This window comes from Callospermophilus lateralis, unplaced genomic scaffold, assembly GCF_048772815.1.
Source record: "Callospermophilus lateralis isolate mCalLat2 unplaced genomic scaffold, mCalLat2.hap1 Scaffold_121, whole genome shotgun sequence".
Classification (NCBI taxonomy): domain Eukaryota; kingdom Metazoa; phylum Chordata; class Mammalia; order Rodentia; family Sciuridae; genus Callospermophilus; species Callospermophilus lateralis.
The window spans coordinates 3558529-3702707 of record NW_027512399.1 but is presented as its reverse complement, the minus strand read 5'-3'; positions in this window follow the sequence as shown (position 1 = coordinate 3702707).

Below are 144179 nucleotides of genomic sequence, written 5' to 3'. Positions count from 1 at the left end.
TACAGAAGGAGAGTGATAGTGAAGATTTTAACCTCTATCTTGCAGAACTGATAAGTCATGGAAAGAAATCATTTCAGAATCTTGAAGTTAAAAAAAAAACAAAGTTAATGAACTAGATTTTTTTTTGTACTGGGATTTAAATCCATGAGTGCTCTACCACTGAATTTTTAAAATATTTTTTTGAGACAGGATCTTACTAAGTTGCTAAGGCTAACCTTGAAAAAGAGTACACTTGAAAATTTATAAACATAATTGTAGTAATTAATGGGACAATTAATCATTAAAATTCACAGTGCTTGTAACTTAATGATAATTAAAACCTATGAGACATTAATAGATGTTTACACATAAGAGATATAAATATAATGAAACTTATTAAAAATGAAGGGGTAATTTGAGAGAAAAAAAAATCTTTCACAGTTTTATTTGGAAAAAAGAAAGGGTAAATATTAATGAGCTGTACATTCAAGATATATAGATTGGAAAACAGTAATAGAATAAATCCCTCACATGTAAATAAAGGTAAGAAAAGAATGTAATGAATTAGAAAGCTCACCTACAATTAAGATGGTAAAAAATACAAGGGTAAATTCTTGGAGATATAACTAATACAACTGAGAAATCTCTTATAGAGACACTAAACAGATTTGGTAAATAGTGGAAATATGATAATCAAGAAATAAATTATAAAAATCACCCCAGTACTTATAACTTTAAGAAGTATATACAAAAACATACTCAAGATTGTAATCATTGATTGTTTTAATAGCCATTAAATGGGTTTCAAGCTTAAAAAATAATTTTTCCTTCTTCATTTTTTTTTTTTTTTTTTTTTTTTTTTTTTTGCGGGTGGGAGGTACTGGGGATTGAACCCAGGGCCTTGTGCATGCAAGGCAAGCACTCTACCAACTAATCTATATCCTTATCCCTAAAATATTTTTTATATGGACTGATGTATCATTGATGAGGAAACCAGAAATATGCAGGAAAAGAATGCAATATACCTGTCAGTTTATGAATTTAAATCTAAATCTTCATCACCTGCACGAAAAACCAAAATGTAAGTATTACAATATAACTGGTAGAAAAATATAAAAGATGAATATTGTTCTTTAATCAACATTTCAATTTGGAGTGATGGTTAGAGGGGATTGAACTCAGGGCACTTTACCACTAACTCACATCCTCAGCATTTTTTATTTTGAGATAGGCTCTCTCTCTTGCTGCTGCTAGCCTAAAACTTGCAATTCTCCTGACTCAGTTTCTCAAGTTTCTGCGATTATAGATGTGTGCCACCATGCCCAGCCAACCTCTCATTTTTTTATACTTTTCAAATTTAGATAATTTCAGGAGAGTATCTTGGGTTTTATTTTATTTTTGAGCAAAAATAAAATTTGTACTCATCATTAACAAATAGTTATACACCTTTAAATTATGTTTGGGTCAACAACAAACCACACATAAAAATGTTTCCATAAATTTGTAATAAAGCCAAGAATTTCTGTTTCCTACTAATACCATAGCACTTAATATCATTAAACAATACATTACCCACATGTTTGTGGTGATACTGATTTAAATAAAACCTATTGCACAGTCATATGAAAATATAGTACATACAATTATGAATAGTACATAATGATTTATAATGATAACAACATGATTTATAATCATCATAATAATGCTACTTGTTTATGTATTTACTATATCTTTGCTGTTTTTAGTGTACTTCTGCTAATAAAGAAAAATTTTACTGTAAAACAGTTTGATGTGTTAAACTGACAACAGAATCTTATGTTTATTATATCTCACATTCACTAAATTAGTTTACTTTTCTTAAAAAAAGATTGCTTGATTTTGATAAAATGACCTTTAAATAGTAAAAAAATTTAATTTTCAAAAAGAAAAAAAAAGACACCACATCTGGTGATTGATCTATACTCCTAGATTTGTATAAATGCATAAATACATACTGTGATGTTCACACAAGAAAATCACTTAACACATGTCTGAATATATATCCTTGTCATTAAGCAATGCATGTCTATAGTTAATGTTATTTGTGTTCAAAACTGTAGGATAATTTTTTAAAATTATTCCCATTGTATATAAAAATAGAAGAGAAGCATACTTTCTTTACCAACAAAATTTCATTTGGGCTGGGGTGTTCTCTCAGTGGCAGAGTGCTTGCATTGCCCATGTGAGACCATGGGTTCTACCCTCAGCACCACATAAAAATAAATAAACAAAATAAAGGTATGGTGTCCATGTGTAACAAAAAAATATATTTTTTAAAAATTTCATTTATGTTCTTTGAGATAGAAAGTGGTATATACTAATGTTTTTAATTAAATAAAATTAATACTTCACTTCTCAATATATAAATTGAATTTGTCTCAGACATGTCTGGAGAAATCAATGACAGTGATAAGTACTCTGTATTTCTTTTGCACAGAAGAGTTCATAAAACATTTTACAAGCTTTGTATCATAAAACTCATGCATTTCAATTTATGTAGACTCCCAAAAAATATTGATTAAAGGGAAAGAAGTTAGGAATTCTCTATTAAAATCTTCCTGGGTCACAACATAGCCTGTCCTAATGACAGAAAAAGTACACCCTAACAAGTGTGTCAAATCCCTACCCCCACACTCCCTTCATATCCAGACTTTCCCTTGTTTTATTCACCTTTGCTTAATGTCCTTTAATTGTAGATTCTAATCATCAACCTAACCACCCCATCTTCTTTCCCTCTCATTGGTACATTGCTCTCAGGAGTTGGAGGCATTCCAGACACAATGAAATCACGAAGAGATCATCCCAACCCATCCCAATTTAACACTCTTATTCACCACCATGCCTGGCACCTCCCGCTTTCCCTCCCTCACTTCTCCTCACTATTCAAATCTAATTCTAAGACAAAATAAACTTTGCCATTGGTCATCAGCAACCTTTCTTTTTCTCATCCCTCCCCTCTTCATTTTACCACTGCTCCTCCTCCAAGACAACCGCTCCCAGTGCTTAGAGGCTTATGAGAGGAGATTAAACTAATCTCACCCACCGACAAGCTCACTAAGCAGTTCCTGAATAAATTCCAAAATTTCTGCCAAGCAATAGAGCTGGGGAGGATGGGGGAAGAATTAATGTAACAATCAGCACATTATAGTAATAACTTCTCCATGAACATTCTTTCCCTTTTACTAATCCCATACAAAGTTGGGAGAAAGTAGAAAGCATGGAGGGTGTGGGGAATGTGGGGGGAAGGAGGAATAACAATTATTTTCTTATTTCTTTTTAAATATAAATTAATGAACTAAGTATGTTGGCACCACCACCTCTCTTCTTTTTAAAGTAATTTAATCAACCTCTTTTTTTCAAAAATGAGAATGAGTGTGTAAATAGCCAACCTTTAAGTGGTTTTGGATTGGTTCATTTGCTAATTAATACTGAAGAAAGTAGACTAGAAAGACTGGGCAGGGGGCTGGGGATGTGGCTCAAGCGGTAGTGTGCTCGCCTGACATGCGTGAGGCCCGGGTTCAATCCTCAGCACCACATACAAACAAAGATGTTGTGTCCGCCAAATACTAAAAATAAATAAATAAATAAATATTAAAATTCCTCTCTCTCTCTCTCTCTCTCTCTCTCTCTCTCTCTCTGTCTCTCTCTCTCTTAAAAAAAAAAGACTGGGCAGGAAGAAATAAGGCAATTTTGGAGTGTTTTGTCCACATCATATTGATGCCTCTTTCTGTAACTCCCGTTCTGAGAATCAAGGCATCTGAGAGCCATCAGTTCATCTTTGGGAGAGGGTAACTACTTTCTCTCACTCACCAGTGTGTATAAATTCTCTGTATCAGAGGTCCTGAAAAATAATAACAGGCAACATTTGAATTGGTATCTTGAATCCCTCCAGCATTCCCAGCATTAGGACTCCCATTATTATTTTTTGAAGGAATGAATGTGAGTCTCAAAAGCTGAGGTAGGCAGAGGCAGTCACTGCCAGTGGCTGTGTAGGGGGTAAGAAATTTCTTTTCAAATAAAGGTGAATGCAACTGGTGATGTTTAGAAAAAAAGTGGGAGAGGTTCTGGGGAAAGTTTAGCCTTGAAGGTAAATCCATGTTTTTCTTCTTCTTGCCATTCATTATATCTAAGTATTCCATGGTAAAACAAAATGGAAAAAAAGTTCTAAATAAACAAACAAAAAGAGCTCCAAAGACACACTTGAAGGGCTGGAGCCACATTGAGGGTAAGACCAATAAAACTAATAGGTGGTGCCTTGTACAATAACTCAGAGAAAGACTTCATCAATTCTGCTAGCATTTAAGAAAAAGGGCTTCTAACTATGCCCCCACCTCAAAAAAAAAAAAGTGCATTGAATTTAGAATTGTATTTAAACTGTAGTTATGCAATGTCAGACTTTCCAAAGTTGGCAACAGATCTTTCCAAATACTCTTACGGTTTCTCAAGAAACTTCATAAAGACAACATGCAAACACTTAATTTGGATTTCACTTTATTTTGTATATATGTTTTTTTCAGGCGATTTGGAATGAAGACACCATCGTGAATCCTTGCTGTCCCTTAGTTATTAATAGGAAACAAAAAGTAAAATCATTCTATATTCAACAAATATTTAATGGACACTTATTCTTGGGAAATTACTGTCTTTAAGAAATACTTTTGTGCTATAATTGCTTTTACAGTTACATTTCTTAAGTTCAAATATGTAAAGATTACTCTTGTATTTGGAATTGAGCTAGTATGGGGTTGCTGGGAGCCATCAGCCAAGTAGGTATGACAATTTCCTTGCCGCGTACCCCCATGTTTCTTTAGTGGAAGGACTCATGAAAATAGGACATTTTTCAGCTACATTGCATGTAAGGTGACCTTGCTCAAGGACCAGGGCGGATCCGTGTTTAGGGTGTTCCCGGTTTAGCATAATACAAGATTAGGATGTTCCCCGTTTAGAATAGGGCGTATCCTGCTGCCTGAGTTCCTCTTGAGTTCTTGGGGTCAGACAGTATATTTGGGAGACAGAAGCCCAGTGGAGTGTGCATTTGGGCAGAGAGCGTGGATTCCCCTAGAACGTGTTTGTAGACAGCCGGTGTGAGTTCGGGAATAAAGAATTGCTGTTTGAATCTACAAGCTGTGTGGTGGCTCGTGATTTGTGCCCAGCCAGAGACTTCGGCATGGGGTTAAGTGGTATCATATGGATTATTTTAGGCATATTTCAGGCATAAACAAAGAGGAGGAACAATTTGTTTTGTATTTCTTGTGCAATAGTTTTATCACTACTACAGTTGTGAAATTTGAATTATCATCAAATACATGTAAATTCATGAGAAGCAATACAATTTATAAAGTACTTTCACAGTGTCTTCACTGTGAGACCCTGTCTCTAAATAAGATACAAAATAGGGTTGGGGATATGACTTAGTGGTTGAGTGCCCCAATATAAAAAAAAAGTGGTGAGGTCTTAGAATGGGATTAAGCCTTTACAATATCCTCATAAGTGATATTAATTACCTTATAAAAGGACTAGAAGGAAGTAGCTATGCCCTCTTGTCCTTCTGGCATGTGATGACTTGGTGGTCATCTCTCCTGCCCAGCAAAGAGGCAGGAAGAAGATGCACACCAGACAGTGAATCTCTTGGTGACTTGACCTTAGACTTTCAGCCTCCAGAACTGTGAGAAACAAATTTCTGTTCTTTAAGCATTTCCCAGTTTCAGGTAGTTTGATGTAGCAATGGGAATAGACTTGTGCAAATTCTGAGAATGATGTCTGGCATGTAAGTGCTATATAATTATTTACATAATTGTATTATTTCCATTTTCTCTAGCTTCCAACATACAGGCAAGTTTGTGTTGGGTAATTTAAGGCTAATGCTATGTTAAAATGAAAACTTATAAGTCACCTCATCTTTAATCATAACCTATTAATATTTTCTCAGGAGACAAATCACCATTCTCAATCTCCGTAGTTCTTACAATAAAAGACACAATAGCAATATAATGGTTTTCTTTTAAGCTTAGGAAGCTTTGAGTTTCTGAATGTTTCTCTGTCTTTATAATTATTTTTCAGTAAAGCTAGGAGGAACTCTCATGAGACACAAGATTCCAATTTAAGCTGGAAATTTATTTTCCATTCTGAAGATCAAGAAATTAACATTTACTCAGCTTTTACTGTGTATGAAAACTGTAGTTAATAGGTATTTTTAAGAAATATCAGTCCCATTACAGTATGGTGGCATTGAGAAAGAACTTAGAATCAAGTAAAATATATCTGAATTCTGATTTCTTTACTTACTGTTTGCTATGGAGAAAGATAATTTAATATGCCTGTGCCTTGGATTCCTCAACTTTAAAATATTAATAATGGTGCCTAGTGATGTTTTATTCATGACACAATTGTTATATTATGCTAAATAATGTATGCATAACTCTTTCTATAGTGGCTATAACATTTACAATTCTTCATAAAGTTTGCCTTTAATTGGTCAGACTAGAAGGCAGAAGTAAAGCAAATACCTCTAAACAACCTATAATAAGTCTGATCATTAATGAAAAAATATGTACTACAGAAATATAAAAGTGGAAAAATATTTTCTTCAGGTATTTCAATGAGAAGTTGAACTCCATTATAGCAAACAAAGGTGTATTTATTTTAATTAATTAACTTTTTTGTTTGTATTTATTTATTTATTTATTGAGAAATGATATAACCCTGAGGTAGGACAGTATGTTAGTCATTTTTTCCATTACCTCAACAAATACTTTAGGAAGAAGAGGCTATAAAGACAAAGGTTTATTTTGCTTCACAGTTTGGGAATTTTCAGTTAATGATCAGTTGACCCCATTATTTTGGACCTCTGGTGGCACAGTACATTTTGGTGGAACCATGGGGTAGAGAAGGCCATTTTCCTCAGAGTGAGGAAGCAAGAAAGAAAAAGAAGAAAGGGCTGGGGTCCCAACCTCCAAGTGCACACCCTTAATGACCTAACTTCCTCCCATTAGGCCCTACATCTTAAAGCTTTCATATCCTCCATACACCATTTAGGGTCTGGTGACTAAGCCTATAACATATGGACCTTTGGGTGTATATATTTTTAAGCTCTAAAATATAGGACCTTTGGGTGTACATTTTTAAGCTCTAAATTGTAGATGAAAGTGAACATGTGTTGGTGATCTTGCCAATGGAATTCAAAATATTTCTGGTAATTTCCATTTGCAGGTATGGGTACAAAAGTATTTGCCTTATTAATGGCTGCATGGCAGACATCAGAAGATGTATTAGTTTGTTCAAGCAATGCATCTGGTACAACTGATTAAATTGGAAATAACACTTATTTTTGATTATGAAAAACTACTGCTGTTCTCCAAGATTCATCTGCTTTCTGCAAAATTCAAAGAGCTAAATTGAATGGAAATATAGTAAGACTTACCACCTCTATATATCCTACAAATTCTTCATAGTGGTACTAATTTCTGAAATCTTTCCAGAAAGGTAATATTGCTTTTGGTTTATGATTTCCTAGGTAGAAGCAGTTCAAGTTGCTTCCACTGAGTTTTTCCAACATAATGGCTAGCTCTGCATTGGTCAGGAAACAAATATGATATTTCTGCCAGTTTCTAAGTAATTCTATTTCATTTATACATTTAATATTTGAGGAAATGACCATAGAATCAATTCAGAAAACTACTGGACCTATTTTGAGATGACACTTAGCAAAAACTTTATGAATAATCTGATTTCTATAAGCCAAAACTCTGGAAGAGCACAGTGACATTTTAAATTTTCTTGATTTAATCTCAGTTATGAACCATTTTCTACTAATCCTAGAAAAAATATTATTTCCTTCCCCTATATGAGCATTTACCCTTGAAAAGGCTGTATGTCTCTTCAGGGAATTCTGGGAGAAAGATTAAGAGTACACATTTTTGACAGGGAATCATAGACCTTCCTCAAAGAATCCAGACTCCCCTTTATTCAAGAGGCTCAGGGTTTGCAAATTTATTAACAATAACTTTACATTTTTTATTAAATTGGACATCAGTTCAGCTGACCTAGAATTCTTCCACTATATAGAGAAAGTACCAATTAGAAGAAGTAGACATCCTGTCTGTCTATTTTAATTCTAGGAACATAATGATTCACTAACCAATGATACAGGTTGTGGGGACAAGTGCATGGAGTACTGAATACATGGCATATGTTAAGGGCATCTGAGTGGCCTACCACTCCCCTGTGCTAGGCCTATGAAAGGCAAACTGCTTACCCCATAGGCACAGCCCTTAGCTGAGACTGCGTATTGCAATCCCTGCACTTGTCCCACAGCCTGCTTCTTTACTGGTCTTTGCAAGGCCAGTTGGCCAGAAATTGTGTTGGTGGCTGCCTGTATTCTGCTTAGCTACTGCCTGAGTATATATACATGGTAACTGTACATTAAAATCACACCTGCTTCCTGCTTGGTCTCCAGAGGTCTTGATTAGCAACTCCACAGCCACACTCTCCTCTTCCCTGTTTTGTGGACCTCCTTGCTGGACGATAGAGAGCCCATGGAGCTGGCACTTGAACAGAGACCTGAGGTAATCCAATAAGGCAGGGTGGACTCCTCACAGAGCAGTGAGGTAGGGGAAAGGGAGAACCACTAAAGTCTCACAGCTGCAAGTGCTACCCACTCTCTTAGATACCAGAGTTTCTACCCTGAATAAGAGTTGTGATTGATACCAGTCCATGGATAAGTGCTACTAATGTTTTTTATCCTAGGATATGGGACAAGATAATGGCAAATATGTGGCAAGCTGAAGTAAGACAGGGGTATAATTTACCACCACATTTTTTTCCTACTGTGACAGCCATTCAGCAAAGTTAAGGGGGCCCTGAAACAGACCCTTGCCATATAATAATGGCCCTGAGGGAAGATGAGGCTGTGAAAGACAGGCAAGGGGAAAAAAAAGCAGAGGCGATAATCTACCACTAAGCAAGCAAACACAGCAGGCAAAGGAAAGTGGGGATGAGAATCTATTTCAAAGAAAGGAATCACAACTGGTGCAAAAGGGAGAGAGGCAGGAAACAGTACTGCTAGCATTCATGGCACAGGAAGAGGTGACCACAAATGATGTAAGTGCACTTTCTACTGACAGGCAAAGATTGTATCCTTTCCTGAGTCAATGGCACCTGCCTCCTTATGAGGCAATGTCACAGCCAGCAAAGGAGTATGACAGCTTAGAGATGACCAGCCCGCCAGACAGGCCCAAGCCATGATCTCCCAGAAACCCATTCCAGGAGGCCAGAGATCCTTTTGAAGATTTATGTAAGATAAGAGATGAGAAGTGGGGTAAGGGAGTACAAGCCTTCCCCATCAATATGGCATCCTGCCACTTGGTAACCACATGCATTGGTTACCCTGAAGTAGTTCAAGGAGGCAGTAAAAGAGGATGGGCCCCATGGGCCATTTAGAACAAATGTTGGAATCACTCAGTCTTGGACTTAATTGCCCTCAAGTTTGGAAAGACATAGCCAGAGCAGCTCTTGAGCCTGCAACAATTTTTAAGTGGAAGACACTCTTCTATGATGAATGTGAACAGCAGGGGAATCATAACCACATCACAAATGTTAACCTCCCAGCTGAATGCTTGCAGGAAGAGGGAATCTACAGTTCCCCTGTGGTACAGGCTACAGGCCCACAAAATTATTTTGATCAGGTGCAGCTCTGTGTTCTGAGAGCCCGGAGGAAGTTACAAGCCGGGGGAGGCACAGTTTCGATACAGGGCTTAAGGCATAAAGCCACTGAGGACTTGCCACAGTTTACTGACAGAGAAAACAAGGCGGTAGAAGGGAAGGTGTCTCATGAAGGAGCTAGGGAAGCCCTAGCCAAGGAATTGTTCTGGGATGGACTCAATAAATAACATAAAGCAGCAGGAGTGCCAGTTCAAAATGGCACACTTTATGACTGGATTTTGGGCACCCAGGTCATAGGGACACAAGCAGCTCTGGCCTCTTGCTGGCCTTGGCCATGGCAGTTGCATAAAAGCAGGTTTACCAACAGCTTGTCAGAGACTGCAAAAATGTACACCTTTTCTCCCCATTGGTCTTTTACAATCTGCTAGAGTGAATACCTGAGGATTAACATCTAATGGTTTATGGCAAATGGATGTTACTCATTATGCAACTTTTGAAAATTTAACATATATTCATGTAATTATTGATATCTATTCAGGCTGTATAATGGCTACAGCCTTCACAGGAGAAACCACAAAAAAGGGTCATCTCCCATCCAATTAAATATTTTGGAGTTATGGAGGTTCCCATGTCTATAAAAACTGAAAATGGGCCAGCCTATACTAGCAAGACATTTCAAATTGTTTGTAATGATTGGCATATACAGCACTTAACTGGGATACCCTATAACCCTCAGGCTCAAGGCATCATAGAAAGAACACACAAGGAATTAAAGATCATGCTACAAAACAGAGGGGGGGAAAGTATAACATGTCCCCTCACAATGCCTTGAACAAAACCTTATTTGCTTTAAATTTTCTCTCAATGTCAAAATTTTCTGTATAAACAGCAGTCCATAAAGATAGGCCTCCCCTCAGGGGGCCCTCCCATCTACCTATGGTCTCATGGAAGGATCCCATAACAAATGCATGGGATGGTCTGGGGCACCTCCTAACCATTGGTCGAAGGTTTGCATATATTAAGAGAAGCCTCACCCCATCTGGGTGTCTGCCAGAAAGTCAAGCCCTGAAACCCCAGAACCACCATCAAAAAAGATGAAGGACCTAACTCTGGAGGAGAAAACCCACAAGCAAGACTCAACAAGGCAAACGGACCTCACGTAAAGTAACTTGGGCTCATCTTAAAGGTCTTGTTGACCAAGACATCAGATTGGCACCTTTGCCTGGTGGCAACCTCATCCCCAGGCCTATGATGATGGTCTTAATGTGTTCAGTACTTACTGCTTACAGTGAAGGCTTCTGTCAGGTAAATTGGGCTTTGGTCACTAGATCACCACTTTTAGTAATGGCCAATTGGGAAGGATCCATACCTAAGCTTCTCTAATAATTCCAACCTTATTGATCCCCCCATGACAAATGCAAGAAACCCTTGCTGCCAACATGCCCAATGATGCTTTTCGGAAAGCCCCCTCAGATAATGATAGAATCCCATGTAATCAATATGTCACTGCATACCTTATCTCCTTGATAAGAGGAATTCCTCTGGGGAAGAGCAACATCTATGCACCTTTGTGGGCACAGCTCCCTATATGAAATGCCCCAAAATTAAATGAGCTACTTCAGTACCTGCTAAACGGGACAAACAGTTACCAACTATTATGCAGGAAATCAGTATGGCATGATGGATATTACGCCAATATTGCTGGCTGCTGAGCCCATCAAAGGGGCAGCAACTGACTGGATTAATGGATCTATATTAAGTCGAGACCCTCATCATGGATTTGTCTTTGTGACAAACTATACCCACATCCACTATGCACAATCTTGTGTTATGCCACCCTTTGCCATGCTAAGAATCAATGATACTGATGCATAAATACCTCTCATACAGAGATCCGTTGTGCTGTCATTCCATGGTTAGGGCACAGTTAGGACCAAATGGCTCATCAGGTCATCTGTTCAGAGTGAGGTTTTTAGAGGCAAGACCTGCCTGGTGTCACTTGGAGCAGGACATAAAAACTCTGGGCCTCTCTTTTCTCACATACTGGATGAGGGATTAAAAAAATACCGATGCCCAACCAGCCGTCTGCACTTGTGAACCTGAGCAGGGTGGGCGCATCAGACAAACACACTCAGTCGCCCTTAATGTATGCCATGTATGCAGTACTCCATGCACTTGTCCCCACATCTCCACCCTTTGACTGTTCCACAAGGAATTCAGCCAGCATTGCTCTTTTTTGTTTGGTGGACTTTACATGATACATAAACACCTCAAAACACAAGAAAAATGTATAACTATTATAAATAGTAGGACCAGGGTAATTCCATTATGAGCCTTTGCAACATAAACAGTCACTGCCTTTCCTCCCCCTGATTCCATCAGGCTCAGCACAGAGGGAACTGGCCTATACAAACAAAATTTGAATGTGTGATTTCACTTAAAATGTTTGTCCTATCATAGAGGGGATGCTCTTTGCATGTCAGCATCTGTGCAAGAAAGGCCAGCTCCCCTGAACAGGTGCAGAACTGGAGGCAACAACAGATGTAAGTGACCAAGAGTGGCTAGGAGCCACTTTTAGGAGACTGGGAAGATGGTCTCATACCCACCTGTGGCCCACTTATGCTGCCCTGTCCTGGGATCATTGCATGTCTTGGTCTGGGTGTCCCAAGTGTAGGGAAAAAAAAGAAAATGTATAGAGTGAACTGCCAAGAAAAGAAGAAAGTGAAGGCAGAAGTTAGTGAGGGTTGTCGGAAAGAAAAAAGAGAGAAGAGAGGAAGAAATACATGGACTAATGTAAAAATTCCCCTGGAATTTAAGGTAGGTTAAAGATCACTTTCCTGAGTGAGCCACTCTTCTCTTAATCATGTGGTTTAATTCTTTCATAAATAACTGTGGTTATCCTCTTTGGCCTCCATTTATATATCCCACACCTCATTCTCTCAAGTAAGACTTGAATTTTATGTGGATCTATCTTCAATGGTGCATGGAATGACATATCTTATCCTAGAGCTGGAAACAGAGTTATATACTTAGTGGAAATTCTATCTTGTCCAAGGGCATATGGTGTAAAAAATTTGAATGTCTTTTAAACAGGACTCATATTTATGTATGGTTAAAACATTCATTTTTTTCTTATTTATTATAAGTAGTTATACAGGACAGTTGGATGCATTTTTACACAGTGTAAAAAAATTTCTTCTGTCTGTCAATAGTGTAGGGTCACACAAGTAGTGTAATCATTCATATGTATAGAATAATAATGCCAGTCTCATTCCACCATCTTTTCCAATTCCATATCCAACTTTCTTCCCCTTATTTCCCTCTGCAAAACTCAAAGTTAACATTTAAGTTTTGATTGCAGTGTGATGTGACTTCAATAAACTTTTTAACAATTATATATATATATAGTGCTGAGAATTGAACACAGTGCTTCACACATGCAAGGAAAGTGCACTACCACTAAGCCACATTCACAGCCCTCCAACAACATTTTCATTTCGCATCTGTATATCCATTTGTCTAAGCGCCATCAGTGATATGACTGTCCTCTAAACATTGTGTATTCTTATAAAATATTCATAGACAACAGACACATCGGTTTAATTCTTGATTATCTACTTTTTCCTTTCATCAATGTATGTTTTTATGCCAGTACCACATTTTTGTAATTTCTATAAATTTCTATAGTAAGTTTTAAAATTATGAAGTCTGAGTTATATTTCTTTTAAAAATATTTTATTTTTGCTATTTGTGTCCCTTTTCTGTTTAGTTTGAATTTGATGACCAGCTTTCCTATTTCTGCGAAATAAAAAAATGTAGTTGGGATTTTGACAAAGATTATTTTAGAGCTGTAGATTATTTTGTTCACCATTTTCCTTTTGTCAAACTAACTGCATCATCTGTGAACATGGAATATCTTCTTATATATTTTGCATGATTTTATTTGAGGAAAGTTTTATTCTTTTATGTACAAGGTTTTTTTTCGATTTTGGTTATTTTTTCTATGAATTTATTTTTATGCAAATATAAATAATTTCCTTAAATTTTTACATTAAATTGTTCATTACTGTTATATAAATGAGATGATCTTTTCAGTATTTATCTTGTAACCAGTAATTTTGCTGAATTTATTATATTGTCTGTGGCAGTGATATTTTTAACCTACATTATTTGGCATCTTTTATAAATGGGATCGTATTATCTGTAAACAGAGATAGTTTATTTCTCCCTATCTAATTTTGTTGCTTTTTCCCCAACTAAATATTTAAATATTTATTGTCACCTTAGACAAAAATATTTATTGTTCTTTTACTGATCTGCTATAAAAAATTGAATGATTTTACCACACCTTTCTCACCACTGAAGAGATCTTCCAAAAAAGTAGAATTAAAAAACTATAGAACTCAAAATAATAATATCAATAACATGGACTTTACTAACATATAAAGAATATTTCAACCTGCTTCCAGGGAATATGCTTTTTTCTCAGCAGCACATGGATCCTTCTCTAAATAAACCGTATAGTATGCCACAAAGCAACTCTTACCAAATTAAAAAAAAGTAGAGATACTACCATGCACTTTATCAGATCATAATGGAATAAAATTGGTAATCAATGACTAAATAAAAAATGAAAATTAATCCCAAACCTGGAGACTAAATAATATGCTACTTAATGAACAATTGGTTGCAGAAGACATCAAGAGGAGATTAAAAAACTTCTTAGAGGTAAATGAGAAAATAGACACAACATATCAAAATATCTGGAACACTGTGAAAGCAGTAATAAGAAGAAAGTTCATTGCATGGAGTTCATTTTTTAAAAGAACAAAAAGTCATCAAATAAATTTCCCCATTTTTTATCTCAAAGCTCTAGAAAAAGAACAAATCCAGAACAAAAGCAATAGAAGGCAAGAAATAATTAAAATTAGAGCTGAAATCAGTGAAATAAAAAAATTAAAAATTTACAAAACAAAAAGTTGGTACTTTGAAAAAAATAAATAAAGTTGACAGATGCTTAGCTATACTGAAGAAGAGGAGAGAAAAAAACCCAAATTACCAACATATTTCATAAAAGATAATGTCAAAATAGACATTACAGAAGTATATTAAATAATTAAAATTTATTTTGAAGACTTATAATTCAATAAAATAGAAGATATTGAAGGCATTGACAAAATTCTTAACTCATACAGCTTACCCAGATTGAATCAGGAAGATACACACAATGAAATAGAAGATGCTATCAGAAGCCTACCAACCAAGAAAAGCACAGAACCAGAGAAATACACAGCCAAGTTTACCAAGACCTGAAAAGGAGAACTACTATCAATACTATTCAATTTATTCCAGGAAATAAAAAAAAGGAAGCACTTCCAAACTCATTCTATGAGGCAAATATTACCTTTATTCCAAAACCAGGCAAAGACACACCAAAAAGAAAAAAGAAAACTTTACACTAATATTTCTAATAAACATAGATGCGAAAATTCTCAATTAAATTCTAGCAAATCAAATACAAACATACCAAAGAGATTGTGCACCATGATCAAGTAGGATGCAAGGTTGGTTCAACATATGGAAATCAATGAATGTAATTCATCACATCGATAGACATAAAGATAAAAATCCATATGATTATCTCAATAGATGCAAAAAAGCATTTGACAAAATAGAGCATCCCTTTATGTTTCAGACACTAGAAAAACTAAGAAAAACAGGAACATATTTAAACATCATAAATGCTATCTATGCTAATCCCTAGGTCAACATCATTCTAAATGGAGAAAAATTGAAGGCATTCCCTCTAAAAAATGGGAGAAGACAGGGATGCCCTCTTTCACCACTTCTATTTAACATAGTTCTTGAAACACTGGACAGAGCAATTAGACAGACTAAAGAAATTAAAGAGATACATATGTGAAAAGAAGAACATAAATTAGCACTATTTGCTGATGATATAATTCTATACATAAAATAACCATGAAGCTCCACCAGAACAAATTCTAGAACTAGAAAATGCATTTAGCAAAGTATCAGGATATAAAATCAACACCCATAAGTCAAACGCATTTCTGTAAATCAGTGACAAATCTTCTGAGAGGAAAATAAGGAAAACTACTCTATTCACAGTAGCCTCAAAAAATAAAATAAAATACATGGAATCAACATAATGAAAGAGATAAAAGAGCTATACAATGAAAACTACATACCCTAAAGAAGAAAAAATTAAAGAAGACCTTAGAAGATGGAAAGATCTGCACTGCTCTTGGATAGGCAGAATTAATATTATCAAAATGACCGCACTACAAAAAGCACCATACAAATTTAATGTAATTCCAATCAAAATCCCAATGGCATTCCTCAAAGAAATAGAAAAAGCAATTATAAAACTTATCTGGAAAAATAGAGACCCGGAATTGCTAAATCGATATTTAGTAGGAAGAGTGAAGCAGGTGGCATCACTATATCAGACCTTAAACTGTACAACAGAGCAATAATAACAAAAACACCCTGGTATTTACACCAAAACAGACTAGTAGACCAATGGTACTGAATAGAGGGAGGACACAGAGACAAACCCACAAAACTACAATGATATTATATTATACAAAGATGACAAAAAACGTACACTGGAGAAGAGATAGCCTCTTCATCAAATGGTGCTGGGAAAACTGGAAATCTATATGTGACAAAATAAAATTAAACCCCTATCTCTGACCACGCACAAATCTCAACTCAATATATATCAAGGACATAGAAATTAAACCAAGACTCTGCATCTAGTAGGAAAAAAGTACACCCTAATCTTCATCATGTGGGATTAGGCTCCAAATTCCTTAATAAGACTCCTGTGGCACAAGAATTAAAATCAAGAATCAACAAATGGAAAAAATCAAACTAAAATGTCTCTTTGTAGCAAAATAAACAATCTGTGAGGTATATAAAGAGCCTATATCTTGGAAGCAAATTTTTACCTCTCATGCATCAGATAAAGCATTAGTCTCTCAGGTATATAAAGAACTTAAAAAGCTAAGCACCAAAAACAAAACCAAATAACCAAATCAATGAATGGACCAAGCAATATTACCAAAAGTTCTTTATAGGTTTTATGTGATGCTAATCAAAATCCCAAAGGCATTTCATGTAGAAATAGATAAAGCAATCATGAAATTCATATAGAAAAATAAAAGACCCAGAATAGCAAAAACAATTCTAAGCAGGAAGTGTGAATCAGGCGGTATAGGGATACCAGACTTCAAAATATACTACAGAGCAATAGTAACAAAAACAGCATGGTACTGGTACCAAAACAGGCGGGTGGACCAATGGTACAAAATAGAGGACACAGAGACTAATTCACAAAATTACAACTATCTTATATTTGATAAAGGTGCTAAAAGCATGCAATGGAGGAAGGATAGCATCTTCAACAAATGGTTCTGGGAAAACTGGAAATCCATATGCAACAAAATGAAACTGGATAATATTCTCTCACCATGCACAAAAGTTAACTCAAAATGGATCAAAGAGCTTGATATCAAATCAGAGACTCTACATCTGATAGAAGAAAAAGTTGGCTCCAATCTACATATTGCGGGGCCGGGCTCCAAATTCCTTAATAGGACACCCTCAGAACAAGAGTTAATAACAAGAATCAACAAATGGGACTTACTCAAACTAAAAAGTTTTTTCTCAGCAAGAGAAACAATAAAAGAGGTAAATAGGGAGCCTACATCCTGGGAACAAATTTTTACTCTTCACACTTCAGAGAGAGCCCAAATATCCAGAGTATGAACTCAAAAAATTAAACAATAAGAAAACAAATAAACCAATCAACAAATGGGCCAGAGACCTGAACAGACACATCTCAAAGAAGGACATACAATCAATCAACAAGTACATGAAAAAATGCTCACCATTTCTAGCAGTCAGAGAAATGCAAATCAAAAACACCCTAAGATACCATCTCAATTCAGTAAGATTGGCAGCCATTATGAAGTCAAACAACAACAAGTGCTGGTGAGGATGTGGGGAAAAGTGTACATTTGTACATTTCTAGTGGGACTGCAAATTAGTTTGGCCAATTTGAAAAGCAGTATGGAGATTCCTTGGAAAGCTTGGAATAGAACCACCATTTGACCCAACTATTCCCCTTCTTGGACTATTCCCTAAAGACCTTAAAAGACCATACCATAGGGATACTGCTACATTGATGATCATAGCAGCACAATTCACAATAGCTGGATTGTGGATCCAACCTAGATTCTCTCAATAGATGAATGCATAAAAAAATGTGGCATTTATACACAACGGAGTACTACTCAGCACTAAAAAATGACAAAATCATGGAATTTGCAGGGAAATGGATGGCATTAGAGAAGATTATGCTTAGTGAAGGTAGCCAATCCCTAAAAAACAAATGCCAAATGTCTTCTTTGATATAAGGAGAACAACTAAGCACAGAGCAGGGAGGAAGAGCATGTGAAGAAGATTAACATTAAACAGGGATGAGAGATGGGAGGGAAAGGAAGAGAGAAGGGAAATTGCATGGAAATGGAAGGAGACTCTCATTGTTATACAAAATTACATATAAGGGGAAGTGAGGGTAAAGGGGAAAAAGAGTGGGAGAAATGAATTATAGTAGATGGGGTAGAGAGAGAAGATGGAAGGGGAGAAGAGGGGAGGGGGGACAATACAGGATAGGAAAGGCAACAGAATACAACAGACATTAGTATGGCAATATGTAAAGTGGATGTGTAACCTATGTGATTCTGCAATCTGTATACGAGGTAAAAATGGGAGTTCATAACTCACTTGAATCAAATATATGAAATATGATATGTCAAGAACTATGTAATGTTTTGAACAACCAATAATAAAAATTAATAAAAAATTAAAAAATGGGCCAAGGACCTGAACAGAAAGTTCTCAGAAGAGGATATGAAATCAATCCACAAATATATGAAAAAATGTTCATTATCTCTAACAATTAGAGAATTGCAAACCAAAACTACTCAAAGATATCATCTCACTGTATCCAGAATGGTAGCTATTATGAAGACAAACAACAATAATTTTGGTGAGGATGTAGGGAAAAAGTTACACTCATACATTGATGGCAGGACTGCAAGTTGGTGCAGATTCCTTTGAAAATTGAGAATGGAACCACCACTTGACCCGGCTCTCCTTTTTTTTGTTTATAACCAAAGAACTTGAAAAACAGCATATTATAGGGACACAGCCACATCAATATTTATATCAGCACAGTTCACAATAGCTAAACTGTGGGACCAAGCTAGATGACCTTCAGTAGAGAAATGGATTAAAAAATGTGATATATATATATATATATATATATATATATATATATATATATATATATACCCATTTAATTTTTATTCTATGTAGCACATATTATTATCATCCCCACTCTACAAACCAGAAAACTGAGGCACAAATAAGTCATGTGATTTGTTCAAGAGCACAATGCTCTTAAATGGAAGGAGTAGAAATTCACAGCTATATTTGTCTGTCTGTAGAGCCCAAACCACCAACCACAGGGCATACATAGGGTTCTTCCTAATTAACTTTCTATTCACCCATGTCTTACCACATTTCTATACTACTGACATCTCCTTTTGATTTTGGCACTCACCTCTCAGATCAGCTCTTCTTTCACTGATTCCTTTAAGTGTTATGGTGAGATCAGGAATCACTGATTCGTTCTTTCCTTATATCCTCTAAAATATATATTTATATTTATATTTCCTTTTAGTTTTCTAATATTATTTTCTACATTTATGTGTTTGGACCATTTTGAGTTTCTGTAGATGGGATAAATGGATTTCCAAATTAATTATTTGTATTTATATATCTATCATTTTAGCAACACCTGTTTCAAAGCTGTTCATTTAAAATAATTTGTGAATAGGCAAATTTGTAGACTCTCAGATATATTCCTTAATTCCACATATATATTTTTCTGTCGATACCATACTATATTGATTACTGATGATTTTTAGCAAGTTTCAAATAGAGAAAAAGCATGGTCCTCCTAGATTTTTTCCCATTCAAAATTGTTTTGGTTATTTGAAAGCCTCTGTGATTTTATGTATGAATTTTAGAATCAGACTGTCAATTTTCATAAAGAAAGAATCTGAGATGCTGAAAGTGAGAGCAGTGGCATTTTAGGCCAATATCACCATGTTTTGCATGTTAAGAATATTTGACTTCCCAATCCATGAACATAAGATTTTTTTTCACATTTGTTCAGATCTTTAACTTAAAAATATATAAAAAAGTCATAATTTTCATCTTGTAACTTTTTCACTTTTTTTCATGAAATTTACATTTACTGTTTAACATTTTTATTATTTTTTAGATTGACCTCTTTCTGTGTTGCACAGAGTGATCTTGAACTCAGGGTCTCACGAGGTCCTCCCTAATTAACCACCCAACTATCTGGGACTATGATTTCCTACAATAGGCAGGTAATCTTTTATTATTTTGATGTTATTGTAAATAATTTTATTTCATGAAACACTTGGACACTCTTGCTAAAAATATAAACTAATACTGACAACATGAATAATAATGTGGGAGTTTCAAACAATTAAAACTAGAAAAACCATATGACTCAGATATTTTTCTACCATATACTGTATTATCCAGGTCCTCAAAAGATCAGAATTAATAGAACACATATATGTATATGTTCATGGACAAGGAGACTTAATAGATCAACTAACATGATAATGAGATGAGTAGTCCTCAAAGCTGCTGACTATAAGATGGGAAAAAAAGGAAAACTTATAAGATCACAGGCCAAGAAATTGGAAACTTCTTAAATCAAATTCAGTGAAGCAGCTATTGTCCAAGACAGAAGAATTAAAAGGCTCATGTAGAGGCAATGGTGCAAGTTCACATTCAAAGACTGAAAAATCTGATGTCAGATTTCCAGAGGTCACACAACAAGAGGGAGAAAACCAAACCAAAACAAAACAAAAACTAATCTATAAAGATAGAAGCACAAGCCAGTGACAGTCTTCCTTCTCTATTTATTCAAATACAATGGACTGGTTGGTTTTATGTACATTCATGACACCTCTTCCCCACTGGGTTCTGACCAATTTTTGAAACACACTCAGGAACACCCAGAGGTATTTTATATCAATTTTCTAGGAATACCTAAATCTGCTCAGGTTGACCACTCAAAGTAACCATTACAAAAACCAAAAAAATAAAAATAAAATCCAACTTTGAGAATATCTGCACTCCCAATAAACTGAAACACTACCCATGAAAGCCATTTCATATAAAAACTTAAATGTCTATAAAATAAAATAAAATAAAAAGTACCTGGGGTTGAGGCTGTATCTCAGTGGTAGAATGCTAACCTGCACATGTGAGACACTGTATTTTATCTTCAATACCACATAAAAAATCAATGAATAAATAAAAATAAAAAGATATTCTTTCCTTGTAGAATTAAAAAAATAAAACCCTAAATATAAAATATGTGTATATATGATATACATATAATATATAAATAATTTATACCAAATACATTTACACATGCATATTTATCTATGTTCATATGTTCATATATCCATACTATATATATGTGTGTGTGTGTATGTATATACATACACACACACACACACACACACAGATAGAAACAGACAGGTATAACTTTTTGCTTTTAAAAATTTTCTTGAGTCAGAATCATTTATGCTGCTGAGAATGTCACTAAGATACTGAGGCTGGCCACTAAACCTTGATTTTCAAAGAAGGATGCTGTAGGTGGTTGTAATGTAATAAGAGGCTGTCTTAAAAATAAATAGTAAAAATTACTGAGGATATATCTCAATAAAAATGCAACCCTGAATTCAAACTCCCTATTTTTTCACCATTTAAATTAAAATGGATGAAGCTGGAGAATTTCATGCAAAGTGAAATTATCAAGACACAGAAAGAAATAAGAAATGCATTGCATACTCTGTGTTTAGAACCCTGTCCCAACCAAAAAAAAAAAAAATGAGTGCACACAAATAAAATGTTGTGTATTTCAGGATGATAGTTAACAGTAATGCATTACATTCTGAAAATCTCAATGACAGTAGAATTTTAGGTATTCCTAATACAGAATAAAGTAATTTTTTGAGATGATGGATTTTTTAACATAAAAACATACATATTAATGTGATTAAATGTAATGTTTTCATGCATAGATTCAAAGATATTAATAATATCAATATATACTTATTCCATCTTTGTTACCTTTCTACACACCCTAGATATAGTAATCAATATTCTATTTTAACAAAAGTTTATTTTAGTTATCTTGAATAAGAGATGTAATAGATTTCTGTCTCCTTATTCACTTAAAACACATCATCCAATTTTTTATATTTATGTCTGAGTAATACTGCATTTTGAACATATAATATACTTTCTGATAGATATATTAAGTTGTTCAGGTAAAACTGATTTTTCTTTTTATATGTATCACTAAGCACAGTTATAAAACTTAAACTTATATCACAAAAGAAGGAAACAACAGAAACCCCCCCAAAAATACAGGGAACTGCTTTTTGGCCTATTTTTATTAAACTAAAAAGAAGCAATCCAAAACATATAAATAAATAAATAAATAAATAAATAATATTTCCTTTACTTTAAATTTATCTGTAAACAAGATTTCAATATGTTAATTCTCTTTGTAACTGTCACACACAAAACTAACTTTATAGTGTTCAGTAGATTATATTACATTACACAGAAAACCTGCTCTAGGGCAACCAATGAAATAAAACATCAGTGTGATAGACAATGTATGATTCATACTCTTTCTGCACTTGTATACTTTTGGTGTTACAATTATTTTGCTCAATACTCCCAAGTTTATGTCATCCATCAATATATCTATAATTGAAATCTTCAGTTATTACAAAGATAGAAAGGAGAGAGAGAGAGAGAGAAAGAGAGAGAGAGAGAGAGAGAGAGAGAGAGAGAGAGAGAGAGAGAGAAATGGTTTTAAACTTTGTCATTCTACCTGATTACTACCACAGTCTAGGCAAGGAGTTCTGCCCATGGTGATTCATGAGAAGTATTGCCAAGCACACTTCTCTTCAAGCAAGGTTTATCTTGAGCAAAATTTTTTGTGGGCTTGAATGCTAGAATGCAGGTGAGGTGGAAGTAGCATGGTGGGTATGCAGATGGTGTGTGAGAGTTAGGAAATTTGACCAAGTCCTATAAATAATCATTTTTAAATATCTATATTTATTTTTATGTCGTGCTGAGGATCAAACCCAGTGCCTCACCGATGCAAGGCAAGTGCTGTACCACTGAGCTACAGCCCCATCCCCAAATAATCTTTTTTTTAAATGCATCAACTGCATTTTTTACATTATATGTATCTTCTATGATTCTACAATTAAACCTCAGAGACTCTGTTCTTTATACGCTGTTAGCTCAACTCAAATTTTCTTAGAGTCCTATTCCTTACACTTTGAAATAATTATTTGCTCTTCCTCACAGCACTTGTACACATATCTCTCTCAAACAATTATTTTTATATCTGGGGAACTTTTAAATGCTGAATAATTGCCAGGTGAATTAATAGTTGGTGTTCCACTTCCTAAGATGTGAAGAGCCATATCCTATCTCTGTGGTCTCCGTCTTCTCACATAAAAATGGCAAAATTACTACATATTTGCAACCCTAAATTTCATCCTGATCCAACTCTAATTATTTGAAAGTAAAGGATGCAATCGTTGCCATGGTTTGTGGAACACAAGTCTAATTTCAGTTACATGGGAGGCTGAGTCTAGAGGATCACAGCTTTTAGTTGAGTCTCAATAACTTAGAAAGACCTTGTTTAAAAATAAAATTAAAAAGCCTGGTAATATAGCTCACTGGTATAACATACTTAGGCCCAATCTGCAGTACCACAGTGATAAAACATAATTTCTGCCCTCTTTCTTTAAAGATAAAGCCCTTAGGAAAAAAAGAGGACTTAGGGATGTGACTAGATCTGGTAAAAGAAAGCCATGTGTTCTATTTTTTCATTTTTACCTTTTAAGAACTTTCTAAAAATTATCCTAAGTATTTTGTTTTTGATATGATTATTATGAAAATGGTTTTTAATTTAAAATATAAATATTCATATTTTTATATACATTAGCAACTGATTGATCTTTAATCTTGTTACTTTTCTGAGCTCACTTATAGATACTAAAAGTTCGTGATAAAATTTTACTTTTAAAATATCCACTTGAAAACACTTCTATCTAATACCTCATTTGGAAAAAAATAAACAATTGAGGCAGTAAGAGACAGAAGCAAGTTACAATGCCTCTTATTTTTACAAAGGCAAAAATATTGCTGAAATCTTCAGCCAACTGTAATCACTATGAGTCAGAAAGCAAGACAACAAATTTCCACAAACACACATTCAAGACAGAGTAGATGATAGACAGTAGCCAGCAAATCTTTCTTATCTCAATCTAGAAGGAGATAGAATGAAGAAAGTAACCAATAAATTTTAAAAACTTAAAAATAATAATTGCAAAGACATTAATTTAAGCATCATACCTCCCCTTTTATAGAAAAGGGTTGTTCAATGCAAATAAAAAAAACATGTCATATTTTGCTTGAAAATATTTCTTCAGGAACAAATCATGAGAGGTAGTCTAAAGCAAAGTTGGAAATGTTCTTACTAGCATAATACATAGTTTCCATTCCTTAGAAGCTTAGTACTTTAGATTAAAGAAGTTTTATGACCAAACCATTGAAGTTTCTGACAAAAAATAGTAATCTTCAATTATATTTTGCAAAAGATTTGCACAGCTTTGACAACTACTATTTAGTTTTAACATCTATTTTTTATATTAGCATTTAGTCACATAGTTAATTTAAATTTCAGGAAAAAAATCTTACTTTGCCACTTGAAACATAAACATAAATGTCAATGCTTAAAATAATAGGAGTTTATTCTTTGAAAGTGAAGAATGTTTAAGTATCTTGACAACAGAATACTCTCACTTTGTCTGCAGAGCCATACTCCTTCAAAACTATGTAGGAAAAAAAAACTACTCTAGATTCCAGTGATTGTGGGCATTGCTCTGCTTATGGTCATAAGTTATTTTCTTGTTTTTGTTCTGATGTAACCCTAAAAAATAACACAGTCTATGTCCCTAGCACAGAAGATGGCAGATACCTGTGAGCTTGTCTTTGCTTACAGTAATTGCCAGAATTTAAGAAAATGAAGCTATAAGGACAATATAAGGAAGAAAGGTATGGCACCATGGACCTTCAAACTGAAGCAGTTCAGGAAACAGATTCACAAAAATATGGAATGAAGAGAGAGCTGCTTAGAACACTACCTGTGAAATATTAAAAAATTCAGAAATCATCAAACCTAAATATGCTCATTGGACATAGTCAAACTCAAAAGCACAGCAGAAGATACAGCCCTGTTAAGATAGCAGGTATTGGCTATGTATTTAACTTGACTTTGAGAAACTTTCCTAGGTGAATATTGACTAGATCACCCCAACTAAGATCATTTTCAACCTGTGTGGATGTCCCTGCTAATCCCAATATGATGTGTCTTTTCATAACATCTCTGGGGCTTCTTATATACTTCAGGTATTTCATTTAGTTATTTCATTCTTCCTAAATTCAACCTGGTAAATTTTTAGGAGATTGCCTCCATGAATCCTAATTTGGTGCCAGTGATGGTAGCACATGTCTGTAATCACAGAAATTTGAGAGGCTGAGACATGAGGATGATGAGTTCAAGATGAGCCTCAACAATGGTGAGGGACTAAGCAACTCAATGAGAGCCTGCCTCTAAATAAAATACAAAATAAGGCTGAAGATGTGGCTTGGTAGTTGAGTGCCTCTGATTTCAATCCCCAGTCAAAAAAAAATCTACTTTTGTTTTTATAAGTCAGTGTGTCTCCAAAGTCCAATGGTAAGATCTAGAGTGGGAGATATACTTAGTTAACTCTTCTAATAAAGTGCGTATAGTTGATAATATATGAAGTACTATTCATTTCTTTGGGGGAAAAAGACATCACAACAGAGTACAACACAGAAGAGAAGTTTCAAAAAATATTCCAAAGAAGAGAAAATATTAAAATGAAAAATAAATACATAAATGAATAAATATGTGAGTATAAAGCTATACTATTTAAAGAAATTAAAATTCAAGCCAAGAGAATATTGTATATTTACCAAACTGTAAAAAAATAAACATACACAAAAAGAGACTAATGGTCACAGAGATGTTAAGTGATAAAAATTGTCAAATTTGCTGTGCTAAGGTAAAAGGTAGAGCAACGTTGCAACATTGTGTGATGCTATCTATTCAGGCTTACGCAATGAACACTTAATTCTACCTGTAGACAGAAGAGAAGAGAAAATATATATATATATTCTATGAGAATGTTCTAACTTGCCCCTAAAACTGCCACATTTACCAACTAAAAAATTTTCTCCATCTACCACCACACCCTACAGTGTAAGAGGTTTGATCAGTACACTGAGGCTCAGTTTTAACACCAGTCCAAATGGCCCAAACACCACATATAGGAGTCCAGATGGCAATGGTTTATTTAGTAAAAATGATCTGAAGAATAGAAAGAAAATTGAAAGAAAGTCAAGCTAAAGAGAGAAAAATATAGAAGTGGAAGAGGAGAATTATAAGGGGCGGCTTTCCTATTAATGAGTAAAGAGGGAGTCAATTTCTTTAAAATGTTTTAATAGTATTAGATGAAAACATATAGTAGTCATTACAGTTGGGAATTACGAAGGGTAGTAAGAGGAATAGGACATAAAGAGGTTGTCAGGGCATAATTAGTGTTCTATTTCTTGATGTAGGCAATAGTACATAGTATTCTTTATTTGTGGTAATTCAAGAATCTATATAATTTCAATGTCCTTTTCTGAATGAGCTCAATAAAATCAAATTTCTTTTGTAAATGATTGTAGAGAATGTCAAAAGGGATTAAAATTGTTCTAGAAAACACTATGTAGTAATAAACATGATATATTTTTATTGTGGTGCTGGTTTCTTGGGTATACCCAAGAAAGTATATTCCTAAGAAGTGTAAAGGTTAATATGTGCTAATTAAACCTCCACAATGCTGTAAAAGAGTGGTTTGCATCCAAAACTGCATCCAAAGATGTAGTAGTACTACAACAAAAAGTAAAATATAAAGTATTTAAAAAAGTAGTTCTAAGCTGTCCTCAAAAAAAATGAAGCCCTAGGTTATTCAGTGAGACCCTCTCTATAAAAAAAATACAAAAAATAAAAAGAAAGCTGGTAATGTGGCTTAGTGGCTAAGGACTAAGGACACATGAATTTAACTTCTGCCCTCTCCCAAATTAGTAAGACTTAAATTAGTAAGCAATAAAATGAGTAAGAATTTATTAGCAAATAATTTATCTTAATAGTTTGGAATAAGAGTGTATTTATGAAAATAAGAGTAGAGAAAATTCTAAGCAAAGGAGCAAATTTAGCAAATATTAAAAAATACTACGTAAAAAATTACAAATGTCAATGTTGGTGTTTTTAAAAAGCAAATGAAATTAAAAGAGCACTGAAAATTTTTATTATTAAAAATCATGTCAATTATACACTATATAATGGCAAATATAAGTATATATACACTGATGTTTCACTTGTTGAGATTATATTCTGGAAAGTTTATACAAAGATGTTTCTGACATTTTACAAACAACTGAATTTAATGACAAGAATCTAGATGGCACAGACTACTACATGCCCAGGCTATTTGCTACATGCATTGTTGTACATGAATACTACAACTGATCAAAACATCACGATGACATCAACAACTGATTCTGTAATTTGTGACAATTAGTGTAACCCTCAAAATAAATTCATAGACTATAAAACTCATAGATTGCAATGGAGGGAGAAAATGGCATTATTTCAAAAAAAAATATGTTAGAATAGAGGAACATCGGTGTTGAAATAAAAATGCAATTCTACCCTTCACTCAAAACATAGCACCTCATTTTCATATAATGCTCTATATAAAAATTTTAAGTAAATATTACTACAACATAAAATAAAATATAATGCATTAAAAAATAGTTCTAAGCCATCCTCATAAACGATGAGGCCCTAGGTTATTCAGTGAGACCCTCTCTCAAAATAAAATACAAAAAATAAAAAAGAAAGCTGGTAATGTGGCTTAGTGGCTAAGGACCTCTGAATTTAACTTCTGCCCTCTCCCAAAAATGCTATTGTACCCTTCATTTACACAATATAAGAATCCATTTTTATGTAGTAAATATTGAGCATATAAATTATGAATAAATAATACTAAAATATGAAAGAAAACATAAAGAATTCAAAAGTTATTGTAAGAAAGAGAGATAAGGTTCATGTGGTGGGACAAACCTGAATATCCAGTATTCTGGAGCCAAAGACAGAAGGATCATAATTACAAGGATAATCACAGCAACTGAACAAAATATTTTCACAAAATAAAATTTATAAAAGGTTAAAAAAGCTTGAGGATATAGCTCAGAAATAGGACACCCTGGTTTCAATATTCATATCACAAAGAGGAAAAAAACAACAACAACACAAATTAGACAGTTATTTCTTTGCAAAATTACATAAAATATTTTTAAATTTATAGTTTTATAATGATAAAATAAAATTCTCCTCATCAAATACCATTAAGGAGTGCAAGGTGAAATGACAGAGTGAAAGAAACTAATTTCCTCACATATAATTAAACAACCTATGTGTTGAGGAAAAAAGATTGCAAAGAAAAAGCATGCAAGAAACTTGAACATATAATTTATATGAGATATCTAAGTGTTCAATAATTCTAAAAAAACTCAAAATTAGATAATGTAAAATAACATCACAATATACACCACATTTAAAACTATTGACAAGATATGGAATGAATTAATTATCATGTAGGAAAGATGGTGTTTTAGTTTTTGCTATCCACATGTGCAAACTGTTTTTCTACTGAAGATACCTGATACACTTCCACAAGCAACAGACTAAAATTATAGCACATTTATAGATATGTATACAGCAGTATTTTTCCAAAAAGTTTAAAGATAACATCTTGATTAAAGAGGAAGTACATTTAGAAAGAGATAAATAATAAACTGTGGAAAATAATGGTTTCTAGAAGAAGAAACAAATTTTTGTCACATTAAATCCAGAAGGGGGGGACTATAAAACACCAAGTAAGGCTTGAGTTGTGGCTCAGAGGCAGAGTGCTTGCCTTGTACATGTGTGGTACTGGATTTGATCCTCAGAAATACATCAAAATAAATAAATAAAATAAAGATATTGTGTTTCAAAAAATAACACTATATAAGTTTTTTTAATGTCATATGAATGTTATAGTTCATAGGAAACATATTTAAATAGAAAATATGTAAAATTTGAAAATATAAAAAATGCATAGAATCACATAAAACTCTCATTTAAACACCATGTGTCTAGATGACAAAACTCATCATTATAAAGATGACTATTACCCCCAAATTAATTTATAATAATACTAATAACACCCTACCAAAATTTCAAAATGGTTTACTTCTAATTAAAGAAGAGACAAAAAAGATTTCTAAATTTTTTCAGAACTCTGCTCATAAAAGAAAAAAGCAGCAGCTCTCATGTGCAAATCTTTCAAGATCACAAATAAGTGGCTTCACATTAATGTTTGAGTATTTCCTTAGTCTAAAATCCACAACAGGAGTGAAGAAAAACGGGTAAAAATCAAAGGTTCATGATTATTTCTAGAATAGATTCTTAAAAACTTGAATCAGAAATTTAGTTCACCAGCAAAATTTAAGGCCTTCTGAAGATGTGTGCAGCTCTTAGAATGGCTACTCTCAGGGCTTAGGGTTATGACTCACAGTTCTAGTCCTTTTCTAGAAGGCATGAGGCACTGGTTTAAATGCTCAGCATCACAAAAAAATAAAATAAAATCAAGGTATTGTGTACAATTGCAACTAAAAAATAAATATCAAAGAAAACCAAGAGTGGTTACTATCAAAAAGTTGAATGATAACTAATATTCCAATTATATGGTTATGGAAGAAAAAATAAACATTTTCACACTGAACTAGAATATAAATTTAATAACTCACATTTTTAAAAAATCATGAGAGCTCTTTAAAAGCTAACACAGTAAAAATAATTCTGGTTGTATTTTCTGGAAAATACAACTGGAACTGGAATCAACATGTCAAATAATGGCTGCATTGAAATCTTCATTGTAGCAGCATTCACAGAAGCCAAAACACGGGGTTGGGAGAAACTTAAGTGCATTTTTAGATTAAGGATACACCAGGAGATTCAAAAGATTCTTTCTAGCCACAATGCACTCAGACTGTTTTGAAACTTACACCTCTCTCTAACAGAATAGGACCCAAGTACTGAGTCTTGAACTTGTGCCTTAGAGATCTTACATGTGTCAGGTGTGAGATACTAATATCTAGCTGTTTTGAAACACAGGACCAGAAAAAAAAAATCAGAGAGGGCATGATATCTCCATGACATAAACTCCACAAGAAGGATTCTCAGCCCAAAGACATTCTGACAAGGTGTCTGTCCTGGAAAAGACAAAGAAAGAACACACATATACAAATTTTTATGAAAATCTAGTGATTCTTCTCTACTCATGTGAAATGCTCAAAAACAAACAAACAAAAAAAACAAATGTTTTGCTTTTTATTTTTCTGTGGTTCTGAAGATTTAACAAAGGGGCATGTTAAATCTGAGCTATATCCCCAGCCCTTGTTTTAAAATTGTGAGATGTCTACCTAACTTGCCCGCAGTCTACCTAAATTCTTGAAGTTGACTGTAAAATTGCAATCTTCCTGCCTTTTCCACCTGAGTCTCTGGGAGTACAGTTATGTGGCACTGAACCCAGACAGAAAACAAATCCTATAAACAGGTCCATCCAATTTCTTCATAAAAATTCAAAAATACTGTGCCCATTAGAACTGTAGTATGAGAAAAAAAAGTGAGTACTGTTGGGCGGAGATATTGTCATTAGGAATCTGGACAGGAAGATGGAATTTATGAATTTACTGACAGATTTAGAATATTCAGGGTTAACCATGCAGAATGACACACACCTTTAATCACAGCAACTCTGGAGACTAAGTCACAAGATCAATGCCAGTCTCAGCATCTGTCTAAAAATAAAATTAAAAGTACCAGGGATGTAGCTAAGTGATATAGGATCTCTGGATTTAATCTACAGTACCACTATACTCACAAAAAAGAAAGACTAGCAAGATTGAGAGGAAGGAATAACTGAGAACTGAGACTCCTACAGATCACTACCACACTCATGCAAGGAGAGAACACATGGAGTTTTGATTCTAGTGACTCTGCTCACTTCAGGACACAATCTTGAAAGGGGCTAAAGTGCTGCACTTTCAGAAAGAAGTTCAGGTAAGGATGGAAGATACTCTGCAGAAATAGGACAGGACTCCCAAAGTCCCCACAACTGACACATGCCCAAAATTACTGGCCACTAAAGACTCAGAGATAACCTAACCTAGATGAAGACCATGGCCTGCAGATTCTAGAGACTACCCCAGGGTTACCAGTCCACAGTTGCCAGTTCCTACGAGAGTACAGCCAATTTCATGAAGCCTCGCCCACCAGTGTCAGGGTACCAGAGCACACCACCACTTACTAGTTTTTGAGGGGCCCAATGTTCTGTCAGTAAATATTCCAGCACATGAACAAGGGAAAAAATTAGATCCACTAAACATAAAGAGGAATCTTAGAAAGGTAAAAAAATGCTGGCAATCTCTAGAGGAAAAAAAAGCCACACCAGATGTCCAAAGCCTGCCTCTCATCATTGGCCATGTGCTATATTTGATATAGCACACCTAAGAGGACAACACTTATATTTTCACTCTCTCAGGCTAATCCTACTGAGTTTTCTGTTTTAGTGACATGTCATCAAATGCTGAAAAAAATGAGTTAGAAAGACAGATTCTTGGTTGCAGTTTTTTTTTTTCAGTTGCTGGGAACTGAAATACAGATCCTCAGGCTGCAACTGGCTTAAGTTAAGGTTTCCTGGTAGTAGTGAGACCCAACCTACCCAAAAGAACATTTGCATTTAACCTCTCACATAAGGTCTTTTTAATCTGTGATTTTATAAATCTGTATATTATTTTGGATGGAAATAATAAAATAACAATAATGAAAAATTTTATTTAACTTTCTTGCTTTCTCCTGAAGAAACATTGAAAATTTAACTGGGATGCAATTCTTTAAGGCAGTAAGCACAATGATAAGAATACATCAGACACAAATGTAGTCATTTTTTTTTTACTATTCACAAAATAAATAAATAGTAAAAACTTGATTTTAATGGCATAAATATTTTAATATGGGAATATTACAATTATGTGACGAATAAAATATTATTTTAAAAGTATATGCATTGTTGAAACTGTGCCCTCAAAACCACTATGTCAAGCCTCCAGAATATCACAGCTCATAAAATCACATTCCGGACTTCAGAACTATAATTTTTCTGACCTCAAAAAAATAAAGGTCCTGACTGATTCTCTTTTATTCTAGGTGGGGGACGTAATTTTTTTTCCCAATACTTCTTCTCAAGTCCAAAAAATATGAGAGATAATGCCATGGATAAGAGCAGGAAGGTCTAACTGGAGAGTTTTCAAAAGTAGACTATTTCCCACCAAATGCTGGCAATTGACCCTTTCATTTAAGATATCAGACAGAAGCAAAAGAAGATATTCCAGAAAGTGGTGTCCATGTCTTCACATATAACCACAACTTTGAGTCTATTATTTAAAAGCATTAAAGGAAAACTCCTTATTTCATAATTGACTTTAGACCTAATGACTACTACTCTATGACATTTGTTTTTCCTCCATGATTAAAGACACTTTAATTATTAAGCAGGTATTACCACATATGGTGTCACATGTGTAAAACCTCAGTGGCTCCAGAGGCTGTGCAAAGAGAAACACAACTTCAAAATGACTCTCAGAAACATAATGAGGCCCTAAACAACTTTGTTGAGACCTTGTCTCTAAATATTAAAAAATGCTGGGAATGTAACTGAGTAGTAAAGCACCCCTAGGTTTATTCCCTTGTACCAAAAAATAAATAAATAATAAATTTAAAAAATTGTATCTAATTTGAAAGCCCAAATACCTTTACCACACATACAAATTTTCCTATTATTTTAGGCCTTGATTAATGATAAATATTCAAAACAGTGATATATATATATATATATATATATATATATATATATATATATTATATATATACTGTATGTATATGTATTATATATGTATATTATATAATATAAATATATTTTGTTTATATAATAGCATGTGTATACTATAGTATATAGAAAACATATATTAAACATAGTATATATATATATATATATATATATATATATATATATATATATACATATACTATCCATAGTTTATATTTACTATGCATGTAAACACACACAGCATATATGTATAAATATATATTATATATTATAGATATCTCTTTATGCCTCTAAGTAGAGAACTCTAATTGGGAACATAGAGTAAAAAGAAGGCAAAAAGAAACATGAAATTAGTTGTATCATTTTGAATCACCACAGGGAAAAAAATGGAATTTAGACATGGAGGACTCAACATTTTATATTTGTTCATGTGTATGACACAGGGGCCTACATTAAAAAGGTTATTACAATTTTTTGAAAGAAAGTATATGTGATATATGTGAATGGCAGATAATGTTTAAAAAATTGGAATCTTCATGGTGTCTTACAGGTGCTTTGTTAGGTCTGAATCACAGCCCAGTCATGTATTAGTAGGCTGCATGAGGAACATTGCTTATCTTTGTCCTCGAAAATTATTCCCATTGTAGAGATGAGAAAACACAGGTTTCTGGACATCAAAAGGCAACTCAGCAACACACACAGAACTACCTGAATACAGAACAGTATGAAATTTCTTCAAAGCTTAACAAAGTTTGGTTTGCTCCTTATATAAAGAATGTCAGTCTGGAGAAATATTTTCTTCCTCATTTTGAAGACAGTACCTCAAAAATACTTCCTAGGAGAAACACAACTGATTTAGCATCTTACATGTTAAAGGAACTTTTCTGAAGCAAGATCTATTAAACCGGATTTTTATAGAGGGCAAATGCTTGGAGATTACAGGGTTTAAAAAGCATATCACAGGCCCAGATACTGAGCATGACTCAAAAAAGAAAATGATCTAAAACACTTATAAGATGTTAAGAAAATATTATGTAACTATTTCTAAAAGTAAATTCTTTTGGGTTGCTATTTCGACAAATATCACATCTCTGGTAATAGGATAGGCTGAGATTGATAAAGATGACAATATTTGAAATAAAGGCTTCTGCTTCATTTTCTCCTAATATATATATACTATTAATATGGTATATGAAAAAATGATCAACATACTATATTTTTTTTGTATAAGAAACATTTTCCTCTGAAGTTCGTCTTGAGATCTCAGCTAACACCATAATTTTCTTCTGCAATTTCACATTCCTTTTCTCACACAAGATCTAACCCTAGAACTTTACCATTGGTTTCTTGGCCCTAATATATCTAGGGATTCTGAAAATTATGGGGTTTATAGTTACAGATATTTTTGTCTCAGTATTTTGGAGATTACATCAAATATAAATTAATAATCTACTTTCACAGGTTTGGGGGAACTTCTCCATTTTTACCATCTGCCTGCTGTGTGTTCTCTATGACATCACCCTCAGCCCCAAAAGCTTCTGCTTGACAAAGTTAAACCATAAATTCTCACATCAGAGCCTGTGGTTCCTTGTTCCTTGTGGGAATTCTGCATGTTCTTGAATGCTTGCTTCTCATTTTCTTCTACTGCCATCGTCAATGTGACCTAATGTGATCTTATATTTATTACTGTATGCTGAATAATTATACCAATGTATTACTTTCTAAGGCATTTATTTAAAATATTTGAGGTGTTTCAGGAATTCTCTTTTATAGGGCTCATATCCTCAGTTCTTTCTAAAATTCAATAAATAAACTTCTAACTAAAAAATAAATAATGTTATCACTGTTAATACCTGAACATTAAAATAAATAAACAATATTTAAAACTCTCAGCCCATAGGTATAAGGACTTATATTACATAGATCAATTTGTTGGAAGACACAAACAACCAAAATGCATTGTGTCCTTGGTGATAATTGTACTGGGAAAAAATTATTGGTTTTAGCATTGGACTCTCACCAAGCCATGGATTTATTAAGGGTAGGGCACTGGTATTTTCTTCTGTAACCATGACATGGTATCAATCATATGTATAAAGGAAAAAAATAACAGAAATAAGAAATGGTTCCCTCAGAAAAAGAAGACATTACCAGCACACTGTAATCATGCACAGAATATCCAAAATGTGCCCTCTGTCTACTGGGGCATCTAAAGAAAGCATGAACATGTATACCTGATGGGAGAAAGAAAAAATGTTAACATCTTCCAGCAAATTGGGCTTTATTATTTGAAATTATAAAAAGTAGCCTTTGACAAAGCAATATTTCTTGCAGGACTGAACATTGAATGTACATTTGCAAGAATATAAAATAGATTCCCAGAGCTTTTCAATACAGAAATATTGATAATAAATAAAGTTCAGAAATAGCCCGAATGTCCATCATTTGTTTAGTTCCAACTTTGGTCAACATACACCATGGGAATTTAAGATGTTTGCATAAGTGGAGTGTTTTCCAGGTTGTTTCATTGAGTAAAAAATAAGGGGCAGACAGGATATACAGGAGCACTCCCTTTGGGATAAGAAAGAAATTTACATAATAACTTATTATTGTTATTGCCTCTTACCAGAACAAGAAACAGTAAGAATATATACTAGAAACAATTAAAACATATGTTTATGAAGGGCAATGGGAAAAGATTAGTGGAGATGAAATATAGGTGTGTCATCAATGTATTTTAACTGGGTTTATATTTGAGCCACATAAACAACAACCATGTTCAAAACATAGAATGAAATCAAAGGATAAAAATTAAGGGCCAAAAGACAGGTAAGAGTCTGACAACTGAAACATGAACCATACTATTCTGTGACTAATTAATTTCTTAAGCTTGCATGATTTACAGGATCTTTTTCTCCAGTGTGATCAAAATTTTTACCTAAAGTAGCAATGCTTGTTGTGCTGTAACATTTACTGATGAGTAATTGGCATTAAAGAATTCCAGGATTCATACGCAATGTTTAGTGTCTGCACAACAAGGGACAACATGGGTTTTATACTTTCTCCATTAGACTGGAGTCTCCAAGTGCAGGAGCCACTTCTTATCTAGAGCAGTCTGGTGAATATACAGATACAATTATTAACATACACTGAAGAATTCTTTGAATGTTTAATGCCAAGAACACAGAGAGGACTTGACAATTATTTCCAGGTCCAGAATTCAGAAGCTTGGCTATACACATTTGGGGGAAAATGGCCAGTCCTAGACCTTGTGTGAGTGTGTATTTGAATGTTGTGGTAGTTCATCATGAGCCTAGGCAGACAAAGGTGTGGTCTTGCAAGGCAATTAAGTCATGTGGGTAGAGCCATGGAATGGGATTATTGTCATTTATTAAAAGAGAGCTGCAAAGAAACTTCTCAATTTATCCTGTGAGGACACAGATGGTGCACTTCCTTACTCTCTTCAAGATGCAACAATAATTTATGGTAGACTGGGTGGTTTATAAGCCACAGACACTCATTTTTCACAGTATGTAAGATCAAGGAACAAGGCAATTCAATGTTTGGTGAGGACGTTTATCTGGGCATCCCGCATGTATGCGCCTATGTACATGCATATACAACAGCAAGGAGCTTGGGGCTTTCCACCAAGCACAATCCTCATATTCTGCATTTCTACATGTCAAATTTGGGAACCATCCACTTAGCCCCATCCCTGAAAGGCAGTCCCAGACCTCCTGTGGTGTTACTCTCTGAGCTACCTCTTTAAGGTAGGAGTGAAGCCTGCTTCTAATCTGTACTCTGGACTCTGATCTCACCTCCTCAGCCCTGCCTGTACCCTGGTTAGAGCCAGGCTTTCCATTGTACCTGTACCTCCTTTTACTGATCTATGACCTGATCGTTATGTGCCAACACTTTACCATGATCATTTGTGCCTGTTCCCACAGCTACAATGAAGCTGTCATTTGTTAGCTGTATTACCTTAAGCAAGTTAACTCGACACAGCTGAGCATCCCTGTCCTGCAACATGGATGTAAACATGGCTTCTTCTCATGGAGTTCTTATTGCCAGTGAAGGGGGAAGGGGACAAAAATCTCAAAAACAATAGCCCAGTACATGGTTATCAATGGCTCCTGATGTCATTAAATGTTACCATTACTAGCTGTCAATCTCACTTCACAACATGGGAACATGAATCCCTGAAAAGTAAAAAAAAAAAAAAATAATTAAGTTCAGTGGGCCCAGGTCTGCTCTGACTCTAGATTCCCTGCCCCCAATCAGAGCTCAGGGCCAGGATAAATACAACAGTGCCACATGAATAAAGGACTAATGTAAAGCTGATAAAGGCTGTTTCATGAATGAATAAAAGGGAAAGAATTGTGGGAAGGAGCCAAATCCTATATCTGACACCTGGAGAATCAGGAGGTTTTACCTTCACATGACTCCCCTCCTCTTGAGAATAAAACTGTACTGAAAACAGACCCACAAGACAGGTTAGTCATCAATGCAGACATTAAAGGACACTCTGGAAGTTACCAGGCTGTTTGGTGCATGTACAAGCAGTCAGAGCCACAGATTGAAAGACCTCAAATGGTTCACATGAGACCATTTCAGTCCTGCATCTTCATTCCCTGACTCAAACAATGTCAGGCTGAGCTTGGACACTGAAGGTTCTGTGTTCTGGCAGGTGACATACCCAGAAAATAGCATCTACACATCTTTTCACAAATTTACTCATTCTACTCAGCCATAAACAAGAATGGAATTATACCACTTGTGGGAAATGAATGAACCTAGAGATCATCAAATTAAATGAAATAAATTAGACTCAAAAAGTCAATTGTCAAGTGTTTACTCTCATATGTGAAAGGTAAAAGGAAAAATGGAGTGAAAAAAGAAGTGTATCTCAAAAAAATTGGAGAGAGAATAGTTGAGTTTAGACAGATGGAAGAGAAGATAAGAGAGATGATTCAGGCACTGAGAAATGAGACTGATCAATGATGTTGTGCCCATACATGTATATGTCACAAATGAATATACCAATATAATCAACATTCCCTTCACCAGTTCTTTTATGTATATTTTTTTGAAACAGGGTTTTGCTAAGTTATTCAAGGCTTTGCCAACAGACAAAAAGCTGGGTGCCCACAAAGCAAAAATACAAGGGCCTGTCATCCCCCTGGCTTATGTAGCATTCACTAGGCACAAAGTGCCAACTATCTATGACTTCATTTAATTCTCACCACAGTCTTGGGAAGCAAGTGGCATCAGCCCCATCTTAAAGATAAATAAATAGAAGTTGAGAGATGTTAAAGATCTATTCAAGCTGAGTGAGGTGGCACATGTATGCAATCCCAGCAGATTAGGAGGCTGAGGCAGAAGTATTATGAGTTAAAAGCCAACCTCAGCAAAACTGAGGTGCTAAGCAACTCAGTGAGACACTGTCTGTAAATAAAATACAAAAGAAGACTGGGAATGTGACTCAGTGGTTATGAGCCCCTGAGTTCAATCCCAAGTACCAAAGGAAAAAACTCTATTCAAGCCTCTAAAAATATATAAAAGCCACAATACAAATGTATGATATGTACTCAAGACCTTGGTCAATTAACATTTATTTAATACTAGTCATAACATCTAGGAACCTCCCTGAAAGATTAATAAATCTAATGCTTAAGAGTACTCTCCAGAGATTATTGTTTCACTGATTGGAGCTAAAGTCTGGGTATCAGTGTAATTGAATCTAATGCTCACAATTAGGAATGGAATCACTTTTCTATTAAAAATCAGGGAAGTTTAAACAAAGAGATTGGACTCACCTGCTCAATGTTGTGTGTCAAGTCCACAGGAAAATCAGGGTGTATGTCTGTACTTCTGTAGCTCTCCAAAGAGCTCTCTGTGGCTCATAACAAAAGGAGACTCCACAAAACTGGGGGAGACACAAGCCAACACCTCTGCCACAACTCACCCAACAATACTCCCAGAGAATAAGTGAACATATAGGAGACAATTCCAAGTGGTACATTGATGATCAATTGGCGCGATGCAAGGGAATAGGGCACAACCAACTTCAGGAAATGCAGAGGTGTGGCTGGGCCAGGATGGGGGCTGGTATAGAGGATAAACTTTTCCAGGGCACATAAAGCCCAGGGCTTCCTCCTCCACAAATGAGCCTTGCCTTATCACACAAATGCTTGTTCAACTAGTTATGCTCTTCTATTTTATATTTCTCTTGCACATGGCTTTGGAGGTCTCATGCTTTGGTATTTCTTATATTTTCAATGCATCTTTCAAACTATCCCCAAATCAACCATGTAGAATATTACCTGTACAGGTTATAGTTTTATTGTATTATCATTTAGTTCAAGTTTCCAAATCTCTCTGAAATACCCTTTTTATTTTTTATGACACTTTTATTAACCCTTCACATATTGACAATGGTTGTGATGAAGCAGTATTTTCTGATTTCAACACCTGGAATATCAGTGACCTGCTTAAAATGATTGCACTTACTTTTAATTCTCCATCACAAGTCTCCATTTTATTTTTTACACTTTATATAACTTTGTATATAGTACACACAAGCCCAAGCTAATATTACATGGTTTCTCTAAGAGAAAAAACAGACCTCCCCTCTACCACCATTAGTGAGTATGAGGGCTCATCACAGGTTCCTTAGGGTGGCCTTCCAGCATGTGCTCTGACTCAGCTCCATGTTCAATCTTCCTGTGATCTCCTCAGCCTGTGGCCTTCAGTTCTTCTTCTTCTTGTTTTTCTTCTTCTTGTTCTTCTTCTTCTTCTTCTTCTTCTTCTTCTTCTTCTTCTTCTTCTTCTTCTTCTTCTTCTTCTTCTTTTAAAATTTGACATTAATTTTAATATTTTACACAGAGCCTGAATCACAAAACTGCCACTTTGAAAATGGTGGCATACAGAAACAAAAGTACCCAGAAAACCAGGTGCTTCATTTGGGAACAAGCTAGGGAAGAGGAGCCTATCACACATGATACAGGTAGGACCCTCAGAGCCATAGTGGAACCATTCGAGGTGCTGGGAATCCCTCACGCCAAAGTTGAGGCATTGTAAATTGTTTAATGGGACTGGACTAATTTGATATTATGATCAGAATAATAGCAACTTTGACTGGGACATGATTCCAATTGAAATGTCATTCCAAATAAGTCCAGAAAAAAGTTTGCAGACCAGCTCTCCAAGGATTGCTGTTATCCAACAAAGAAGAGAGTAAAATTAAGAGAAAGCTGACATGTTACACTGGGAAAGCCACAGTTCTGTATTTTCCATGGGGATTTTTGTCATTTTCTATAGATATTCAAATTATAGGCCTGCAGAGACAGAACTTAAAGATGTCTTTCCTTAAAACGTGCAACTCTTTAGGCTATTACCTGCACCACATCCTCCCTGGCCACATCCATCTGGATAAGTGCCTCTGCATTCTTAGATTCAGAAGTAGTGTGCAGTTGGTTCATGGAAAGGCTGTGGAAGGAGGGAATTTTAGCATACTGGTGAGGTTTCTTGTAGCTGCAGAAGAGAGACTTCAGCTCCAACAGTTCTACTCAGCCTAGAAAACTGTGTTCCATATGGTACATTGAGGATATTTTTGTCTAACAATGTTTGCTTCTTTAATTCATATCCTCCTAAAATAAGTCATTTTTAAAATAGGGAATGATGATTAATTTTAGTTTCCCATTTGTTCTAAGTTTAATGAGTTCTACTGATAGAACTTACATATGGAATGTCATCTAGAGATTTTAAACATTACTTATTTGTATACATATCATAAAAGAAGACATGAGTTTTAACTTGATATTTTATAAACCTTTATTTTATTTATTTTCATGTGGTGCTGAGGATCAAACCCAGGACTTCACACATACTATGCAAGTGCTCCACCACTGTACCATATCTCCATTTGTAATTTAGCATTTTTTATTTATAAACTTGTTACTGTAATATTAATAAAAAAATAGAACTACAAATGATGTGAATTTTATAATTTGACTAATTATAAGTTTTAAAATTTTTAGAAGGAAAAGAGATTCTATGTTCAAAACTTCATTTTATAGAGAGCAATATCACAATGCCATAAACTACTTATATTTCTCATAAAGTATTTGGATCCAATTTAACTCAAAAAAATTAAAAATTTTTTAATTCTGTACTCAGTTAAGAAATGACAAGTAAGAGGATCATGATAAAAGGGTTTGGAAGCACACTGAAAATTTTTGAAAAATCAAATGAACATGCTAGTAATTTCCCATTCCTGGATTAAAAATACACAGGAATTATAATTTCCAAGTTTAGAGGAGGAATATTTGTGTTTATTAGTTTTTTATGTATTAGTTTCATGTGTGCCTATATACATACATATATGTCCTTTCGAATTTCTGTTACAATGAAAATGTCCGAATCTATTTTTTCTTAAAGGAACATTTATGTCAGTAGAATCCCATCCTACCCTGTTCACTGTACTTAAATTTCTGAAGTTTTCACAAACTCAGTTGTTTTTTAGTTGTGTTTGTTTTTTTTTTTTTTCGTTTGTTTGTTTGTTTGGTTTTTTTTTTTTTTTTTTTGCTTGTTGTTTGCTTCTTTAGCATGAACAAATAATTGTGAACCTATCTCCTTCTCTGATCACTGAAAAGCAAAGAACAAGATGACACAGGAAAGCCAAAGTTGTGGGGAAGAAAAGCAGGACTTGAATTTTACATAACTACATCAATCAGAGAGACAGACTGCCCTGTAAGACTCCTTGGGTTTCCCAGTAATGGCAGCTTGGCATCTGTGAAGAAGCACTCTCTGGTTTCCTATTTCTTTACTTTAAGATTCAACAGATCTTAACTTTATGAACCATATAAATTTATTGACCATCAACTATGTGAAATTTTAAGGCTAAACTCTGGGATGAAGAGTTCTTTAAGCCAATGTTCATTTTCTAGCTTGCAGGGTAATTGCTCTCTAATGTAGAAACTGTGTGATTACCAAGAATTTCTTAAAGAATTCTATAAATAGAAAGAGGCATATAATTTCAAATTATTCATATAAGCATATATTACATTAATACATCTGAATAAATGAAGCATATGAGATCACAAAACAAAAACATGGATCTAAGACTCTTCACACAGCTATGAAAGTGCTGTAATTACAAAGCAAAATAATTGCCTTTTAGGTCCAAAGCATGAGGTTTCAAAGTCCTGTAGCTAATAATGTCTATACCTTCTTTATTTCAAATTTGTTGTTGTGCTTGCATTATTATAATTTTTTGAAGGATCATGTGTTGATCTAGTGTTTCATTTCAAACAAATCTCTAAAAAGAACTAAGAATTTTTCTTCTAACATCCATCACTCATAGTATTAGTACCACAGTTACATGGTGAATTTTGAGCCTAAAGTAGAAGTTTACTTAAAATTTAAAAATTATGTGTCACTGAAAAGGTAGAAGATATATTATATTAAGGTTGACCTTATTGTCTAGGAAACAGGAGTATGCCAAAGGAATTATTTCCAGGTATTTTGTCATTTTTGATGTACTGATCTGTGTATAATAAATAAAGTTTAATTATATTTGCAGATTTATAAATGTGCCTTGAGAAGAAATATTAGTGTATTTTGCTTCTACATCTATGTCTAGAAAATTTACATAATATAACAAAAATTACATGATTTGTGTAGAAATGCTATTCACTGTATCTTTATAGTATTTTGGGTAGATTCATTGCTTTGGAATTTTTGCTTCAAATATATTTTGTCAAAAATAAACAGAAATTGTTCATAAAGCTTTTTGTTTTAGGTTATATCATCAATTTATGGTGACATTATTATTCTCTTTCAAGCACAACCATATATAAAAAATAGTGATTCTTTTTCTTGGTGCCATGTTATCTTCCAAAATTCTTATCCTTTGTGAAAAACAATGATAATTTTGTAGTGCTGAGTTACATCCTTATAAAGCCTATTTTATTTCCTCAATTTTAATCATGGATCTAAATTTATATTAAAATGTATTGAACATTTTTGATTGTGTATTATAAGCCCATAAACTAAGCTAAGTATTTTACTTAATGATCCAGATCTTCAAATATACAAGTCTATTTTACCCACAATGAATTAAAGTAACAGTCAAAGAGAAACATAAAATGAGATAAACATCCACAATGAAAAGAGGAGGTGATCTCCAGTGACAAAAGACTTCAAAGAACTTCTGGAAAACAAAAAAGTCTGGAAGCAGATTAAGGAGGCATTTGAGTTCTAATTAGGGCTCCCAGGGAGGTAGACTAAGACCATGACTAGGCATCTTGGAAGTCCATGAGTGAGTATGCTTCAGATCAGCACAACGGAAATAAAGGGAAGGAAGCACGTTTGGGTGCACAGAATCTGGGGTTGCAGTCTAATCCCAAAGGAGGCTTCTGCTTACTCAAAGTGAAATTTTGGAGCTGTCTTGCACTCTCATACTTGTTCCTACATTGAAACATGGAGTGTGATTTACATGAGTTCCAAACAGTCTTGAGTGTAGAAAGCCTTGAATGGTCAAAGCCACAAAACTCTCTTCTCCTGATGAAAGTATTTTTAAAAGACCAGTTTCAGCAATTGTCTGGCAAATGAGTCCTTCAGTCCTAATGGTGCCATAAAGCACAGTTCCCTATAGTGACACCACAAAAATTCACTTTTCAGTCTAAGTTCTGTACTTAGTTCATGGTACTGGTGAGACTCTATTCCTGAAGAAAACTTATAAGAAGGGAAAACAGTGCAATTAATTACAGTTTTGACAGCTGTGTTAATTGAATGTCATACTAATGGTCATCTTATGTCTCTTCTGCTGTTCATTTTAAATCCCCTAAAAATATTTTTTTTGATCTCTATAACTTAGCTGATTGAGTGAAACTTATACTCTTCCCCAAATTATTTGAGCCTCCTCACCATAATTTTCTCAAGAAACAACTACTACTCTTTTTTTAACCATTCCTGTAGGGCAAGTCAGTACTAAAAAGTAGAAAATAGGATCATCTGTTTTCAGATTGCATTATCTGATTTTTGTCTTCATTGCAACATGGAATAAATGTCCTTCTGTTAAGGAGAATGAAGTGATCTAGCTAGGATTGTAATTTTTTCTCTTCCTTTCTGTTTTCTTAGTACATAGAATTTAGAGTTCTCATGTGCAGTTTAAATGTTATTTGGAATCTTGTTAGACATCGTGTTGGAAAAGTGTCCTCTTAAATAATTAGAATTTCTAAAACTGGAGGATGCAGAAGAATGGTGTAAGAAAATATAATTGCCAAGTTGGTTAATGGAAATGATCATGAGCGAGGACTCTTCTGGCTCCTGGATGTATGTAGTCTATCTCTTGGTAGCACAAACTGATATAATGAAATTTAAGTTATGGTCTTAATCTACCTCCTGGGGAGCCCTAATTAGAACTCAATATTCCAGTATTCTGCCATGCCAGTAGCTTTTTGTTTCTTTTGTAGATGATAATAGAGTTGATACCATGGTCATAAACCAATAGTAATATCTTTATTTTTGTTAAGTGTGGTCTGATTGAATTTTAGGCATAATCTCTTGACACTTTATTAGTGGAGTTTGCTTAGCATTTATTGTCTCTAAAAGCAAAATGTAAAAAAAAAAAGTTTGAGTTTTTCTGGTTAAAATGATTTCTCAGTTAAGAGGTCCACTTGTTAATTTATTATGAGAGAATGATGAAAAGAATTATGCTGTAACAAGAACCTAGAGATAGACCTCTCCTCCTAGCTGGCTGGATATTTGGAAGAGGTATTTGATAGATAAAATGCAGTTATGGAAACCATTATGGTACTCAGTCCTCATTCATCCTGTGCAGCATCCGAGGCTGGATAAAAATAACTAGCCAAGTCAAGTTGTCAACTTGGCTGTCTTGTTCAATGTCCATGATGTATGTGCTTTCGTATGTGATAGCATGAAATCCCATGATATACACTGCATTGTCTCTCTCCTTATTACTGTACCCCCCAAATTTTATAGTCATCAAAAGTTTCTTCTAGACGCTTGATCAAGTCTTGATTTCTTCCTATTAGTTAATGTACCTTATTACCTGAGGTAACTTCTTTATCCACATAAAATTAAGGATGAAGTGTGCTGCCAAGTATTCTGCTCTTTAGAACGAGGTTTTTTTTTTTTTTTTTTTCATTTTTTAAGGCTAACCCTGAAAGATACTGTACAATGGTCTTATTTTATTTCAGTTTACCTCTAAATGAAGAAAACTCATATTTATTTCTAGTAATATTTTTATAAAGTTTCACCAATTTCCTCTTCTATCTGATTCGCAAAAGGGACCTTTTTCCAAAGAAGGAAATGAATAGGTGTTGCACCATTTCTTTGCTCTGAAATTGATTGGGGTTTTCTGAAAAAGATTGTAACTTCAGTGACTATCTTTTTGGTTAGTTATTTACTTAGTTATTGGTCACACTCTACAAGTGTGACCTCAGGGGAAATGTCAAGGAAGATATACAGTAAAATAAGTAGGAACAATCAATTGATTATACCTTTGTAACTTAAGTAAGGTTTTTGAAGTACTATATGACTTTAATATCTCTCTGACTTCCATTTAAAATCAAAATATAAAATTCATCTTTATTTTTTATGTATCACCAATAACTTTCTAAAAATATAATTTACACCTATTTTTTCTAATCCTGTTCATGATTTGTCTATTTTCTTGATTATATGATTTTTTAATAACTGATACTAACATGATAATCTGTATCATTTCCTGGTTTACAAACACTTATGGATTTTTGTACCTTTTTTAGTTATAGATGACCTCCAGTAAGGGAAAGACCCCTTTCTGTCTGCTCCTCCCAGCCCTCCTCCAGCCTCTCAGCTTCCCAGACCCTTATGCAGTTGGTTGTAAATTCTACAAAATTTTTCACTATTTTTCAAGACTAAAAATAAATCAAAAACTTTAAGAAATACGTTGAAAAAATGTGCAGGGTGAAAGCAGCAACATATTTTTTCATAAGTAGGCTTTTTAAATTTTTTTAACATTTGTCTGTATTTAATGTGGTTCAGCCACTGATACTTCATCAAAATAGCAGTTTCTTTGCTGAGTTCAGGTGACCAAGGAATAGCCACACCCTCAGAACAAAACAAAACACACACACACACAAAAAAAAAACAACAACACAAAATCATCTTTAACCTAAATTTTTAAGGATGTTTCAGATCTCCATAAGATTCTGTGTTTTGTTGAATTTTAACTTCTTTTTGTATTTGAAGAGAGTATGACTCTTGAACTTAAAACCTTTTATTCTAAGTAACTTTGTGGTTTCTGATGAGGTTAAGGGGATGAGAGGGTGAAGGGAAAGTGGGGGATTCCTTTGTCATCACATGAAGTTTCCCACACAATCTGCTTTCAGGTGCCAGACTTCAAGTTTTTCTTACACTGGTATACTTTGATTATTTTTACTTCCCCTTTACCCAAAAGTTTTAACAGCATTTTATCAAACTGCACTTATTAAGAACAATTTTAAAGAATATAGTTATAGTTCACTTCACCAGTCTGCACTTATTGCTATGGTTTTACTCCCCTGGTATGCCACTTTTTGGTGTCTGAAAAATAAACACAGTATTTTCCATATTTTACCCAGTTTCCTATAAGTACATACTGGAAAGAAAATCAGGTCTGGAAATATTCCACTTTGATTGAATGCTATATTCAAGAAAATAAAATTTAAATATGCTAAATATATCTCCAGAATTTCTCAAGTAGTTACGCTTAAAAAAAAAAAAAAAAGAGAATATCCTGAAAAGAAAAACCATGGTCAGCTTCAAGAAAACAAAAATAAAACCCAAGGATTTATCACTAATCATGGATTATAGATGATAAATACAGAATAACCTCATGATTTAAAGGAAAACTAGTATTCAATCTGGTATTCTAAACTGAAGCAGACTGTCCTTTAATGATAAATAAAAATAGATTTTCATAAATGGTAAAATTCTAAAAAGCTATTTTCTGTGCCTCATTTCAAAGAGAGTTACTCAATATAGAAGAAATATAAAACAAAGGGAGCTGAATTTGTGGACGAAACGGTGGCTGTAACTACAGAGCTGAAGAAAGTTATGCTGATTCTTCAGTAGACTTTGAAAATGGTTTTGTTAGCATACCTCAGTCCTACCTTCAAAATGATGGTTTAATAGAAATATTAGCTAGTGAGTAGTCAAGTGACTGAATGTAGCAAAAGTTAGAAGATTCTAGTCATCTATTTTCCTCACCACACACAAAAAAATGAATATTAGAAAATACAGAAAAAACAAATTGAGGAAAAAGAAAGTAAAATCCCAATAAACACAAATAATGGAAAGTCAAATTCTGCATATGAAATACAGTAAAATGTGCAATTTTTTAACATTTGATGGGATAGAAGAAAGTAGTATTGATTGTTTTTGATGGGAAGAACATCCCTCCATGAGCAGCATTCATGTCCTGATATTGGATGTCTCAAAGGCTAATAAATTAGACAAAGAAATCATTCTTACTTCTGGTGTGTGTTTTGCGATGAAAACTATTTTAAAGTCAAATCTGTGAAAATTCCTAGTGGTTTTTAAACTTTATAAGTTTTATGTAGACAAAGAATGCAACACATAATTATTTTTAAAAGAGAATAACTAACTGATGAAGCATGAACACAGGGACTGGTAACTATTAAATAATAGAGTGGGGTGTAGTGGAATGTACAGATGCTGATACTCAGAAAAAATAAAGTGTCCAATGTAGATTAAGCAGGAAATCACAGAACACATATCATTATGATTACATAAATGATAACCAATTAAACACTAAAGCCTTTTAATATTTGACTCTTTGACCTTAAGAGAAAGAAATGGCCCCATAAGCTGAATTGTTTTTCCTCCCTCTCTCATTGCAATTGGAGAAAATAATGGGAATCCTTAATACTTTATGAAGGGTCTTCTATGTATATATTTCAAAATTATGATCAATATCAGACAACTAGTAGTAGGTATTGCTAAATATAGTTGCCTTTTAGAACTTTACATAGTTGCAGATAGAGTGGAGGCTACTAATTTGGGTGAAAATTTTGGAAACTACTGTTTTATATAGTCCTGGGGATTGAACCCAGGGGTGATTTATTACTCATATATATTCACAATTCTTCAATATTTTATTTTGAGACCTGGTCTCAGTTCCCAAGGCTGGCCTTGAAGTTTTGCTCCTTCTGCCTCAGACACTATGATTTTTGAGATTAGAGGTGTGTACCACCACATCAAGACTGGACACTACCTTTTATTTTTTTTACACGAATCTAATAATCAAAACTATTTTAAATATCCCTGCTTTTTCTTTGTTATAAAATATTCAATACTACCTTCCCAAATTGGTTTTCACCATCACATTCTTTTTTTTTTCAAAAGGACAATCTTCATGTTGTGTAGTTATACATTTTTTTATCATAAAAATATACTCAATAGATTGCATTCTGAGTTAGCAAGTCAATTTTATATGTTTCAGAAAAACAAATTGCCATAAATTGTTCTGGTCATGCTCTTAATAGTAGTACCTTTCTCTTAGTCATCATCAAAAAAATAGGAGAAAATTTAGTAAAGTCAAAAGCAAAGATTCAAAAATTGGCTAGTTGTTTCAACCAGATGTTTAGATTTGATTGATTCTCTTTAAAATTTCTTATTCTGATTGTTCTGATGGCTTTTCCTATGATATTTAATAGCTCAATTTAAAAGCACTAGTTTATGTAAAAAGTGGATACTAAGGGAAATAAATATCTGGAATAAATTAATATTACGCAATATGTTTCTGATGATTATATACAGCTTCCTCCTACCATTCTGAGATTGCACTTCATAGAGTTTTAAATGACTTCCATTCCTCACTATATTTCACTAATCAGCACATGCAGAAATAATTTCTCAACAAATTTATATTAAATAAGTAGCAATTTAGAGAAAATCAGATGTACTTCACAACTGTGAAATTAAAAAAAATATATATGTGGCATTTTGCCAAAGAATGCTTGGCATATTCAAAGAATAAAATAAAGAAATATTGCTTTCCTTTATGTCATAGGGCACAGTTTATTGTCATGTTTTTTCAAAAAAGCATTGACAGGATTCTGGGGATGTGGCTCAAGCAGTTGTTCACTCACCTGGCATGAATGTGGCCCGGGTTCGATCCTCAGCACCACATACAAACAAAGATGTTGTGTCCACGGAAAACTAAAAAATAAATATTAAAAATTCTCTTTCTCTCTCTCCCTCTCTCTCTCTTTCTCTCCCTAAAAATGGACAGCTTCCTTATGAAAAAATAGTTGTTATTGTTTAACATAAATTTTACTTGAATTTTTTTTTAAATTTTTACCCATTTGAACACTGGGAAGGTATTTGCTGTGGTCAAACACAGTGAGATACTGTTGTAAAATGCATATCTGAAACATTTGCAATTGTTTTCATTTTATATAATAGCATCATGCACACTCAGCATGAGAAGAGGTTGCTCATTAATTTTGGTATCAATACTGGTACATTGAAAAGATGCTGAGAAAATTACTTCTATAATGGTGGGATCTCCCAATTCTTTGTTTTCTTTTTTCCTGTGGTGCTTCTGCTATTGATATTAGTATGTTAACTTTAATATGAATTGTCCATACAGTTTCTTAAAACATAAGACACTTAGAATTGAGGAAGTCACATATAGCATGTTTATTTCATAAACTGATATAAGATTCAATAAAAGACTTCAGCATTATTAATGCACATTTTATCAAAATTACATTAAATCACAATGTGAGATACAGTATTAAAATTTTATATAGCTAAAGGTTTTTTGACAATGAATTATAGGCACCCTAAACAAGTATGTAGTTCCAATTATTCATTTACTTAACTTCATTCATTCATAATATAATAGTGGATTAAAAACACACATCAGAGTGTATGTTTTCGAAAAAAATTGGTGAATTACTAACAATGCAGCATGCAATTTTTATTTATTTTTGGTTCATCATACCCGCATCTTACCCACATAGTAAGATTGTTATAATATTCAATAAGTTGTAGCTGAAAACATGAAATACCACATATTATATTGTAGAGATTATATATATACTTGTATTATTTCTTCATCGTTTTCACAAATATTTACCAGAAATTTACTATATGCTAATTAGTACTAAGTTCATCCTAATTATTTCAGATATTAAAAAAAACCTGCAATACCTCATTTGAAAAGGGCAATATCAATTTCAGAAGTAACTACTGTTTTTCTAGTGAATAATGTATATAGAAATCTGCTAAGGTGTTGGGGTATGCAAATATATTCAGGATGCATCAGAGAGTGCATATGAAAAAAACATACTATTTATCATGTTATATAAATGAAGTAAAATATCATACCAAAAGGTTAAGAAAATTAACTTTTGGGGAAAAAAAGCAAAAGGGTGCACTAGTATTTGAAATAAGCTAATAATAAATTTTACTATAATTAGTTGTTTCTGGGACTCATTTCACACTTTACTTTAATTATCTATCCATTTTGTTAAATACCCCTAGGGTGTTATTTGAAAATATTGGCATTCAGTGAATAATGCCACCAATTTTCTGTTCTGCAATATTAAAGAACTATTTCAAAATTATTGCAATGAATAGTTTAGTTTAAAGGTAACAATAGATTTTCAATGTAGAAATTACTACGATAAATTTGGGTGGTCCCAAAAAGTCTTTAACAACCATATTTGATGCATTGGTTTCTAGATTGTGATGGATCCCTCCTAGTAAATTCTGAGATGTGTGAGAGGTTTAACAAGCATAGAAATTTGCTTATGAAAAATAATCCATGTTGTACATGGGAAGTAAAAAAGAAAAGATGCAAAAGTCCTCCTCTAAACTTGTATATGCTGATACTACACAAGGTTATTCCAATGATGTCTGGTTTGGGATAAGGAAGCAGCTTTTCTTATACATTATGACACAAAGTTCATGCACTGACATTCCCATTTACACTTTAATTGAAATTCATTGGATTGCAAAAAGGGCCTTTGGTCCAAATCCTAAACTCACTCTTCTTCCTTACCCTACACTGGAATCCTACCTACTCTCTCTATTTCACTGCAAGTTCTCTTTTACATTCAGTAGTCCCAGGTACAAGATCTTAGGCCATTGTCTATGGATTTAGAGGATTCATTTCTGCAAAACATAATTCAAAACTATGTATCCAAATCAAGGGCCCAACAAACTTGTGTGCTTCAGATCTAACCTAGTTTTCTATTTTCATACTCACATTTCACCTTACATTCGTATAAATATCCCAGATCCCCAATACCCGTATTCATCCAGCAGAATGACTTTTAACCCAAATCGAACATGATATGACCCTTAACCATACTCTGTTCCCTCAATCTATTTTCACATAACAGCAGGTCCTGGGTTGATCTTGCCATGCAGGTATGTAGCGAATGCTACAGCTGCTGAGAAGCTCAAAGGTAGATGCAGAAATGATCCCTGGAGCAAATGTAGGCAGCTAGGTAGGACCTGTGAGGTCTAAAGTCATCTTCCATGGCCAACAATCCAGTCAGGATGAAGGGATGAGGCTGAATCAGCCTCTCTCTTAATGCAGGGAAGATGGACACAATCAGGTCTGTGTGGATTGCTGATCCCGGGCTCCTAGGGTATATAGAGCTTTATGTCTTGTGAAAATGTCACAGGAAGGTGGGGCAGCCTCCATCTCATGGGACCCTTGGAAACAACTGTTAGGACAAAGTGGTTGCCAAGGCAGTGACCTCATTCACTTCCCCGAAGGAAGTGACCTCACCTCACTTCCTTGGTGATGGAACTCTCTGAACTTGGGATCCAGGAGTTGAGGCATCCAGAGGCAGTTCCACTCTCAGTGGGCTCACTTGATTGTCTGTACCAAGGCCAGAGTCATTCTTTGTTGGTACCTAGTGATGTGTGGATAGCCAAATGCCTTGAATGGTCTCAACAGGGGCCTTTCCTGAGAAAGAAGTGTTGGCTCATTGCTGGCTCTTGACAACTACACAGATATGGCCAAGGAGACCAGAGCTGAGACAGGACAGGCCACTGCTGAGGAACATATTTTCACCCACCAGTCAGAGGACAGAGTGGATAGATGCAGACCAAATACAGGGGTGGTTTGTGTGTCTCAGTAGGTGTGTGTTTCAATTTGTCGTTTTGTCTCATGTTCTGAGAACATGAAGGAAAAACTTTTTTTTTCTTTTTTGTTGTTGTTGGTTTTGAAATGGACTGTTAACTAGTGAGCCTTTTTATGTCAGTGGATCCCACTGGGTTTGTGGTTAAAGAGAGTACAAAGAAGAATGCAGCCATGAATGTGTCCTATCTAGTGGAAATCTTTGCAGGACTCCTCATGGCCAATTTATGAATGGACTGCTGCTTGCCTTGCAGATGGGCAACACCTACCAAGATCCTAAGTTCCTGTATTCTTCCTCAATTTTGGCCACTCTCTGAAGGGGTTCGAGGTTTTGTGTCCAAGATGTGTACCACATTCAAGCTCTGTGACATGGCCATGGACTGGATTGCTGCAGGGCATGCCAAGCATTTCAGAAAACTCAAAAATTAGCACGACTTCTAAGGATCTCTCTGGAGAATCCCTGCTTGGATAGATAGTAACCCAAGTTGCATGATCAGGAGCTGTCAGTGCCACAGTGTTCAATTAAAGAAAAGTTTTTCTCCAGGTTTTTTTCTTCCCTATTGTTCTGTTCCCCTGAATCTCAGGGAGGTGTTTGCCTTAGGGCACTCCTTTGGGACTCCTCAAGAAAACAGTTTCAAATGGAAATGAAGAGGCCTAATCTGTGCCTTTGAAGAAAAGTGCTTTGTAAAAGCTGTGTCTGAATCAGACTCTTGGCCCTGTGTGTGGCTGTGAATTACATTCTCAGCACCCCAGGAAACTCAGGAAAAATCCCATGTGTCCATCCCAATCTAAAAGAATGAAAAAGAAGTGTACTATTGGATGACGTCTCTTGCCTTCCTCTGGTCAGGCTCCTGACCCCTATGAAGTTAGAACAGGGATCCTCTGGGTCAAATGAGTTGTTGCAAGCCCTCCAGTAACTAGCACACTGGTGTTTGGGTTTTTTCATGAGTCCAGTACACTTAAAGAATCTATCTCTGGCAGGCAGGAGGCCTCTAAGTTGACACACAGAGCAGTATTAACTATAGGCCCATTTTATCTATCCTGTTTCTCAGGGAGGGTGTCCAGGCCACCGTGACATTTGGCATATGATGGGCATGAGAGCTTTCTTTGCACACCTTCTAAGGCTATTCAACCTATAGAAACCCCCAGCCAGAATGTTATGTTGAGTGTCTGTATGGAAGAAGATGAGGGCCATGTGGGAGTGTTTTTGTTAGAATAGTAGTCTATTTTGTGGTGGTTGGAAAAGATGACTGGGTCCACCTCAGCTTGAACTCTGGTGTGATGCCATTAGAGGCTGAGTTCTGGAACTGATCTCAGAGAACTATTGCCATGAATTGTGTTGGGATTTTAGAAGGCCAGGCATTAGAGGAGCCTTTGGAAACTGAGATCTAGGCCGAGGGGGGCTTTCTCGCCAGCACTGGGAATCTCAGCCAGGATTTCACATGATTTTGCTGTTAAAGCCTTCTCAGCTATAGTTGAGAGCCAAAACTCACAGGAACCTCATATTTTAGACCCCAATGGGCCTGGATTCCTGTGACCTTTCGCCACTCTTTTGAAACTTGCCTGCATGTGATCTCCAGAGCTTTTACTGAAAGGAGATTCCTCAACACTCAATGGCTCCTGAATGAATTAAATCCCACAGTGTCAACTTCTTCATTCTTGAAATATGGCTAGGTCAATACCATGAAGTTTTTGAGAATCCCATGACCAGAAATCCCTGGAGAACCTTTAGATCTCCTGTTGCTCATCATGACTGAACCAGCGAGTGCCATTTTTGACTGAGTGGAATTCATGACCATGCTGAAGAACAGAGAGGTCAGTGAGTAGGAACCAGCAGGGAACTGGGCCTGGAGCAATAGAGTGCAGGTGTGTGATCCAACATCTGTTGCGGGGCCCTGTGGTTCTGTCTTTGGCTTCCAAATGACATGTGACTGACAAGGTGCAGCCAGTAAAAAGAAAATATAAAGGCATGTTGTTGTGTGGAGAGGATTTGGTGCGATGCTCAGAAACAAGTTGGTATGCTCAAGTGGGAAATATATATGGGGTAGCAGCCCAGTTTGTGTTTTTGCCTTCATACCCTGACCCAACCCACATGGCAGATCTCCATCCAGTACTGTGTCCTGGTTGAACTTTTTGTATTTCAAAAACAAACACCAACTTTCCAGGGAAGCTGTAAGAAATACCATTAAAACTTGGCTTTGAGCCAAAGGCTTCACAATGCACCCCGGGGGACATTCATACCCCAATGGTTACAGTTACCTGCATAGATAGGATTCAGCTCTGCTGCCTCCTGTTCGTTTTGGAAAATATGAACCCATGTCCTCCTGTTCACATAGACTCAGACCAAGCTTTCATGAACTCACTACAAAGGACGCTAAAACACAAAGCTATATTTCTTGTGGACGAATGACAGAGACAGATAGTCAAGAAGTCATTAGGCCAGCAAAGTTCCATGTTTGTGAAATGTTTACCCTGTCCTCTACTTTTAGGATCTCTTCTGCCACACCCAAGTTTGTGACCTCCTAGGAATTTCCAATTTCAGATATGTATTCACAGATTTTTTTCCTCTTCTCCTCCCATTGTGTCTTCTTTAGGGTGATAGTAATGTCTAGGCATTGTGGTGGATGACAGTGGAAGCTTTTTATGTGCCACGTGTTCCCATATGTATTAGACTCATTTTCTGTTTTGCCATTTGAAATATTGAATGTATGACACTAACCCATAACCTTCTATGCTCTGACGACTTATCCTAACTTATCCTAATATATATATATATATATATATATATATATATATATATATATATATATATATATATATACATATTATGAATTTGCAAACATGAACTATCTGTGTAATATACTTATACTACCTTGATTCTTTCATGTCCATCTGTTTGGATTTATAATCAAATTTTCAGGAGATATTTTTCAGAAATGTTCATGTTTTGACATACATATTCATTTAAGAATACTCAAAATGAACTTCAGTGAATATTGAGTACTAACCTTAATATTTCTACACTAAGTGACCCAGTTTAACATCAATGAATGTATATTCATATGGGACATGATGTGTATTTTGAATAAAAATTTTATTCAAAATTGTTATATTCCTATTTCTTCAGTATATATACATCATAGGATGTATCATTTCATGCACAATTCACAAATTGATATGCATATGATTCACTTTCATTCACTCCCTCTATCAGATCCCCGGTATTTCTTCATGTTGCTTTAGTTGTTTTATCATGAGATTTCTTTTATATCACATAACTTTTGAATTCCATCATCATTTTCAAAGCAAAACTCAAACACAGTTTGTTATAATTAGTACCTAACATTACCACTACATGTATAACTACTTGGATTGAATGTTTGTATGTGAATACAAGATTACATGTAGTTTTTCAAATATCAATTCAATCCATAATTTAAAATAGTAACCTGTTATTTTTTTATTCACCATATGGTCTATTCATGCATCATCTCTATATACATAAACCCAGTGTACACCTCTTTTTATCCCCAAACTCTAATGATAGGGTTTCAAACCATGCTCCCAGAAATGGTGGAGAAATACGCATGTCACCTGCTCCATATATTCCTTTCATCACAACATGTTCTGGACACAAAACGCAAAACTCACACTTATCTTATTCTTCTCCCAAACCCTCATGTTAAAGAGAGCATGGATTACTAAAATCATCTATGTCTGCATTGCCTATTGTTTTCAAATTTCCATCCTATGGTGAGTATACACTTGATTCTTTCCAGGATAGTGTGTTCAACTACTTCCCTGTTGAAATTATCCCTGATCTTATCACTCATTTTGTACTTTGCCTGATCTCCTAACATCCTCATTGATATCTATTTCCCCAAGTGCCTTGTTGTGACTGACTCTTCATGTGTGCTGACATTCCCATTTACAATTTAATAGAAATTCATTGGATTGCAAAAAGGTCCTTTGGTCCAAATCATAAACTCACTATTCTTCCTTACCCTGCACTGGAATCCTGCCTGCTCTCTCTATTTCACTGCAAGTTCTCTTTTACCTTGAGTAGTCCCAGGTACAAGATCTTAGGCCATTGTCTATGGATTTAGAGGATTCATCTCTGCAGAACATAATTCAAAACTATGTATCCAAATCAAGGGCCCAACAAACTTGTGTGCTTCAGATCTTACCTAGTTTTCTATTTTCATACTTACATTTCACCTTACATTCCTATAAATATCCCAGTTGCCCAATACCCGTAATCATCCAGCAGAATGACTCCTAACCCAAATTGAACACGATATGTCCCTTAACCATACTCTGGTTCCCTCAATCTATTTTCACATAACGGCAGGTCCTGAGTTCATCTTGCCATACAGGTATGTAGGGAATCCTACAGCTGCTGAGAAGCTCAAATGTAGATGCAGAAATAATCCCTGGAGAAAAGGTAAACAGCTAGGTAGGACCTGTGAGGTCTAAAGTCATCTTCCATGGCCAACAACCCAGTGAGGATGAAGGGATGATGCTGAATCAGCCTCTTTCTTCTCAATGCAGGGAAGATGGACACAATCAGGTCTGTGTGGAATGCTGATCCCGGGTTTCTAGGGTATATAGACCTTTATGTCTTGTGAAAATGTCGCAGGAAGGTGGGGCAGCCTCCATCTCATGGGGCCCTTGGAAACAACTGTTAGGACAAAGTGGTTTCCATGGCAGTGACCTCATTCACTTTCCTGAAGGAAGTGACCTCACCTCACTTCCTTGGTGATGGAACTCTCTGAACTTGGGATCCAGAAGGGGAGGCATCAAGAGGCAGTTCCACTCTCAGTTGGCTCACTTGATTGTCTGTACCAAGGCCAGAGTCATTCTTTGTTGGTACCTAGTGATGTGTGGATTGCCAAATGCCTTGAATGGTCTCAACAGGGGCCTTTCCTGAGAAAGAAGTGTTGGCTCATTGCTGGCTCCTGACAACTACACAGATATGGCCAAGGAGACCAGAGCTGAGACAGGACAGGCCACTGCTGAGGAACATATTTTCACCCACCAGTCAGAGGACAGAGTGGATAGATGCAGACCAAATACAGGGGTGGTTTGTGTGTCTCAGTGGGTGTGTGTTTCAATTTGTCGTTTTGTCTCATGTTCTGAGAACATGAAGGAAAAACGTTTTTTTTTTTTTTTTTTTTTTGTTGTTGTTGTTGTTGGTTTTGAAATGGACTGTTAACTAGTGAGCCTTTTTATGTCAGTGGATCCCACTGGGTTTGTGGTTAAAGAGAGTAGAGAGAAGAATGCAGCCATGAATGTGTTCTGTCTAGTGGAAATCTTTGCAGGAGTCCTCATGGCCAATTTATGAATGGACTGCTGCTTGCCTTGCAGATGGGCAACACCTTCCAAGATCCTAAGTTCCTGTATTCTTCCTGAATTTTGGCCACTCTCTGAAGGGGTTCGAGGTTTTGTGTATAAGATTTGTACCACATTTAAGCTCTGTGACATGGCCATGGACTGGATTGCTGCAGGGCATGCCAAGCATCTCAGAAAACTCAAAAATTAGCATGACTGGTAAGGATCTCTCTGGAAAATCCCTGCTTGCATAGATAGTAACCCAAGTTGCATGATCAGGAGCTGTCAGTGCCACAGTGTTCAATTAAAGAAAAGTTTTTCTCCAGGTTTTTTTCTTCCCTATTGTTCTGTTCCCCTGAATCTCAGGGAGGTGTTTGCCTTAGGGCACTCCTTTGGGACTCCTCAAGAAAACAGTTTCAAATGGAAATGAAGAGGCCTAATCTGTGCCTTTGAAGAAAAGTGCTTTGTAAAAGCTGTGTCTGAATCAGACTCTTGGCCCTGTGTGTGGCTGTGAATTACATTCTCAGCACCCCAGGAAACTCAGGAAAAATCCCATGTGTCCATCCCAATCTAAAAGAATGAAAAAGAAGTGTACTATTGGATGACGTCTCTTGCCTTCCTCTGGTCAGGCTCCTGACCCCTATGAAGTTAGAACAGGGATCCTCTGGGTCAAATGAGTTGTTGCAAGCCCTCAAGTAACTAGCACACTGGTGTTTGGGTTTTTTCATGAGTCCAGTACACTTAAAGAATCTATCTCTGGCAGGCAGGAGGCCTCTAAGTTGACAAGCAGTGCAGTATTAACTATAGGCCCATTTTATCTATCCTGTTTCTCAGGGAGGGTGTCCAGGCCACCGTGACATTTGGCATATGATGGGCATGAGAGCTTTCTTTGCACACCTTCTAAGGCTATTCAACCTATAGAAACCCCCAGCCAGAATGTTATGTTGAGTGTCTGTATGGAAGAAGATGAGGGCCATGTGGGAGTGTTTTTGTTAGAATAGTAGTCTATTTTGTGGTGGTTGGAAAAGATAACTGAGTCCACCTCAGCTTGAACTCTGGTGTGATGCCATTAGAGGCTGAGTTCTGGAACTGATCTCAGAGAACTATTGCCATGAATTGTGTTGGGATTTTAGAAGGCCAGGCATTAGAGGAGCCTTTGGAAACTGAGATCTAGGCCGAGGGTGGCTTTCTCGCCAGCACTGGGAATCTCAGCCAGGATTTCACATGATTTTGCTGTTAAAGCCTTCTCAGCTATAGTTGAGAGCCAAAACTCACAGGAACCTCATATTTTAGACCCCAATGGGCCTGGATTCCTGTGACCTTTCGCCACTCTTTTGAAACTTGCCTGCATGTGATCTCCAGAGCTTTTACTGAAAGGAGATTCCTCAACACTCAATGGCTCCTGAATGAATTAAATCCCACAGTGTCAACTTCTTCATTCTTGAAATATGGCTAGGTCAATACCATGAAGTTTTTGAGAATCCCATGACCAGAAATCCCTGGAGAACCTTTAGATCTCCTGTTGCTCATCATGACTGAACCAGCGAGTGCCATTTTTGACTGAGTGGAATTCATGACCATGCTGAAGAACAGAGAGGTCAGTGAGTAGGAACCAGCAGGGAACTGGGCCTGGAGCAATAGAGTGCAGGTGTGTGATCCAACATCTGTTGCGGGGCCCTGTGGTTCTGTCATTGGCTTCCAAATGATATGTGACTGACAAGGTGCAGCCAGGAGACCCGAAAATATAAAGGCATGTTGTTGTGTGGAGAGGATTTGGTGCGATGCTCAGAAACAAGTTGCTAAGCTCAAGTGGGAAAGATATATGGGGTAGCAACCCAGTTTGTGTTTTTGCCTTCAGACCCTGACTCACCCAATGTGGCAGATCTCCCTCCAGCACTGTGTCCTGGTTGACCTTTTTGTATTTGAAAAACAAACACCGATTTTCCAGGGAAGCTGTAAGAAATGCCATTAAAACTGGGCAGTGACCCAAAGGCTTCAAAATGCACCCAGGGAGACATTCATACCCCAACGGTTACAGTTACCTGCATAGATAGGATTCAGCTCTGCTGCCTCCTGTTCCTATTGGAAAATATGAACCCATGTCCTCCTGTTCACATAGACACAGACCAAGCTTTCATGATCTCACTACAAAGGAAGCTAAAACACAAAGCTCTATTTCTAGTGGACGAATGTCAGAGACAGATAGTCAAGAAGTCATTAGGCCAGCAAAGTTCCATGTTTGTGAAATGTTTACCCTGTCCTCTACTTTTAGGATCTCTTCTGCCACACCCAAGTTTGTGACCTCCTAGGAATTTCCAATTTCAGATATGTATTCACAGATTTTTTTTCCTCTTCTCCTCCCATTGTGTCTTCTTTAGGGTGATAGTAATGTCTAGGCATTGTGGTGGATGACACTGGAAGCTTTTTATGTGCCACGTGTTCCCATATGTATTAGACTCATTTTCCGTTTTGCTATTTGAAATATTGATTCTCTGACACTAACCCATAACTTTCTAGGCTCTGACTACTTATCCTAACATCGTTAAAATAATCCTAGAGGAATAGAAGTAGAGGCATTTGATAGGAGGCATGGTGTATACTTGGCCTTGCCTTTTGCTTCATCAGAGATACATATTGTAAACCTGTGACACATTTTTCTCATTTTAATTCTCCAAGAATTTTGAAAATCAACAAATATGTAACTTCCTGACTCCCTGTCTCTGTTGCCTGGGTCACAATGTATATTTTTTTATACATATATATAATCCTACTGCCATCACAGGTATATTTTTGAGAGTACTCTCACTTTGGTAAATACGAATTTCATGAAGAGATCACTGCCCCCCAATACACTGAGGTAAATAAAAATTCAAGCTGTGGTGAGCTTTTACTTCAACAGGTTTAGACATCAAACAATGTAGAGGAAAATGAATATTTTGAGTACATATGTGAAGGATATATATATCCCCTTATGAATTTCAATTGGCATGCATACTATTACATTTTAATGTATTAAATATATATATATATATATATATATATATATATATATATATATATATATATATATATATACTATGAATTTGCAAACATTAACTATATGTGTCATATATTTATACTACCTTGATTCTTTCATGTCCATCTGTGTGGATTTATAATCAACTTTTCAGCAGATATTTTTCAGAAATATTCATTTTCTGACATACATATTCATTTTGGAATTCTCAAAATGAACTTCAGTGAATATTGAGTACTAACCCTAATATTTCTACACTAAGTGACCCAGTTTAACATCAATGAAAGTATATTCATATGGGACATGATGTGTATTTTGAATTAAATTTTTATTCAAAATTGTTATTTTCCTATTTCTTCAGTATATATACATCATTGGATGTATCATTTCATCCACAATTCACAAATTGATATGCATATGATTCACTTTCATTCCCTCCCTGTATCAGATCCCATGTATTTCTCCATGTTGCTTTACTTGCTTTTTCATGAGATTTCTTTTATATCACATAACTTTTGAATTCCATCATCATTTAGAAAGCAAAACTCAAACACAGTTTGTTAGAATTAGTAACCCTAATATTACCACTACATGTATAACTACTTGGATTGAATGTTTGTATGTGAATGCCAGATTTCATGTATTTTTTGAAATATCAATTCAATCCATAATTTAAAATAGTAACCTGTTATATTTTTTATTCACCATATGGTCTATTTATGCATCATCTCTATACACATAAACCCAGGGTTCACCTGTTTTTACCCCCCAAATTCTAAATGGTAGGGTTTCAAAACATACTCCCAGAAATGGTGGAAGAAATACGCATGTCACCTGCTCCATATATTCCTTTATCACATCATGTTCTGGACACAAAATGCAAAACTCACACTTATCTTATTCTTCTCCCAAAGCCTCATTTTAAAGAGAGCATGGATTACGAAAATCATCTACATTTGCATTGCCTATTGTTTTCAAATTTCAATCCTATGGTTTGTATACACTTGATTCTTTCAATGATAGTGTGTTCAACTATCCCCCTGTTGAAATTATCCCTGTTCTTATCACTCATTTTGTACTTTGCCTGATCTCCTAACATCCTTGTTGATATCTATTTCCCCAAGTGCCTTGTTGTGACTGAGATTCCCATTTACACTTCTTCTCTGCATGGTCAGACAGATTTGCAGGGAATTGTTGGGCGGTGTGCTAGGTAGGACATTTGGGTGCAGGTGGACGTGGGGCAGCTGTTTTCCTGTGGACAGTGGCTGCTTCATCCACAAAAGCAGCCTGTTGTCCCACACCAGAGCTGTACAGAGTGATGACCTTTTAATTTTATTATCAGGACCATGAGGCTTCTAGCTGGGATCACACCTCCCTAAGAGGTTGTAAGGAAACTCTGTGAATAGAAATCCACATAGTGATGGAAAGATCTCAGCCCAGCCATCCCTTGGGAGGTGGAAGTTAAAGGTTAATTTCACTCAGTTGGCAAAAAAGTTTGAGGGAAAAGTTCATTTTCATAATGTTTCTTTTGGCTGGAGATAGGATAAATGGGGCAAAGATGAATGTGCTTTTGTACATTGCGCTAATTGGGTTAGATTGACGAACGTGGTTACATATCCAGGGCACAATATGAGCTACTTTTGTATGTACAGATTCTTTTCCTTCCCACTATAATCTCAGAGGGTAGACATCATCACTCCCCAGATCTTACAGATGGGGAACTGAGATGTGGATAGATTGAGGAGCCGCCCAGATCACCCAGATGGTAAATGGCAGAGCTAAGATTTGAACTGCAGTCTTGTGACACAGTCTCTGGTTGTGGCCAGTATACTGCATTACCTGGACATGCAGCAAGGGTCAAGATAGTATGGCTGGATATGTTCCTGAGCTCTATGGCATTCTGTGAAGCAGTGTCCCATTGCGTGTAAGTCATCAATTGCATTTCGTCACTTCCAGTAGCCTCCTGGAGGGAAGGGTTCTATTCTGTGTCCTGCTACCCTGCTTGATGCCTGCCATTTAGGACCTGTATCCATTTGCAGATCTCCATGTCAGCAACCTGGGTCAGAGTGGAACAGGAAGGCAGAGGACTTCAAGTGGTCTCCATGACTCTTGTCAGCTCTTATCAGGATGAACAGAGGTAATGTCTTGGATCATTGTTTAGGGTTCACTGAAATCAAAGCTAAAAGATGATATTAAAAAAGAAAAGCACTCATTTCTGATATGTTTGGTTGCTCTCCCTCTTTATCATTAATGTTTTCCTTTTTCTGGAACCATGTACAGGCAGCCAACCTCCCCTGCTCCTCTGTAAAAGTTAAGCCAGCAAGGTGTTTGATTATCATTGCCAAATAAATTAATTGAGAACTACTATTATCATCTTAAAGCTTAATTCTTTCTCTTTGTACTTTCTGGATGCTTACAGGATGTTGATTCCTCTCCAATCTGCTGGGCTTCTGCAGGAGTTCCAGATTTTTCTCCCCACTGTGAGAGTTTTGTGCGTTGAGTGCAAAGCTGCAGTTACCAAGTGCTTAGTTTAGCTGTGGTTTGTCCACCCAGGGTTCCTGTGTTGGAAGCTTGCTCCTGAGTGTGGTGATATGGGGGTGGTGGAACCTTGAAGAGGTGGAGCTAGTGGTAGGTCACTGAGGACACTGCCCTCAGAAAGGGAGACCTGAAGATGCTGCCCTTAGAAGAGACTCTGGTTAGTTCTTGCATCTTGAGAGTCATTATGAAAGAGTAAGACTTCTCCACAGTCTCTGGCTTCCTAGCTCATCATGTGATCTCTCCTTTTTGCTTGTATTCCTGCAACAATGCGATCTGCCATGATGTTATATAGCCAAAGAAGGAACCCTCATCAGAGGCTGAATTAATAAGAACGTCTGATTTTGATTTTTTCAGCTTCTCAAACTGTAATATATAAACCTCTTTTCTTTATAAAGTACATAGCCCACAACCTCAAATATACGGGTCACTGGAGGAACCCAGAAACACCATGGAGGAACCCAGCAACACCATCAGGGTAGTGCCCAGGACACATTATCCATCAGATCTCTCATCAGACGAACCAGAGGGAGCACAGGGTTGGACATCTGCACCTCCACCAGCACAGTACTAACACCAGAGATGGGAGTTCAAATCATTCCCACAGGAGTAAAAGAACCACTTCCCCAAGGAACAGTAGGCTTATTATTGGGACACAATTCTTCTACTACAAAAGGACTTATGATTAGTCCTGGGGTAACTGATCCCGATTATGAAAGTGAAATAAAAAGTATAGCTAGTTCTCCAAAGGGTATATCAGTAATTTCACCAGGAGACAGAATAGCACAGTTATTAATAATACCCAGCCTACATGATAAATTTTCCAGTAGTACAATAGAAAGAGGTTCCAGGGGATTAGGCTCCACAGTTGTAGATTGGTCTCTGCTGTCTTTAAATTTAGATTCTCGCCCAATGCTAAAACTAAATATTCAAGGATATGAATTTAATGGGCTACTGGTCACATGCAGACCTTAGCATCATATCTCATCAAGAATGGTCAAAACATTGACCATTACAACAAGCCAGTCAAACACTTTGAGGCCTAGGAGTGGCAACTAATCCCCATAGAAATGCAATGGTGTTAGATTGGAAGGATCCTGAAGGGATGTGAAAGAACTATGCAGCCATATTTATTGGATCATCTTCCTATAAATTTATGGGGACGAGATGTCCTAGATCAATTAGGTTTGCAATTAACAAATAATGGCAATCCAAATGCGCCCACTATTAGGGCTAGACAAGATTTTAGGAAAGAAAAAAGATTAGGAGAACAAGAACAAGGAATAGCAGCACCAATTCAAATAGATCAAGGAATAAATAAACATGGATTGGGTTTTCAGAAGGGGTCACTGAGACAATAAAAATTACTTGGAAATCAGAAAGATCACTATGGGTTTCTCAGTGGCCCCTGAGTAAAGAAAAGATACAAGCAGCCCATGACCCGGTCAAACAACAATTAACAGAGGGACATATGCAACCTTCCATATCTCCCTATAATACTCGCATTTTTGTCATTAAAAAGAAATCTGGTAAATGGAGATTATTGCAAGATTTAAGAGCCATTAATAATGAGATGCTTATCATGGGACGTGCTCAATCAGGGATTCCCCAATAGTCTGCTTTGTCAAAAACCTGGAATGTTTTAGCGATAGATATTAAAGATTGTTTTTTTTTTTCAAATTCCAATTCATATTGAGGATAGTCCATGTTTTGCATTTACTATCCCTGCACTAAATCATGAAGTTCCTGATCAGAGATATGAATGGAAAGTACTCCCTCAAGGGATGGCTAACAGCCCAACTATGTGTCAAATTTTTGTTAACAAAGCAATCCAGCCACTTAGAAATCAAAATCCTGAACTACAAATATTTCACTATATGGATGATTTATTATTAGCACATAAACTTAAAAAAATCGCTTGAATATTATGCCACACTTACAAATTTAGTAAAAAAAATATAATCTAGAGATAGCAATAGATAAAGTACAATTAAATTTCCAATTAATTATTTAGGAGTTCTATTATCTTCAACCATGGTGTATTCACCAAAAATTCAAATACAAGTAGATCAACTCAAATCACTGAACGATTTTCAAAAATTATTACAAGACATAAATTGAAGAAGACCTTATCCAGGCATACCAACGGGAGAGTTGGGACCTTTATTTGCTATCCTAAAAGGTCCATCAGATCCAAATTCACCCTGCATGTTAACGCCTGAAGCAAGAAAGGCATTAAAAATTATTGAAACATATATGGAAAATATGCATTTGGATAGAATTGATATGAGTTTGCCTTTATTATTTATTGTAACACCAACAAAAAATATTCCTACAGGAGTATTTTGGCAAGAAGGTCCATCATTGTGGATACATTTATCTATTCTTATTAGGTATCCTGAGGCTGTAGGACAATTAATACTCAAAGGAATAAAAAGCAGCAATGGGAGTGTTTGGAATTTCTCCCAATAAAATTATTACTCCATATACTATGGATCAAATTGTTGAGTAGGCTAATGAGTGAAATACTTGGACAATAATCATTTGTAAATCTAATATTTCATTTGATAACCACTTACCATCTAATCCTTTATTGTCTTTTTGGTCTTTGCATCCTATAGTTTTTCCAAAAATGACAAGAAAAACACCTATCATGAATGCTCCAAATATATTCACTGATGGGTCAAAAAATGGTACAGCAGTAGTAGTTACCCCTGATCAAACTTTTACATTTTCAGTACCCAAACAATCAGCTCAAAAGGTAAAGCTTAATGCAGTATTACAAGATTTTGTGATGTTTAAAGATTCTGTATTTAATTTACTTTCTGATAGTCAGTATACAGTTAATGCTATAGTATCCCTTGAAGATGTTGGTAGGATTTCCCCTTCCTCTACTGTTTTCTCTTTTTTTTTCGCTATACAAAGTCTAATCTGGGACAGAAAAGATCCATTCTTTATAGGACATATCAGGGCACATACAGGATTGCACATACATAGTCTTCGTTTTCTCCCAAATTTAATTTGCCCACTTATACCTCAGTGTTGTAGCAGTGCTGTGTACCTGACATAGTGCTTTGATCTTATCACACCATTGTAGTGACCTGGAAGAGATTTTAGAGTCCATTCTGTTTTTGAGTTTGAATCATAGCTTTGATGTGGTCTTTCCTGTTTTATGTTCTTGTTCCTAATGTAAAAGTGTTTAACGCTTTTTGGTTGTTTGGGTAGTAGGGGGATAAGGTTTTAACTGGTTATTCTTGAATTGCATTTACAATAAACCAATTTTATAATCTTTAAATCCATTAACTTATATATATATTAAGTTAGGGCTTCTTAACTCTACTTATGATTGATGGAACACATTGATTTGGAATTTAAGATCTTCCAAAGCACTATTTGTTGTAATATTATTTTTTAAATATAGTGCCTTTTAAAAATAACATAAGAAAGTGACTGTAATACAAATAATGTTGATGTTTTAAGTTCTACTCATTTTAGGTATATGCATTCTATATAGAACATGGCAGAAAGATGAAAAGCAACAGTAATTGTGTATTCAGAATTCATACCAATCAGTGGTGAAACAGTGCAAAAGCAGGAGGCAATATCCATTGATTGATTTCATAGCTTTTGTATATCTGAGAAATGAGTGCTCAGATGAATTTTATCTTTTCAAGCATTTTTTTGTAAGAATTGTGGGTGTGCCTATCTTAACATTTATTTTCTGTATTTTAAAATCAAGTATTCTCCACATTTTAAATGTTTTATATTAGAGATTTCTCTAATGCACACTTGTCAGATATAGATAGATATATATATATATCTCCAATGTACCAATATTGTAGATTTTGTTTTTAGATGTTAAGCACATGCTCATGTTAGGTACTTACAAAAATTGTTACATTATGTTTTCTTATGTAATTTTTTTTGGTTTGTTTATGTGATCCAAATACATTCTTTCCTTAAAAAAATCATGCTAAAATAAGTAGAGCAAATCTAAATTTACATTTAAATACAAATGGAATTCTAACTTAGTGACCTGAAAAAATATGGACCTGTCCTTAAAAAAGCCCCCTTTCCAAAATTAGTTATCTCTCTGCCTAAATTGTGGTTAACAATGTTTTTTAAACTTAAATATTCTGAGTTAATTCGCATATTAGATAACTTAAGAATTACAATAACATTTTATTTATTGACATAAAATTGCTTGAATGACCAGTGGGTTTTTTTTTGCCATCCTAGATATGTTACTGTAGTTTAATAAATATTAGCCAAATTGGAGTGGAAGTTAACTTATATATGAATGTTGTCTTAAGAATGTTGCTTTACATTTCATGAAAACTATTGATGATTTTGCCATTTTTATGTAGAAAGCTTAGGACTTTACTACAGCATTTTAAAGTTACCTCAGTATAAAATACAAATAGCCTTACCTGTTATTTCTTGTATACTCAGTATGGTATTGCTAAATTCAGTGATGATTTGAAGTTTAAAAATTATTATTCCTGAATCTATGTAAATGCACCTGAACCGGTATTTAAAATAACCCCCATGGGAACACACTTTAAGAAATACAGTATTCCATGGAGTGTGGTGGTGCACCCATGTAATCCCAGCTACTGTGAGCCTGACTCACAGGTCATGTCAAGGTCAAAAGGGTAGAATTTAAACCCTGCTGAAGCAGGGTTTTGAATTTGAGGCCAGCCTTGGCAACTTAATGAGACTTGGTTTTAAAATAAACAGTTAAGAAAGGGTCTACAGGGGTAGCTCAGTGGTGGAACAACCATGGATTCAATCCCCAGTAATGTAAAAAACACAAACACATTCCATAAACATTTGTCTTCATATTTTTCTAAATATGCAACTGTTGTAACCTCAGGGCAGGCATGTTTAGAACAGTATTTTCTGCTAGATAAACAAGGAATTTCTAAGTTGTGAAGCTTCCTAAGCTGCTTGTTTTAAGAATGTAGAGCTCGGGTCCGGGATTGTGGCTCAGTGAGCAGAGCGCTTGCCTAGCATGCATGAGGCACTGAGTTCAATCCCCAGCACCATATAATAATACACAAAAGAAATAAATGTATTGTGTCCATCTATAATTAAAAAAGAAAAAGAATGTAGACCTCTTCATGAGTCTTGCTGGATAGGCCTCCTGCTTTTTGTGCCATGGTTCAGTGGTTCTGAAGCCTATCTGTACATTAGAATCACAGTGCGACCTTAAAAAAAATCTAGGTACATTTCAATAGATCCTGAATTACAGGGTATAGGGTAAGGACTGAGAATCTTAGTTTTTAAACTGTTACCCAGGTGGTTTTAATGTGCATCCATGGGTAAAAACTATCATCAGCCTTGGAGGAGAGTGTTAGCAAACAGACTCAATGTCTTTTGAGTTTTAACACTCAGCTCACTTCTCCCCAGACCCCAGCGGCAGACATAGGCGAAGCTTCCAGGCTCTGAGTCCTACACCTTGGTTCAAGGTTATCTCCAAGAGATGGCAGTACTGGGAATTTCATCTAAACTTAGTTGTGTTTTCTTTAATAGCAGGTAATTTATGGAGGTACTGAGCTATATACTTGCTGTCAGAATCATGTTTAATTCTCCCAAAAAACCTACAAAGTAGTTAGAATTATAATTTTATAAGGAGAAAACAAAAGGGCAGAATGAACAAGGAAAGAAATATGTCCAAGCTTACACAACTAGTAGATGGTAGAATTTAAACCAAAGCAAGTCTGACTGCAGCATTTACATGATTCACCTTCACACCAAGGGAACCCAATAAGAATATTATTGATATAAGACAGGGAGCAGAAATGAAGGTTCGACTTTAGGGAGTAGTGGGGTCTGGGGAATGCAGAGACTCATTGCCACTCAGCTCTGGCCAGTTGTTACCAGGCCTGGATGTGATCCCCAGTATAGATGAGACATCTCATTTCCTAGGAAACAGTATAAAGAGTTTGAAATTTTAAGCATGAATATTTTACAACTTTAAAACAAGCCATTCAACCTTTATTACAGACTACATTCTCCTCATTATTTTTCATTCTTGCTAAAGAAAGCTCTAGCCAAGACAGAGGTGCTGAATGATAGCACAAATAATACATTAAGCTTTCTACTTTCTTGGTGAGGGATTGATATTTCCCATAAACAGGGTCTATACTGACCTATACTTGCTCTTTATCTTTCTTTCTCTGGAATTGCTATAGACAAGTGTTCTGGGAAGTCAACGACAAGCTATGAATACTGAAAAACCATTATGTTCTGAAGGTTATGATGTCAAGGTCAAGGCCTAGTTTCCTTGCCATCTCTATGGTCAGCAAGGATGAGAATATTATAATGTCATAGACAGGTGTTAAGATATAAACCTTTAGCCAGGATAGTGATGCAGAACTGTAATCACAGCTACTTGGGTGGCTGAGACAGGAAGATCACAAATTCGAGGTCACCTGGGAAACTTAGTGAGAGGCACTGTCCCAAATAAAATAAGTTTCGGGGTATACTTGGTGGTAGTGCATTTGCCTCATACGTGTGATGTCCTGGGTTTTAACTCAAGTACCAAGAATGGTGTAGATATAGAAACAGACACACACACATGCACATTCACACACACACACACACACACACACACACACACACATACACACTCGCACACACAAAGCAAACAAAAAAGAAAAAACATACAACTCTCTAATCAATTTACTGCAGAGCATAGATTTTGCTCAAATTTTCTTGTATCATTTCTAATTTGTGTATATTAATTAGGCATGGCTGAGAAGCATGATTAATGTTTCTCTAGCATGTATTCATTCAGTAAGCATGTAGGCTGAGAAGAATTTTAGAACTTGGAGAAATATAGCATTTGTAATTTCATGGGGCATTGCTTAAAATCTGACTTGATCAGATGTGGACCCTTTCTTTTTCCCCCTGGGTACTGGGAATTGAACCTAGCTAGTGGTACTATATGCAAGGAAAGTGTTCTACCACTGAACTACATTCCTAGCCCTTTTTATTTTTGAGACAGTGTCTCCTGAAGTAGATTTTGAGCCTTTTAATAAAAAGAATTTCAGACTAAAGAGTGTCAAAAGCAAATTTTAAGACATTCATTTCTTTTTCATTATAATGCATTAGGTATTTTTAAAAAACAGTGCAGTATGTTGCAACAAATACATCATAAGTGGCTATAAAACTACAGGATCTGAATGTTGGCACTTTGATGTTGAAGAGGACAAAAGCTTATTTCCATAACCGCTATAGCAATGGTCCAGATTCCTTTAGTTTGGGTTATTCATCTGAACATAATAGTAGCTGTATTCTTGTTAGCAGAACCAAACTTTATTCTTTCAGGGGATATAGGGGGTCATAACTGGTACCCTACAAAAACAGATGCAATGTAATTAGTTATTCTTAAGGAGGAACTTCAGATAAACACATTTCAGTTGAAAATTCTAAGGTCATTAAAAATTGCAGTTTTTAACTTGAAGGAAAATACATATTTGAAGAATATGAATGGCTTATTTCAGAACTTGAGCCATTTAAAAATAGTGTGGATTATGCTTAGAAGAAAATTTCAGAATGTTCTGGATTTTTTTAGTAATGAAAAAACAATGATATAAAGTGGTTCTGGATGTTTAAGTATTTATAGATTAATGTTATAACTAATAATTCTGTACAAATCTGCATCTTTAAATACAAATTGTTTCTCAAATTAAAACCTTGCTTGGTTGTATTTTCTAATATTCACAACCTGTTTTATTGGATCATCCACCTATGCCAGGATGCCTTTAGAATTTATGACTGAGAATGATATATTTAATTTGTAATTAAATGTTTCAATTTGCAGTTTCTTAGAATACTACCTATTGCAATTATTTTTTTGACATTTTAGACTGTTACTTCACTTCAGTAGCTGTTTATTGAATATTTTATACAGTGCCAAATCACCGTGGTAGCATTTGAATATTAAATGATAAATAATCATTTTATCTAATATGTTCTATCAGTGAACTAATTAAGAGAAAAATGTCTGGGTTAAGGAATTAGGAGAAATATTCATGGAGAAACTGGTCTTTGACTTAGGGATTCAGGGATTGGTTGAATGGTATATAGATAAGTGGATGCATTTGTTAATCAGTGTTTAACTTGAATAAAATAGATATTTGAAGAATATGAATGGCTTATTTCATAACTTGAGCCACTTGAAAATATTGTTGGATTATGTTTCAAAGAAAATTTCAGAATATTCTGTAACACTGATCATGACGATTGAAGGGAGAAGTGATTAGAGTGACTGTAGGAAAGTAATTTAAAGATAATATTAAATTAGGTAATAGATAATGTTTGAAAAGGCAAATTAAGGACTGTAGAAATTGTGCATAGCAATTATATTTATCTTTAAAATGAGTATTACTCAGTAATTGTCAACTCGTTCTGGGTGATTCCATTGATAAAGAATATTTCTAATGGATGTTTTTGCTCTGGTCCAAGATGATAGACAACACTTAACTGGGTCAGAAATATGCCTCTGCAGGTGAAGTGGCGTGATCACCACTATTCCTTTAAAGAAGAAAGCCTGTGTTAGTCCAGGTCATCTTGTTCGCATTTGGCAGACATTACACCCTAGAGTGGATAGAAAAACAAAAGTTCAGTTATTGTAATCACCTTAAATTATATACTGGATGTGGTATTTTAAATTTGGGAGGGTAGAGTTATAAGAGGAGGGTAGAGAACAGAGGAGATTCATTGATTGCAGACTTTATATTTCTACCAGTTGGTTTTCGTATATATAGAATGAAGTATCTTTCTATACTTAAAGAAGATAAGGCTGGTTATGAACTATTGTCACATTAATAGTGCATTAAAAATTGTTGGAAAGATCAATTCAGAAAGAAACCTTAGAGAAAGAAAATATTTTCATACCATAAATTTAGCGTGCCTGTGTTAAGCATTTGATTTTATTATCTAGTGTTGTGCTAGATTCTGTAGAAAATCAGAGAAATGGATTTAATGTTGGTCTTGAATTTTATCAATAACCTAGCATTCCTGACTACATTTTCAGGGAGACAACTTCACCATAAGGTGGAAGCAGTGAGTTAGCACAGGTAAATGCTATGTTCCAGGCACAGTCAAATTTAGGGGTAATTAAAAAAAAATAAAGAAATCAACTATGAAAATGAAAACAAAAAGAAGAAAACATAACAACAGAAATAGGAAGTTTCTCTGTAGATTTCCTAGGGGTTAGTTCCCAGAAGACATTTTATACTAAGAGTTCTATGAGATTTTAGATAATTCCACATGTGTATAGCTCTACCTAACACTGAATTTTAAGTATGGTGAGGGGAGGGGCTTTATTTCCTTTGTGTGTGTTTGTGTGTGTGTGTGTGTGTGTGTGTGTGTGTGTGTGTGTGTGTGTGTGTATGTGGTGCTCGGGATTGAACCCAGGGCTCTATACATGTGAAGCAAGCACTCTACCAAGTAAGCAATGTCCCCAGCCACTTTGTTTCCTTTTATTTATTTCTTTTCTTTATATTTCCCTTTTTCTTCCTTCTACAGTCTTCTCTTATTTCCCATTTTGAGACTGATTACTTGATGAAGTCTTTATGTCTACTGCTCTCCAAACATAGGGATGCCTAAGAAATGTTTTATGAATAATGAAAGTATACATTTAGAATTATGTAAAGCCAAATAGAATTTACATGGCATTTCATTATTATGTTCTTTATGTTGAATACAATGACTAATATTTTCTTTTTATAAGCCCTTTTATTACTAGTTTTAAGTTTTTTATTTTCATTAATATGAATCACAAACAGAATATAAGGCCCTGATTTGAAGATAATTGATGATTGTCCCTTTAACTTATTTTTGTATTCTAAAAAAAGCCATATGCACTTGATTATGTAATACTGCAATTTGAAGATAGTTATCTTTGCACAACAGAATAAATTAGTTTGTTCTTTCACTGTGTTTCATTATCCATGCTGAACCTATTTAGAAAAAACTTTATTTACATGGAAAACTTTCAGAGTCAACATGAGTGAAAAACTATTGAGTTGTTTCATTAGATATGTAAATATTTACTTAATCATTAATAACTTAAATATATCTTAGTGGATACAATTTATGATAAAAATTGACATGCTCACTCATGTTTATAGCACATAATGAAACATAATTTACTTATTCATTCGCTATTTGACAGATGTTTATGTTGTTTCCAATTCTTATCTATTATGAATTAAAGCTTCTATGAATGTTCCAACATGAATCTTTGCTTTGATGTATATTTCTAGTTTTCTTAGGTGAATTCCAAAGAGTGAAATGGATGGGTCATACAGTAACTACATATTACACTTTTTAAGAAGCAGTTTCTTTAAAGAGGTCATGCTTACTATTTTACCTTCTCAGCAACAATGTGTGTGAGTTCTATTTGTTCCATATCCTTGCCAATGCTTGTTATGTCAGTGTTCATAATTTTAGTTCATGGTATTTATTTAGTGATGTCTTATTCTAATATTCTTTTGCACTTTTGGTAACCAATCATCTGAAGCATCCTTTCATATACTAATTTCTTTCTTGTTCTTACATTTATAAATTGGGTAGCTTTCTTTTTCTAGTATTGACTTTTAGTATTTTAAATATATTGTACATAAGGAAATGTGTGTGTGTATGTGTATGTATATATATGTGTGTGTGTGTACATGTGTGTGCGCATGCGCATATATATGTATATATGAATGATACTGATGATACTGTAATGCAATCTGTGGCCCAAAGGGTTGTTTTTCATGACAAAAGTTTTCAATTATTATAAAAGCTGTTGCACATGTTTGTCCTAAAAATATTTGCCTATCCCAAGATCATGTTATATTTTTCTACTTTTTCTTATTCTCTAAGTTCTATATTTCCACCTTATTTATTTAGGTCAGTGATAACACTATGATTTTTAGTAAGGAATGAAGCAGGAGTTGAGGAGTATTTTATTTTCCACATATGTATATACAGAGCTCTGACAAAGTGTATTAAAGTGACATTTTCAAGCCCAGGAATCATCTAGTTTGCACTTGACAGATATTCTGTTCTATAGATTTGTCTATTCTATGTGCTTGCTACGTTGTTTTGATTATAGTACCTCTGCAATAATTCTTGAAATCATGTTTTCCAAGTTCCTAATTATGTAAATATTGTTTTGACCATTCTAGAGCTTCTGTTTTTCCAATAAAATTTACAAATGCTTGTCAATTAAAAAAATAACCTACAAAAATTTTGATTGAGTTTGTGGTGAATCTATATTATAGGTCAATTTTGAGAAGATGGAGGGCTGGGGTTGTAGCTCAGGGATAGAGCACTTGCCTAGCATGTGTGAGGCCCTGGGTTCGATCCTCAACACCACATAAAAATAAATAAATAAAATAAAGTTATTGTGTGCAACTAAAAAATAAATATTTTAAAAATCTTTTGGGAAAATTGATATCTTACTCTTAAAAATAGGTCTCTTATCTGTGAACATTGGCTGTCTCTCCATTCATTTGTATATTTTCTATGTCTTTTAGCTGTGTTTTATAATTTTCAATGTAGAGATCTTTCACTTCTCTCTTTAGATTATTTGCAATAGCTTGATTTTGCTTAATTTAAACTATAACATTATTTTAAGCTTTTTAAAATTTATTTAGTTGTAGATGAACACACAGTATCTTTATTTATTTTTATGTGATGCTGAGGATTCAACCCAGTGCCTCAGTTACAGGAGGCAAGCACTTTATCACTGAGCTACATCCTCACCCCCTATTTTAAGCTTTTTATTAATGATATTTAAAAGAAGCTGTACCTTATACTCATTTTTCACTACTATCTTTAAATGTTTTGAATGTGGGTCAGGATTTCCTCTTCTGCTGGGCTTGGGCTTTGGTGTGCTATTGAGTGAGGATCAGGAGATCCCTTTGTATTTTTCAGTCCAGCCGCCAGCCTGGGAGAGTTCAGCATGCTCTGCAGTCCTGCTGTCAGTTTATTATGTAGTGTGTTAGTCCCTCAGCTGGCTTCTGCACCTTAGCAGTTCTCTTTATGTCCAAATACTCCTGAGTCTGACATTCTGAGGGCTACTGCATGGTACCTGTGAAGAACTGAAGGACTTCAGAAGGGTTCCTCTCCGCTCATCTGCCCCATCCCCTGCTTTAAGTAGGTGCCTGCCTTGCAGTGGAGAAGGCTCTGTAGGTCTTTCTCAATTTGGCTGCTCTGCCTGCAACACACTTCAGCACTTGGTGAAGGCTTGTGGAACTCAACCTGTGACTAGTACTCCTTGGGATTCCAATTTTAGATGAAGCCTATAAAAGTCCCTTAATCATGTAGCTGATTACCCTGAGCCTGAGCTATAGCAGGTTCTTATTCCTCTTGTTGTGTCTCCAGGTATGAGAGCAGCTATAGCTCTATGTGTACTTAGTTAGGGCGCATCACTTTCTAGAATGCATTCAATTCAAGTGTCTTTGCATCATTTGGCTCTCTGAAAAATCTGTGAATGTACTGAAATATGGAAGTGTAATGTAAAGTTTTAAAAAATATTCACTTAAGATGCACAGAGAAGAAACTGATTTTCTTAATACATTTGTCCCTGTCTTGGTAAAAGTATTTGGTGTATTGCTTGTAATATGGGAGCTTATTGGTAATATATTTGTAATATGTGAACTCAAGAAATTTAAATAGCATTCTTAGGTGGATATTTTTTTGGACTGGGGACTTAAACCTGAATGTTCAGTAGAACTACATCCCAGCACTTCTTATTTTTTATTTTGAAACTGTGTCTCGCTAAGTTGCCTAGGGCCTCACTAAGTTGCTGAGACTGTCTTTGAATTTTCTATCCTTCTTCCTGAGCCTCCTGAATTGCTGGGATTATAGGTGTGCAACACTGTGTCCAGCCTTAGGTGGACTTTCACACCCCATCCAACTCGATTTTCTTTGTTCTTTTTTGTGAGCAGCATTTCCTAAAAATGTGCTGCAAAATGTATGTAGATCTTCCCAAATTTAAGAGATTTGAAAGCATAATGCCAGTTGCATGGTAGAAAACAATTTGTTTAATGCTTGGCTTGTGAAAAGTGGAAGATATTACATAGTTAGATGAGTAAGTAAATCTAGTTACATGACTGTTCAAATTATAAATTTCAAAGAATTGCTAGTAGGTAGAGTGTGTTGTTTAAGGAACTCACATTTTAACATTGTACAGGGAACAAATAGCTCTCCAGAAGATAGATGATTACTATGATAATTATGATTAATTTGGGGGGTGGTGCCAGGAATTGAACCCAGGTTCACTCAACACTGAGCCACAGCTTCAGCCCATTTTATGTTGTATTTATTTTTTAAAATTTATTTATTTTAATTAGGTATATATGACAGCAGAATGCATTTTGATTCATTGTACACAATTGCAGTTACACTTTACATTTCTATGGTTGTACACGATGTAGTGTCACACCTTATGTGCAGTCATACATATACCTAAGATAATGATATCCATCTCTTTCCACTATCTTTCCTGCCACCACACATTCTCGCTCCCTCCCCTTTGCCCAAAGTTTCTCCATTTTCCCCATACCTCCCCCATCCCCATAATGGATCACCATCCACGTATCAGAGAGGTTTTTTGGGATTGGCTTACTTCGTTTAGCATGATATTCTGCAACTTCATCCATTTACCAGCAAATGCTATAATTTTATTCTCTTAATGCTGTGTAATATTCCATTGTGTATATATACCACAGTTTCTTTATCCATTCGACTATCGAAGGGCATCTAGGTTGCTTCCACAGTTTAGCTTTTGTGAATTGAGCTGCTATGAATATTGATGTGGCTGCATTACTGTAGTATGCTGATTTTAAGTTTTATGGGTATAGACCAAAGAGTGGTTTGTGAATAAACTTAACAGAAGAAGTGAAAGACTTCTACAGTTAAAACTACGGAACAATAAGGAAGGAAATTGAAGAACTTAGAAGTTGGAAAGATCTCCCATGCTCTTGGATAGGCAACATTAATATTATCAAGGGAAGGAGAAATCCTACCAACATCTTCAAGGGATACTATAGCATTAACTGTATACTGACTATCAGAAAGTAAATTAAATACAGAATCTTTAAACATCACAAAATCTTGTAATACTGCATTAAGCTCTACCTTTTGAGCTGATTGTTTGGGTACTGAAAATGTAAAAGTTTGATCAGGGGTAACTACTACTGCTGTACCATTTTTTGACCCATCAGTGAATATATTTGGAGCATTCATGATAGGTGTTTTTCTTGTCATTTTTGGAAAAACTATAGGATGCAAAGACCAAAAAGACAATAAAGGATTAGATGGTAAGTGGTTATCAAATGAAATATTAGATTTACAAATGATTATTGTCCAAGTATTTCACTCATTAGCCTACTCAACAATTTGATCCATAGTATATGGAGTAATAATTTTATTGGGAGAAATTCCAAACACTCCCATTGCTGCTTTTTATTCCTTTGAGTATTAATTGTCCTACAGCCTCAGGATACCTAATAAGAATAGATAAATGTATCCACAATGATGGACCTTCTTGCCAAAATACTCCTGTAGGAATATTTTTTGTTGGTGTTACAATAAATAATAAAGGCAAACTCATATCAATTCTATCCAAATGCATATTTTCCATATATGTTTCAATAATTTTTAATGCCTTTCTTGCTTCAGGCGTTAACATGCAGGGTGAATTTGGATCTGATGGACCTTTTAGGATAGCAAATAAAGGTCCCAACTCTCCCGTTGGTATGCCTGGATAAGGTCTTCTTCAATTTATGTCTTGTAATAATTTTTGAAAATCGTTCAGTGATTTGAGTTGATCTACTTGTATTTGAATTTTTGGTGAATACACCATGGTTGAAGATAATAGAACTCCTAAATAATTAATTGGAAATTTAATTGTACTTTATCTATTGCTATCTCTAGATTATATTTTTTTTACTAAATTTGTAAGTGTGGCATAATATTCAAGCGATTTTTTTAAGTTTATGTGCTAATAATAAATCATCCATATAGTGAAATATTTGTAGTTCAGGATTTTGATTTCTAAGTGGCTGGATTGCTTTGTTAACAAAAATTTGACACATAGTTGGGCTGTTAGCCATCCCTTGAGGGAGTACTTTCCATTCATATCTCTGATCAGGAACTTCATGATTTAGTGCAGGGATAGTAAATGCAAAACATGGACTATCCTCAATATGAATTGGAATTTGAAAAAAAAAACAATCTTTAATATCTATCGCTAAAACATTCCAGGTTTTTGACAAAGCAGACTATTGGGGAATCCCTGATTGAGCACGTCCCATGATAAGCATCTCATTATTAATGGCTCTTAAATCTTGCAATAATCTCCATTTACCAGATTTCTTTTTAATGACAAAAATGCGAGTATTATAGGGAGATATGGAAGGTTGCATATGTCCCTCTGTTAATTGTTGTTTGACCGGGTCATGGGCTGCTTGTATCTTTTCTTTACTCAGGGGCCACTGAGAAACCCATAGTGATCTTTCTGATTTCCAAGTAATTTTTATTGTCTCAGTGACCCCTTCTGAAAACCCAATCCATGTTTATTTATTCCTTGATCTATTTGAATTGGTGCTGCTATTCCTTGTTCTTGTTCTCCTAATCTTTTTTCTTTCCTAAAATCTTGTCTAGCCCTAATAGTGGGCGCATTTGGATTGCCATTATTTGTTAATTGCAAACCTAATTGATCTAGGACATCTCGTCCCCATAAATTTATAGGAAGATGATCCAATAAATATGGCTGCATAGTTCTTTCACATCCCTTCAGGATCCTTCCAATCTAACACCATTGCATTTCTATGGGGATTAGTTGCCACTCCTAGGCCTCAAAGTGTTTGACTGGCTTGTTGTAATGGTCAATGTTTTGACCATTCTTGATGAGATATGATGCTAAGGTCTGCATGTGACCAGTAGCCCATTAAATTCATATCCTTGAATATTTAGTTTTAGCATTGGGCGAGAATCTAAATTTAAAGACAGCAGAGACCAATCTACAACTGTGGAGCCTAATCCCCTGGAACCTCTTTCTATTGTACTACTGGAAAATTTATCATGTAGGCTGGGTATTATTAATAACTGTGCTATTCTGTCTCCTGGTGAAATTACTGATATACCCTTTGGAGAACTAGCTATACTTTTTATTTCACTTTCATAATCGGGATCAGTTACCCCAGGACTAATCATAAGTCCTTTTGTAGTAGAAGAATTGTGTCCCAATAATAAGCCTACTGTTCCTTGGGGAAGTGGTTCTTTTACTCCTGTGGGAATGATTTGAACTCCCATCTCTGGTGTTAGTACTGTGCTGGTGGAGGTGCAGATGTCCAACCCTGTGCTCCCTCTGGTTCGTCTGATGAGAGATCTGATGGATAATGTGTCCTGGGCACTACCCTGATGGTGTTGCTGGGTTCCTCCATGGTGTTTCTGGGTTCCTCCAGTGACCCGTATATTTGAGGTTGTGGGCTATGTACTTTATAAAGAAAAGAGGTTTATATATTACAGTTTGAGAAGCTGAAAAAATCAAAATCAGACGTTCTTATTAATTCAGCCTCTGATGAGGGTTCCTTCTTTGGCTATATAACATCATGGCAGATCGCATTGTTGCAGGAATACAAGCAAAAAGGAGAGATCACATGATGAGCTAGGAAGCCAGAGACTGTGGAGAAGTCTTACTCTTTCATAATGACTCTCAAGATGCAAGAACTAACCAGAGTCTCTTCTAAGGGCAGCATCTTCAGGTCTCCCTTTCTGAGGGCAGTGTCCTCAGTGACCTACCACTAGCTCCACCTCTTCAAGGTTCCACCACCCCCATATCACCACACTCAGGAGCAAGCTTCCAACACAGGAACCCTGGGTGGACAAACCACAGCTAAACTAAGCACTTGGTAACTGCAGCTTTGCACTCAACGCACAAAACTCTCACAGTGGGGAGAAAAATCTGGAACTCCTGCAGAAGCCCAGCAGATTGGAGAGGAATCAACATCCTGTAAGCATCCAGAAAGTACAAAGAGAAAGAATTAAGCTTTAAGATGATAATAGTAGTTCTCAATTAATTTATTTGGCAATGATAATCAAACACCTTGCTGGCTTAACTTTTACAGAGGAGCAGGGGAGGTTGGCTGCCTGTACATGGTTCCAGAAAAAGGAAAACATTAATGATAAAGAGGGAGAGCAACCAAACATATCAGAAATGAGTGCTTTTCTTTTTTAATATCATCTTTTAGCTTTGATTTCAGTGAACCCTAAACAATGATCCAAGACATTACCTCTGTTCATCCTGATAAGAGCTGACAAGAGTCATGGAGACCACTTGAAGTCCTCTGCCTTCCTGTTCCACTCTGACCCAGGTTGCTGACATGGGGATCTGCAAATGGATACAGGTCCTAAATGGCAGGCATCAAGCAGGGTAGCAGGACACAGAATAGAACCCTTCCCTCCAGGAGGCTACTGGAAGTGACGAAATGCAATTGATGACTTACACGCAATGGGACACTGCTTCACAGAATGCCATAGAGCTCAGGAACATATCCAGCCATACTATCTTGACCCTTGCTGCATGTCCAGGTAATGCAGTATACTGGCCACAACCAGAGACTGTGTCACAAGACTGCAGTTCAAATCTTAGCTCTGCCATTTACCATCTGGGTGATCTGGGCGGCTCCTCAATCTATCCACATCTCAGTTCCCCATCTGTAAGATCTGGGGAGTGATGATGTCTACCCTCTGAGATTATAGTGGGAAGGAAAAGAATCTGTACATACAAAAGTAGCTCATATTGTGCCCTGGATATGTAACCACGTTCGTCAATCTAACCCAATTAGCGCAATGTACAAAAGCACATTCATCTTTGCCCCATTTATCCTATCTCCAGCCAAAAGAAACATTATGAAAATGAACTTTTCCCTCAAACTTTTTTGCCAACTGAGTGAAATTAACCTTTAACTTCCACCTCCCAAGGGATGGCTGGGCTGAGATCTTTCCATCACTATGTGGATTTCTATTCACAGAGTTTCCTTACAACCTCTTAGGGAGGTGTGATCCCAGCTAGAAGCCTCATGGTCCTGATAATAAAATTAAAAGGTCATCACTCTGTACAGCTCTGGTGTGGGACAACAGGCTGCTTTTGTGGATGAAGCAGCCACGGTCCACAGGAAAACAGCTGCCCCACGTCCACCTGCACCCAAATGTCCTACCAGCACACCGCCCAACAATTCCCTGCAAATCTGTCTGACCATGCAGAGAAGAAGTGTAAATGGGAATCTCAGTCACAACAAGGCACTTGGGGAAATAGATATCAACAAGGATGTTAGGAGATCAGGCAAAGTACAAAATGAGTGATAAGAACAGGGATAATTTCAACAGGGGGATAGTTGAACACACTATCATTGAAAGAATCAAGTGTATACTAACCATAGGATTGAAATTTGAAAACAATAGGCAATGCATATGTAGATGATTTTCGTAATCCATGCTCTCTTTAAAATGAGGCTTTGGGAGAAGAATAAGATAAGTGTGAGTTTTGCATTTTGTGTCCAGAACATGATGTGATAAAGGAATATATGGAGCAGGTGACATGCGTATTTCTTCCACCATTTCTGGGAGTATGTTTTGAAACCCTACCATTTAGAATTTGGGGGGTAAAAACAGGTGAACCCTGGGTTTATGTGTATAGAGATGATGCATGAATAGACCATATGGTGAATAAAAAATATAACAGGTTACTATTTTAAATTATGGATTGAATTGATATTTCAAAAAATACATGAAATCTGGCATTCACATACAAACATTCAATCCAAGTAGTTATACATGTAGTGGTAATATTAGGGTTACTAATTCTAACAAACTGTGTTTGAGTTTTGCTTTCTAAATGATGATGGAATTCAAAAGTTATGTGATATAAAAGAAATCTCATGAAAAAGCAAGTAAAGCAACATGGAGAAATACATGGGATCTGATACAGGGAGGGAATGAAAGTGAATCATATGCATATCAATTTGTGAATTGTGGATGAAATGATACATCCAATGATGTATATATACTGAAGAAATAGGAAAATAACAATTTTGAATAAAAATTTAATTCAAAATACACATCATGTCCCATATGAATATACTTTCATTGATGTTAAACTGGGTCACTTAGTGTAGAAATATTAGGGTTAGTACTCAATATTCACTGAAGTTCATTTTGAGTATTCCAAAATGAATATGTATGTCAGAAAATGAATATTTCTGAAAAATATCTGCTGAAAAGTTGATTATAAATCCACACAGATGGACATGAAAGAATCAAGGTAGTATAAATATATGACACATATAGTTAATGTTCGCAAATTCATACTATATATATATATATATATATATATATATATATATATATATTTATATTTAATACATTAAAAATGTAATAGTATGCATGCCAATTGAAATTCATAAGGGGATATATATATATCCTTCACATATGTACTCAAAATATTCATTTTCCTCTACATTGTTTGATGTCTAAACCTGTTGAAGTAAAAGCTCACCACAGCTTGAATTTTTATTTACCTCAGTGTATTGGGGGGCAGTGATCTCTTCATGAAATTCGTATTTACCAAAGTGAGAGTACTCTCAAAAATATACCTGTGATGGCAGTAGGATTATATATATGAATAAAAAAATATACATTGTGACCCAGGCAACAGAGACAGGGAGTCAGGAAGTTACATATCTGTTGATTTTCAAAATTCTTGGAGAATTAAAATGAGAAAAATGTGTCACAGGTTTACAATATGTATCTCTGATGAAGCAAAAGGCAAGGCCAAGTATACACCATGCCTCCTATCAAATGCCTCTACTTCTATTCCTTTAGGATTATTTTAACGATGTTAGGATAAGTAGTCAGAGCCTAGAAAGTTATGGGTTAGTGTCAGAGAATCAATATTTCAAATAGCAAAACGGAAAATGAGTCTAATACATATGGGAACACGTGGCACATAAAAAGCTTCCACTGTCATCCACCACAATGCCTAGACATTACTATCACCCTAAAGAAGACACAATGGGAGGAGAAGAGGAAAAAAAATCTGTGAATACATATCTGAAATTGGAAATTCCTAGGAGGTCACAAACTTGGGTGTGGCAGAAGAGATCCTAAAAGTAGAGGACAGGGTAAACATTTCACAAACATGGAACTTTGCTGGCCTAATGACTTCTTGACTATCTGTCTCTGACATTTGTCCACTAGAAATAGAGCTTTGTGTTTTAGCTTCCTTTGTAGTGAGATCATGAAAGCTTGGTCTGTGTCTATGTGAACAGGAGGACATGGGTTCATATTTTCCAATAGGAACAGGAGGCAGCAGAGCTGAATCCTATCTATGCAGGTAACTGTAACCGTTGGGGTATGAATGTCTCCCTGGGTGCATTTTGAAGCCTTTGGGTCACTGCCCAGTTTTAATGGCATTTCTTACAGCTTCCCTGGAAAATTGGTGTTTGTTTTTGAAATACAAAAAGGTCAACTAGGACACAGTGCTGGAGGGAGATCTGCCACATTGGGTGAGTCAGGGTCTGAAGGCAAAAACACAAACTGGGCTGCTACCCCATATATCTTTCCCACTTGAGCTTAGCAACTTGTTTCTGAGCATCGCACCAAATCCTCTCCACACAACAACATGCCTTTATATTTTCGGGTCTCCTGGCTGCACCTTGTCAGTCACATATCATTTGGAAGCCAATGACAGAACCACAGGGGCCCACCACATATGTTGGATCACACACCTGCACTCCACTGCTCCAGGCCCAGTTCCCTGCTGGCTTCTACTCACTGGAATCTCTGTTCTTCACCATGGTCATGAATTCCACTCAGTCAAAAATGGCACTCGCTGGTTTAGTCATGATGAGCAACAGGAGATCTAAAGGTTCTCCAGGGATTTCTGGTCATGGGATTCTCAAAAACTTCATGGTATTGACCTAGCCATATTTCAAGAATGAAGAAGTTGACACTGTGGGTTTTGATTTATTCAAGATCCATTAAGTGTTGAGGAATCTCCTTTCAGTAAAAGCTCTGGAGATTGCATGCAGGCAAGGTTCCTAAGGAGTGGCGAAAGGTCACAGGAATCCAGGCCCATTGGGGTCTAAAATATGAGGTTCCTGTGAGTTTTGGCTCTCAACTATAGCTGAGAAGGCTTTAACAGCAAAATCATGTGAAATCCTGGCTGAGATTCCCAGTGCTGGCGAGAAAGCCACCCTCGGCCTAGATCTCAGTTTCCAAAGGCTCCTCTAATGCCTGGCCTTCTAAAATCCCAACACAATTCATGGCAATAGTTCTCTGAGATCAGTTCCAGAACTCAGCCTCTAATGGCATCACACCAGAGTTCAAGCTGAGGTGGACCCAGTCATCTTTTCCAACCACCACACAATAGACCACTATTCTAACAAAAACACTCCCACATGGCCCTCATCTTCTTCCATACAGACACTCAACATAACATTCTGGCTGGGGGTTTCTATAGGTTGAATAGCCTTAGAAGGTGTGCAAAGAAAGCTCTCCTGCCCATCATATGCCAAATGTCATGATGGTCTGGACTCCCTCTCTGAGAAACAGGATAGATAAAATGGGCCTATAGTTAATACTGCACTGCTTGTCAACTTAGAGGCCTCCTGCCTGCTAGGGGTAGATTCTTTAAGTGTACTGGACTCATGAAAAAACCCAAACACCTGTGTGCTAGTTACTGGAGGGCTTGCAACAACTCATTTGACCCAGAGGATCCCTGTTCTAACTTCATAGGGGTTAGGAGCCTGACCAGAGGAAGGCAAGAGACTTCATCCAGTAGTACACTTCTTTTTCATCCTTTTAGATTGGGATGGACACATGGGATTTTTCTTGAGTTTCCTGGGGTGATGAGAATGTAATTCACAGCCACACAGGGCCAAGAGTCTGATTCAGACACAGCTTTTACAAAGCACTTTACTTCAAAGGCACAGATTAGGCCTCTTCATTTCCATTTGAAACTGTTTTCTTGAGGAGTCCCAAAGGAGTGCCCTAAGGCAAACACCTCTCTGACATTCAGGGGAACAGAACAATAAGGAAGAAAGAAGCCTGGAGAAAAACTTTTCTTTAATTGAACACTGTGGCATTGACAGCTCCTAGTCATGCAACTTGGGTTACTATCTATCAGTTTGGAATACTCTGGGTTTTCATATAAAAATTCATAGAAGATATCTCATGTCTCTGAAGAAAAGTAGCAAAACTAATCCAGGTCTCCATTACTTGATTCTATGAAAAAAGAGCCAAAGAATATATGTTTAACTTTGAGAAATAGCATCTGGGAATAATCCATGTATTACATACAGACACTTTGATGATTAGCAGGTGAAATATGGTTAGTGGTGGATCTGTAGTTCTGAATAAGCACAAATACACTAGAAGAAATAGGCATCCTACTGTTGGAATAGTTTAAACAATTTTTTTCTTTAATACTGGATCAAATTATTCCTTTGAGATCCCTTCTAGCTGTACTTTGAAACTTGGAGACTATGGAATTACTAAAATAAAGTTATTGCATTTATGAGCAGTCATTTGTACATTTTATATAAATGGAAAAATTTTGAATAGGCTGTACTTTTCTTTTTCCAGTATCTAAGAAGCTTGCTATATATTTGTAAACACACCAAATGTAATTCAAGAAGTTTGCATAAAATGAAAACCATTTATCACTAGAAGACATTCTTCATATGCGGTATCTGTTTCTACATGGTTTAAACATATTCTCTTGTGGTTGAAAAAATAAAGCACTTTAGGTAATTGTCTTTGCATTTACATAGCACCTTCACTTAAGACACCTGGTTTGTCCTACTACTGATATCAATGTCTTGTTTTACTTTATCTGATCTTAGTGTATATTATAATCCATGGTTATCATTAGTAGCTTTGAATTTCAGGATTGATTAATACAGGATGATCTTTAATTTTGCCAATTTTTGTTAAGGCAATTTTTCTTCATATTTTATTCAATTATTAATTCAAAAAGCATGTCTTATTTTTTCAAATTAATGTGTGTTTTAAATCCAGGCTTAATTTGTGCCACAGTCTGGCTGGGCACAAAATCACGAGCCACTCAAACAGGAACAAACTTTATTTTGAAACTCCTGCCAATGCCCTGTATGCTCCCCTGGAAATATGCCGACCCCCACACGCAGCGTTCTCTCGGGCCCACACCAACAGCAAATCCCTTCTCTGGAATTTCCTCCTACCGCACTTCCCCAACCAATGGGAACTCTCCAGGAGTCCCAAAGCAGGCTAAGGTGGACAGCAGGGGTCTAATATCCATTTGAATGCACATCTTAACATAATCATATCATCTCAATGGCTTCCTGGCATCACCTTTCAACCAAAAATGCCATGCATCATTACTACTTGGCTATGGCTCTTAGCATCTCCCCCCTTCTGTTTAATTAAGCAACAAGCAATGTGGCTTAGGGACCGTGTCTATGTCTGTTAGGTTGTCCAATTCAACATACGGTACTTACCCGTCATCGGATGAGCTGACCACAAGGCGTCAGCCTCCTGTCTTAGGTTGGTACCACTGCAATTGGATCATACCCATCACTGACTACCGGTCCAGCTTATAGCCATACTTGTGGATAGGCCTATGCACCAGTGTGTGGGGGGGTGAGATTCTTTGCCTCACCTCTGTTGGCCCCCAAATCCTTGGTGCCAGGTATCCTCAATGACTGCACAGCCAAAGCATCTTGCCAAAAGCACACACCATCTTGGCATTCTTTCCCAATCATAAGGAATATTGAAATATTCTGTAAAATAATCGATGGAAAGATCAAGTCTGTGGAAGAGCTTCTGGAAGCTGAAGTTCTCAAAGTTGCTAATAAGGAGAAAAATGTTCAGGATTTGAAACAGGAAATAGAGACTCTAAAAGAAGAAATAGGAAATATCCAGCTGGAAAAGGCTCCCACTCCTGATACAGTATGTTTGTGTGTTGTTTTGTCTTGAAATGTTGTATTGTCTTTGTGACGAAAATATGGAAGAGGTGTTAAGTAAATTGTTGAAAAAAGGAGGCACCCCAATGGAACCAAGAATAGTTAGGGCATGTGTTGATAAAAGCCCAGAAACTCTAGTCAGAAAAAAGAAAGTTCAGAAGAAGAAGGATTATCAGGAAAAAAGTTGCAGCAAAAGGCTATTTCTGAATACTTTTCGTTATAGGATGGGAGCAAATCTGCTCGTCCCTGTTCGTCACCCCTTGGTTATTTTGCTGTAGCCGGACTGCGGCAAATTTGTTGGGGTTATGGGAGTAGGAGGGAAGTTGTTTTCTTGTTGTTATCTATATAATTTTACTTTGAACCTTTCAAGATATGGCTAGATAGACCACCAACTCTTACCAATTTCACCAGTCCCAGGTAAAGGATAGAAGTGGCATAGGTTTATTCTTGGAATAGTGCTTCATTCACATCACAAAATGTCTGATATGAAGGAAGTCTCCTTTTAAAATATTAAATACTAAAATTCACACAAATGTTCATGAGCTTGGTAAATAGTAAATGTCTTTTGGGACTTTTGAGATCACAGTGTCATTGACCTTTGCTTTTCTTTACAAATATCCTCTGCTAGAATCTCAATCCAAGATTGTATTCAGTCCAAATTTCTCCCTTCTGGCATGCCAAGCAGATTACCACTTCTCAACTCGATTTTCCAAATCTGAACATCATATCTTAGTAATATGATTGATGGGAGATTCACCCTTCTTTGAAAGCAGTTTTGATTATAAATAACAGAAATGAAAGAAAACCTGTTATATTTGTTCCTACCAAAATTCAAATACTTAATGAGACATCTTTGGAAGCTTTAAGTGGTTGTTTTATTTTAAGGAGTCATTTCTATGTTCATTCACACAAACTTATTGGTGGGAGAGATTTGTTCAACCCCCACTTTCTAACTGGCACCTTTCCCACTCATGTCATTGCAAGAAGGAAAACAAACAAACAAACAAAACACTTGTGTTGTTGTTGTTGTTGTTTTGTTTCTTCCTCTATAGAATTGGAAGCTATATGTTACTTTCTAAATTATTTTATGTTTATATAAATGTATGAATGTCTCTCTTAAGAAGGCATATCTTCCCTGAGAATTACAAATGATGTTTTGAGCTCTTATTATCTCTGTCAATTAAATTTATCTGAGACTTATTAAAATAAGAAATCTGTAATAGATAATACATTTTAAATATTAACTCCTAAAAATATTATGTAGTGAAAAATAGAACCACATTATTAACATTGCTTATTATTATTTATATGCAATCTATTTCAAAGGAATTTTTCAATATTTTTCCAATTTTAGATTTTTTTTTAAATTTTTCTATTTATGAACTGGCTTTTAAAAAAGAAAACAAGGATTAAGAAATATTTTAGGTAACATTACAAAATGATGGACGAATTATTAGTTTATTTTTCCTACAAATTGAACTTGAACAGATGTGTAATGCAGGTGTAGATCATCAACACTTTATGATATGCCTGCTTTTAATTTTCTTCTAATGCCTTGATTGCTTATGAGTTAGTCATGTGTGGTGTTAGAAATTTTTGAAATACTGCTTAATCAGTTGTTAATTAAGAATAAATAATCACATTATAGAGAGATGGTAAAATACCCTTTTCTGATGAAATGGCAATTGCTCTTTTTCTTTGCTTTTGTTGTACAAAATTGAGGTCCGAGATTTGGATGATTAGAGATTACCAGCCACAATTATGATGTTCTGATTTAACATTGCCCTCTTTGTGAGATAGTATGAACTTGTTGATGCTTTTTAAAAGCATAAGTGCTTCTTTGATGTTTATATTATGAATATCGCTCATGATTGATATTTGGAAATTAGTTCAAGGAAGGCTTTACATGAATGTAACATAATTGCATTTCTTTGTGTCAATTGATTTTATCACTATATTTAATGGTTTGTTGCATACTTTGCAGGATAATGAATTTCATTTCCTTGCATTATCCTATAAATAACCTTAAACTTTTAAATTAGGATAATCATAGTTGCTTTCTTAACCTTGCAAACATGTACTGCTCCATGAATTTAAGAATTGGAGTATATATCTAACTCGAACTACATCAAATATGACATATCCATATGTATGCATTCAAACTGTTTACTCAGAAAGACATACTTCATACCTCTTAGATAATGGTTTCTTCTACTTGTGTTCACTATTAACCTTTTGTCTCCATATTGCTAGAGATGCCTTTTTATAGCTCCATGAATTTTTATCAATTCATTTAAATGGATATACTTAACAATGATTTTTTAAATAAAGCAAAAACTTGAGCTTATATATGACATTCATTGACAGTTGCTCTAGAGATGTATACAGTTTTCACTGATAGTTATGTTTGAGAAGTTTTTTTGGTTTTTATTTTCTTTATTGGCCTTGGTAAATATACTAAAACTTTGAAACATGCACATACACTTAAAAATTTTTTTTGAAGATTACCTGAGAATATACAAAACACTCATCTGCAAAACTTGACAAAACATTAACCTAAATCAAGCAGGCACAATTGAAATTGAGTATTTGGCAATTAAAGTACATATTTTTTTATTACATCATGACCTTATGACCCTTCATAATCATTTAACTTGTTATGTGGTAACTGGAGCTCAGACTTTCCAGAATATAATGTTCCTATCAGTCCAAACAAATGAAACCACTTGGTAAAACTGACAGATTTTAAGTCAAGGAGATTTTTCTTTTTATGTCATACATTATTTGGATGGGTAACTAATAATCACCAAGGATGTTAGTATTGATATAATAAATAGAAGCATATATTCTTGCTACTTGTTGTTGCCATGGGAAACACCTTATGATTATTGTTTTAGTTTTTAAATTTCAATTATTTTATTTATACATGTAATAATAAAATATCTCTATAGTAATAAAATTGAAATTAAAATAATAAATCCATTCCTTATATATTAAGTAAATATATATTGAGGTTCACTGTAGGCAATTTAGTCTGTCCTTTAATTTACTTTTTCCATTTTTAAAATTAGACTTAGAATGTCCCCTTCTTTCTGATATATTTTGAAAACCTAGCATGCTGATTTTTTTCCTAAAACTTCAAGTTTTTCATATTGTTATGAACTTTTTGTATCATTTGTTGTTTTTCTTTTTTTTTTTGAAGTAAAGCATGGTCCTTTTTGTTTTTACTTAATGACTAACTAGCTAACTGAGGCTGCAACATAAAATAATACTGGTGTTTTTCCAAATGATTAGAGATACCCTTTTATATAATCTAAATATTTGAGCCTCTATACTATTCTACTCTGCTCCATGACCTATGTGTCTCTTTCTTCATTACTATAATGATTTTCTTTCATGGTAGTATTTCAAGACAATTTTGTTTTATATTATATTTTAATAACTCTTACATGAACTCACACACCAAATAACAGTTTTTATTGCACAATTATCATAATATACTGACCTCTTTACCTACCTTGTATGAGCACAAATTTTTAAAAAGTCACTATACATACATATGTACATGTGTATATGTATGTATGTATATATATATATATATATATATATATATATATATTAGAAAAATAAATTTATCACACTAACAATTAAATTAATAAATATTGAATATACATATGACAAATAATAATTTTGAAGAAATGTCAAGAATATAATTTCCTTGGCCTCAGTATATAAAGACAAACATTTTATAGTTAACAAAATGCTTAACTATGATAATATAATAATCTATATATTAAAAATTAAAAGATTAAATTTATTGAGTTTTATGGTAGGATGTGAAAATCAGAATTTTCAGGGCATCTTAAGTTCATTTAATAGGGCTATAGTTAATTCCTCATGGATGGTGGGATTGGAGACCATGAGTTTTAGGGCTAGGTTTAATGATAAACTTTACATCAAATTCAGAAACATTTTTCCAAGATGTCCATTCCCACTCTGTTAGGGGGGAAATAGTTATTAAAATCTAGCATATTTTTGAGTTCTATCCCAGAAATAAGTGTCTTTCCTCACAGGCAGGTCTGCCTGGGCATATCAGGACTAACCCTGACCATTTAGCAAATAGTCCCATATTAATACAAATTTATTACTGTTACGTCTTGGAATTCAATTGTAAAACTAAAGCAATAATAAACTACTGTCCAATTGAAATTAATTTAATGCCTTTCAAAATATCAAAGTAAGGGAATCTAATCCTCATCTGATGTTTTGACTGCTTTATTTGGTATGCATATTTCCTGGGAAATCTAATTTTATTTTTGCATTGCTAATCCATTTCATTTCAAGCTGTGTTTTGATTTTTCAAACCAGCAAACTTTCACATAGCTATCTAAATTTCTCATTTAGATGAATAACTATAAAATAAATCCTAATTCGAATATTCCTGAGCAAACCTTATTTTAGAATGCATCAAAATAGGAAGCAGTATTCCTGAAAGACTTAACTGCTGTGTTTTAGGAAAGGAAAGATTGTGCTGTGCACACCTTGGGGCAGGTCAGCCGGTAAAAAACCTCTTGGCTTTGCTGAAAGTTAGTGAAACAGATACTGCTTCACCTTCTTTATTTATGTCAGATATAATATTGCCAATTTATTATTCATATATTCTTTTGGGAAGAGACCGTTCACATCTTTTATACCTTCCAAACATTTGCCAAATGAGAATATTCTAGTGATTTCCATGCATTTTAATTCATCTATGTGAAGCCTGAAAACATCTAGTACAAGGGAATTGAACTCACCCAGTTAATCAAAATTGATTGTTGAGGGCTTCCAGATTCTTTCTACTAACCTCTCACTCCTTGTGAATGGATTTTATTGTCAGTAGTTAATATTTTATGGGAATGCTGTCAGCTTCTTACAGAGCCCAAAGGAGTTATATATTTTTTCTGACATAATCATAATTCCCATCAGTATGTTTAATGTCAGCATCTGTAGGATTCCTTTGATTTTTAAGGAGAAAAAACATAAAGAATTCCAGACTCATCAAATAAGAATAACTGTGAATGCTTCAGGAAATTCTTATTTCTCTGGGTGAATGCTTGGGGACCAGAGGGACAAATATGCAATGGATGCCTCTCAGTGGTTTACAGGTTAACCTGTTTTTTTCTTTGCCTGTTGAACTGTGCCAGGAAATAGAATTTCATGTGATAGCTTTGCACACAAACAAAAGTAATTTAAACTAAGGCAGAATGAAACACGCACACATGCACAATTATTGTGGATAATGGGTGTTCAGAAAATTATCCCACTAATTATAATATCTCTGCAAAATACTATACATGTCTCAAAACACAAGACCACGAAAGAGTCTTGGAATATGTCCTTTGTTACAGGCTTTACATCAACTGGAATCTCATCAGTTTGTTTTGCTAAGTACCACTTCTTTTTTATTCTTTTTGCTGAGAACTGTGAAAAGAAGCATGAAAATGACCTGTAAAGGCAAAGGGGCATTTGGGTTGATAATTAATCTTTACAAATGACAAGCAACTGATTTAATAGTGAAAAATTATTCAGTTAATTAATATGACTGACCTTTTAGCAAAATTGAATGAATCATACAGTTTTGGCTTCAAACAAACTCAAGCACTAAGCATATAGCAAATGTTTGATCTATTGTTGATTTTGCTATGAGAAATGTATGCTGGACCCTATTCAGCTTTGAAGATCTTAACAATGTTTTCTTCTAAAAAGCATATGAACTCTTCACTTATCCGAAACTTCCTCCATCATCAGGTGTTTTTGTGTCAATCACTTGTCTATGTTTTATTAGAATTGGGTTTAAAGAGAAGTTCTGTAATTGGTATTTGTTTCGCAGATAGAATATTGAAAATTTAAGATCTCACTATGAAGTTGAGATATGGTCAGGGGGGTTATTAAATTTGACTTTCTAATGTAGGAACTTTGCAGTAGCCATTATCTCTATTTATACAGAGGATCTTTTATTTCTTGCACAATAAAGGCCTTATTCATTATAAGATAAATGTTTGCCAGAGCAACTTTATTTTTCTATTTTTCTATGTAAAAATTCTTGATACTTTACATCATAGGATAGCATGTTCTATATTGATTCTTTTGAAACAAATTATCTATTTCCTTAGAAAGGCATTACAGGCCATGAAGATAAAGTTGAAAAAAAAAAAGATAAAATTTTAAAGTAGTTATTTCAGATATCTGGGAATAGTCTGCTTCTTTGATGAATTTAACAACTGTCCTAAGCCAAAGTCAACACTATAATTAAGATTTTAGAAAATGAATTATAACTTGGTTATGAAAAGTCAAAGGCATTGTAAAAAAAACCCAAAACTTTACTTCCACATTTAACATTCTGACAAAGTAAATACACATGACATGATTAAGAAGGGACATATTCATATTCATGGACATTTAAGTTATACACTAAATAAAACTTGAAATGATCAGCTGAAAAAAAATTTTAAATTAATGAGAAAATTTAGTTGGGAGTTATATACAAAATATCGTAAGATGGAACAATTAAAACAGCAGTTTTAATACAAAAAAATGGCCAGATCAGTATACTAAAACTTCCAAATTATGTTTAGGCTAGAGCTTGAACCCAGGACCACATATCTATAAACTGTTTTATTATTAAAATATATTGCATATTATGAAATATTTTAGATTATTCCAAGTGATAATATGATTTTAATATTGTAAATCATTAGTATAAATAACTGCATTGGTGGATTTTTCTGACATTAAATAACTGTGAAGTAAATTCTACTTAAATATATCATATTTTAATACACTGTTGGTTTAGTTTAGTTAATAAAAATTTAGGATTTTTATAATTATATTCATAAACCAAATAGAAATATAATTTTTCTTTCTGCTATTGCCTACAATGGTTTAGTTCTGTACATGGTGTAGATTAAAAGGTAGAAAATCCCCCATCTTTTTAAAAAGAAAAAAACTTCTAATACACAGTTTACTTAAATGTAGGCATAACCTATTCCAAAAATGTTAGTAAAACACATCTAAAAGTTGTTGAGAATTTTTTTAAAAATTCGGGGTGGGTGGAGTTCTGATTACCATTTCAAATTCTTATATAATTAAAATTTTATTTTCATACTCTATTTCTTGTAATCTACTTATATATTATTTTTTAAAGTTTTAGCTAGAATTTTAAACATAATAATGCATTGTTGCTAGTTTTATTCTTTAACAAAATATACTTTTTGCAACATCTACAGATATTTTTTGTTTTCCTTTCTATATTTTTTTATCTCCTCATTTCTTTGTCTTCGAATTTATGACAGGAATGTGTCTTCTCAAAGCTTATGGGTTTGTTATTAATTTTTTTCTGTTTGTTAACTTCATGTCCACCTCCTTCTTGCTTTAAAAAAATCTGTTTGCTTTTGTAATATTTTTCACCTCTATCCTTTTTAGTATATTTATAATATTTGCTTTATATTCATTTTCCTTTTACTGCATTAATGTTGCTTCTTCTGTCATATGATTTTATATTCATTGCCTTTCATTTTTAAAATGTTTGCCTTTCTTCCTACATTTTGTTCATGAAGATTCACCCTTGACTAGAAATGCCTGCTTTCTGGAGGTCCAGAATCCTGGGGCTAATTTTATTTCTTACTCAGAACTTCAAATGGAGTGAGTATCCTATGGAAGGAAAGCCTCAAGCACTGCAAACATGCCTCAACCACTCTCTGCACATGCTTCCTTATATACTTTATAATATACATTAATATTTTCATAAATATCAACCTTCTTGGAAAGATAAATAACTATCATAGGAAGATAAATAATTTAGTACAATTGGCAAAATCAACTAGAAGCTTCATTGATATGTCCAAAGAACATAACATGTTCTTTTTTTGAATATTTTCTTTCCACTTTTAAAATAATATTACTTCCATATCATTTTGTTAGGCTTAGGTAAGCATCGCCATTGCATTTCAATTTCAAAGTCCTGTGTGTCCTACCTATGAAATAGACTAATAAAGATGAGCAAAAACTCTAACTTGTTGATTCCTACCAAAAATAGATGACCCTCAAACATTTATTGAAGAATCATGAATTGAATTAACTTATCTCTCTTAAAAAATTTACCCATTCCCAGTTCCAGATTCCATTAAAATAAAAAAATAATTAACACGTGGTGAGAAAAAAAATATTCTTTATTCCATATGTTCCCTCCTTATTAGAGTTTTGTGTTCTTATTTAACCCTAATCTCATATGTGTTATTTTCAAATAATGCATTTGGCTTATTATAAACTACTACAGGAAAAGAGATTCTTTTCCTTATAGGGAAAAGAGATTATGATATTATATTGATGACTTCAATACTTCTTTATATCTAAAAGAGAACCATGAAGATAAAAGATAATTAAAATACCCATTAGTGATTTTTTCACTTGTCCTGCAATTGTTGATTATACCAATGCTGACTTGTCTCTAGGGCATTTTTTTGTCATAGATTAATGAAGTTTACCTAATTTTGAAGATATTGAAAGACAATATTTAAATGGAGTAAGAGGAATTAAGTTGCACTTAATTGACAAAATAATCAATTCAAGAAGTTGACAAAGTACCCAATAGGTGTGAGTCATACATGAAGAAATTCTTGAAATCCCAACCACACTGGAATAAGAATCCGTATCTATATCAACATAGAATCTCGGTGCTTTAGAATGTTGTCTCTTTGGTATTAATCTTTGATTAAAGATTCCTAATAAGAAAAGCATTAACTTCTATCAACATTTAGCACTTTATTAAATAATAGAATTTTCAATTTATGATGATCTTTCTTTATTATATAACTTTATAGCAGTTTGATACAATGAGTATTTTTTCCCACAAAGTGTTCCAAAACAAAGAACTCTCAGTATAAATTTTCTTTTTATTGTAATCATTGAAACTTGGTATAGAAAACTGGGAGTATTTTAAGGTTAGAAATAAACAAGTTTGCTCATAAATGTATTTATCTGAAAAATCTTTAGTCCACCCCTGCCATATACCAGATAATGTTTTGAGTGCTGACTTATTTTCAGTGAAATAACAGAAAATGTCTGACTATTATAAGCATCAGAGTATTAGTAAAGAAGATAGCCACTCAAATATTATACCCTGAATTATTTAATTTGAATATTGATACTAGTAAAAATGATAAAGCAGAGAGCACTATAAAAACAAACCTTTAGAAAACATTTAGCTAATGTAGCACACATTATAGTCTAGGAAATGCCACTTCATTTCAAATCAAGAAGTAGTGGCATCAAATCTATATAGTTTTTAATTCAGAAATGAATCTTTGGCAATGAGAAATTAAAACTCTATCAAAAAGGAAAAACTGGGAGTGGGTTGTGGCTTAGTGACAGAGTGCTTGCTTCACACATGTGAGACATTGTGTTCAATTATCAGCACAACATAAAAATAAATAAAGTAAAATATTGTGTCCATGTAAACCTAAAAATAATATTTTTTAAAAAAGAAAAAACTGTTTGTTAGATCTGGTTATCCTCTGACAAATAGTTATAACAAAATCTGTAGCCTATATTTTTTTTCTTCATCATGTTCATTTGTATAGAGTCTGAAATTTGCTCTATTTTTCAAATTGTCTGCAGTTAAGAGGGAAACCTATGGAACTTAGAATTAACAAATTAATTCTGTGTTGATGTCTAAAAATGGAATTAGGCATATCTGAAATAGATGTCTTTAAATGCTGAATTATTTCTAAATTGAAATTCCATTCAAAAGATGTGCACATTTTAGAGTAAATAAATAAAGTGATATTTTAGTATTCCCCCTCCCCAGGAAGAAAGAGGGTAAAGCATATTCATATATTTCTCTAATCTTTTAACTTAGTTTTTTAAAAATAAGTTTCATGTGTGCTTAATACAAAACTTTTATTATAACATTTGATCTTTCTCTAAATCTTAAACAATTCCATTCATTAATTTTCCCAACTTGCACTTTTTCCCCATGGTAATTTTCCATAACAAAGATTTTTGTAAGTCTCCTTTTCATTCTAGAATCCCTTTCACCTATCAAGCCCATTTGAATTGTTATCCTACTTTATTGGGAAAAAAATCTCATCATCACTATTTACATTTCTGTTCAATCTCACAATAACCATCATACAAAAAAGCATCTAAATCAGACCTACAACATAATTACTTTTCAACTAGTAATATAAGTTTATTTTAATATGTAAACCCCCTCAAAAATACAATGCCTTGGAGCTCCACAGTCATTAACTATAAAAAAAAATCAATATATATTCATTGAATGGAGATGAACTATGCAAAGAAAACCTATAGACAGGCTATTTAATGTTAGAAGCATGGGATGGGAACCACTTGTGTTGGAACACACACTGAAGGGGAAGACGTGTTCCATACGCATGTGTATCTTGCAATATTGGCTTCCATAACAAGAGGGTGCATCCCATATCAAATCTATCCTATGGTATTTGAAACAGAAAGAATTTGTTTTTTTTTCTTTTAAATTTTGTGGCCACAACAATTCTGTCTACGTGTACATATTTGTTGTAGTTTCCTCATTCTCTCTTTGGAAAAGTACTTACAGATGCATGATCTCTCTCTAAGGCAAATACATAGGCAATGTTTCAAACATAGGATATAGTCCTAAATGGTTCACAGAATATAATTATCTCACAATATATAGTTATTTGGTCTACATAATTATGAACCACACTTTCTTTCTTTTTAAATAGTAACCCAGAAAATAAAAGGCTAAAATGGGGCATAGGTTATTTGCCTTTTGGGAATTCAGAAGCCAAGGGAGAAGTAAAGGTCTATGCAAAGCACACTGTGAAATAGTCAGTCTGCTTAACAAAACAATTGCTCTGACACATTATTCTCCCAAGGAGACCCATCCATTCACACTGCAAACACAATCAGCAGCATGAGGTAGGCAGCACATATCCTCATGAATTTCCAACAGGTTCATACATTTGCATACTTGTATGCAAATGAAGGTTTGCATGCTTGGCATCTGTCCATCTGGATGCAATCAATGCCCACATTCCTGCTTTCTCTTCACTTCCAATCTGCATGCAGCAAGTGGCATTCATGCACAAGCACACAGATCACGATCACAACTTCAACATGCACCTAGCCAGGTAGACAGTAGACTCTTCTTGAAAATGACTCCAGTCAATTTCCCCCCTCCAAACCTCCACCCTTTAAAAACCAGAAATCAGCCTTGCTGTAAGGCGGTTGTGCCTGCAGAGGGTTCCAGAGAGGAGATCAAGTGCAATGCAGTAGCCACAGCTAATCAAGTATAGACTGGCTGGGTGGGTCAAAAAGCATAACAATGCTAAACCTTTACCTGCATTACTCTAAGAGCCACATTTTCCTCTTCCATCCCTTAAGTGTAATTCAAACAAGCAGCTCCTCCAGGAGGTTGATCTGGGTGCTTTCCTAAAGAACATAGAAAATCAACCAAGGACCCCAACTGGCCCTCTGCATACAACTATGGACATGCACACAAACACATGTACACAGCTTATGAGCTTCACCAAACCTGATGCTTTTTGCCTTAGATCCCACATGGGACAGAGAGAAAATCTAAGCAAAAGTTTGCTGGGTGAGGTAATTTCAGCTATGGCCTGGCCACCTCTTGCCTTATTCATGTCCCATTACAGATACATTCCATTGTTTGTCACCTCTGAATTTTCCACCCTCAGTTGGGGAGCTTCAATCCCATAGCATAAGGCCTTCTTGAGGCTCAAGCCCTACCCCAAGCCTCAAATTAACAGAACAGTCATTTTTATACCATCCACAGTTCCTTCTTTTAATTCCTATAGAAAAATTATTTCTTACTAGCACAGAAAATGTTTTCCTCCTTTAATAAGAAAATAAGCCAAGAAATAGGTCACCTGCTACCACCACCTGCTTCTGAGAGCTGGGTGGTAAGGGCAGTCCTGACCTGGCAGTTTAGCTCCAGGTGGCCTTCCCATGACAGTTCTCTAAGCCCCAAAATGCCAGGGTCATCAGGTCCACCACATCTTGGTCTTCTGCCTCTTGGCATTAATCAGGAAGCCACTGTCGTTAGGCTCTTGAGTCACTTGTGAGGTGTCATGCTTCCATGCCTGCCTTCTTAGAACCCTGCTGGAATCTTTGTGGATCAAGGAACTGTATGGGAACAGGTATGGCTCTGAGTTTCCCCTTTGTGGGTTCCCCTGCCTCCAAGAGTGCTCAGCACATGTACAGCTGTGGCTTCCTCCAAGCAGCAGCCCATTCACCTGTGCAAATAGCAGTGATCTGGGCTGGGAAGAGTCATTCCCCCCTATGCCCCTGGTTCCCCTGCATTCTCTTGCCATTTCTGGTCAGGCCTCCTCCCACCCATTCTTTTTAGCTTTTCCCCTTCTCCTTTCTGTTTCCTTTATTTTGTATTCCCTTTTTCAAAAACAAACCAAAGACACTCCAAGTGGTAGGAGGGTCTCCCCCATCCTAAGAAATCTTCCTCTCCCTGTTAGTTGCAGGGTGGGCTGAACACCCAAAACCCCATCCATCTGGTTCCTTATCTCTTTTCTGTCTCAAGGATGGAAAATCATCCCCCACCCCATTTGATGCAACAGAAATCCACATCTCACCCCTGCCAGGTATGCCTGAAGGCAGAAGATGACCCCCTTAGCAAATACTGCATGATCCATTCACTGTATTCCAACCAGATAACCCATTAGATTTTGGCTATAAAAACTCTCCTGCCACACCCCTCCCCTCTCTCTCCCTCTCCCCTCTCCTCTTCTCTTCTCTCTCTCTCACACACACACACTTTGCTCTCTCTTTCACACCCACTCTCTCTCTTTTCCAGCTCTTTCTTTTTTCTCTTCCTACCCTGTGAATCTGACACTGCCACAATACAGACCTCTGGGTTGCTCTGAGTGTCCTGGTCACTTTCTTTTCACTCCCTGTGATGGTGGTGATAACTACCACAGACCTGCTCCTCTTCCCCTCCTTCTCCTAGTACTCTGGTAATTCACAAGTTGCCTTATTTGCAAGCCATACCTGCCTAGCTTCTGTGAATGCCCAGTTGCCCTGCTAGCACCTGGATTGCCAGTCTCCACGGGCCTGCTAGGCTGTTTTCTGCTGAGAAGGGGGAGGTGAATGCCATCCAGGAGATCAAGGCCCCAGGAGCAGGGCTCCAGGAGCAGAGTCGCCAGGGACATGGAAAGCCGCCAGAGACATAGGATGCTTGCCCAGGGCCGCAGCCTTAGGTGCAGAATGAAGCTTCAAGGCGCCTGGAGAGACCTGGCCCAGTGGCCCAGGGCGGATAGCGAGGGGTCAGGGAGGGACTCACTGTTGCTTCCAAAAAGCCGAGTCCAATGCTGATCCCAGAGTTGCCCAGAAGAATGCTCTTCTGCGTCACAGACACACTCTCTAGAGAGTGAAGGCAGCCAGGTGGAGCCAAAAGTGGTGCACGCAGGTGAGTGTGCAGTGGAGTTCATCCAATGGTGCTCCCATGTCACCAGGTGAAATGGTGCAAAAGAGGTAGCAGCCGCTTATCTGACCTCACAGCACCAGGAGAATTCGCTGTTGCTGAAGGCTTCAGTGAATGGGGTCCATGAGATACCTTCCTGCCCAGTGGGGACCCCTCTTCCACCAAAGGGCACTGCACTCCCAGGGACCATGGAGCTGGGTGTCACCTCGCAGGGTGTCACAATGTGTGTGTGTGTGTGTGTGTGTGTGTGTGTGTGTGTGTGTATTGAATCAGAAGAACTTTTATCTTTCTCCAGATGTTAACAAGAATGAAAAAAAGAATAATGAGATCTATACCTAATTTAAATATATATAGCAAATTTAAAATCAAAAAGCAATAAGCATGAAATCAAATAATTAGGAAAGATTATTTAGCATCCAAAACTGAGATAAAAATAAATGTGATATTTATTAACCACTGAATAATTAAAGAGTCAAAAGAATAAAACAAAATTCAAAAAGCTGAATAAATATTAAAAGTTCACATTTTTAAGAAATAATATCCAAAGTTATAAACTCAAATCTTTAGAGCATTAGAGAAAATGAAAAATTTTGGATATAAGTAACACAATTAGAAAAAAGAAAACTCAGATTGAACAACAGGGAAAGATAAGGAGAAGGGAAAATTCCAGGAAGAAATTATGGGAATCATAATCAATAAAGAATTGAAGAGTGAAAGAGGGCACCTGCCCCTGAAAATGTTGTCATTTTCAATGTCAAATAAAACTCCAATTTAATTTGTGATGCAAATGTGGCCATTTCCCATACTTGTAAAGATAAACATTACCAAAAATGTTACAATAAATTCATGCCAATTTTATCACTTTTGCATACTTATTTTCATTTTATCCCCTTTTCCATTATTAGTATTATACCCTTATGTTGCAAGGCTGTACAGAGTGTGACTACTTTTATCCTTTTTTTTATAAGTTGAATATTAAAATTGCCATATTTAAAATTAACAATTCAAAAGTTTTACTTATTTTACAAATTATAAATGTTGGTGCTGGGATTGTGGCTCAGTGGTAGAGCACTTGCCTACCACATGTAAGGCTTTGGCTTGAAGCTGCTCATTCCTGATGGTGGCACTCAGCAGTGGCTGAAGGGAATCAAAGGGCTGTCACCATGGCCAGTCCTTGACTGCCAGCAACATGGCCAAGTTCTTCTGGATGCACTGGGCAGCTAGGCAGTGAATCTGCCAGGGATGGAGAGGACACGAGGAGTTCCCTCCCTACACAGCTGAGAGAAAAAAAGGAGAGGAAGCAGGGAGTGGCCCTGGGAAAGGAGGAAATGGCCCTAATCCAAATCTATTTTCCAAATCATCCCAAGGCAACATATAGTTGAAAGTGTTGTGGATCAATGGGGTTGTTCACAATATCTCAGTTATTTATGTTTTCTCCTTTTCCTGCCTTTGTCATGTGCATATAGTTGAATTCACAAGTTCATATAAACTGGTGGTGCATGTAATGGGGAAACTGAATTCTGGTAGTAGCATTCATAATTACAATGTCAAGGTCACAGTAGCTAGATTTTTTTGAGCATTTGCCATGCGCTTCCTTCCTTACTAAATCCCTTATTATGTGTCTCCCCTTTCCCAGTTGGTAAGAGAAAGAGGAGGGATTGGAACACAGGCCTTGTTTGTCCTGAAAATACAGCCATGCTGTTTTCTTTCCATTATGCAGGTAGCAGAGAGGAAATCCAGGTTCCAGAGGTCTCTGAAGCTGTGACCCAGGATGACTCACATCTTTAGAATCAACTGGAGCTTGCGTCCCAAAGACCTCTAGCTGGGACCTGCCCAGCTATATCCTGTCTGCTCACCCTGGAGAATGATTTCCTCAGATAGGGGATAGGTTGAGATCATGAATAGGCTCAGTAAGGCATGGATGAGATTGTGTATACCTCGATCAAGGCTGCCACTTCAAATATACCTGAGAAATAATAAAAATATCCTGCAGAACATTACTTGCAAAGCATCATCAAACTGCTTAGGTGGTTTTTGAGCCAGTAGTTTAAACATTGTCCAGTGAGATGGATGGCACTTCCTGCTCATCCCACATCTGGAGGATCAGCATCTTCAAGCCAACACTGAGCAGTACCTTCAGATTCTTGAATTCCTGGTGAGATAAGAAGCTCTTGCAAGTTACCTGGGAGAGAATGGTATTCTGAGATCCAGCTTCTTTCAATGCTTCTATAGCCTGGAGACCACATCTGCCTTGAAGGAAGACCTGGGAGAGAGAAAGGTTGCAGGTGATTCCTGGACTCCATCATGGTGACTGGGGTGAGAGATGCTTGCAACTCAGACACCAGCTCATGTACTTCCTTCCCCAATATCTGTTGGTAGTATCCTTTATAAAGGGTCTGAAGTATCAAACAATTATTTTTCCAATAGCTCCTCTTTCCCTTCTTATAGTCCTGGGCATTATTCTCAGTGTTGTCCAGGCACCAGAAGCTTGGGCAGGCATGGAAGCTTGTTAGATGTGCAGAATCTCTGATCCTACTAATCTGAATCTGCAACTTAATCCAGGGTGGATTACATATATCTTAGTTTGGGAACCACTTCCAGGACAGATGTGCTTAATATTGTCTGTGCACCAGGCTCACCCAGGCAATGTGGTAAGTACAGATTCCATGTCTCACCAGGAAAGGGGAGGTGAGGGCCACTTTCCTTGCCCTGGAAAGGGTGAGGCTGAGATAGCTCCCCATATGACAGTGACTGGAATATCTAGTAGAAAATAGCTCGCCACTCGCCACCAGGCTGTGGCTCATAAATAATGGATGGTGGCTTTCATTACACCGTGTTCAAGGGATTCTTGGCTCCCCATAGGGTTGCGTCTAGTAGGCTGCAGGGAACAAGACGAAGGAAACCCAGAAACCCAGGCTGCCTGTGAGCCAAATATGAAGGCCAAGAGTACTGGAGGTTTGGGCTAAAGGATTTTTCTGAGAGAACTTGATACTCTGGGGACATATCTACTCAATAGAGTATGGGTAGTCAGTGTTTCTGGTTCCTCAGCTCCCCACAGGCAAAGAAAAAATGCTGTATACATGGGGTCTGGGTCAGAGGCAGTGAGAGACAAGTTCCTTTTCAGATGAACCTATGCTCTTTATTTCTAAGAACAGTCAAGTAGTTTTCTTGGTCAGATGTGTCTTGAAATCTTTCAAGTGTCCATTTCTCAGGAGGCTCTGGAAAGCTCTGTCTTCATTGGTGAATTTATCAGCTAATGCCTAACATTCATTCAGTAATATTTGGGGGACTTCACTTGCATGATCCCCTGTACTGTGATTCTGCAATGTTACAGAGGGAGAAACTAATGCTCAGGGGCATTCACCCATGATCCTCCCCTAGTGACAGGAAATGCCAGGATTCTTTTCCTTCTGTGTTACTCCAGATAAGGCCACTATTGTTACTGAATGTAACTGACACCTGCATGACTTCTACATTCACAAGGTTTTCCACCCATGACCCATTTTAGCCTTCCCAACTACCCTGGAAAGAATTTGTCATGTAATTGACTCAAATTCATACATCCAGTGAGCAACAGAGTTTAGACTTGAACCTGGGACCTCAGTTGTCTCCCTCTCACCAATTTCTCATTGTTGACTTCAAGCTTCATTTTCTCACTAATTAGGATACAAATATCTGCAACTTGAGGTTCAACTGCAGTTTGATTACAGGTGGAACCAAAGGTCTCAATCAATTCTCCATTATCTGAAACATATTTTCAGTAAAAGAGATCATTTTGCCAATCATATTATAAGCCATCTCTCAACACACAGACGAAAATCAGCACATGCCACTGGCACTAACCTTGTGTTGCAACTGTTCATTTGTTTTTCAGAAATAACACTTGCTATCAGTCAGGGCCACCAGGATAATTAGTATCATTGAAATAAAGACAAGAATGGCTCATTACCCATCAAATTGCCTTGATAATGACTGTATTAATTTCACAAGCTATCAAGTCCCACAAGCTGCTATAAAAATATCAATGATAAAAATGAGGGCAACATGAATTTGCATATTACCCTGGGTGGCAGAGGCCATGTGAATCATTACTGAGTAAGTTTTAAGTTTTTGTATAATTAATTCAAGCAATATTTTTTTAAAAAAAGATAATTTGAAACAACCATACACAGAATGGGAATAAGTAGTCACCTCCAAAGAATCTTATTTTATTTTTTATTTTTTTGGTTTTTCTGCCTTTTAAGAGCATATGGCCAATGAGAGGTCCAACCATAAATGGAATCACACCTTTTTCATAATATGTCATGACCTGGGGAACAAGACTGCAGAAGTTTGAAAGATCACAAAGAAAAATCTGAATTATTCACATTCACAAGTCCAGCTGCTTATTGGACCCTAGAAGAGCCCAACATCCTGACATCCCAATCATTAAGGAATCCATGTTGATAGCAGCTGTGCCAGCAGATTTTCCTCCAAAAATGCTGATAGCTAAGGTTTTAAGCTCCTCTCTGCTTTAGTCCATATATATATATATATATATATATATATATATATATATATATATATATATATTTTAGAGGAGTTTCTTTAAACAGTAAAATGTTGCCCTATTTAATCCTTGCCTTGCCCCACTGACAATTGTGTTCTGTGATTAATGACAGCTAACTTGTTAAATGACCATACACTGGTTCCCATACTTGGGATGCAGAAAGTTGTGGCCCCATTTTACACTTTCAACTATATGTTGCCTTGGGATGATTTGGAAAATAGATTTGGATTAGGGCCATTTCCTCCTTTCCCAGGGCCACTCCCTGCTTCCTCTCCTTTTTTTCTCTCAGCTGTGTAGGGAGGGAACTCCTCGTGTCCTCTCCATCCCTGGCAGATTCACTGCCTAGCTGCCCAGTGCATCCAGAAGAACTTGGCCATGTTGCTGGCAGTCAAGGACTGGCCATGGTGACAGCCCTTTGATTCCCTTCAGCCACTGCTGAGTGCCACCATCAGGAATGAGCAGCTTCAAGCCAAAGAGGTCAGCCCATGAAGCAGCAGAAGGGTGGATGTTTCTCCCTGTACCCCATCTGGCACCTAGAACCTGGTGGCTTAATCCTGAGAACTTTTGACCTGGAAATGTTCTTCCAAGCATTCCTCAATGCCTCCTTCTGGGTGCCTCCATTGACACAAGCCATCCTCCAACAGCACTATCTAGGGATGCACAAGCACATGCAGAAGCACACACACACACACACACACACACACACACACACTTTGTTCTTTCTTTTGTAAAAAGTGAATACTATGCCAGTTGAACATCAGCATTCTGAAATCTCAACAGGAAAAATAAAAGCAAATATTCCCAAATCTGAAAATCTCTGAAAACCAGAGAACTCTGGCCCCTTTTATTTTGGATAAGGATGCTAAACCTATATATTCTCCTTACCACCTTACATTTTGCACTTAAAAATATATTCTGAAACTGGAAGTGGTGGTGCATGCCTGTAATCCCAGTGACTAGGAGGATGAAGCAGGAGGATCTCAAGTTCAAACCAGCCTCAGCAAAAGTGAGGCACAAAGCAACTCAATGAGATCCTATCTGTAAATAAAATACAAAATAAGGGTGGGGATATGACTCAGTGGTTGGGTGCCCCTGAGTTCAATCCCTGGTACCAATATACCTAAATGTGTGTGTATATGTGTGTGTGTGTTTACATATATTATATATATTTATGTGTGTTTACATATATTATATATATTTATGTGTGTGTTTACATATATTATATATTTATGTGTGTGTGTGTGTGTGTGTATGTATGTTTTAATTTAGTCTTGTTCATTTTCCTCTGTACAGTGGCATGACTCTCTCTGTGTGGATGTAGTTAATTTTCCCTAGCCTTCAATGAGTATGTGAGCTTCTCCCAATGGTGGCATCATAGGTTAGGACAGGGGAGCTGGCAGAAGAGTGATCTACCTTGGAGAATGAAGCACTGAGCACATGTCCACAACAGACTGTCCCATCTCAGGGTGAACAATGGACCCCTTCTGGGGATTGACACACATCTCCTAGACTGGGATTCTTTGGCCAGACTGATATGAGAAGATATATGGACTTTTTAAATTTTGTTTATTTTTATGTGGTGCTGAGGATTGAACCCAGGGCTTTGCATGTGCTAGGCGGGTGCTGTATGACTGAACCAAAACCCCAGGCCAGATGTGGACTTTTCGAAATGGTGAAAAAAGAATTCTTTTGGAACTGAGCACTTAGGCATCATTACGACATGCTGGCTGGTCACCACACCATTCCCCAACCATTCTGTTTTAGACATATTAATTAATTAATTAATTAATTAATTAATCATTTATTTTGAAGTGCTTTGGTTTAAACCCAGGACTTTGCACATGCTAAATTTATTTTTGATTGATAAATAATTACTCCACCTATTTATGGAGCATGAGGTAGTGTTTTCATGTAAATATTAAGAGTGATGAAATGAGACTAATCCATCACCTCATATACTCAACTTTTGAGGGTATGGTGAAAACATTTAAAATTTACTCTTTTACAATTTTGAAACATATAAAACATTGTGGTTTATTTGCAAGTGATCACTAGGCCGTATTTCTCTTTTCTGACTGCCATTTTAATCCACTGAACAAGAGTGTGATGTGAGTTTCTGGCCTGGAATGGTTTCTGGTAAAGTGTCTGTTTTTGCACGGGGAGCTAACAATGCTGAAACAGAAGCTAGAAAAATCAGAAAAGTTGAGGACTGAACTCCAGCAGAACACAAGTGGGCCAGAGAGCCAGGTGTCTATCTACATGCCATCTCACAAGTCCCTGTGTGGGGCTCCATAGGTGTGGAGTCAGCTGAAGGGAGGAGTGACTGCCTGCCTCATGCTCTGCTACTTGCTTCACACACCCTGGGAATGATACATGAGGCATGTGCCACTGTTATGCCCATTTCACAGAGGAGAAAACTGAGGCTCTGGGAAATTGTGTAAAACTAATTTAAAAGTGAGATTCATGCCAACCTCATCTGCTCTAAAGGAAGAATTTCTTAAATGAGTCACAGAAGCACAAATCACAAGGGAAAATGACATTCTGACTACACTAAAGTTAAGAAATTCCATTGATCAAAACATAAAGACACAATAAGTACTTGGAGTAAAAATGGGCAGCTCATAAAACTGTCAAAGAGAAACCACAAAGTTTAAATAACTTCCTCAAATCAATTTGAAAACAAACATTCAAATAGGAAAAGAAATGGTTCAAAAATATAAATAAGAATATCCTTGGAGTTGTGTAGGAGGCTCTTATTTCAAATGTTCATGTGGTCAACAACTCATATGGCCAATAAAGTCATGAAAAGATGTTAATCTAACTAGCAAGCAGGAAAGGCAAATAATCACAAAACTAGGTACCAGGTCACATTTCAGACTGGCAAAACCAAAAAGTCCAATGTAGCCAAATGTTGCCCAAGATGCACAGCAGCATGAACTCTCTGCACTACCAAGGGGAGTCACACTCGTCTCACTGCTCTTAACCAACCTGGCATTGTCAATGGAAGATGAAGATGTTCATAGCTGATGGCCAGCAATTTCAATTCTATGGATATGTGCTGGAGAATATCACCCATGTGTCTACAAAAAGCCAGAGAGTTCATAGCAGAAGCATGTGCAGATCAAAGGGATGTAATGCCCAGGTGAGAGTTTGTTAATAGGAGAATGGGTGGGACACAGTTATTTACTTTAAAAATGAGTTCCCCAGAGGGAGAGTGTGTGAAGAGATTTCAAGCTATGGCCCCTACATTAAATCCAGTTTATTTCCTGCTTTTTGGCAGATAAAGTTTATTAGAGCCCATTTATTAACTTATAGAATAAGGGCACCTTCCTGCTAGCATTATTGGGCTGAGTGGCTTCAACTGGAAATCATATGGCCTGCAAAAACTAAAGATTTACTAGTCCTCTCTTTCTTTCTCTCTCTCTCTTTCTTTCTTTCTTTCTTTCTTTCCTTCTTTACTTCCTTCCTTCCTTCCTTCCTCCCTTCCTTCCTTCCTTCCTTCCTTTCTTTCTTTCTTCCTTCCTTTCTTCTTTTTGGTACCAGGGATTGAAATCATGGGTGCTTAATCACTGAGCCACACCCCAACACTTTTTCATATATATTTTGATACAGGTTCTCACTGAGTTTCTTAGTGCTTGGATAAAGTGCTGAGGCTGGCGTTGAATTCTCAATCCTTGTGCCTCAGCCTCCTAAGCTGCTAGGTTTATAGGCATGTGCCACGGCACCTAGTTCTACAAGTTGTATATTTATAGAAAAATTTCCTGATACTTAAACTAGAGAGTCATCAACATGAATTGCCCTTGCAAATGTGATATGAAAGAAAAGATTAAGCTATAGAGGAATATTTAAAATATTACAGCATGGACATTTAAATTTGTACATTACTGTTTTAATCCATTTTGTGCTGCTATTCCAAAATGCCACAGATTAGGTAATTTGTAGACAATTGAAGTTTACTTGATTCATGGTTCTGAAGGCTAGGTGGTCCAAGATCAAGTGGTCATATCTGACAATGGCCTCTTTCTGTCATCATCCCCTGCTGAAATGCAATACACAATGAGAGGGCTGGTAAGAAAGAGGAAGAGGGATCATCTTCACTTTCATGAAAAACGGGTTGTAACCACATTAATCCATCTATGAGGCCTGCACTGTCATCCCCTCTGCAAGGTCATACCTCTCAGCACTGCTACACTAAGGATCAAGTCTCCAACACAATAACGTGGGAGGGAACACATTCAAACCATAAAAATTACTATATATTTGTTATATGGCTATATAGCTGATGGAGTAAAAAGATTGATGGGAAAAATAAAACTAAATCCAGTGCAGTGGTTTCCTGGGTACCGAAAGGGTCATGTGATCGTAGGTCAGGTTTTTGTGTGCGTGATTGCAATGCTTCTATTTCCCCTTTTTGTTTGAGTGTTATGTTCATGAACTGCAGATGTATGAAAGAACTACAAAGTTCTGGCCCTCAAGAAATCCTCTAAAAATTAAAGACAGACTCCAATTACATGGTGTGCCACTCTTCTGGGTAGAACAAAGAAGAGCTGTTTGGGCTGGGGTTGTGGATCAGTGGTAGAGCACTCACCTAGCACATGTGAGGCCCTGGGTTTGATCCTCAGCACCACATAATAATAAATAAAAATGAATTGTTTGAGGCAAAGCTGATGTTTCAACTAGAATTTTCTGTCCATAACTAGAGTGAGGTGTGGGAAACATTTGTCTGAGGGACACAGTTTAAAGGGTTACCAAAAATATAAGCAAGGTAATTAATATTTGAGTGTGATATCTTTAAATTGCAAATGAATGCAAAAATCCATGATGAGCAAATTATCAACATTTTAAATAAATGTAGAATTTGTGGCTCAGGATTAGGATCAGGAGGATGTGGTGCCCTGTGTGACTTTATTTAATAAAGTTTTGAAGTTTTCATTATTGTGGAAGTTTTTGCACTCATTTAAAATAAATATTGCATTAAGAATATTCACATTTTCTGAGTGTCTTAGAACTTCAGAAAATTTTGCACAATGAAGAGTATACTTAGCTCATCCAAGGTCAATTTCTGTTTCTTCATAAAGCCAACAACACCTTATAGAGTTCAGATGAATTACAAATGGAACCCACTTATCCATCCACTCAACAAATATATGTAAGTTTCTCCTATGTGTTAGATATTGGGTGAGACAACTTGGATGAAGCTAGGAACAAGGTTTAATCTCTGTCCTAACAAACTCTAGAGGCAAACAGACAGAATCAGAACAAATGTCAACTAGCATTAGATTGTGAATTGCTATGAAGATAAAGCAAGGGAGCTGAACATAATGGGAGGGCAAATGAGCAGCTTCATCTAGGAAGCCTTCCATAGAAGGGGATGTTCCATTATAGATCTGCATGATTTGATGTAGCCATTTATGTTCATATCTGGAAGATAGAATAGAAATAGTGAGTCAAAGATCCTGAGGCATTCTGGGATAGTATTTGTTAGCTCAGTGGAAACTATAGTCTTCTCTACCTGTGAGTCCCTGACTTATTATTATTGATATGATTGCTTGGTTTGGATGAGGGAAAATGGAACCTGGAACTGGATTTATGGTACAGCCAACAGAATTCTCTTGTGAACAGCAAACATTGGATCCAGATATGTGATGTCATGTTCTGGAAGGAGCTATCTCTGTCCCCTCTTTATCCTCCCTGGGGAATTGTAACCATGTTCCCTGTACAGAGTTTTTGACTTCCCTTGCAATCCCCCATAGCCACATCAACCATGTCCAGCCATGCAGTGGCTCCTGGAAAAAAAATGGCCACATCCACGCAGAGGGTTAAGAGAAGCTAGGCTGAGATGCTGCATCCTGAGCCTGTCACTCTCATGGAGAACACTGCCATGAGGAAGAGAGATGTCACACATATTTATCATAATCAGGGGTGTCTGTAGAGAGCTGACCTTACTGGTGGTAGTGGCAATGTGTAGAGGGGGGTCATGGGAAATCAGAGTAGGAAGGATGGCTGTGAATCTTGGTGACTTCCTTATAGAAATTTCCTCTTCCAAGCTGACATGTGATGTGGTAATCTATCACAAGCTATCAGGTGAGACATGGGGATTTGCAATGCATTGGCTGCTGGGGAGATTGGGAGAGAGGAGAAAAACCTTCTTAGCATTCAGAGGAACAGATCTGGGAAAACTTGAAGAAGGAACAATGAAAGTTCAGGGTCTAGGACCTGAATGGAACAATTGAGAGTTGGTGCCTGTAGAATGCTCTGCCCAGGTTCTTGGCACCTTTATTTGTGTCACAGGGTTGCAAAAAATATGTATGGGGCTTTAAACAAATGAGATAAACTTTCAAAGCAAAAATAACAAAGGATAATAAGTTCCAGGAGAGTCACCGATCCTGGCCTGCATTCACCAGATCTCTGGGCAAGGGAGATGGAGTCAGATGATGGATGAAGCTCAGTGGACAGCAGGGTGGTTATGAGGAAGCACTAGAATTCAGACAGCCTGGTCTGGACACCCTCTACTCTGATCATTAGCATATCCTTTCACCTTTTGTTGCCTCTGTTTCTGTTCTGTACAATGATGATGATCAAAGCACTCTTCTTGTAAGGTACAGGATGGTCTGAAAAGGAAACAGAATTTGTAAAGTGCTGAACATAAGCTCTTTGTTGTGTGCAGGGTCACAAAAATCAGATTTCTGTGCAGAAAAGTACAAGCCAAGAATAAAAAGTCACTGTTTACTGCTGTCTGCAAGTAAGATGGTGTGTAGGTTTGAGAGTTCTTTTTTAAATTAAAAAGAAAAATATTTGATTCCTAATAATTGTTCATATTGATGGGAACAGTGTGACCTGTAAATACATGTATGCAGTGTAATGATCAGATACAAGCCATTAACACATCCATCACCTCCAACATTTGTCATTTCTTTGTGTTAGGCATGTTCAAACTCCTCTCCATGAACTATTTTAAAGTAAAGAGTTAACTATTGTTAATCATAGTTACCTTATTGTCTGACACAATATTAGAAATTATTCCTCCTGTCCATCTGTACTCTGGTACATGTTAATCCTCTTCTCTCTGTCCCCATGTCCTGCACCCCCTCCCCAGGCTGCAGTATGGGTTCAGGAATTCTTGAATATAAGAGTGTAGGAAAGAAGCAAGTCAAGATGTGGCACCCCTGTGGCTTACTTGTCTTTCTTCCCAACTCAACTGTGAGATCCCTGGTGCACAGTAGAAGGCCACAGGATGTCTTCCATATCCATGAATGACCAGCAACAGTGACAGCTTCAGGAAAACATCTGTGTCAGCATTTAACCTCCATCAAATCCCAGTCACCACAGCCATTCCAGGTGGCAGAAGAGACCCACATGCAGGATGCCTTCAACTTTGTACAAAATGTACAGCAAATTCATTCCTCCCTGTCCCTCTTTCTGTCAGAGATTCTTGGAGCCATTGTCCCTAAGCAGAAAAAAACATTTCTACTGCTTTGGCCAAACTCTGGATCAAGGGAGGTTTTCACAATGATGTCTAGTGAATTGGTATTTGAGGAATGTGCAAAGACACTTTTGGATTGGCAAACCAGCCTCTCCCCTTCATTAATTTGTTTTCATTATGCATTCACCTAACAATCCTGGGAATGATGCCCAATCATCACCTCCATGGAAAAAGCCCCTGACCCCAAAGCTTTTGGAGAGAAAGAGGGATTAGTGGTGACCTCAGCACATCAGGGACCACCTGTCTCTCTGAAAGGTGTTCTGTCACTTTCTTTACTCAAAAAGACAAATAGTCCTGTAGGCTCCAGACTTTATGTTCTGTGAAACTCAAAATTAATGTATTATATTTATCATGTGTTCCACTTGCTCAGGCCATGTAGCACAAATTAAATTTCACAGTAATTGGCTAAGGTGGAAAGAATCCACCAATCCCTGTGTTGGAGATCAATGCTGACTTTAGGGACAAGGTGGTGGAGGTTAGTTAGGGGTGTGGTCCTGGGTGTTCCTGGGTTGCACTGGCCTGAATTGTGTGGCCATGGCTAAGCAGGCTTCCCCCAGACCAATTCTATTTCACATCCATTAGCTTAATCTAACAATTTGAAGCCCAGTGTGAGGCCAAAATTAGGAAGAGCCTCCCCAAGTTGGATGGTGATAATTTCTAAACTAGTTGTTCAGAAGATCACCCTGGAGCAGGGTGAAATGTGGGTTCCTGGACTCTGCCTCAGAGACAGATTTTGAGGAATCTGAGGTTCCTGAAATTTGCATTTCACAAACACCTTAGGTAATTGCAGCCCAAGTACCTCCCTAGTGATTTTATTCATTTATTTCTGGGGTACTAGGGATTTAAGCCAGGAGTGCTTTACCACAGAGCCACATTCTCAGCCTTTAAAAAAAAATTTTTAGAAACAGAATCTTGCTGAGTATTTCAGGGTCTTGGTTTTGAAAGTTGCTGAGGCTGGCTTTTGATCCTCCTGCCTGAGGATCCCAAGCCCCCCAAGTCAGATTACAGGTGTACATCCCACACCCAGTTCCCTATTGCATTTTAAAGACAGTTAAAGAAAGGTCTAAGGGTGCTTCATTTAACAGGCAACAGGAAGCACCCCAGGAGAATCCCTCTATTATTAGCTAACTGGTTGCCCTTACTTGGATTTGAGAGATCTGGGTTCAAATTTTATCTACATGATACATGAGTTCGCAATTTTTTCCCCAACCTTTCCCTCTTCTATGTTTCTATTGAAATCTGCATGTTGAGCTGAGAAGTAGCTGAGGTGCTGAATAAGATGGGAAATGATGAGATGAGGAGGGAATGGAGGACATGGGGTGAATAAAACAGCCCCTGATTTTGTTGCACAACTACTTTTTCCTGACTCTTTTTGAAAATTAGCACATTTTGTTTGCTGATTACAAAAGTGGTTAAAAATTTGACAATATGAAAACATTACAAATAAGTTGGAGTTCCCTATGAGCCCATTCCTGTAGGAAAAAAACGAAATCCCCATGGAGAGTCTGGGAGTATTTTGTTCTGTGCAAAGACAAACAAATGCAGGATCACTTGGAACATTCTATTTGGCAGCCTTGGATAATTGACCTTGGGAATTTTTTCAGAAAGAACATGCAGATGTGCATCTTCCTTCTTTGTGGGTCTGATGACTGACTTTGAGCCAGACTGACCGATGATGGTATCAACAGGGACAAGCTCAGAAAGGCAGAGCTCTTCCATGATTCTGGGATTCTGTCTGTAAAACAGCCCAGTCACCATTGAGTACCATTCATGATACAGGGGCTGATGGGATGGAGGATCTGGGACATTTTACAATAATGCCTATGGCATAGTTTCAGCAAACCAGGGGGACTTAAGACCTTATCTAACTCAATGCATTTTGCTGTTCAGGTGACGAAGGTCTGAGAAGGGAGACTGTCCAAGGTCACACACTATGTTTTTCATTGCATCTGGACTTGAACCCAGTACCCTGCCTTTCTTATTTATTTTTTCATTCTCTGTTTTTTTCCTTTACTTTTTGTTAATATTTAAAGGGAATTATGTAATGTGTTAGTGTATATATATATATATATATATATATATTTGATGTACACAGCAAAATGATTAAAAATGTTACAAAAATTGATAGACTCAACATCTCATAGAGTTGTTTCTTTTATTTTTGTCGTGAGAGTACTGACATCTGCTTTCTAGGTCAATGAGCTGCCCCAGGACATTGGCAGCTGCCATCAGAGGGATTCTCAATCTCCCCCTCATCTACAGGGCCACTGCTTATCTTCTTGTCAGTAAACTGTCAATCAGTATGCGTTTTGGTGGCATAAACTTGAAACTTTAAGTCTGCATTTAGAACAATAATACCACAGAAGCCCTGATCCATTGGGCATTTAAAATTGGTTAGTTCATTGGAAAACAATAACAAAAAAAAAAAGCAAAATTCAAGTTAGTATTACTGGGAATTTGTTAAAAATGTATAATTTTAAACATAAAACACATACAGCTTCTTACCCTGAGTTACCTGGGTACTGGGTAGGAGTGCATCCTTTTGCATATGAACTTCTGATTCAAGTTCTGCTCTTTTCTCTCTTAATCCATACCCTTAATATACTACCAATATAATTTCCCTCCTTGACTTTTTTTTATTTTTGTATTTTGGGTACTACATCAGGGGCTGGACTTAGAGAAAACAGGCACAAGCTTCACAGTCACAATCAACAACAGTGATAAGCACTGTATAATGCAAAAACATATTATCTTCTACCTTTCTTTTGGACCATGAATTAGTCATTTTCTGTTGATATAATAAAATAGCTGAGGCAGGATTCTTTACAGAGGAAATAGGTTCATTTAACTAACAGATTCTCCCCATCATCCTTGGGGGATGATCTTCTGTCCTGCTGGTTAAGAAGAGCTTTCATTAAAGTAGCTATTTTTATTTAGAGTTATTATGTGACAGTCACTGTATAATGCAATGCAACAAATATGAAAGATGAAAGATGGTGGCTCTGTGAACAAGACAGTCTTCTATTCCTAGGACTATTTTAAATATGAATTTTTTAAAAAGGTGAAACCTCTGCAGTTACATTTTTAAATTTCAAGCTTGATTCCATCTTAGTGTACCTGTGACTTCTGGTTAAAAAAAAAAAAACTGTGGATGGCAGGTTGGTCCATGTCCCCTCACCAGCTCCTCCGCCCGACTGCTCTAAGGCGTGCGCCCTGAGGTGTTGGCCCCGCGGTGGTTCTGCTCTCTGGGCCTATGGCGACTGGGGACTGGGCCCAGGCTGCAGCCCCGCATGCGTGGGATCACCACCTCTCCCGCCGCCGGCAGGGCAAACCGCTGCGAGGTACAGGAGGCAGCGCAGAGGAGGTCCCCAGTGGGGGCCGGTGGCAGGGCTGGAAGAAGCCAGAGCCGACCTCTGCAAGCGGAGGCGCGGCAGCTCCCTCGGCCTGAGACCTCCGCCTCCACAGGGCGCAGCGAAGAATGAGCAGGCGCCTGTCCCAGGCTCTGGGACAAGGGCCAGGGCCAGGCTTCTTCCTGAGCAGCGGAGGCACGGGGGTCAGTCTCTGTGGTGGGGCACGACACCTTCAGCGGTGTCCAGGCTCTTGTGCAGGTGCCTGGTCGACTGAACTGGCCTCTAGGAGAAGGAGGAGGAGGAGGAGGAAGACACTTGTGGGTGCGGCTGCTGGGCCTCCCCTCCACCGCACACGTCGGGGCCGCTGGGTGGCCTCCAGAAGAGGAAGTTCCACTCCCTAACCAACAGTGCAGCGGCAGAACCCAGGAGTCAGGTATTTGAGGCGTGATTGCTGTGGGTGAACAGCGGAAGGTGCAGCATAGGCGCCAGGCGTCTGCGGGGCAGGTGGTGAGGTGCTGGTGATCATCGGCTCCAACCTCCTTGCTTCACCCACCGCAGCTGCCTCAGCCTTCCTGAGAGGTGGGAGACCTTCCACCCTTTTGGGAGACTTCTGAGGAGATCTGCGTTTCCCCAGACACTTGCCCCCTTTCCCCCACCACCATGAATGTTAAGAGACAGTGGAATAGAGACATCCAGGAGATTAAGTGGACCTTCTATAAGTTCTTGGACCTCGCCATCCTCCTGGTGGGGGAGGGAGACCACATTTGATCATCTCACTGGGGTGTGGGAATGGAAGAACCCACCTTGCAGTTTTTCTGCAGTGTGGTTTGCGGGATCAACTCCCAGGAATAAAGAGAAGACTTGTAACAACTTGATGAAATATATAAAGCCTAATGGCAGGAAGATATCACAGGACATAAAACTAGCAATCATTTGGAAGGCCACCTAGATTTCCAGATATAATTGGGCGAGCATGAAAGAGATACTTTTTAAAAAACACAACACTCCTGTGAGAGGTAAAAATTTGAGTTTATCCTATTTGTCAAGATTTTGAAAACGGTTCAATGTCTAGTACATTTGTTATAAGATGAGAATTTTATAAAATATTTTGTCCAAGAGCCTAAAGGATGACTACCCCCAGTCCTGCTGCCCCTGTCGGGATGCTGGATTCCACCTCTGAACCTGGGGCCACCCTGCTCCCCACATCACAAGCTATCTTGAGACTTTCTGAGAAGTTTATCCATCTCCTCATTCTTAGTGGCTTCATCACCCTATGTTTTGGTAAATAGGGAGCCTACATCCTGGGAACAAATTTTTACTCCTCACACTTCAGATAGAGTCCTAATATCCAGAGAATATAAAGAACTCAAAAAATTAAACAATAAGATAACAAATAACCCAATCAACAAATGGACCAAGGACCTGAGCAGACACTTCTCAAAGGAGGACATACAATCAATCAACTAGTACATGAAAAAATGCTCACCATCTCTAGCAGTCAGAGAAATGCAAATCAAAACCATCCTAAGACACCATCTCAGTCCAGTAAGATTGGCAGCCATTATGAAGTCAAACAACAAAAAGTGCTGGCGAGGATGTGGGGAAAAGGGTACACTTGTACATTGCTGGTGGGACTGCAAATTGGTGTGGCCAATTTGGAAAGCAGTATGGAGATTCCTTGGAAAGCTGGTAATGGAACCACCATTTGACCCAGCTATTGCCCTTCTCGGACTATTCCCTGAAGACCTTAAAAGAGCATACTACAGGGATACTGCCACTTCGATGTTCATAGCAGCACAATTCACAATAGCTAGACTGTGGAACCAACCTAGATGTCCTTCAATAGATGAATGGATAAAAAAATGTGGCATTTATGCACAATGGAGTATCACCCTGCACTAAAAAATGACAAAATCATGGAATTTGCAGGGAAATGGATGGCATTAGAGCAGATTACGCTAAGTGAAGCTAGCCAATCACTAAAAAACAAATGCCAAATGTCTCCTTTGATATAAGGAGAACAACTAAGAACAGAGCAGGGAGGAAGAGCATGAGGAGAAGATTAACATTAAACAGGGATGAGAGGTGGGAGGGAAAGGGAGAGAGAAGGGAAATTGCATGGAAATGGAAGGAGATCCTCATTTTTATACAAAATTACATATAAAAGGAAGTGAGGGAAATGGGAAAAAAGCAAGGGGGAGAAATAAATTATAGTAGATGGGGTAGAGAGAGAAGATGGGAGGGAAGGGGAGGGGAGCAGGGATAGTAGAGAATAGGAAAGGCAGCAGAACACATCAGACACTAGTATGGCAATTTGTAAAACAGTGGATGTGTAATCAATGTGATTCTGCAATCTGTATATGGGGTAAAATGGGTTTCATAACCCACTTGAATCAAAAGTATGAAATATGATATGTGAAGAATTATGTAATGTTTTGAACAACCAATAATAAAAATTTTAAAAAGAACATTTAACTTTAAGAAGAATAAGTTCACAATCTGACACCTTATGTCTTCAACCAGCCCATAGCTCTACATCTACCCCAACATACAAAATTTCCCCAAGGTCTTTTCCTATAAATATTCCTAGTATATTCTGTTTTCTAACATTTTTATAGCCAAGAATAAGAAATGCATCTTTGATAAATTATAGATGTAGGAACAGCATTAAACACATAATGTATATCAATGAACAATGCATCATAATTCTGAAACAGAGCATAAGGATAAAAACGTAGGCAAGTTTGATAATTTCTCCAAGACTTTTGCCTCTGCTACTAGTGCTCATTCACAAAGTCAGTTATTTTTGTCCTGTGACTGGATAAACACTAAAGAAGGCTTGTGTCTCAAAATACATATGACAAATAATGCAAAATGTATAAGACTTTACTCAGAAAATCCTGAGATTGCTACTCATTAGCATTTGTTTTATCTCAGTGAAGTTTAAAACATGAGTAAATATAAAATAAGGGAAATAAATGGATCATATGTATTAGGGACAAATACTTACCAGTAAGTTATTTCGAAGAACACATTATGGTATGCTACTGTTTCCAAAGTTGTTTTGTACTGAAGTAGGAGATTACTTGGAGCAAAGTGTTTGTTTCTCTTCTCAAAAGTGAGAAAATGATACACAAAACCAGGGTATTTGCTGTCCCCACTTTTCCTCTTTACTTAACAGTGTGAGTAGTAATACACATTAACACAACAAGAGAGTGAAGTCACTTTCTCAAACTATAAGATCTACTATTAGAAGCAAGGGTTTTGAGATCATAGAAAAATCATCTCTTCCTGTGGAAAATATTAAAAGTCTTTTCTCTTTATAAGGCTACTCTGAAAGTCAACATGGGACTGCTTCAGAGAAATAGAGTTGAATTAAGAACTTTACTTAATTCAATGGGACAAACAATGCCACCCTCACCTCCAAACTATGTACATTATGGTTATAAACATATAGATTTAAAACACCCTATACTTTCCCATGATTAATAGAGTTACTCTTTAACCATGTTACACACACACTCACACACACACACATTTGAAAACAGAAGAAAATAATTGAGGAAACCTTTTCTTTCTGCACATATCTATCTCTTTTTGTTTGCCAAAGTGTATTACTGAAATTCTTTGGATAAATTCTGGCATTCTGGTCTCATGGAAATTGTAGGTTTCATTTTGTTCTGCTAAACTCTACAAATTTATTTCAGCAAGGTTTTGGCTGTATATCAGAAAGTGATACAAGTCTAAAAGCTTAATTTAACAGTGTTACCTTCAAGGTTAAAAAATAACACAAAAAGACTTATTCTTTATGAGTCAGTATCTTAAATTTCAACTGCACAAATGACAGACAAATTTGGGTGAGTGAAAACATTTTTTAAATACAGGCAGATATGTAATTATGAAACCTTTTAAAAAATTTTAAAGCAGTTGGAGAGCTATTTAGTCTGTATCTTAACATAAAAACTCCTAAATTGGGGGCTGGGGATATGGCTTAAGCAATAGTGTGCTTGTCTGGCATGCGTGCAGCCCAGGTTCAATCCTCAGCATCACAAACAAAACAAAGATGTTGTGTTCACCCAAAAACTAAAAAAAAAAAAAAATATATTAAATCTCTCTCTCTCTCTCTCTCTCTCTCTCTCTCTCTCTCTCTCTCTCTCTTTAAAAAAAAACTCCTAAATTGGTACTTTTGTCAGTGATTAAACTAAATTTTTTCATTCAGAAAACAAATGCTGAACATCTATCAGATGCTAAGATTTGCTGTATCTAGTTTTGTCATCAATGTCATCATTTAATTTTAGAGTCAGATAACATTGTGTTTTAAATCAAAATAGGAGTTCACACCCCACATACCAAAGCTTTGGAAAAAAGCAGACTTCATATAAACGGAGGTCCTGTAAGTCTGTATTTCCTGGAATTGTGAGAGATCTGAAGTGTGTGGGTGTTCAGATCCATGATGACTGCATGTTTTTTTGAGTTACTGCATGTTCTTTTGAGGTATATCTGAAGTTAAATATGGTTACCTTTAAATTGATTTTTCCTAGAAAACAAAAATGTATTTTTATGTTCTGGCTCTTTGTATACTGTTTTAGTATCCTAATGAAAATTCTATATTCTCTGAAGCTTTTCTAGGTTAACATTTTTAATTTCTCCTTTAATCTTGTCTAAAACAAACATAATTGAAAGTAGATAGTACAGAAAGGAATTATAAAATAATTTGTTAAATTTACAAGTTTAAGGTGATTATTTTGCCCTCTCTTAGATCCTCCCCAGTTAAAAAGATAATTTCAAGTCAAATAAGCATATATAGTGGTGATTGTAATTCAATGCATTTAAGGTAAAGATGATTCATCCCAGTGGCTCAGTTTTAGTTAAATATGAACAAGTTTTCATTCCAAAGTGAAAGATTTTCATATAGCCTAAATATCAGTGTTTCTTTCAATTCAAATAGTACCCTCAAATAAGATGCACAATGGCCAATTAAGGTAATTGAATCCTCCCAGAGTGAACCATTGCTTTTGAGTAAAAGGAGGAACTCCCTAATTTTTTTTTCTTTCCATACCAAAAAGCAGTCAATATTATTAAACATTTTTATCCAACTTCTTTAGTGAAGGATAAGAAAAGAAGACTTTCAATGCTGTTATTGGAGAATTAAGAAATTTGATGTGTTTTTTTGCATTTCTTTATGTTGTCTGTGTTAGTAAGGTCAAGGTATTTTATGCATTGGGATGTATTTCTCTTCCTAGTATATTTGTGTGTCCTTTAATTCAAAGCTTTCCCTTTGGAAAGCACCCTGGGCAGGGGTGATATCTCAGCATCAACTACCCAACTTGACATGACTGGGTTGCTAGTTTTTCCCATCAGGACCTTTCTAAGAGTAGAGAATAAGCTCCAGTAAGAATGACAATTTAAAGCAGAACATAAATCACTTATTAAGAAATTGCTTGTTTAAAGTGGTCTTTATAAGTCCATAAACTGGTGAATTATGGTGCAAAATAGCAGTATACACCTGGCTGAAATAAATAGTCAGTGGTATTCATAAAATTATTTGGGTGAAATTCAATAAGAAAAAAGAATAAAACTGATGTAACTAAAAATAGCTATAGGAGGAAACAAGGAGAAAAAGAAACAAAACTGAGAAAGTATTGGATTTGAAGTGACAAGAAGAGGTGATTTAGGGGAAAACATACAAGAAATAATCCAAAATCTTAGAAAATGAGGTGGAACATTAAGAAATAAATAATGAGAAAACCCCTTACACAATGACTCACACATCATCCCAGAGCAGCAAGAAAAGCATAAAATTTTTCCTTGTTAATAAAATTGGGGAATTTCTGTTCATAATCTTAAATTATAGAAACTAAAACCATGGTGTGATTGCTTCAAGGCAGATGAAGGCCAACTCTTTCCTGGTCTTTCCAGCTGAAACACACCTAATCTGGTAGTGATGTGATGGTGAACTACACAAGCTGATCTTCCCTCGGTTATGCCCAGATACTTGCAGAGGGCTCTTAGGGAAGATTTCCAGTGCAGATGAAAACTCACCCTCAGTACTTTTTTTTTTCACTCAGATATGGAGTATGTCTCTCTGATAAACCCTTTCACCATGGTGTCTGGGGACTGGCCAGTCATACCCCAGCTGGAGACTCCTGCAGTCAGTTATCTCAGGGGTATGCAAGATTCCCAGTGTCTTGAGGGGTTTTCTGGCACTTTCTTTGAGCATGGTAGATGAGGTTTGTTGATGGAATCTGTGCTTTGTTCTGGAAAATGCAAGAAACTATCTTCTCACCAGAACTTGCCCCAGGTCTCCTGGATCCTTCTGTCTCTTGAATTACTACACAGGTTTTGTACCTCACAACCACTATTCTCAAAGTACCTATTTGAAATGTGCAGTGTCCCTGTTGGCCTCTACTGTATAGATTGTCTAGTTGGCACAACAAACCTCTTGCTAATGAGAGTATTCAGCACATTCCCTTCAGTCTCTGTCATAAACCCCTAGTATCAGGTAGAAGAGCTGTCATCCTGTGAGGAGAACTTTACCTGGGTTCTGTGTGCTGCTTTCTAACAGTATGATAGAAACATTTCTTCACCCTACTTTGTAATTTTTATTAAACTGGATTTCCTCTCAGTGTAACAAGACAGGCAGTTCTTTTTGATCTTTCACACAGAGAGATACTTCCAAAAGGAGGTGGACCACATGAGTCTATTGCAATCACTCTTTTCTTTTAAGGGAAGAGCTTAGAACCACCTCTGTGGCAGAAATGGGAGCAAATATTCCAAAGGCCACTGATTATGGTGGGTTGACTTTACCTGGGATATCTGCTCACATATATGGTGATGCATGGAGTGAGTTTTAAACCAGAAACATCCATTCCTGAATGTTTCACATAACTGCAAACACCTACATCAGAATGAAAGTGCACTGGGTTTTTCTAGTTCTTCCATAGACCACAAGACATGCTGTGGCTGCCCAGAGCTTTCAGTGTCTCTGCCTCTCATTTTCTCTCTAAAAACCAATCAGAATAGTGTTGGGATATGCCTCCAAAGCCACTGAATTAATGATAAAGTAAAATCTTGAAAATATTTTTTAAAAATTCTGGGGATTTTTATCTCCTATGATAAATAACTAGAAAAATGAGCCTGAGTAAATATGGCTTCTTTCCAGCACCCTGATGCTGCTAGCAGAAATTTTTAGTCCATTCATTTCACTGGGCTGGTTGTATAACTTGTGTACTGTAAATTGCACTGCTAAAAACAGTGATGTTGATGTGTCTAAATTACTTATAAACTGATTTTTAGTTCCTCATGATAAATATCAAGGTTTAGTATCACTTGGGGTTGAGGTGGTTATATTCCTAGATATCTTAAGGAAACTCCACACTGCTTTCCAGAGTGGAAGTTCTTATTTTCAGGCTCACCAACAGTGTAGGTGAGTAAGTGTTTACTGTGTCCTCTAATAATTAATGGGGTTGGTAGAATTCTTCTTCTCAGGTTAGTAGAGAGGAGCTTCCCTTTGTTTACACCATGGAATTTTCCTCTAACACTGCATCAGAATATTTCTCCTATTGTCCTGACATGTGACAGAATTATTATCACTTAAGGTGAATTGTCCTGGCACTAAATAACTACACAGACACAGAAAATTCTTGTCTATGAGTGTAAGGATGGCTCCTCGTCAACCTCAGCTCATAAAAGGGAGCCAGACAAAATTAAGAGAGGCATGCAAAAGAGAGCATGCCTGAAATCCACCTATTTATTGGGGAGAGGCCATTTACAGAATATTCCACCCAAATAAGGCAAGGAGTCAGGTTTCAGAGTGTGAAGTCTTGCTTGGTGATGTGTTGGTCAGCAGTTTGAAATCTTGGAAAATCACACCCATCTCAGGTGCTGTGTGGGGATCACAGGCAGGGAGAGTGAAAAGACACACATACATTGCAGACCCCAATCAGGCAGCAATTTCAGACCAGTTTTCCTCATATATTACAATGTGCATAGCTCACACAAAGCCCATGGATGGCTGGTGACATCCCATAAATTCATTTACAATTCTAAAACCAAAATTCTGGGTTTCATTTGGTCTGAGGCTCTCTACAGTGCTGCTCCAGGTTCCCACCCCCACACACAGATCCTGTTTTTTATTCAGATAACACACATGAGCCAATATGACTCAGGCTCTGAAAAATAGTCAGGAAGTGTTGTACTTTTTTTATTGCTGTCATCTTTCTTCATTGGTGTACTGTTTAGTTCTCTCTTGGAGCAAAATGTTGTTTACTCTACCCAAATTCTGTGTGCTGCTTTCTAACTGTATGATAAAAACATTTCTTCACCCTTCATTGTCATTTAATTAAACTGGATTTCCTCTCAGTTAAACAATTACTAAAAGATCTTTAGATCCCATGAGACTGTGATTATCAAAATGAGGTAAGCCCAACAAGGGTTTGTTCCTGGTAAACATAATATAATTCCAACTCTCGTATCAAACCAAGTTTCATATTTTGACACTAAAGAATTCTGTAGGCCTATTGTTTAAAACATGTAATGCAACATAATATTAATTATATATCTCAAGAATGTCCGGCTGCAGCAAAAGAACCGGGGGGTGACGGGCAACTTGTGTAGATTGATACAGCAGGAGTGGAAGCCGTTTATTTTAGGACAACAGAGGTATTTGTGCATTCCACATAGCTTGTCTAATTAACATAAACTCGATACAGCAGTCAACCAATAAGGAATCTTCACACTTAATGGCTTGCTGGCGTTACTTCACAAGCCACTCCCTCTGGCAAAATGCCAGGCACCATCCAGACTTGTTACAGACTCTAACATTTGCCAGGCGCCATCCTGACTTGTTTACAGACTCTAAGAGAAAGCAGCACACAGAATCCAGGTAGAGTAAACAACATGTTGCTCTGAGAGAGAACTAAAAAGAAATGAACCTAATAAACAGGGAATAATGAAAAATCAAGAAAGATAAGGAGTTGTCTATCTTAAGACCAAAGTCCTGCAGCAGGTTATAGTGGGAGTGTCCCTCTTCATTTCTATCCAATACATGCAGAGACCACAGGGAAGTTGGAAAACTTGAATTTTTATGTTTGAAAGAATACTCTTCTTTATATTCTACTTGTTTTCTATTCATTTCTCAGTGTATTCTCATTTTCCTCAGGGAATCTTTTCTGTAGCTCAGATTCCTCTATTAGATTACAAACCTCTTTTATGAAATCATCTGTCTGAAATTGTAATGATCTTTTTTATGTGTCTGTCTTCTCCATTAGACTTTAAGCTAAATAATAAAAGGGGACTAATCTCATCTGCTATATGTGCAGAGTACACCATATTGTGTCACATGTTTTATGCACTCATTGGTTTAGTGTATAAATAATGCATGTGAAATATACAGCATTCATATATGTAAATTAGTCAAGTATTTTACTTCTATCTTCTTTTATTTCTGACAGATTTTGTTAGCCGGTCAAAAACCCAGAAAGCAGTTTCTTTACTTCAAAAAATAATAAAACGCAAAAAAGTCACTGCACACAGTGTTCACTACATGTTAAAAAAAATGCACAACTGGAAAATGAGATTTGTGAGCTTAAAAACCAGGGTATCAGAGTTTAAGCAAGAAAATATAGAATTGAAACAACTCCACAATTTGGGGTATTATATACTTCATTGAAAGAATGGGTGGAATCTTTCCTTTACTCCAATAAAAAAAAGGAGATATTTTTTAACTGCTGACTTATCTGTTAGCACTTTGCAAGGGAGAAAACTTGAATAAATTATAAAATTCTTACAAGTATGATAACATATTATTAAATGTGATTACTAAAAACTAAGTGCTTATTTTTCCCCATCACAATTTTAATGCCTCCATGGAACCCCATCTGTTAGAAACCTACTTATTTAACAAACAGAATATGGGATTGTTATTTGTTTATATTTTAACTTTTTATTACAATTAATGTTTCAAAAAATTTCTTGAAACAATTAATGTTTCAAGAAATTTAGAAAAAATTCATTTTCTACTCAGATACCATGGCATGTGCCTATAATTCCAGCAGCTTGGGAGACAGAGACAAAAGGATCAAAAGTTTAAAGCAAGTGTCATCAACTTAACAAGCTCCTTTGAAAATTAGTGAGACCCTGTCTTCAACTAAAAATAAAATGAAAAAGGCTTTGAGATATATGTATGTGATTTAGCTTCTGCGGGTTCAATTCCTGGTACCAAAGATGGGAATGAGAACAACAACAAAAAATTTTTCTATATTTCTGTTTACTTTTGAAAAAAAAATTTAATATAGAGTTATTTGGTTAAAGTTGGGAAATTTTAAAAAGATTTCAGGATTTATAAGTTGCTCTCAAGAAAGTTTGTATTCCACCAATGAGGCATTTTTCACTGCCCTGAAACATGTTTTTATACATTTATAGTTTTTATTCTGATGCTTGGGAACAAACCAGGGTTTTGTGGTAATGTGATATGCTAGTGCTGATCTAGACCCTCAGCTATACTTTTAACAATAACATTCATTAAACAATGAAATGGAAACTGATTGTAAGTTATTTTATTCAAATTCACTCTTGTTGATAAATTAAATTTGTTCAGGTTTCTATATTGAATGGACATATACTTTTTTATGTTTTTTTGGTGTACATGACAATAGACTATATATTGTTATGGCTAATACTCTATTGGGTGTGTGTGTGTGTGTGTGTGTGTGTGTGTGTGTGTGTGTACACACACAGACATATTCTTCATTCATCTGTTGAAGGATATTAGTCTTCATTATTAGATGAAATACTAGGTCCTTTCTTGTTCAAAAGTGGATATTAAGTTGTTTGTAAAATACATAGTGATCACCAAGGTAAGCTGAAAGTATTACCATAAAAGAAACATAAAAAATATATAACAGGTTTTAGATGTCTTATCCCAGTTTGGGGTTATAGTAATACAAAAGATAAATTTCTAACATCTTTATTTTATTTATCTATGGTGCTAACGATTGAACCCAGCACCTCACTCATGCTAGGCAAGCACTGTACTGCTGAGCTTCAGCACCAGCCCCAAAAGATACATATTAAAAGAAGAATTTATGAATATGTGTTTACACTGTAAGCCAGTTATAGGTATACCCGACATATTTTATGAAGATAAATCTATTACTACTTAATTCATAAATTTGTAGATAAACAATAAATCTTTAAAGCTTATTTGAGTTGAAATTATCTTTTTCACTGGGAAGGATCTAAGAGAGGGCAAAAAAAATCACCTTAAACTTGTAAATTTACCAAATTAATTCAAAATTCCTTTTCTCTACCATCTACTTTCAATTATGTTTGTTTTAGACAAGATTAAAGGAGAAATTAAAAATGTTAAACTAGAAAAGCTTCAGAGAATATAGAATTTTCATTAGGATACTAAAACAATATACAAAGAGCCAGAACATAAAAATACATTTTTTGTTTTCTAGGAAAAATCAATTTAAAGGTAACCATATTTAACTTCAGATATACGTCAAAAGAACATGCAGTAACTCAAAAAAACATGCAGTCATCATGGGTGTGAACACCCACACACTTCAGATCTCTCACAATGCCAGGAAAGACAGACTTACAGAACCTCCATTTATATGAAGTCTGCTGTTTTCCAAAGCTTTGGTATGTGGGGTGTGAACTCCTATTTTGATTTAAAACACAATGTTATCTGACTCTAAAATTAAATGATGACATTTATGACAAAACTTGTTAAAGCAAATCTTAGCATCTGATAGATGTTCAGCATTTGTTTTCTGAATGAAGAAATTTAGTTTAATCACTGACAAAAATACCAATGTAGAATTTTTTAAAGAGAGAGAGATAGAGAGAGAGATAGAGAGAGAGAGAGGAGAGAGAGAGAGAGAGAGAGAGAGAGAGAGAGAGAGAGAGAGAGAGATTTAATATATATTTATATATATTTAGTTTTTGGGTGGACACAACATCTTTGTTTCGTTTGTGATGCTGAGGATCGAACCTGGGCCGCACGCATGCCAGGCAAGCGCACTACTGCTTAAGCCATATCCCCAGCCCCCAATTTAGGAGTTTTTATGTTAAGATACAGACTAAATAGCTCTCCAACTGCTTTAAAATTTTTTAAAAGGTTTCATAATTACATATCTGCCTGTATTTAAGAAATGTTTTCACTCACCCAAATTTGTCTGTCATTTGTGCAGTTGAAATTTAAGATACTGACTCATAATGAATAAGTCTTTTTGTGTTATTTTTTAACCTTGAAGGTAACACTGTTAAATTAAGCTTTTAGACTTCTATCACTTTCTGATATACAGCCAAAACCTTGCTGAAATAAATTTGTAGAGTTTAGCAGAACAAAATGAAACATACAATTTCCATGAGACCAGAATGCCAGAATTTATCCAAAGAATTTCAGTAATACACTTTGGCAAAAAAAAGAGATAGATATGTGCAGAAAGAAAAGGTTTCCTCAATTATTTTCTTCTGTTTTCAAATGTGTGTGTGTGTGTGTGTCTGTGTAACATGGTTAAAGAGTAACTCTATTAATCATGGGAAAGTATAGGGTGTTTTAAATCTATATGTTTATAACCATAATGTACATAGTTTGGAGGTGAGGGTGGCATTGTTTGTCCCATTGAATTAAGTAAAGTTCTTAATTCAACTCTATTTCTCTGAAGCAGTCCCATGATGACTTTCAGAGTAGCCTTATAAAGAGAAAAGACTTTTAATATTTTCCACAGGAAGAGATGATTTTTCTATGATCTCAAAACCCTTGCTTCTAATAGTAGATCTTATAGTTTGGGAAAGTGACTTCACTCTCTTGTTGTGTTAATGTGTATTACTACTCACACTGTTAAGTAAAGAGGAAAAGTGGGGACAGCAAATACCCAGGTTTTGTGTATCATTTTCTCACTTTTGAGAAGAGAAACAAACACTTTGCTCCAAGTAATCTCCTACTTCAGTACAAAACAACTTTGGAAACAGTGGCATACCATAATGTGTTCTTAGAAATAAGTTACTGGTAAGTATTTGTTCCTAATACATATGATCCATTTATTTCCCTCATTTTATATTTACTCATGTTTTAAACTTCACTGAGATAAAACAAATGCTAATGAGTAGCAATCTCAGGATTTTCTGAGTAAAGTCTTATACATTTTGCATTATTTGTCATGTGTATTTTGAGACACAGGCCTTCTTTAGTGTTTATCCATTCACAGGACAAAAATAACTGACTTTGTGAATGAGCACTAGAAGCAGAGGCAAAAGTCTTGGAGAAAATATCTAACTTGCCTACGTTTTTATCCTTATGCTCTGTTTCAGAATTGTGATGCATTGTTCATTGATATACATTATGTGTTTAATGCTGTTCCTACATTTATAATTTATCAAAGATGCAATTCTTATTCTTGGCAATAAAAATGTTAGAAAACAGAATATACTAGGAATATTTTTAGGAAAAGACCTTGGGGAAATTTTGTATGTTGGGGTAGATGTAGAGCTATGGGCTGGTTGAAGACATAAGGTGTCAGATTGTGAACTTATTTTTCTTAAAGTTAAATGTTCTTTTTTAAATTTTTATTATTGGTTGTTCAAAACATTACATAATTCTTAACATATCATATTTCATACTTTTGATTCAAGTGGGTTATGAAACCCATTTTACCCTGTATACAGATTGCAGAATCACATTGATTACACATCCACTGTTTTACAAATTGCCATACTAGTGTCTGATGTGTTCTGCTGCCTTTCCTATTCTCTACTATCCCTGCTCCCCTCCCCTTCCCTCCCATCTTCTCTCTCTACCCCATCTACTATAATTCATTTCTCCCCCTTGTTTTTTCCCATTTCCCTCACTTCCTTTTCTATGTAATTTTGTATAAAAATGAGGATCTCCTTCCATTTCCATGCAATTTCCTTTCTCTCTCCCTTTCCCTCCCACCTCTCATCCCTGTTTAATGTTAATCTTCTTCTCATGCTCTTCCTCCCTGCTCTGTTCTTAGTTGTTCTCCTTATATCAAAGAAGACATTTGGCATTTGTTTTTTAGGGTTTGGCTAGCTTCACTTAGCGTAATCTGCTCTAATGCCATCCATTTCCCTGCAAATTCCATGATTTTGTCATTTTTTAGTGAAGAGTGATACTCCATTGTGCATAAATGCCACATTTTTTTTTTATCCATTCATCTATTGAAGGACATCTAGGTTGGTTCCACAGTCTAGCTATTGTGAATTGTGCTGCTATGAACATCAAAGTGGCAGTATCGCTGTAGCATGCTCTTTTAAGATCTTCAGGGAATAGTCCTAGAAGGGCAATAGCTGGGTCAAATGGTGGTTCCATTACCAGCTTTCCAAGAAATCTCCATACTGCTTTCCAAATTGGCCTCACCAATTTGCAGTCCCACCAGCAATGTAGAAGTGTCCCCTTTTTTCCATATCCTCGCCAGCACTTTTTGTTCTTTGGCTTCATAATGGCTGCCAATCTTACTGGACTGAGATGGTATCTTAGGATGGTTTTGATTTGCATTTCTCTGACTGCTAGAGATGGTGAGCATTTGTTCATGTACTAGTTGATTGATTGTATGTCCTCCTTTGAGAAGTGTCTGCTCAAGTCCTTGGCCCATTTGTTGATTGGGTTATTTGTTATCTTATTGTTTAATTTTTTGAGTTCTTTATATTCTCTGGATATTAGAACTCAATCTGAAGTGTGAGGAGTAAAAATTTGTTCCCAGGATGTAGGCTCCCTATTTACCTCTTTTATTGTTTCTATTGCTGAGAAAAACTGTTTGGTTTGAGTATGTTTCATTTATTGATTCTTGTTATTAACTCTTGTGCTATGGGTGTCCTATTAAGGAATTTTTTAGCCCGACACCACAATATGTTGATCGGAGCCAATTTATTCTTCTATCAGATGCAGAGTCTCTGATTTGATATCAAGCTCTTTGATCCATTTTGTGTTAACTTTTGTACATGGTGAGAGGAAGGGATTCAGTTTCATTTTTCTGCATATGGATTTCCAGTTTTCCCAGCACCATTTGTTGAAGATGCTATCCTTCTGCCATTGCATGCTTTTAGCACCTTTATGTTGTAATTTTGTGGATTGGTCTCTGTGTCCTCTATTCAGTACCACTGGACCACCCGCCTGTTTTGGTACCAGTATCATGCTATTTTTGTTACTATTGCTCTGTAGTATAGCTTGAAGTCTGGTATCGCTATATCGCCTGATTCACCTTTCCTGCTTAGAAAAATTTTCACTATTCTGGGTCTTATTTTTTTCCATATGAATTTCATGATTGTTTTATCTATTTCTACAAGAAATGCCATTGGGATTTTGATTGGCATTGCATTAAACCTATGGAGAACTTTTGGTAATATTGCCATTTTGATGATGTTACTTCTGCATTTCCATGAACAGGGTGTATTTTTCCATCTTCTAAGATCTTCTATTTCTCTCTTTAGGGTTCTGTAGTTTTCATTATATATGTTTTTAACCTCTTTTTTTAGGTTCATTACCAAGTATTTTTTTTTTATTTTAGGATATTGTGAATGGGGTGGTTGTCCTCATTTCCATTTCTGAAGATTTGTCACTCATATATAGGAATGTGTTTGATTTATGTGGGTTGATTTTTTTTCCTGCCACTTTGCTGAATTCATTTATTAGCTCTAGTAGTTCCTTTGTAGACCCTTTTGGGTCAGCTTGGTATAGAATCTGGTCATCGGCAAATACTGATAATTTAATTTTTTCTTTTTCTATTTTTATTCCTTTAATTTCTTTCATCTGTCTAATTTCTCTGGCCAGTGTTTCAAGAACTATGTTTAACAGAAGTGGTGAGAGAGGGCATCCCTGTCTTGTTCCAGATTTTAGAGGGAATGCCTTCAATTTTTCTCCATTCAGAATGATGGTAGCCTGAGGTTTAGCATAGATAACTTTTACAATATTGAGGTATGTTCCTATTATCTGTATTTTTTTCTAGAGTTTTGAACATAAAGGGATGCTGTACTTTGTAGAATGCTTTTTCTGCATCTATCAAGATGATCATATGTTTCTTATCTTTAAGTCTACTGATGTGGTGAATAACATTTATTGATTTCCGTATATTGAACAAGCCTTGCATCCCAGGGATGAATCCTACTTGATGATGATGCACGATCTTTTTGATATGTTTCTGTATCTTATTTGCCAGAATTTTATTGAGGATTTTTGCATCTATGTTCATTACAGATATTGGTCTGCAGTGTTCTTTCTTTGAAGTGTCTTTGTCTGTCTTAGGAATCAGGGTGATGGTGGCCTCGTGGAATGAATTTGGAAGTTCTCCCTCTTTTTCTATTTCCTGAAATACCTTGGAAAGTATTGGTATCAGTTCTTCTTAAAGGTTTTGTAAAACTCTGCTGTATTCCCATCCAGTTCTGGGCTTTTCTGAGTTGGTAGACTTTTGATGGCTTCTTCTATTTCCTCAATTGATATTGGTCTGTTTAGGTTGTGTATATCCTCCTGACTCTATCTGGGCAGAATAAGAAATTTATCGAAGCCTTCACTATCTTCTATTTTATTGGAGTATAAGAATTCAAAATAATTTCTAATTATCTTCTGTATTTTTGAAGTGTCTGTTGTGATATTGCCTTTTCATTCCCGTATGCTAGTAATTTGAGTTCTTTCTATTCTTCTCTTCATTAGCATGGCTAAGGGTCTGTTGATCTTATTTATTTTTTCAAAGAACAAACTTTTAGTTTTGTCAATTTTTTAATTGTTTCTTTTGTTTCAATTTCATTGGTTTCAGCTCTGATTTTAATTATTTCTCACCTTCTACTTTTTTTTGCTGTTGTTTTGCTTTTCTTTTTCTTGTTTTTTGAGATGAAGTGTGAGAACATTTATTTGTTTGGTTTTTTTTCTTTTTTTTTTTAAGAAATGAACTCCATCCAACAATGTTTCCTCTTAGAACTGCTTTCATTGTGTCCCATAGATTCTGATCTGTTGTGTCTGTTTTCATTTATCTCTAAGAAGTTTTTAATTTCCTCCTTGGTGTCTTCTGTAAGCCATTGAGCATTCAGTAACCTATTGTTCATTTTCCAAGTGATGCATGATTTTTCCTTCCTTCCTTGATCATTGATTTCCAGTTTCATTCCATTATAATCAGACAGGATGCATGGTATTGTATCTACTCCTTTATATTTCTGACAATTGTCCTGTGACGTAATATAGGATCTATTTTTGAGAAAGATTTATGTGCTGCAGAGAAAAAAGTGTAAATGCTTGTTGTTGGGTGGTATATTCTATATATATCAATTAATTCTAGGATATTAATTGTATTATTGAGTTCTATAGTTTCTTTATTCAACTTTTGTTTGGAAGATATGTCCAGTGGTGAGAGAGGTGTGTTGAAGTCTCCCATAATTATTGTATGGTGGTCTATTAGACTCTTGAACTTGAGAAGAGTTTGTTTGATGAACATAGCTGTACAATTGTTTGTGGCATATATTTTTCTGATTGTTATGTCTGTTGGTATATGGTTCCCTTGAGCAGTATGTAGTGTCCTTCTTTATCCCTTTTGATTAACTTTGTCTTGAAGTCTATTTTATTTGATCTGAGTATGGACACTCCTGCTTGTTTCCGAGATCCATATGGGTGATATGATTTTTCCCAAAGCACCTTCAGTTTATGTATGTCTTTTCCTATCAAATGCATCTCCTGTAGGCAGCGTATTGTTGTTTTTTTTTTTTTTTTTTTTTTGATCCATTCTGGTAGCCTGTGTCTCTTGATTGGTGAGTTTAAGCCATTAACATTTAGGGTTATTATTGAGATATGGATTGTTCTCCCAGCCATATTTGTTTATTTATGTTACTTAACATGGTTTGTTTTTCCTCTTTGATTACTTTTTCCCTTTACTGTACTACCTCTTGCTGTTGGTTTTCATTATTATTCTCCATTTCCTCTTCCTGTAATGTTTTGCCGAGGATGTTTTGAAGAGCTGGTTTTCTAGCTGTAAATTCTTTTAACTTTTGTTTATCATGGAAGGTTTTAATTTCATCTCCCATCCTGAAGCTTAATTTCGCTGGATACACAATTCTTGGCTGGAACCCATTTTCTTTCAGCATTTGAAATATGTTGTTCCAGGATTTTCTAGCTTTCAGAGTCTGTGTTGAAAGATCAGCTGTTATCCTGATTGGTTTACCTCTAAATGTAATCTGCTTTCTTTCTTTTGTAGCTTTTAAAATTCTCTCCGTATTCTGTATGTTGGGCATCTTCATTATAATGTGTCTAGGTGTGGATCACTTAAGATTTTGCACATTCAGCGTCCTATAAGCTTCTAGGATTTGGGATTCTGTTTCATTCTTCAAGTCTGGGAAGTTTTCTCATATTATTTTGTTGAACAGATTGCTCATTTCTTTGGTTTGGACCTCTATACCTTCCTGTATCCCAATAACTCTTTAAGTTTGGTCTCTTTATGTTATCCCATATTTTTTGGATGTTCTTCTCATTGTTTCTTAACTGTCTCGCCAGGCTGTTTATGTTCTTTTCAAGTTGAAATACTTTGTCTTCATTGTCTGATGTTCTGTCTTCTAAGTGTTCTACTATGCTGATAGTACTCTCATTTGAGCTTTTAATTTGGTTTATTCCTTCCTGCATTTCTACGATTTCTGTTTGTTTGTTTTTTATACCCTCTATCTCCCTGTATAGTTGATCTTTTGCTTCTTGAGACTCCAGATCATCTGAAGCATGTAAATCCTGAATTCTTTATCTGACATTTGATCTGCTGCAGATATTACCTCTTCTAAAGTTGAGTTCACATGCATTGCTTGTGGTCCTTTCTTTCCTTGTCTTTTCATACTGCTCACGTTAATTTCTGCTTTGTGAAACTGTTGTGTTATTGAATTTTCCCCATATATATTTATATTGCTCTTGTATAGTTGCAAAGTCTCCCTTTTGTGGAGAAAGAAAATGTTAACAGTTCTCAATATCAGTAGTACATCATCTAAGTGCACATTTTCCTTATTACTACATATATAACTAGACTCTATGTCTTCAAATGTTGGTTTTGATTATTGTTTACAAATATAGTCATTAGTTTCATGAAAGGCATACCGTTTCTGGTAGCTTGAAGAAAACTGAATTTCAGGTGTCGGATGTTATGTTTAGGGGGAAAGGAGTGAGGGTATAGGGTTAATCTAACTTAGTAACTTTGGAGAGCTCTAACTATTAGATGGGCAATTTATGGAAGAATGTATAGATTCAAATTCCTATCAGTATTTATAAGATTATCCTACTTATGAATAGTAAAATTTAGAGGGTTGCAAGTGGGTTAGAGGTAGTAAGAGGTAGGAAAACAAATAAGAAGGAAAGGAACAGAAAAAAGAGAGTGGAAAAAAGAAAATAAGAGAAAAAAGAAAAGAAATAAAAAGGGGAAAGGGAGGTGGGGCAAATGAATTTCCTCTATAGTATATTATTCTGGTGATTCAGTTGTTAAAGACCTTTTTCATGTACAATTTTTGGTTTCACATATGTTGAGGTTGCGAGGACCAGAGGCGGAAGGGTAGAGGAGACTGGATGAATGGTTAAAAAAAGACAGAGAAGAGAAAAAAAAGGAAGAAAAAAATGTCTCTCAGAACTCTTTCATTTCTTCTAGTTGGTGGCATTGTCTATTCCTAGCTTGACTCTCTGGGTTCAGGATGGTGGTGGTAGTCAGTGTGAGAGGACTTGAGCTTCCACCTGTGGCCTCTCTACTCTTATTCTCTGAAATGTAAACCAGGTGCCTGATCCACTGCAGAACCACGATGGTAGCCATGCCAACCAGTTGGTGGGTTTTAAGTGTTGGTGGGATTTTCCAAAATGAGTTCAATTAGTTTTTCTCATAAGGCGTTTGATGAGGTGGGGCTGTTGGGGAAACCGTATGTTTGTCCAGACCTTGGTCAGGTGACTGCTCCGATTTGTGGCAGGGCCCCTCCTTTAGTTGGGGTGGTCTGTCTACCGCACAGGCAGGAGGCTGGGCTCCTCCAACTGGGGAGGTCTGTCTACCATGCAGGCGGGCCCCTGAGCCCCTCCTCTGGGTTTCGTGGTCTGCCTACCATGCAGGCGGGAGGCAGAAGACTGGGCTCCTCCTCCAGCTGGGGTGGTCTGCCTACTGCATAGGCAGTCACTGGGCCCCTCCTCCACTTGGGGTGATCTGTCTACCACACTGGTGGGCTGCTGGGTCCCTTCTCCAGCTCACGTTATCTGCCTACCTTGCAGGCGCAGACAGTGGCTTCTCCCCTCCTTTAATTGGGGTGGTCTGTCTCACGTGCTGGAGGGCCACTGGGCCTCTTCTCTGGGTCCTGTAGACTGCCTACGGTGAAGGCGGGAGGCTGGGCTCCTCCAACTGGGGTCATCTGTCTACCATGCCAGCAGGCTGCTGGGCCCCTTCTGTAAATGTTCTTTTATTTGCAACTGAATCCATCCCAACAGAATTTTAAACTGTTTAACATGTAGATAATATGATCCTGAAAGTGGATCAACATGAAAAATAGTGAATTATTATTATTTTATTTATTTTTATAGGTATACATTATAGTCTAGCTGCTTTAGCATATTACACATACATAGCATATAACTTCTTCTATTAAAGATCCCATTCATGTGTTCAAAAATAGTCCTGTATTTACATTTGAACATAGGAATGTAATGTCAGATTCATTCTACTGTCTTTCCTCTTCCCTCTCAGTGCTTTATTCCCTTTTGTGTTATCCAACAAACTTCTATTTTTTTCCTCCCATACTTATGTGTGCTACCATACACATATTAAGGAAAATATTCAGACTTTCAGAGTTGGAGGACTGGATTATTTCACTAGGCATGATAGTCGCCAGGTCCATCCATTTACTGGCAAATGACACAGTTTGATTCTTCATGGTTGAGTCCATTGTGTATATATGACACATTTTTTTTATCTATTAATCTGTTGAAAGGCACCTAGGTTGATTCCACAGCTTACCTTTTGTGAGTAGCTGCTATAAATATGTCTGTGGCTGTGTCACTATAGTTTCATTTGATTATACACTGAGGAGCAGAATAACTGGGTCAAATGGTCATTCCATTCCAGGTTTTCTGATAAATCTCTATACTGCTTTCCTGAGTGATTGCTTGGTGCAATGTATGAGTGAATCTTTTCCTCACATTCTCACAGACAGTTATTGTTACTTGCATTCTTTATATTTATCATTCTACCTGAAGTGACATGAAATCTCAGTGTAGTTTTAATTTGCATTTTTCTAATTGCTAAAGACGTTGAACATTTTTTTTTCATATACTGGTTATTTGTTTGCATGTCTTTTTCTTTGGGTTATTTGGTGTTTTTTTTAATTTTTTGTGGGGTATCTTTTTGTGGGTGTGTTAATATTTTGAGTTGTTTATATATTCTGGAGATTAATGCTCTATCTGAGGTGTCAGTGACAAAGATTTTCTCCCATTCTGTAGGCTGTCTACTCACATTCTTGATGGTTTCCTTCGATGTAAAGATATCACCCCATTTATTGATTCTTTACTTTACTTCTTGTGCTTTAAGAGTCTTTTTTGAGGAATTCAGTTCCTACACTGACACGATGGAGTGCTGGGCCTGTCTTGTCTTGTAAGAGGCCTAATGTCTAGGTCCTTGATCCACTTTATGCTGGGTTTTGCGTTGGATGAGAAATAGGGGTTAAATCTCTCCTACTATATATGGGTTTTCAGTTTTCCCCACGCAATTATTTGAAAAACCTGTCCTTTCCCCAAAACATGTTTTACAGTGTGTTTGTCTAGTATTAAATAACTATATATGTGAGGTTTTCTCTGAGGCTTCTCTTCTGTTCTGCAAAGTTTTTCTTTTCTTTTCTTTTTTTTTAATAGAAATGAAAACTCAGTGTGCCTGAGGTGGCCAATATACCTGCAGGTTACATTTATGTGCTGTGTTTATACCTGTGGTTAATTGCCTTCTTATATAAGTAGTAAGATAAAATCAATAAAAATTATGATAGCAACAGCAGAATATTCAATCAACGACAGGTTCACATTGAGCAGGAATCCTGACTGTGTAGGAAGAGCATCATGGGGCTAGTCCTCTTTTCTCTGCCTTCTGCCTCTTCCTCTCTCTCCATCATCCTTCCCTCCCTCCATCTCTTTTATCCTCAGTTGCTTAGGGTCTGTCTAACTTGATGAGGCTGGCTTTCAGCTTGTGATCCTCCCACCTCAGCTTCTCAAACCATTACTATTCAGGGTGTGTCCCACTGTACCCAGCTTGTTTACTGGTTTTTCATAGGGATACTTTGTGTGTTTTAAACTTTGTAATTTGTTTGATTCTATCTTTTTTGCTATTGTTACAATTAGCTACACATAACAGTATAATGCATTGACACAGCATACATAAATGGTGCCACCAGAGATGCTGGAGTTGCTGGGATGGTCGCCTTCACATCTGAGCCTGTCCTCTTCCCACCATTGCTCCCAGCACACTGGGGCCACTGCTCCCAGCCCAATGTGCCAAGCTTTGGCAAGAGCTCGCCACTGTCGCCCATCCACAAGGACACGCAAGAGTGCATCAAGGCAGAGCTCAACTGCATGGCAGCCTCCAAGTGTGGCAATCTCAAGCTGGAATGCATGGTCCCTGGAGGAGAAAGAGCTCAACAGCCAGAACACGGAGGAGGCCCCCACTGCAGAGCCTGCTGTGCGATCAGGTGGCACAGCTCAAGCAGAAAGCCCTCAACCACGTCAACAGGAGCGGCCAGCTGCTGCCCCAGCATCAGGTGCCCCTGTACTGAGCCCAAGTACAGGGCGCATGCGCGGCACCCCTCCCGGAAGAGGGACCAGCTCCCGGAGGGACCACCTCCCGGAGGGACCAGCTCCCGGAGGGGGGCGTTGGCGCCCCCCACTTGGAGAGGGTGCGGTTCCCAGGGATATCCTAGGGTGCCCAGAACTCAGAAACGGTGCCCAGGACTTGACAAGCTGGATTCCCTGCTCCTTGGGGGAGGGGGCAGCACATGACCTCTCCCCTCGCGCTGCCTTTGTCTTTACCTTGAGCTGCCCCTCTTCCGGGCGCTTCTGCCCTGTTTTGCACAGACCCTTGCCCAGGCCCCCTCCCTCGCCCCATCTGCCACTGTGGAAGGGGGCTCTGTAGGAAGCATGCCACTGTGGAAGGGGGCTCTGTAGGAAGCAGCCTCCAGCTTGCATTGTTTTTTTTACTTTTTTTTTTCCTTTGGAAGAGAGAAGAACACAGTGTTCCATTCTTCCCCATTTATGTCTCTACTCAGGAACAAATGGTTGTGTGTGCATGTGTGTGTTTTTTCTTGTTTTGTTTTTTTAAAGAAATGGGAAGAAGAACAACAACAAATCTACTCAGTCTCACTCTCATTACCCGCTTCTGTCCTCCTGACACCCCTCCCCCCATGCCCTATTTTTTTCTTTTGTTTTTGTTTTTGTTTTGCTTCAAGTCCACATTCCTGTTTGTAATCCTCTGTTTCCCCGGTTTTGTTTTCAGTGAAGTCTCCATACTCCAAAAAAGACAAAGAATGTTTCCCTTGTGTTTACCATTGACAGCTTTTATAGTCTTAAGATATATTTCTACTATACATAGTTTTCTAGTGTTTTAACCATGTATTTAGTCAAATTTTTTTCTGCATTTATTGAAATAACTTTCCAATTCTTTTCTTTACATCTATTTACTTAAAAAAATGTTTATTGATTTCCATGTGTTGAACCAACCCTGCATCCCTGGGACAAAGCCCACTGATCATGATGTACTATCATTTTAGTATGATTTTGTATGCTGTTTGCCATAATTTTTTTGAGAATCATTACATCTCTGTTCATCAAGAATACTGATCTGAAATGTTCTTTCCTTGATGTGTTTTTGTCTGGTTTTTGCATCAGGTTGACATTAATTTCATAGAATGAGGTTAGAAGGTTTTTCTATTTTCTATTTCATTAAATAATTTTAGAAGAATTGGTGTTCATTCTTTTTTCAACTTCATGTAGAACTGAGCTGAGAATTCCTTTGCTAATTTTTTTGTAACTTTTTAGGCTTGTGATAAACCCTTCCTTGGGAGAATTAATGTAGGACACTCAAGACTTCATACTTTAGAGGAGAAATACCTACCTTAACATTAGCCTGCTTCGACAAATGTTAATCCTCAAATAACATTTTTTAAAACATTTTTTGTTTTCCCCAGTGTACTGACACCTCGAAGACCCCTTTCTTTAAACATGTGTGTGTGTGTGTGTGTGTGTGTGTGTGTGTGTATCCAGTGTTTTGTGGTCACTTGGTAAAACTGCATTAAATAACACAGTCATGACTTCAATTTGAGTATTTTACTCAAGATTTTTAGCTCACACCTTAAAGTTTTGATCCATACAACACTTAAAGTAGGTATAATTTCTATCAGAGTCTCTACATGGAAGTATGAAATGATGGGATAAAATATTTTAACACTCTAACTCTCCAATATTATCAAATTTATTGCTAATGGAATGTAATGTCAATCATACTCTTGACATAATGCTCCTAAAAAATGTAAAAGCCTTTGAAATAAAGAAAACACAAGAGTATCAGTCAAGGAAAGTGAAAGAGCCCCCCATGAGAGCAGGATGAACATTATGAAATACTTCTGGATTAAAAGCTAAGTTCCATGAAAAGTGAATCAACATTTTTCATGTGTGTATATTGGGATAATTACTACACTAAGATATTTAGGTTTTTGTAGAGTAAGAGAATAGAAGATAGTATTACACTTTTAAAAAATAAGAAAATAAGAGGAGCTCTATCATGAACATCATGCTGAATTTAACTGGAAGCCCAAATGTGAAGCCTAGAGATGTTTTGTAGAAAGCAACTAAGTTAAGCAAATAGATTATCAGTTCTCTTTCTTCTGAGGACAGAGTTGAAGGTAATAGTTTAAACACATACTTTTAATAAATTCAATACAATGCTTCATTTCAAGGGAAACTAATAAACCAGGCTGTGGCAGAAGGAACTGTCAAGTTCAACTTGTTAAACTGTCTTTGATTCAATAATAACAGAAAGTCTTCTCAGATAAATGGCTACACTTTGAATAATGCTGCAATATTCATTAACTCTGGCACTTCTTTGTACCAATGAAAGACTCATTGGTACAAAGAAGTAGGTATGCTGGGCTTTAAGTTTTCTTCAAGAAAAATTTGCTTTTTTTTCAAGCTTTAGATATTCTGACATGAATGTGTGGATTCATATATTTGAGGCAAAGCTTTACTCTGATGATTCAATTATCTTTCTCCTTAAAAATTACAAAAATTTCTGTAGAAACTGCTTAGTTTACCAGAACACCCCAAGTCTGTTGTCATTGATTGAATGAATTTAAATTGTCTTTGAAAAACATTTTTTTCTTTAAAATTTTCAGTGAACAAAATCATCTTTTAGTATTTGGGTAAAAAAATCACTGAAAATTCATTTGAAAATTTGAATACTTCTCAGGAAAAGATCAAATAAGTTTCTCTAAATTATTATAAACTGCTCTTATTACAGAAAAGTCAGAAATGTAATAGAAAATAATCTGGTTTTTGTTGCTGGTTTTTTCTTTTTGTTTCTGTTTTTAGCAAAACAATGTTAGGCCTCTCACTAGACCACAGATATGTATGGCTGGTTTTATAAGAAAGTTAATTTTTAAAAAACTCGAACTAATGTTTCATGTGAGTGTGTATACTCTTAAAATATATTTTTTCAGGTTTTTAAATTGAAAACAATTCAGAGTAATAACAGCCACTATAAATGTATATGCCTCCAAAAAAGCTTTAGTTTCCAAATGAGTAGTTTGTGAGAAGTAAGTATGGAGAATAAACTGAGACATCTTCTCTTAGAAAGAAATCAATGAAAGGATGGAGATTGAGAGATAAGAAGGAAATAACCAATAAAATGAGTAAGGAGGAAAGTAGAAAAGAGAGAAAGGAAAGAAAACATTTGACTAATGTTTTTTTTTCTCATTTGGGAATGATGACAGATTAAAAGCACCTTCTTCCTGAGGGAGCCAATTTTTCTCACAATTACCTCTTCCCATTGTAGTCCATCTTCTCATTCTCTCACCCTCATCATATTGAATATTTAGCAGATATACATTGTCATTAAGAACCAATCTTGGCTTGAAGATAATTTCATCAGCTACTGTACAGTTCAGCTTAGCCATGAGCAGGTAGTTTAATAACAGTGGAAAAAAAAAAGAACTGCAGATGCCAATCGTGCAGGATTTTCTTTTTCCCATTCTAGGAACCAAAATGAGAACCTCTTTTATGTTAACCACCAAATGACTAGTATTTATCTTATCAATAAAACTGTGTTTTTCAGTAATATTACCAACAATTTATCTGCCTCTTAATGTGTATCAGTACCCCTCTTTACTTAGACGATCTACATTTATTTCAACCAGAGAGTTGTTGGGTTAGAAGAAGAAAGTAATCTCATTTTATAGGTAGCATATTGGAAGTGAGGTGGACTTAAAAAAAAACTCAGATAATTTTCTTATGAATATAAGTGTAGTAAAATAAGTTAAGAACATTTTTTTCTTAGTTTTCAAAGAATTACTACCTATGGAGCAGAGTGATAAATAATAATTTTTTTATTGATTATAAGCATCTTTGAAGGTAAAGTACTAATTTATTCACTAAGGGCTTATGTCCACTATTCTCTAAAAAGATAATGAAAATTGTAAAAATGGATTTTCTTGTCTTTATGTAGGAAAACACCAGCAATACTTCATAGAAAAATATACAAAAAAAGAAGAAAAGCAAAAGAAAAGAAAGAAAAACAAGGTTGTTGGAAATTATTAATTCTCAGAAGAAATTTTATTGTTGAGGGCCAGTCCTAAGCAGGCATGTTTGAGGCTAGGAAAACCACCAAGCCTTCTTTGTTTTAATTAACAGACTTTATTTTAAGGAGACTTGTAAATTTACAGGAAAATAAAGCACGTAGTACCATGTTCCCATATGCTTTCCCTTATTCAGAGTTTTTACTATTGTTTTTCTTCGTGTATTACTGAGAAACATTTTATGTAAGCACAAAATCAACATGTTTTGCCAATAGTGATGGTATTAAATAATTATTGATATCAATAAATAGTTTAATTATTTATTAAAACACCAATTTTACAGTTTTTTAATCATTGACAAAGAATAATGTCAATTACCATGATGACATCTTACAGAGTGGATTCACCATACCAAAAGTCCCTGTTTTTCACCTCTTTAACATCTTCTACTCCCCCAGATTTCTTGGAAAAGTTTAACATTTTTAATGTTTTTACTTTTCCAGAATGTCATAAATTTGGAATTTTACAAATATGACATTTCAGAGAGTATATTATTTCTGGCAGTATATATTTATGATGCCTTCATGTTCTTTCATGTTTGATAGTAAATTTTACTTTTTAAAAAAATTTTGAATAACCCTCCACTCTATAGATATATCACAGTGTTTACATTAATAACAGGTAAATAGCTAATGAAGTATCTCTTAGCTGCTTCCTGTTCTTGGCAATCATGAATGAAGAAGCTGTGGACATTTGTATGTGGGTTTTGTGTGGACATAACTTTCAATTCCATTGAATTAACACTGAGAAATACAATTAATGGGCCATATTAAGTGTACAAAAAACTGTCTTTCAAAGTGGATGTCCAGTTTTGTTATCCCAACAGCAATGTATGATAGTTCTTGTTCCCCATCTTTGCCAGCTCTTGATATTTTCAGGTTGGAAATTTTGTAAATTTTTATAGGCATGTTTAATTTGTAATTCCTTAATAACATATAAAATTCAGCATCTATTTCTATGCTTTCCAAATTTATACTATGTTTTTGGAGGAACATTTATTTCTTTTATTCAAATTTAAAACAATTTTAGTAGGTTAATACTAAAATACAATAAACTATACATATGTACGTCATTATTTGTCATGTTGGATATACCTTTTTACCAGTGTAACAGTGACCACAATCAAGTTTGTAATATTGATAGTTTATGCAGATTTTTCTTGGTACCCTTTTGTAATTTCTACCTCTTGTATCCTTCTCCCACCAGGGGAAAAAACAAAACAAAACAAAACAAAACAAACAAAACAACAACAACACTGACTGATTTTGTATTGTGATAGATGATACAGTAGATTGGAAATCACACAAATTAATTTTCAGAGTCTTAGTCTGCTTAGATAGTGACCTTGAAATAATCATTCAACTCTCAAAATTACTGTACTCATCTGTTAGATATGAGATCTTC